Source organism: Chrysemys picta, chromosome 4 (assembly GCF_011386835.1).
Source record: "Chrysemys picta bellii isolate R12L10 chromosome 4, ASM1138683v2, whole genome shotgun sequence".
Classification (NCBI taxonomy): Eukaryota; Metazoa; Chordata; order Testudines; family Emydidae; genus Chrysemys; species Chrysemys picta.
The window spans coordinates 24928535-25050430 of record NC_088794.1 but is presented as its reverse complement, the minus strand read 5'-3'; the positions used below and the strand labels follow the sequence as shown (position 1 = coordinate 25050430).

The following is a 121896-nucleotide window of genomic DNA, read 5'->3' as shown; positions in this document are numbered from 1 at the left end:
TGTTGTGCTGCGGGGAGTGGGGCAGGGGCTCAATAGGTGGCACTGTGCTGCGGGGAGTGGGGCAGGGGCTCAGTGGGGGGCACTGTGCTGCGGGGAGCGGGGCAGGGGCTCAGTAGGGGGTGTTGTGCTGCGGGGAGTGGGGCAGGGGCTCAGTAGGGGGTGTTGTGCTGTGGGGAGCGGGGCATCGACGACTCTGATTTCTATACCACCACATACGCACCGTTCTACTGGGATCTGGGCGCCTACCGGGCCCTGCAGAGCACTGCTGTCAACTGGGGCCAAGCCTTCTGCATTTACGGTAACATGGGCCCCACAGCACTGGGGAGACCCCCACAGTGACTGAGCATATATGTCCTGTCTGGGCCCAACCCTAGGATTCCACCCTACAGTGCCAGCCCCAAAGCCCTCATCTCCCCTCAGGCTGCCAGCTCTATGGGGGGCAGGAACATATGGGGTAGACCCTTACCAGGGCTGGGCTGGAGTCAGCTCACCTGACCACATCCTCTTCCCTTAGGGTGACCAGGTGTCCAGTTTTCGAACACCTGGTCGAAAAGGGATCCTGGCGGCTCCAGTCAGCACCGCTGACCAGGTGCTGTGGAGTGAAGGCAGGCTAGTCCCTACCTGTCCTGGCACCGCTCTGTACCCCAGAAGTGGCCAGCATGTCTGGGTCCTAGGTGGGGGGCCACGGGGCTCCATGCGCTGCCCCTGCCCCGACCACTAGCTCCACACTCCCATTGGCTGGGAACCGCCCACTGGGAGCATGGGGTCAGTGCCTGTGGGCAAGAGCAGCGTGCGGAGCCTCCTGGCCTCCCCGCCTAGGACCCGGACCTGCTGGTCGCTTCCGGGGCACAGCACGGAGCCAGGACAGGCAGGGAGCCTGCCTTAGCCCTGCTGCGCTGCTGACCGGGAGCTGCCAGAGGTAAGCCAGTGCCCCAACCCTGAGCCCCCCCAAACCTGGAGCCACCTCCTGCACCCCAAACCCCTCATCTCCGGCCCCACCCCAGAGCTTGCACCCCCAGCCCAGAGACCTCACATTCCTGCACCAAAACTCCCTGCCCCAGGCCAGAGCCTCCTCCCACCTCCTGAACCCCTCATCCCTGGTCCCACCCCAGAGCACTCACCCTGTCCTGCACCCCAACCCCCTGCCTCACCCACAGCCCCCTTCCACACTCCAAATCTCTCAGCCCAAGCCTGGAGCCCCCTCCTGCACCCCAAACCCCTCCTACTGGAGCCCACACCCCCAGTTAGAGCCCTCACCTCCTCCCGCACTCCAACCTGCTGCCCCAGCCCAGTGAAAGTGAGCCACCGAGGGAGTGGGAATGTAGTGAGTGGGGGCAGGGTCTTTGGGAAGGGGCAGAGCATAGGTGGGGCCTCTGGGAAGGGGCGGGCTAGAGTGTTTTGGTTTTGTGCGCTTAGAAAATTGACAACCCTCTCTTCCCTGAGGGCTGGGGATGCGGGGGTTGGAAGCTCAGACTCTTGCCCCTCCCATCCCCTGTGCCAGGCTGGACTCCTACATATATATGCCCTTTTCTCATCACCGTTCAGTTCCTTTCCCCACTGCTCACGGCCCGTCGCTGCCCCCTCCAGGGCTCCAGAATGGGGTGTATGAGGCCTCCAGGAACATCATGGAGGCTAAGGAGGTCCAGCTGGAAGCATCCCGCTACTTCACCTACCTCCATCCCCGAGATCTGGTCAGTGTGTGCCTGTGCCAAGTGGCCCCATGGGGGGTGTGGCAGGGAAAGGGCCAGCCTGAGAGGTGGGGACATTGGCCAGCATGGCATTGGGATGCCCAAGGTCTGGCCGGCTATTCCCCAAGCAGGGCCTGGGGCAGTGGGGTCCTGTTGCCACCAGCAGAATCTCAGTGGGATTGGCACTAAGCCCAACCTCCTCAGGGATCCTGCAGGGACTGGGGAGCATAGCCATCGGGTGGGGCCAGCCATCGGGAGGGAGATCCTTCTTCAGCTCCCAGCACAGGGCCCCCAGCCTCTGCCAGGAAACCCAGATGCAAATGGCTTCTGTGCCACCAATGGGGCCCCACCTGCGCCCCCCCAGGACCAGGCACTCCTTCAATCAGCCATCAGCCCTGGCAGGGCTTGGGCAGCGAGAGGCCCTGCTCCCCCCATCTCTGCACCATGTCACACCTGACCCAGGATGGAGAGGAACCTTCCCTGTCCACAGTCTGTTCAGACCTCAGCTCCTCATGGAGGACTCAGGGAGGGGCAGATACCCTGGGCCATTTTGGGGATGGGGGGTCTCTATCAGGAAGGGAAATAAGACACTCAGTTGTAATGAGAAAGGACATTAGGCAGCGCTGCTACCATGTGGGTTAGTGGGGAAAGGCCCCATGTCCCATTCCCTCCCTTCCCCGCCTCCAAGCTAGCCAGTCCCCTGCCCTGAGGCTGGATCTGAGCCGGCACACCCTAGAGGGAAAAGCCCTGTGCCCCTCCAGTGGGAACCAAAATCACAGTCCTACGTTTGGACGTGTTGGCCACAATGCTTGTCACACACACAGGGCAGGGGGAGTTCAACACACCTGCGACAGACCAGAGTGTCAGTGTCATCTATTTTGTAAAGAATATCGGGGGACTGAGTAGAGCTGGTGGTACCTGGCCAACCTGATCCAACACTTCCCCAGTTTCTGCCTCCTGGATGCCATCGGCCACCCCATCAGCTGGCGCCTCATGGACCCCTTTGGTACCATGGTGCATGGCTACACCCTGCCCCAGCACTGTGGGCACGGCTACATGCAGGTGCTGATGAATGTCATGGTCAAGCAGATGCATGCACGGAGCTATCCCAGCTACTGCCATGTGGCCCTGGACTACCACCCCACAAAGAGGCTGCAGGAGAGGCAGGGCTTCCAGCACCAGCCCAGCCTGTGCCACTTCATCCTCCACAACCCAGCGCTGGGCATGGCCCCTGCTGGAGCCCCCAGCCCAAGGGAGAGTGTTGGGCTTCTCCAGGGATCAGTGTTGGGCCCAGTTGGACCAATAACATCCCCCAGTTCCCGTCCCACAGGGTCTGCCCTTCTCCCAGACCCATAGCCATCCTGATTGGGTCTGTCCTACTCTCCTGAAACCCATAACCTGCCTTCCTGAGTGGACCCTACCCCTTGGTTTTGTAGCACATTCCTCATCCCAGCTCCCCTTCGCTGCCCCTGGCTTCCAGACACCCCAGCAACAGTTCAATGATCTTCCACCCAGTAAAGCTACACACACCTGCCTCTTGCATTTGTTCTGCTCCTCCTCTGCCCCTTTCCTCTGGAATAGCCAACTCAGTGTGTTGTGTCCAAGTCCTTCACAATTGCCATGTTCTCGGCTTCCCCGATAGAGAAGCACCCCCATACACTCCCTGAGAAAGCTGATTCCCCATTCTGGCACTTCAAGTGCAGAGGGTGGAGGCCTGCAAGGATTCTAAAAATTAAAACTGGCCACTCCAGGCTTGTATTAAACTCCCAAGGTTACAGCTTTTCTCTGACCTTGGATGGGTAGATGCTGCCACCACCCAAGTGCAAAAACCCCTTTGAGAACCCAGGAAGGAGCACTTGGGAATTTCTTCCTGTGGGACACCCTCAAGCCCTTTCACCCCCCTCCAGGGAAAAGCTGAGAAAGAAAACAAAGGAAATCAGCGGTTGCCACCAGCTAATTAAACAACATGTGTGCAAATCTCTTAAGACACAAAATCCAATCCTGTTCTTAAAAAGGTAAATTTTATTAAAAATAAAAAGAAAGAAATACATTTGAAAACTTGGGCTATTGCTAGATTTAAAAAACCCACTTACAAAAATTCAGCATCAAGAATAGCCTTCTTGAGGTCCAGCTTAAAAGTTACAAGCAAAACAAAAGCATTTGGGGTTAGCACAGAAGAGTCCATAAAGAAATAAAAAGAAATAAACCTAACCGTGTCTTTCTAGACATTTCCTGATCTACTTACATACCTGGGGGTTTCAAGTGAGTAGTTTCTAGGTATGATTCAGGTGATTTTTCATACCTGGCCCCAAGCTTCTTACAGTATAGTTCCAGCCCTGTATTTGCTTCACCTCAAGAACAACACAGACAGACAAAAGGGAAGTTTTTTCCCAATTTTAAAAAGTTCTAGCCTTCCCATTGGCTCTTTTGGTCAGGTGCCCACTTCCTTCCTTTTACCTACGCAGGGACACAATTTAACCATTTACAGGTGAAGCACGTAGAGAACAGCTACTAAGGGGGATTTTATAGCTAACTGGCTGGGTCCATAAAAGGGAGCTTACCCCCCTTTTCATTTATCACACTCCCTGTCACCCCACTGCTGCCCTGGGACTTACACTGCTCTCCTCACTGCATCCTGCCTTCATTAAGTCTTTTCACTTAGTTTTCTTTGCTGTGGGAGCCACAGGGAATCCCAAACTGAGGTTAGAATCAAAAGCAACCCAGACGTGTTGCTAAAGCACTCAAATCCCCTTAACTGTGCTTGCCGTCATCAGCAGATTGCTGGAAGCATTTTGGGGTTTGTGATCCCATCTGTGATTAAACTAATTGTTGAAGACACCTTCGAGTTTTCTTCCTTTGTGGCATCGCTCCTGGCATGGCTGGGACCACATGGGCGAGGGGGATGGCAGCTGTCCAATCAGGGCTGCTCAGAAGTGCTCTGGTTTTGGCAAGAAAATTGGGGTTACATATGAAATTTTGCCGCATAAAGGGTCTGCGTCGAAATTTGATCAGAATACCGGAGCCCTGAAAAACCAGAGTTTATAACCCCAGCTGCTGGGTGTTAGCTGAAGCAATTAGTGGAAATTCAATTATCTAGAGCAGGGATCGGCAACCTTTGGCACGCAGCTCGCCAGGGTAAGCACCCTGGCGGGCCGGGCTGGTTTGATTACCTGCCGCTTCTGCAAGTTCGGCCGATCGCGGCTCCCACTGGCTGCGGTTCGCCGTTCCAGGCCAATGGGGGCTGCGGGAAGGGCAGCCAGCACGTCCCTCAGCCCATGCCGCTTCCTGCAGCCCCCATTGGCCAGTGGGAGCCGCGATCGGCTGAACCTGCGGATGCGGCAGGTAAACAAACCGGCCCAGCCAGCCAGGGGGCTTACCCTGGTGAGCCGCGTACCAAAGGTTGCTGATCCCTGATCTAGAGACTCCTTCTGAAAAGTAACATATACTCCCAGCTCGAGTCCCCCACCCAGAATTTCTGGGATCACTAAACATCTCTTAGGCATCCTTAATAGGCAAATACTCCCCCCCACCCCCCATGAGCACTGAGTCTGTGTATGAAACAAGGAGAGCTTTGTAGAGAGACGGGGATTCCAGTATCAGAATGGGAAGGCATGGGAATACCAACTCGACTTTATATAGCCATACACATGCTAAGTAAACACCCACTACCCCATCTCATGCTATAGGCAGCTCTGACTCAGTTTGCCACCCACTGGTGTGAACAACCTATAATAAATAGCCCTGGCCATGGTGCTTCATGGGAAATGTAGTCTAGCCAGAGAGCCCATAGAAGAGAATGGGAGCATAAGGCAACCCAACTACAACTTCCATGATGCATTGTGGCACCATTTTGACTCAATCTATTACAGTGTTTGGCCAATCAACCTGTTAGGCCTGTGGCCTGATGCTCTAAAGGGGGAGCTCACCACTGCCACCTGTTGGTGAGCATGGGGAAGAGCAGCCCAGAGCTGCTTGAGAACCCCAGAGGGACAGGTGCTCCATGGGGCTCTCTGCTGCTGTCTTTTGGTGTCTGGGGGAAGAGATAGAGTGAGCCTAAACTTATTTGCATTTTATTATCCATTGTACCAGCATGAACGTTTGGGTCATTTTGCTTAAAATTCTTTTAAGTTTTAGGTTTGGGCTCGATAAACTGTTATTTTCCTTATTGTGCGACAGCTGGTTAACAGAGCTATGCTGAGTATACCCTGGGGGAGGGGGTCACCCTAACTAGAAACACAATCATGCATCACTGGTTTTGGCGTTGTGGGGAGCAGGACCACTCAATGGTGCCATCCGCCACGGGAACCGGGACAAATGCTGCAGGAAGTGCGGGTACGTCAACGAAACCCTGCCCCACATCCTATGCTGCTGCAAGCCCCATGCCAGAGCCTGGCAGCTACGCCACAACGCCGTCCAGGACCGTCTAGTGAAGGCCATCAACCCGCGTCTGGGAGAGATCACTGTCAACCACACCGTCCCCGGCACCGACAGCCCACTGCGCCCGGACATCGTCGTCACGGACGAGGTGGGGAAAAAGATCATCCTGGTCGATGTAACGATTCCGTTCGAGAACAGGACCCCGGCCTTCCGCAAAGCCCGAGCCCGCAAGCTCGAAAAATACGCCCCCCTGGCTGACACCCTGCGGACTAAGGGCTACGAGGTGCACGTCGACGCTCTGCTCGTTGGGGCCCTGGGTGCCTGGGACCCGTGTAACGAATGCGTGCTGAGGACCTGTGGGGTGGGCCGTCATTACGCATGGCTCATGAGACGCCTAATGGTCTCGGACACATCTACATCGAGAACATCACCGGCCACCGCCAATACCGGGAGTGAGCCGGGGAGACCTCGTGCACCTCCCCCCACCCCGCTGGACTCTATCCCCTGAGCCCTGAACCCACCAAACCTAGCTGAATCCCGCCACATGAGGGTCACCCCATCCCCATTACCCAGTCCACTTACTTATACTCATGACTGTCTCTACTTCCCGTATGGGTGTCAGACCCTCACCGCTTATCGACTGTTTCCTGATCCCGCCCACCGGTTACCCACCCCTCATTGGGGACATTGCAATGTGTATATACTATGTGTGCTGCCCAGCCCCAAAACACCAACATACCCCTATACTCTGTATGTTACCCCCAATGACCAATAACTGACGCTTCAAATTTTCTGTATCGTTTATTTTTTTTTTCTAAATATTCTCTAATAAAATTTAATCTAAGGAGAAAAAGAAAGGTGCTTTTTTGTTATGGCCACATGCTTTGTGGTAAGGACTTTGCTCAAATGCATGGTGTACTGTGGATCTTTTGTTTCTGGGAGATTTTGCGAAGAGGTGGGCTACTTCTTTGTTGTGAGGCAATGACAAGGTGGTGATTGTTTGCTGTAGTTGCAGGAAGTAACACCAGGGTAGAGTGAAGTGTAATGATGCCCTAATACCAGTGCTAACAAGCTAGAATCACCATAGGTGGTTTTGGAGGTGGAACTTATAGAGTGCGCTCAAAAACTCTGGGGTAATACTACTAGCTACCCCAAACTGTGAGTGGGGTATAGCAGAGGAGGGAGGGGGAAAGGAACTTTTGAAGGGATGCTTGTATTTGGTCATTCACACTAGTGGGGGAGGAATGAGTTGGGGGACACAGCTGAAGATACCATACGGTGGGAGCGGGTGTTTACTTATTATTTACAGCATGGATACATACTGTTGCTGTGCTTTCCCAAGATGATGCTGGGTTCCCTTTCCCACCATGGAAGCCCTCCTTGTTTCATACGTAGATTCAGGGCTTGGGAGTGGAGAAATATTTGCCTCTTAAAGGCTCCCAGGGAAGATAATTAGTGACCCCAAAAATTCTGGGTTGGGGCTCGAGCCTGTGGTATTCACTAATTTTCTAAAGGAAGGGCTAGATAGTTGAACCTGCCCTTATTGCCACAGACAACACCTTCAGAAGGAATGACACACCCAGAACTCTTTGGGAGAGTAGGACAGACCCTGTAAGGCCGGTTAGGGGAAGGGCAGGCCCCATGGTAATGAAGCTGGAAGATATTATGCATCCCACTGGGCCCAACGCTGACCTCAGGACTATGTGAACTCTCTCCCTTGGCCCCTGTCCTGGGACAGGAATAGGTCCGTGAGGTTCTAGCTGATGGGCTGGCACCATCCAGGAGGAAGGAGCAGGGAAAGTGGTGGATCAGGACAGAGAGGAACCACTAACTCTGCTCATTATGCCTATAGGCCCACATCTCGTTCAGCAGGTCGGCATGGGAGATGTCCAGGGACAAGAACCTCACGGCTGGGTACAGCCTCAGGAAGCAGGGCCCTGCTCCCATGGTCAGCAGTTGGCTGTCAGGCCTCAAAATCTTGAGATTCTTTACAAAGCCGATGACACTGTGTGCTCCAGTCTGTCTGAGGAGTGTCAAATCCCCAGCTGCCCAGCCCCCATAAGTGTGGGTGAGACTTCTAGGGCTCCCAACACTCCAAAATGTATTACGGTGATTTGGGCTCCCACTGTTAGAGCTCCTACCCCCACATCTGCCCCCTCTCCATGTGCCCACCTGTTCTCCATGGGCTCTAGACGGAAGGTTCCTCTCCATCCTGAGCCAGGTGAGACGTGGTGCAGGGGTGGGGAGAATATGGCCACTCCCTGCCTAAGACCTCCCATGGCTGATGGCAGGAGTGCCCGGTCCACCAGGGGCTGTGGGTGGGGCCCCTTCAGTGGCACTGAATCCATTTGAATCAGCTTTTTCCTGGCTGAGGATGGGGGGCTCCTGTGCAGGTGCTGAAGCAGGGATCTTGCACCCCATGATTCTGCCCCATGGTTATGCTCCCTGAAGGAGGCCGGGCTAAGTGCTAATCCTGCTGGGATTCTGTTGATGCCATAAAGACCCCTGTGCGTAGGCCCTGGCATGGGGTGAAGGACAGAGACAGCTGGCTAGATCTTGAGTGACCCTCAGGCTGCTCTGGGCTCCTACCCCCACCCTACAGGAGCTGTGTGGTGTGGGCAGACGCTGACCTGATCTCTGGCATGATGCTGGGCTCTGGATGGAGGCAGGGGAAGCTGTGGGACCCCTCACCATCAACGTTGGGTTGTTGTAGTTCATGTCAGTTTTGGCTGTTGGAGCAGTGAAATGTTGTTAGCTGCCTTGTGTGGTAGTGGAGCACACCAACTGTACTGACTGTGCCCTGGACGAGGGGTCACCCTAAGCAACGCTGCAGCCAGTAGGTAGTGGAGCATGGAAGAGAGAAGGGGGAATTTGTCTTTTCCAGCAGGGGTGTGCTCTGGGTCTGTCTGCCACAGCGCGGAGTGAGTCTGATAAAGATTTTGCAAAGTCAGAAAACTCTTCATTGGGAGGCTGCACCAAAGTGGCCTTTTGCCAAAGAGGAGACACTAAGGGGCAGGACTGGGTGTTTACTTATTATTAACAACCACAGAGAGGTGAGTTGTTATTGCTGTGCTCTCCCCAGTTGGGTGCTGGTTTCCCCATCCCCACTAACAAATCTCTTCTTGTTTCACACACATGCCGCGCTTGTAAGCGAGGAAGTGTTTGCTCTTAAAGTTCCCCCAGGGAAGATATTTAGTGGTCTCAGAAAGTTGTGGGGTGGCTCCAACCGATGGTATTGGTTACTTTTCAAAAGGAAGCCCTTGATATTTGACCCTGACCGTCATTGTTGCAGACACCACCCCGCAGACTGGGTTATGCACCCAGAATGCTGGTTTTCAGACCCTCGGTATTTTGACACAAAGCCAACATTTTCTGGGAACAAGCAGAAGCTTTTTTAGGAAAATTTCATTTGAAAATCTGGTTGAAAAATGGGAAACTGCTGTGTGGCCCTAGCTGTAATTCTGCTATTCCCCTCACCTGCATGGTCCCAGCCGTGCCAGGGAGTGGCACCGCAAAGGGGAAATACTCAAAGGTGTCTTCAACAATCAGTTTAATCGCATCTGGGATCACAAAGCCCAAAACGCTTCCTGCTATTGGTCCATGTTGGTGGGCAGAGTTAAGGGGATTTGGGTGTCGTGGCTGTGTAGTGCTCAATTTAACACATCTGGATTGCTTTTGAGTGTGACCTCAGGCTGGGAATCTTTGGGGATAGTGAAGTTTGGTTTGAGGATAATCAACATCCCCGGGAGGTATTTAACCCTTGAGTTACTGAGACAGACTGGCCCTTGAGGGAGCCCTTGGCATGGGAACACCTTCGGGCTGGTTAGTATCAACGTGGAACAGCCAGATGCATTGTGTGTTAGAAACATCATGCCCGGCACTTTGTGTTCAAGGAGATGTTGCTGAATGGGGACCTATGGCACAGCCCCTCCTGCCCCATTTACAGCTGCTGTGGTTTGTATTGTCCAGGAGAGAGGAAAAGAGCTGATGAGCGCAGACTGCAATGGTGAGAAACGTGACAAGCCCCAGGGAAGTGGGGGAGAGGGAGATCCGGGGGAGATGTCTCTGGCAGGGTATACGGAGGATGACACCAGAGGTGAAAGTACGCCGGTACGGTACGGTGTACTGGCAAGAGCCGGTACGCCGTGCCGGACTGGACCGGCTTCTCCAGCGGTGATTTAAAGGGCCCAGGGCTCCAGCCACTGCGGGGAGCCCGGGCCCTTTAAAGTGCCGCCCAAGCCCCTCTGCCGGAGCTCCAGCGGCACTTTAAAGGGCCCAGGCTCCCTGCAGTGGCCGGAGCCTCTGGACTTTTAAATCACTGCCGGAGCCCCGGGTCTCCTGCAACTCAGCCCGGCTACCGGATTTAAAGGGCCTGGTGCTCCTGCCACTGTGGGGAGCCCCGGGCCCTTTAAATTGCCTCTGGAGCCCTGCCGCCGCTACCTCGCAGTGGCAGGAGCACCGGGCCCTTTAAATCCCCGCCGGACCCCTGCTGCCCCAGAGTAGCGGCAGCAGGGCTCCCGCGGTGATTTAAAGAGCCTGGAGCTCCATGGCGGCTGGAACCCCAGGCCTTTTAATTAGCCCCTGAGCCCCGGGCCTTCCTGCAGCTGGTAGCTCCGGGGTGATTTAAAGGCCCTGGGGCTCCCAGCCACAACTGGAGCCCCAGGGCCTTTAAATCTTGAAAGGCCACACCTCTTCCGGTTGAGGCCACGCCCCCCGCTGAGGACTCCGGCGTACGGGTAAGTCCTTTAAGTTAGTTTCACCCCTGGGTGACACACTGACTATGGAGAAGTTAGAGATGCAATATGCTGAGCAGGATCTCCCAGGGAAAATAGGGGAGACAGAGCAGAGTAGATGCAGGAGACCAGTGAGCATGTAACTTGATTGGGTGGAAGATCATTGAGCCGTTGATGGAGTGTCTGGAAGAGGAATTGGAATGGGGTAGTGTAGGGGAAGTGGGACGGGGGTGCTGTGTGTATGGGTCTGGGGGCATAGAGTCCACCAAGGAGGGCAGGTTATGGTGCTCAGGAGAGTAGGACAGACTGGCTTCCTGGGTATGGGGCTGGGCATAGCAGGCCCCATGTGAGGCTGGTGCTGGGAGATGTTACTGGTTCCACTGGGTGTAACACTAATCCCCAGACTCCTACACCCCCTTCCCTTGGCTTCCCTTAGTCCCAGCCTGACAGGTCCCTCCGGGTGACTGGGCTGGGGTCTCATGCGGGGGTTGTGCTCGGTGCTGCTCTGGGGGTGGGGGTTCTATGCAGTGCTGCGTTGTGGAGGATGAAGTGGCACAGGCTGGGCTGGCGCTGGAAGCCCTGCCTCTCCTGCAGCCTCTGCATGGGGTAGTTCTCCACGGCCACAAAGCTGTAGCTGGGATAGCCCCGTGCATGCATCTGCTTGGCCATGACATTCATCAGCACCTATATGTAGCACCGGTGCTGGGGCAGGGTGTAGCCATGCCTCATAAGGCCAAACGGGTCTGAAATGGTCCAACTGACGGGGTGTCCAGCAGCGTCCAGGAGGCAGATATTGGGGAAGCGGCGGATCAGGTTGGCCAAGTACCTCCTGCTCTTCTCGTTCCCCCACAAAGGTCCACGTCTCATTCAGCAGGACGGCGTGGGAGACATCCAGGGATGACAGCCTCATAGCCGGGTCCAGTCTGGCCGGGCAGAGAGCAGCAGGGCCAAGCTCCAAGGGTCAGTGATTAGGAGTCAGAACCCAGAATCATGAGGTTAGCCCTAAGATCATGAGGCTTTTTTAAAGATTACACTGTGATTGCTGGTGTCCCTTGATAGTTGAACTCCTCCCACCCCGGGGTGTTGCCAGCACTCCCAGATTTATTATGGTGATATGGGCCCCACTGTAGAAGCTCCTAGCCCCACATCTCTCCATCTCCCTTACAGCAACTCATTCTGCCCCATCAGTTCTGTCCCCCAGTCACCCATCAACTCTGTCCCCAGCCCCCCCCGCACCTCGTGGTGTTGTTCCACCCCTCCCAGACCTGTGGGGGCTGCAGCGAGCTCCCCTCTCCCAGGCCAGGTGTCCCAGGGAAGGAGGAAGCCCAGGCACTGTCCTGTCCCCATTGCTCACAGCAAGGGATGGGGAGTGGAAGCGATGTCACCCTGAGATGCTGAGCAATTCCTGCTGCCTCTCCCTTCCCCATCCCCGCCCCAAGACATGGGTGTCACATTACTGCAGGGAGGGGCAGGGGCAGGGAACTCTTACTGCAGCAGCTCTGAGAGGCAGCCAATCAGAGGGGGCTTCCCCCACCGGCAGAGGGAAATTCCCATGAAGGTCATTGTGAAACCCAGCCAAACTCATGGGACTCAGGAAAGGGGGATGCTGTAGCCAAGTGGAGTGGGGAGTTGGCTGGCTCAGGGTGTGGGGAATGGGACACTAACCCACACAGTGGCAGCTTTGCCTAATGTCTCATTTCCCTTCCCGGTAGAGATGCCCCTTCTACAAAGCGCCCCTGGGTTATCTGCCCCTTCCAGGGTTCTGGGTGAGGAGCTGAGGTGTGAACAGGCTGTGGATGGGGAAGGTTCCTCTCCATCCTGGGCCAGGAGAGATGTGGTGAAGGGACAGGATGAGCAGAGTCGCTCACTGCCAAAGCCCTGCCAGGGCTGATAGCTATTTGCAGGAGTGCCCTTCCCCAGGCACTGTGGGTGGGGCCGCATTGGTGGCACAGAAACCATTTGCATCAGGGTTTTCTGGCAGAGGCTGGGGCCCTCTCCATGGCTGGCTCCACCCAATGGCTATGCTCCCCAGTGCTGGCAGGGTCCCTGAGGGAGTTTGGGCACAGCGCCAATTTCACTGGGTTTCTGTTGGTGGAAACAGGACCCCAGTGCCCCAGGCCCTGCATGGGGAATAGCCAGCCAGAGTGTGGGTATCCCAGTGCCATGCTGGCCAATACCCCAGCCTCTCAGGCTGTCCCCTTCCCTACCACACCCCCTGTTGGGCCCTGTGACGCAGGCAGACACTGACCGGACCTCGGGCATGGTGCTGGGATCTGGGTGGAGGTAAGTGAAGTAGCGGGACGCTTCCAGCTGGACTCCCATGTTACTGTGGATAGAGAAGGCCTGGCCCCAGTTGATGGTGCTGCCCAGCAGGGCCTGGTAGGCGCCCAGGTCCCGGTAGAACGCTGTGTACGTGTTGGTGTAGAAATCAGAGTAGTCCGATGCCACCTGCCAGGGGAGACATGAAGCAGAGTGGGGAACTCCCAATGGAATGACCGATCTGCCTTCCCACCCCCCCACCCCCAAGCCAGCCTGGAAAGGCCCCAAATCCCAATCTCCCCGCCCCCCCTCCCCCCCCGAGCCAGCCAGTCCCCCAGGTGCAACGCAATGGCTAAGGGGCGGCACCTCTCTGCGTGGCCAGGTGAGGACAGCTTTGAACTTGGGCCATGTATCCACCAGCACCTCATGTCCAGCCGGGTTCCCACGGTTTATGTTCATCACAATGCCGTGAACCTGCCAGAGATACAAGGGTGTTAGGGATCAGAGCTGGAGGAGGGACAGCAATTCCTACTCGCACAACTATGTCAGGAGCCTCCACATGTTTATTGTGTGGTTTCAGCATCTCGTGGTTTTCAGTGCCTTCTTAGGGTGTTTTTTGCCCTTCTCCAAAATGTCTGCCCTCTCCTGTCCCTGCCAATGTGGCTGACACCACAAGCTGCCCTTAGCCAAGATGGCCACCACCTCACAATGATTTCATGGGCCTAGGCCAGGAAGATGGCTGCCCCAGGCTCTGGGGAGCAGCAAGGAGAAGAGATTGGGGGATGTGGGGTGACACTAGGGTTGGGGGTGAGAGGGAGGGAGTTGGGATGTGGAGGGCATGAGTGTTGGGAGGCAATATGGGGCAGGGCCTATGGGGCGTGAGGGCTGGGGGGCTTGTCTCTCCCCCCCTCCCCGGTTTATTGTCCTAATTTTGGGGTCTGACCCCTGAGTTGTTTTGTGGCCCCTGAGCTGGTTTCACAGGGGAGTTCCTGAGTGTGGGGGACAGGGGTCAAAGAGGCTGGTGACCCACACACACACACACTTGAGCCATGTGGTGGGCATGGAGCCATGGAGGGAGCCAGAGCTATCTAGCTCTCTGATTTGCTGTCACGGAGCCTGCCCACGGAGTGATTGGCTGGCACGGTGCCCGCCCGTGGTGTGATTGGCTGATATGAAGCCAACTTTCCCTGTGATTGGCTGGGAAGGTCCCACCGGCTACGCTGGGTGAGCAGCAGGAATTGGTGCTGGGTTTGGACTTTGGGAGACATGAGGGGTGAGGGCGGGGTGGCTGGGAGAGCAGCCAGCATCTTCGGGGGAGGGCCCTGCCCTTCCGGCCTGATCTCTAACCCATCTCCCAGGGGAGTCAGAGGGACCTTCACCTGCTCTCTGCCCCATGGATGGGTGTGGGGAGGGTTGAGTCCTGGCCCTGGGCTGCGGGCAGTGTGGCTAGGCACAGCCATGTCACCTGCAATGTCTCAGGCAGGCGCCTCCGTAGTGTCGCCTCCAGCAGCCGCAGCTTGGAGGAGCAGCTGAGGAGCAGCATCTCTGTTGAGATGGGGCCTTGGCAGCTTCCAGCGGGTGTGGAGTGGGGGGCACCTGCCCAGGTGGAGGAGAGAAACCCATCAGTTACCTGTGTCTGTCACCACGTCACCCCAAAAGCAGACAGGGTGTGTGTAACCTCCCACCCTGCAATAACAAAGCAGTCTGGGTGCAGCCCCTGTGCTCTCCAGAGACCCTACAATAACAAACCAGTCAGTGTGCAGGCTCTGTGCTCACCAAAGATCCTACAGTAGCAATCCCTGTCTGGCTGGCTGGTTCCCGCCATGCCAGGGCTGGTCTGTGCAGGACTCAGGTGGCCCCAGTACCTCCCACGCACCTGAGCCATCTCTGTGCCAGGGTAAGGGGCAGCCTCTGGGAAGATAGGGAGACAGGGTGTCCAAGAGGCAGTGAGGTCCCTGTCTGGCAGCAGCTGGTCCTGACCCTGTTGGGTCTCTCCCTTGGAGCCTGCTCCACCCTCTTATCCCTGAGTGAATGAACCATGTAGTGGGAGAGCTACAGGAGGAGGTGGCTAGGTTGAGGAGCATCTGAATCCACGAGCAATTCCTGGAGAGTGTCCATGTGGAGACAGCTGAGGTAGCTGTCCCAGTACACCGGACTGCTGATACACCACTGGTGGAGGAGGAGATGGCTCAGGGTGGACACTGGAAGCTGGTTACTTCTGGCAGCAGGCAGTGCTCCATCCCTGCTCCGAACCCTCCCGCCATGGTAATAGGTAACCGTTATGCTCTTCTTGATACAGGAGAGAAGGAATCACACCCTACAGTAAAGGAGGAGAAGCCTCGTACCCCTAAGGCTGGGAGGTCTGCTGCCACCACTGCGAATAGGAAACATAGGGTAGTGGTGGTCGGAGACTCTCTGCTGAGGGAGACGGAGGCACCCATCTGTCGCCATGACATTTCATCTTGGGAGGTATGCTGCCTGCCGGGGACCCGTATCTGAAATGTTACGGAGGCATTGTCGAGGATTATCCAGCCCTCTGACTACTACCCCATGCTACTCATCTATGTGGGCACAAATGATATTGCGAGGTGTGACACTGAGCAGATCAAGAGTGACTACAGGGCTATGGGAGAATGGGTGAAGGAGTTTGGAGCGCAGGTGGTATTCTCTTTGATTCTTCCTGTCAAAGGTAGGGGCCCGGGCAGAGACAGATGCATCATGGAGGTGAATGCCTGGTTGCGAAGATGGTGTTGTCAGGAGGGCTTTGGCTTCCTCGACCACGGGATGCTATTCGAGGAAGGACTGCTAGGCAGAGATGGCGTTCACCTTTCGAGGAGGGGAAAGACCCTATTTGGACACAGGCTGGCTAACCTAGTGAGGAGGGCTTTAAGCTAGGTTCGACGGGGACAGGTGAGCAAAGCCCACAGGTAAATGGGGAACATGGAGACCTGGGAGATGGGTCGGAAACAAGAGGGAGCGAGGGCTATAATGGTGGAGAGAAAGGAGGGTCAGGGCAAAACTGGGAGGCAAGATCAAACCAGTATCTTAGATGCCTATATACAAATGCGAGAAGTATGGGGAATAAGCAGGAAGAACTGGAAGTGCTAATAAATAAATACAACTATGACATTGTTGGCATCACTGAAACTTGGTGGGATAATACACATGATTGGAATGTTGGTGTGGATGGGTACAGCTTGCTCAGGAAAGATAGGGGAAAAAGGGAGGAGGTGTTGCCTTATATATTAAAAATGTACACACTTGGACTGAGGTAGAGATGGACATAGGAGCCGGGAGTATTGAGAGTCTCTGGGTTAGGCTAAAAGGGGTAAAAAACAAGGGTGATGTCATGCTAGGAGTCTACTACAGGCCACCTAACCAGGTGGAAGAGGCTTTTTTTAAACAACTAACAAAATCATCCAAAGCCCAAGATTTGGTGGTGATGGGGGACTTCAACTATCCGGATATATGTTGAGAAAATAACACAGCGGGGCACAGACTATCCAATAAATTCTGGGACTGCATTGCAGACAACTTTTTATTTCAGAAGGTTGAAAAAGCTACTGGGGGGAAGCTGTTCTAGACTTGAATTTAACAAATAGGAAGGAATTCGTTGAGAATTTGAAAATAGAAGGCAACTTAGGTGAAAGTGATCATGAAATCATAGAGTTTGCAATTCTAAGGAAGAGTAGAAGAGAGTACAGCAAAATAGAGACAATGGATTTCAGAAAGGCGGATTTTGGTAAGCTCAGAGAGCTGATAGGTAAGGTCCCATGGGAATCATGACTGAGGGGGAAAACAACTGAGGAGAGTTGGCAGTTTTTCAAAGGGTCTCGCATTATATTCTTATTGATAAACTAGGCAAATACAATTTAGATGGGGCTACTATAAGGTGGGTGCATAACTGGCTGGATAACCGTACTCAGAGAGTTGTTGTTAATGGTTCCCAATCCTACTGGAAGGGCATAACAAGTGGGGTTCTGCAGGGGTTCTGTTTTGGGACCAGCTCTGTTCAATATCTTCATCAACGACTTAGATATTGGCATAGAAAGTACGCTTATTAAGTTTGCAGATGATACCAAACTGGGAGGGATTGCAACTGCTTTGGAGGACAGGGTCATAATTCAAAATGATCTGGACAAATTGGAGAAATGGTCTGAGGTAAACAGGATGAAGTTTAACAAAGACAAATGCAAAGTGCTCCACGTAGGAAGGAAAAATCAGTTTCACACATACAGAATGGGAAGAGACTGTCTAGGAAGGAGTACGGCAGAAAGGGATCTAGGGGTTATAGTGGACCACAAGCTAAATATGAGTCAACTATATGATGCTGTTGCAAAAAAAGCAAACATGAGTCTGGGCTGTATTAACAGGTGTGTTGTGAGCAAGACACGAGAAGTCATTCTTCCGCTCTACTCTGCACTGGTTAGGCCTCAACTGGAGTATTGTGTCCAGTTCTGGGCACCGCATTTCAAGAAAGATGTGGAGAAATTGGAGAGGGTCCAGAGAAGAGCAATAAGAATGATTAACGGTCTCGAGAACATGACCTATGAAGGAAGGCTGAAAGAATTGGGTTTTTTAGTTTGGAAAAGAGAAGACTGAGAGGGGACATGATAGCAGTTTTTAGGTATCTAAAAGGGTGTCATAAGGAGGAGGGAGAAAACTTGTTCACCTTAGCCTCTAAGGATAGAACAAGAAGCAATGGGCTTAAACTGCAGCAAGGGAGGTTTAGTTGGACATTAGGAAAAAGTTCCTAACTGTCAGGGTGGTTAAACACTGGAATAAATTGCCTAGGGAGGATGTGGAATCTCCATCTTTGGAGATAGTTAAGAGTCGGATAGATAAATGTCTATCAGGGATGGTCTAGACAGTATTTGGTCCTGCCACGAGGGCAGGGGACTGGACTTGACCTCTTGAGGTCCCTTCCAGTCCTTGAATCTATGAATTAACAGAGTCTGTGGCTGGCCCAGAGCTGGGGCAGCCAGGTCCCTGCAGTCGCAAGGCACCACTGGGTTCCTTCCCTGCGCAGGGAAGGGTGAAAGGGTTTCCGGGGGCCAGTGGAGTAGAATTGTGAGGAAACATGAGCACTGCCAGGAGTGGGGCATGGGCAAACCAGCTCTGCTCGTGCCCCTCAATCCAGACCCACAACCCCTGCTGTCCCAGCCTGGGCCTCCCCCTCCAGCTCTGCTGATGCCCCTCAATGCCGAACCATACCATCTGCTGTCCCAGGCGTGGGCTCCCGCTTAGCAATTCCTTCCTAACTCTCAGTTTCTGTTTATTCCTTTGACTCAGGGTTGTGCTAGGAGCCCCCAGTCTGGGTCCCTCTCTTTCGCTTTCTGCTTTCCTCTGCTCTGTGTCTCCCCCAGCCTTGTCCCCCGAGGCATGTGTGTCCTCGGAGGCTCTGTGCCTCTTTTGCCCATGCTCTGGCGGGGATCTCATATTGGTTCCTATTGCCATTGGGGAGTAGCAGGTTTCTACCTCTGATGGAATCTCCTTGACAAGGGTCTGTCACAGTTCGTTACCTGCTGGGAACAATGCAATCCATATCTGCAGCAACTCAGCATCACATTTGTTACTTAACTGGAATCCTGCATCAGAGAGTCCTCAGGTTGGCTTGGCAAAGCCGAGCTGAAGGCAGCGGTCGTGTTGGCAGCAACAACTGCCTCAATACCCCCAACTCTATGGGATCCGTCTTGGCTCTCCCTCCTTTTGTCTGTTTTTCCTGTGTGATTTCCCGGGGTTCTCACAAACACAGTCACCTCCTAGCAGCCTGTGACTTTGTTCCAAGCTGCAGCAGAGCTGTGTCCACCTCTCCTGCTCCCTTGTGTACCAGGCGGTCAGTGCTAAGTCACTGGCAAACCGCAGCGTTAATGTTCCACGTGCCCTTCCACAATGTCGAGCCCACCAAAACTCTCACGTCTGAAAACCAAGCAATGAGGAGTTAAGGTACCTGCCCAGGGTCCTTATCTCTGCCCCTGGAGCTGCCAGGAACCCCTGGGCTCCAGCTGTCCTCAGCGCGTTATGTGTTGCTGTACTGAATGGGGGAGGGGTTAGCTGGACCAGCTCAGCAGAGCTGTGACTGAATCGAGGTGGTTTTGGGGGCTGTTCCCCTCAGGGACAGTGAGCCCTTCTTCCTGCCCCCAGGTGTATGATCAAAGGAAAGGTGCCCGGGTACCCTGAGAGATCCAGTTTATCTCATTCCAGCGCTGACTTGTGCACGTTGTGTCACTAATGGGGCACGGGGTCTTCCTGCCTGGGGACTGTCATCAGTGAAGTGGGCACGAATGAAAGGTAAATGACAGTGTAGTGTTAGATGGCATCACGTACCTGAAGGGGATGAGGTTGAAGGGGTTGTACAATTGAGCAGATGTGATGTGGAGCAGGCTGCAGCCATGTCTTCCACAGTTCTTCCACTGTCCTAGCGCTGTCTGCACGGGGACTTGGGTCGGTGTAACAACGTCGCTCCAGGGTGGGGATTTTTCACTGGCTTGATCTGCCTTTGTAGTGTAAACTCGCCCTTAGTGTCTACGTGCCGGGCAAGTGTAGGGAATCATAGAAGATTAGGTTTGGAAGAGATCTCGGGAGGTCATCTAGTCCAACCCCCTGCTCAAAGCAGGATCAACCCCAACTAAATAATCCCAGCCAGGGCTTTGTCAAGCTGGGCCTTAAAAACCTCTAAGGAAGGAGATTCCACCACATTCCTTGGTAATCCATTCCAGTGCTTCACCACGCTCCTAGTGAAATGGTTTTTCCTAATATCCAACCTAGACTCCCCCACTGCAACTTGAGACCATTGCTCCTTGTTCTGTCATCTGCCACCACTGAGAACAGCCGAGCTCCATCCTCTTTGGAACCCCCACTTCAGGTAGTTGAAGGTAGTTGAAGCCCCTGTTCAGTACAGTGCAATGACAGAGTGTGAGTAGGTGTGTTATGGGTGTATCTGGGCATTTCTACCCCCCTCCCCATGCACATTATGCAATAGTGGAATGGGGATAATGCTCGTGCTTTGTAACTTTTGGAGTGTGTAGTTGGTGTATGACCCAAAAATGTGGTGGTTATTTGTTACATGTGTAAAAAGACTGGTGTGTGTCTCTCCTTCTCCCTCCCCACCATACCCTGCAACATTTAGTATCCCCACCCCCAGCATTTCCAGCTCACCCTCCCCTTCCAATTCCATTAAGCCATCAGCATTTTCAAAGGCAGGGGTGCACAAAATCCATTGGTAGAAGCTGTGAACTTGAAGAAAAGCTGTTTTTGGGTGGGTGGCTGTAATTCAGGAACCCCTTGATCAAATGATCTAAAATGTGGGTCACTAAGCCTATGTCATACCCCCAGGAGGCACCCGAAATTTCAAGACAATCCAAGTAACCATGGGGATGCTAGAGAACCTAGAACAATCTGCTTTTAAACAAGTCATCTCAAATTTAATTGTAGCTGACCTGGTGCTCAGCTGTAAAATTGTATGAAATTAACCAGTAGCAGCTGCTTTGATATTGTGGATCCTATGGATCTCAGTGTGATGGTATCAACTGAAGGAGAGTGCCCATTGAGATAATACAGCCTGGACCAATAGCTCCATTCATCTAGCCCTCTTCCCTCAGTAAGTGCTTGGGAGCCTGTGCTAAATACCAAGCCTGCCCGTGCTTAGTTCCTCACCTGATCTAGTGTTGTGGGAGCAGGGGAAGGAGCTCAGCTACTGTCTAGAAGGGCAGGGTCCCCTGGCTTCAACAAGGGGAGGCAGGAGAAGGGCTCAGCTCACCCAAGTGGCACAGGGTCCCCCAGATCCCAACACACATGTGGGGAGGCAAGGAATGGGGTCAGACACCCCTATAAAGGGGCAGGAACCCCAGATTCTGGCACACACAAAGGGCTCAGACACCCCCAGAGTGACAGGGGCAGGGAGAGGGGCTCAGAGCCTCCTAAAGAGGGAGGCCCCCCCAGATTCTGGCTCACGTGAGGGGGCAGAGAGGTGGGGCTCAGACACCCCCAAAGGGAAAGGTCCTCCCAATCCCAGGGCACATATGGGAGGGAAGAATGTGGGGGTGCCTGACACCCACTCACTCACTCACCCTCCCTCCCACCATCATATCAGCCGTACCAATATCCCACCCCCTCACCTGAACCCCGAACCTCTGACCTCCCCATAATCCTCCTCCCTTTGCTGAAGTCCCAAACTCCTCTATCCCTATTTCCCCTCCTAGCAAGCATTCACAGAGGTCATTTATTTATATGTAACTATTTTAAGCACCTTCTGAATCTTCTGTTATCCTGCAATTACATTTCCCCCATGCCCCCAAATAATACGTTTAAAAACCCTGTGGCTGAGGCTGGTTGTAGCAGAAGGCATGGGTCCTTCTCCGACTTCTGCCAAGGGTTGGCTTTGAACTTTCAGCCTTCAACCTCCTTGATACTGTAACACCCCCGCTTTGACCTACACTGGCACTGGGAGCTGTGGTTGGCGTGTAGTTTCATTATATGGGAGACTGCTACAGTTGCTAGGAAGTCTGAAACAGCCCAAGGAAGGGGGCAGCAAAGGGGATCTGGGTTGTGGGGTGCTATGTCTATAGAGCTATGGGCAAGTTCCATCCAAGGAGGCTGGTTATGGGGCTGCAGTGGCTGGCCCCATGAGAAGGGTCCTACCAACTTCACTGCCATGAAATCTGGCTATTGGAGGGGGAGGGGCCGCGGGATTGCCATGCTTAGTCCTGCACTGCTGCTGGTGACAGCGCTGTCTTCAGAGCTCCGGTGGCAATACCACACCCCCCTGGGAGACTGGTATGTGCTGGAGAGACGCGAGATGTTTCTAGTCCCATAGGGCCCAATGCGCTGCCCTGGATTTTCCTGGCCACCCTATTGGCCCTCAGCCCTGCCCCATGGAGGTTGCTGGGGAAGGGGACTTAAGTAGGAAGTGGTGGCTGGTGCTGGGTCAGGGGGCTCAGGCAGGAGCTGGCTCTGGGGTGTGGATAATGATGACACAGGCTGGGCTGGAGCTGGAAGCCCTGGCTGTCCTGCAGCCTCTGTATGGGGAGGTTGTCCAGGGCCACGCGGCCAAAGATGGGGCAGCATTGTGCATGCGTCCGCTTGGCTGTCGTGGTGCTGAGCACCCGCATGTAGCCGCACCTACGGGGCTGAGGCAGGGTGTAGTCATGAGGCATGGTACCAAAGGGGTTCATGAGGCTTCAGCTAACAGGGTGGCTGGTGGCATCCGGGGGAAGAAGCTGAAGAATCTGCAAATCAGGTTTGCCAGGTACCGCAGGCTATGCTCAGTCCCCACATGGGGCCACGTCTCGTTTGGTGGTTGTGGGCGGGGAACTGAATAAGAGGACACAGCTGGAGACACTAAGGGGCAGGACTGGGTGTTTACTTATTATTCATAAGAGCAGATAGGCAGTGGTGGATTAATGATTTTGCCGCCCCTAGGCCCTGAAATAATTGCCCCCCCTGCCCGCCCTTGGCCCCACCCCTACTCCACCCTTTTCCTACCCTCCATTCCAACCCTTCCCCAAATCCCCGCCCCGGCCCCGCCTCTTCCCCCAGCGCGCGGCGTTCTCCCTCCTTCCCCTCCCTCCCCCGCGAAACAGCTGTTTCGTGGTGCAAGCGCTGGGAGGGAGGGAAGAGAAATAGGATGTGGCGGCGCTCGCAGAGGAGGCGAGCTGGAGCAGGGGAGCTTCTCCGTGGGTGCTCAGATTTGTCGGCCTAGGCGATAATACGCCGCTGCAGATAGGTGAGTTGTTATTGTTGAGCTCTCCCCAGTTGGGTGCTGGTTTCCCCGTCCCCTCTAACAAAGCTCTTCTTGTTTCACACACACTCAGTTTGTCTCTTAAAGTCCCCCCAGGGAAGATGTTTAGTGATCCTAGAAATTTGGTGGGGCAGCTCCAACTGGTGCTATTGGTTAGTTTTCCAAAGGAAGCTCTAGATATTTGACCTGACCCTTGTTGCTGTGGACACCACCCCGCAGACCAGGTTACGCACCCAGAACACTTTGGTTTTCAGGCCCTCAGTGTCTGGACACAAAGCCAACATTGAGAACAAGCAGAACCTTTTTTGGGAAAATTTCATTTGAAAAGTGGGTTGAAAAATGGGAAACTGCTGTGTGGCCCTAGCTATAATTCTACCTTCCCCCTCGCCCACATGGTCCCAGCCATGCCAGGGATTGCCGCGGCAAAGGGGAAATACTCAAAGGTGTCTTCAACAATAAATTTAATTGCAGCTGGGATCAGGAAGCCAGAAACACTTCCTGCAATCGGTCAATGCCGGTGGGTGGAGTTAAGGGGATTTGGGTGTCTTGGCTGTGTGGTGCTGAATTTAACACATCTGGATTGCTTTTGAGTGTGACCTCAGGCTGGGAGTCCTTGGGGATAGTGAAGTTTGGATTGAGGATAATCAAGATCCCTGGGAGGTATTTAACCCTTAAGTTACTGAGACAGACTGGCCCTTGAGGGAGTCCTTGGCATGGGAACACTCTCGGGCTGGTTAGTATCAATGGGGAACAGCCAGATCCATCATGGGTTAGAAGCATCATGGGTTAGAGCACGCTGTGCTCAAGGAGATGTTGCTGAATGGGGACCTATTGCCCAGCCCCTCCCACCCCACTTAAAGCTGCCCCGGCTTGTATAGTCCAGGAGATGGGGAAAGAGCTAATGAGAGCAGGGTGCAACAGCAAGAGACGTGACAAGCCCCAGGGAACGGGGGAGAGAGAGATCTGGGGAAGATGTCTCTGGTAGAGTCGGGGGAGGGTGACACACTGTGTGGAGGAGGTAGAGATGCAATACGCTGAGCAGGATGTCCCAGGGAAAACAGGAGGAGGAGCAGAGCGGATGCAGGAGGCAGGTGATCATGTAGCTAGATTGGGTGGAAGATCATTGAGCCGTTGCTGGAGTGTCTGGAAGAGGAGCCGGGATGGGGCAGTGTAGGGAAGTGGGACAGGGGTGCTGTGTGTATGGGTCTGGGGTGGTAGGGGCCATCAAGAAGGGCAGGTTATGGGCTCGGAAGAGTAGGACAGACCCTTTAAAGGTGGGTATAGGACTGTGCGGGAGGGCAAGGCCTGTGGGGCTTGGGGGTCACAGGCCCAATGTGAGGCTAGAGCTGGGAGATGTTACTGATTTCACTTGGCTAACAATGATCCCCATACTCCCCTGCCCCGCTCCCTTGTCAGGTCCCCTGGGCGGTTGGGCTGGGGACTCACGGGGGTGCTGTGCCTGGTGCTGGGCTGGGGGTTAATGTGGGGGCTTTTGCCGCTGCTGGGTTATGAAGAATGAAGTAGCACAGGTTGGGCTGGCGCTGGAAGCCCTGCGTCTCCTGCAACCTCTGCATGGGGTAGTTCTCCATGGCCACATAGCCGTAGCTGGGATAGCCTAGTGCGTGCAACCGCTTGGCTATCAAATTAGTCAGCATCCCCATGTAGCCGCGCCCCCGGTGCTGGGGCAGAGTGTAGCCAGGCCCCATGGCACCAAACGGGTCGGAAGCGATCCAGCTGACCGGGTGGCCAGCAGCATCCAGCAGGCAGACACTGGGGAAGTGGCGGATCAGGCTGGCCAGGTACTTCCTGCTTTTCTCGTTCCCCCCAAAGGCCCATGTCTCATTCAGCAGGTCGGCGTGGGAGACATCCAGGGACGAGAGCCTCACGGCCGGGTCCAGCCTGGGGGGGCAGAGAGCAACAGGGTCAAGCCCCAAAGGTCAGCGCTCAGAGCTTGGGGTATGGGTCCTGGGTGAGAAGCCGAGGTCTGAACAGGCTGTGGACAGGGAAGGTTCCTCTCCATCCTGGGCCAGTTGAGATATGGTGCAGGGATGTGGGGGGAGCATGGTCTCTCGCTGCCCAAGCCCTGCCAGGTCTGATGGCTGATTGAAGGAGTGCCTGGTCCCCAGGGTCCATGGATGGGGTGCCATTGGTGGCACAGAAGCCATTTGCATCAGGGTTTCCTGGCAGAGGCTGGGGGCCCTGTGCAGGCGCTGAAGAGGGATCTCCCTCCCCATGGCTGACCCACCCGATGGCTATGCTCCCCGGTCCCTGCAGTGTCCCTGAAGGAGGTTGGGCTCAGTGCCAATCCCACTGAGATTCTGCTGGTGGCAACAGGATCCCAATGCCCTTGTCCCTGTATAAGGAATAGCCAGCCAGATCTTGGGCATCCTAGTTAGGGTCACCAGATGTCCTGATTTTACAGTTCTGATATTTGGGGCTTTGTCTTATATAGGTGCCTATTACCCCCCACCCCCTGTCCCAATTTTTCATGCTTGCTGTTTGGTCACCCTAATCCCAGTTCCATGCTGGCCAATGCCCCCACCCCTTAGGCTGCCTCCTTCCGTACGACGCCCCCTGTGGGGCCCTGTGACACAGGCAGACACTGACCTGATCTCAGGCATGGAGCTGGGATCTGGGTGAAAATAGGTGAAGTAGCGGAACACCTCTAGCTTGATCCCCTTAGCCTCAGTGCTGTCCTTGGAGACTTCATATGCTCCATCCTGGAGCCCTGCAGAGGGCAGCGATGGGCCATGAGCAGTGGGGAAAGGGACTGAATGGTGGTGACAAAAGGGCCCATATGTGTGGAGAGCCCAGCCTGGCACATGGGTCGGGAGGGGCAGGAGTCTGAGCTTCCAAACCCCCAGCCCCAGCCCTCAGGGAAGAGGGTGTGGTCAGATGAGCTGACCCCAGCCCAGCACTGGCAAGGGGCTACCCCATATGTTCCTGCCCTGCATAGGGCTCATGGGAGCAGCCTTGCAGCCTGAGGGGAGCAGAGAGCTTTGGGGCTGGCATTGTAGGGCAGGATCCTGGGGTTTGGCCCAGACAGGACCTATATGTTCAGTTGCTGTGCGACTCTCCCAGATGCTTTGGGGCACATGTTAACAAGGATGCGGAAGGTCTGTCCCCAGTTGACAGCACCTGCACTGCCCAGAAGCGCCCGGTGGGCACCTAGGTCCCGGTAGTACACTGTGTATGTGTTGGTGTAGAAATCAGAGTCATCCGATGCCACCTGTAGGGGAAGACATACAGCCAAGACTGGAGAATTCCCAATGGAATGACTGATTTGCCTGCCCCCTCTCCCCCGAGCCAGCCTGGTCCCTGCCCTGGGCCCCCTTAGGGGGGAAGGGCACCAAATCTCAGCCCCTGTCTCCTCCCGGAGCCAATCTGGCTCCCCGTCCTGGGGTCCCCTAGTGAGGAAAGGCCTCGGGTCCCATTCTACATCCTCCCAAGCCATCCAGTTCCCAAGGTGCAGTGCGGTGGCTGAGGGGCTTCACCTCTCTGCCTGGCCGGGTGCGGAAGACTTTGAATTCGGGCCATGAATCCACCAGAACCTCCTGCACAGCTGGGTTCCCCCGGTTTATGGTCTTCACAGTGCCATAGACCTGCCAGAGACATGCAGGTGGTGGGGGTCAGAGCTGGGGGAGGGGCAGCAATTCCCACTCCCACAACTCTGTTTGGAGCCACCCAGTATTTATTGGGGGGGTTTCAGCATCTCGTGATCGTCTGCACATTAGGTGAGGTTTTTGCTCTTCTCCAACATGGCCTCCCACTCCCATCCCTGCCAATGGGCTGACACCACAGGCTTCCCTTAGTCAACATGGCCACCACCTCACAATGATTTCAGGGGGCTGAGGCCAGGGAAGATGGCTGCCCCAGACTCTGGGTACCAGAGATGGGGGGCAGGGGAATGTGAGGAGCAGCAAGGAGAGGCGATTGGGGAGCGAGTGGGGGGATGTGGGGGATGCTAGGGGTTGGGGTGAGGGGCAAGGAGAGGGCAGGAATGTGGAGGGGAGAGATATGGGGAAGGGAGTCTGAGGGACGAGGGCCGGGGCGGGGCCTGTCTCTAACCACCACCCCAGGTTTACTCTCCTGATTTAGGACGAGGGGGGACAAAGGGGCTGGTGACCCCCACACACACTTGAGCCATGTGATGGCATGGAATCATGGAGGGAGTCACAGCTACCCAGGTCTTTGATTGGCTGGCACGGAGCCTGGCCATGCAGTGATTGGTTGGCACAGAGCCTGCCTGTGGTGTAACTGTTTGATATGGAGCCAATCTGCCCTGTGACCGGCTGGGGAGGTCCCGCCGGCTATGCTGGATGAGCAGCAGGAATTTGTTGGGTTTGGACATTGGGAGACAGGAGATGTGAGTGGGGAGGGGGCGGCTGAGAGAGCAGCCAGCACCTGGGGGTAGGGTCTTGCCCCCAGCCAGCCCAATCTCCACCCCATCACCCCGGGGAGAGAGAACTTTCTGCCCTGCTCCCATCCCTGTCCCAGGAAGTGGCACATGGGAAAAAAGATGGGTTCTTGTCACCGGCAATGTATTGCGGCAGCCCCTCTGTAGTGTCCCCTCCAGCAGCCGCAGCTTGGAGGAGCAGCTCAGGATCAGCATCTGTGGTGTGGATGGGCCCTCGGCAGATTCCAGCAGGGATGGCACAGGGGATGCCCTGTGGTGGAGATACCCATCAGTTCCCTGTGACCTTCCCCCCTACCCCACCTCCCTGGAGACACGAGGGGTGTGTGAAAGTGAAATGAATTATATTAAAGAAATAGAATGAATTAAAAAATGCTGTATGTACCTTTAAGTAGAAATGAGAAATGCTGCAAGCCAGGGGGGCAGGAAAGCAGACATTAACTGCTTAACTTGCCACTTAAGGGCAATTGGTGAAGCATTAGTCTTAGATGATAAGAGTTAACAAGGAAGCAGGATATGCATATTGTGCTCCATGCATATTTTACAATTTTGCTCTCTCTGTCCCTTTGTTTAGTTCGCACCCTTTTATCTGTATAAATAAGACTGTTTGAATCTTGCATGGAGGCTCACATTATCTGAATGTATTAGCAGAGCGCTGTGCTAATAAAACAGAGTGGTCTGACAAACTATGAGTCCTGAGTCTAACTTTGACAGGTGTCTGCAATCATCCAGCCCTGCCAAAATAACACATGCTGTGGGTAGACCTACAATAACAAACCAGTCTGGTTACAACACCTGTACCCACCAGAGACCCTACAATAACTACCCCAATTGGTATATTCTCAGTGCAGCATTTCCTGTGGATTTTCCTCTCCTCCTAAGTATCAGCACTTCCTTGCAGTTAATATTTCAGCTTTTCAATCTAAAAATCACTTTTGATGAGAATTTGCACAAGTGGCGCTTGGATGTTCCCAGAGCTCAGGGAGTGGCAGATCAGTACCTCAACTGAATCTAATTTCTCTTGTAAGGGGCAACAAACATCTTCACAACATTTTCCCCACAATTTGCTAAGCTGTGTTTGTGAGAGTCAAGATCTTACAATAACATACCAGTCTGGGTGCTTTTCCCTTACTCACCATAGAACCTTCAATAGAATCATAGGGGTTGGAAGGGACCTCAGGAGGTCATCTAATCCAACCCCGTGCTCAAAGCATGACCAATCCCCAACTAAATCATCCCAGCCAGGGCTTTGTCAAGCCTGACCTTAAAAACCTCTAAGGAAGGAGATTCCCCCACCTCCCTAGGTAACCCATTCCAGTGCTTCACCACCCTCCTAGTGAAAAAGCTTTCCTAATATCCAACCTAAACCTCCCCCACTGCAACTTGAGACCATTACTCCTTGTTCTGTCATCTGGTACTACTGAGAACAGTCTAGATCCATCCTCTTTGGAACCCCCCTTCAGGTAGTTAAAAGCAATTATCAAATCCTCCCTCATTCTTCTCTTCTGCAGACTAATCAATCCCAGTTCCCTCAGCCTCTCCTCCTAAATTATGTGCTCCAGCCCCCTAATCATTTTTGTTGCCTTCCGCTGGACTCTTTCCATTTTTTCCACATCCTTCTTGTAGTGTGGGGCCCAAAACTGGACACACTACTCCAGATGAGGCCTCACCAATGCCGACTAGAGGGGAATGATCATGTCCCTTGATCTTCTGGCAATGCTCCTACATATACAGCCAATAATGCTGTTAGACTTCTTGGCAACAAGGGCACACTGTTGACTCATATCCAGCTTCTCATCCACTGTAATCCCTAGGTCCTTTTCTGCAGAACTGCTCCCTAGCCACTAGGTCCCTAATCTGTAGCAGTGCATGGGATTCTTCTGTCCTAAGTGCAGGACTCTGCACTTGTCCTTGTTGAACCTCATCAGATTTCTTTTGGCTCAATCCTCTAATTTCTCTAGGTCCCTCTGTATCCTATCCCTACCCTCTAGCGAATCTAACACTCCTCCTAGTTTGCCCTGTCTGTGTCTGTGGCCCCAGCCATGCCAGGGCTGGTCTGTGCAGGACTCAGGTGGCCCAGATAGCTCCCACTTACCTGGACAGTCTCTCTTTGCCAGGGAAAGGGGCAGCGCCTGTGAAGATAGAGACAAGGTGTCCATGAGGCAGTGAGGTCCCTGCCTGGCAGTAGCTGGTCCTGTCCCCGCTGGGTCTTGCTTTTCCTCAGGGGCTGCTCCAGCCTCTTATCTCTGAGTGAATGAACCATTAACAGAGTCTGTGCCTGGCCCGGAGCTGGGGGCAGCCACATCCCTGCAGTCACAAGGCACTCCTTCCATGGGCAGGGAGAGGTGAGATGATTTCCTGGGGCCAGCGGAGTAGAATTCTGAGGAAACATGAGCACAGCCTGGGGTGGGACATGGGTAAACCAGTTCTGCTGGTGCCCCTCTATCCTAAGTCCAACCCATAGCTCCTGCTGTCCCAGCCTTGGGCTCTCCCACTGCAGCTCCTTCCTAGCTTGCAGTTTCTGTCTATTGCTTCGATTGAGGGTTGTGTTGGGAGCCCCCAGTCTGGGCCCCTCTCCTTGGCTTCGTCTTTGCCTCAGCATTGTGTCTCTCCCAGCCCTGTCCTGTGAGGGTTGTGTGCCCTAGGACACTCTCTTTCCTCGTTATACCCATGCCATGGCTGGGATCTCGCATGGTCCCTATTTGCATTGGGGAGCAGCCAGGGGGTCTGGGTTGGGCAGGTTTCTACCTATGACAATAAGGAAACCCCTTGGCATGGGGCTGACACGGTTTGTTACCTGCCGGGAGCAATGCAATCTGTATCTGCAGCAACATGGCGTCACATTTATTATTCAGCTGGAATCCGGCATCAGAGAATCCTCAGGTTGGCTTGGCAAAGCTGAGCTGAAGGCACAGCTGGTGTTGGCAGCAACAACTGCCTTAATACTCCCAGGTCTGAGGGATCCATCCTGGCTCTTCCTCCTTTTGTCTCTGCATTCCTGTGTGACTTCCTGGGATGCTGAGTCTCGGGTTCTCACAAACACAGTTGCCTCCCTCATACCCTGTGTCTTTGTTCCAAGCTGTAGCAGAGCTGTGTCCACATCTCCTGCTCCCTTGTGTGCCAGGCAGTCAGTGGTAAGTCACTGGCAAACCGTGGCGTTAACATTGCCCAGAGGTTCCATGCATTGTTCCACAATGTCGAGCTCAGCAAAACTCTCACATCTGAAAACCAATCAATGAGGAGTTAAGGTGCCTGCCAATGGTCCTTAACCCTGCCCTGGAGCTGCCAAGAGTCCCTGGGCTCCAGCTGTCCGCAGTGTGTAGGTGTCATTCTACTGAATGGGGGAGGGGTTAGCTGGAGCCGTTTGGCAGAGCTGTGACTGAGACAAGGTGGTTGCGGGGGGCTGTTCCACTTGACGGAGGTGAGCCCCTCTTCCTGCCCCCAGGTGTGTAATCAAAGGAAAGGTGCCCGGGTACCCTGAGAGATTCATTTCACCTCATTATAGCACTGAGTTGTGCACGTTGTGCAGGGGCGGCTCCAGGGACCAGCGCAGGAAGCTGGTGCTTGGGGCGTCCCTTGGAAGGGGGCGGCATGTCCGGCTCTTCGGTGACAATTCGGCGGCAGGTCCCTCTCGGACGGAAGGACCTGCCACCGACTTGCTGCCGATCGCGATCGTGGCTTTTTTTTTTTTTTCCTCCGCTTGGGGCGGCAAAAACCCTGGAACCAGCCCTGATGTTGTCACTAATGGGGCACGGGGTCTTCTTGCCAGGTGATTGTCATCACTGAGGTGGGCATGAATGAAAGATAAATGACAGGGTAGTGTTAGACAGCATCATGTACCTGAGGGGGACGAGGTTGAAGGGGTTGTAAAATTGAGCAGATGTGATGTGGAGCAGAATCAAGCAGTGTCTACACTGAAAATGCTGCAGCGACAGTTCTTATGCCCTCCTAGTGCTGTCTGCACGGGGACTTAGGGCGGTGTAACTACATCATTCCGCAGTGGGGATTTTTCATTGGCTCAATCTACCTCTGTAGTGTAGACCAGCCCTTACTGTTTGTGTTCAGGGTAAGGGTAGGGAGTCCCTGTTCAATACAGTGCAATGACAGAGTGTGAGTAGGTGTGTTATGGGTGTATTGGGACATTGCTTCCCCCCCTTCACCACACACACTTGGTAACAGTGGAATGGGGATAATGCTCGTGCTTTGTAATGTTTGGAACATGTAGTTGGTCTATGACCCAAAAACTTGGGGGCTATTTATTACATGTGTGAAAAAGACTGGTGTGTCTCTCCCCGCCCTCCACCATCTCCTGCAACATACAGCCCCCTCTGCTGTCCTGCCACCAGAATTTCCACCTCACCCTCTCCTTCCCATCCCATTAAGGCATTAGCATTTTTGAAGGCAGATGTGCACAGAAACCATTGGTAAAAGATGTGAACTTGAAGAAAAGCTGTTTTTTCAGATGGCAGGTCACTGTAGTTCAGGAACCTCTTGTTCAAATGGTCTCAAATGTGGGTCGCTAAACCTACATCAGACCCACACGAGGCACCCCAAATTTCAAGACTATCCAAGGAAGCATGGGGATTTCAGAGCACTTAGAAAAATTGGTTTTAAACAGAAGCCTTCTCTATTTTAACCATAGCCGACCAGGCACTCAGCTGTAAAATTGTATGAAATTAATCAGCAGAAGCTGCTTTGCTATCTCCACATCCCCAGCATGGGACAATCCTGAAAGTACAGGGGGCTCTGAGCAGTGTGACGGGGCCTATGGATCTCGGTGTGATGGTATCCGCTGAAGGAGAGCACTGTTAGCAGATGTGCCCGTTACTTTGGGGTATTCTCATTTATTAGGGTTACTCCTGGGGGAGGGTGGTTCTGTAATTCTATAAATGTACTGCTTATGTCACTTATTTCTTCAGATGGAGCTCTGCTCCTTCCTTCTGCAAGTCCCCTTCCAATGGAGCTATCCTGCAGGACCTAGGTTCACCAGGGCTGGGTTCCTCCAGCCCTAGCACCAGATGAACATGCACGCACAGACACACACAGAGACACACACTAACAGAGTAAGTCTGAGCACTGCTGCAGAGGAGCATGTGGATCGGACAGAGACTTCTCTTAGGGGAGAGTCTAATCATAGAGAATCTCCAGGTTATAGTCAGGAGCAGAGGACGGAGGAGGATAATGTAAGGGCCAGATCAGATGATAAACATTCACATGAAAAAGAATCTAACACATCAGAGAAGGGCAGACAAATAAACAGTGACAAGTTTTTAAAGTGCTTGTACACAAATGCTAGAAGTCTAAATAATAAGATGGGTGAACTAGAGTGCCTCTTGATAAAGGAGGATAGTGATATAATAGGCATCACAGAAACCCGGTGGACTGAGAGCAATCAATGGGACACAATCATTCCGGGGTACAAAATATATCGGAAGGTCAGAACAGGTCATGGGGGGGAGGGGGAGAGGAGTGGCACTATATGTGAAAGAAAATGTAGAATCAAATGAAGTAAAAATCTTAAGTGAATCCACATGTTCCATAGAATCTCTATGGATAGAAATTTCATGCTCTAATAAGAATATAACATTAGGGATATATTATAGACCACCTGACCGGGACAGTGATAGTGATGATGAAATGCTAATGGAAATTAGAGAGGCTATCAAAATTAAGAACCCAATAATAGTGGAGGATTTCAATTATCCCATATTGAATGGGAACATTTCACTTCAGGACAAAATGCAGAGATAAAATTTCTCGATACTTTAAATGACTGCTTCATGGAGCAGCTGGTACGGGAACCCACAAGGGGAGAGGCAACTGTAGATTTAGTCCTGAGTGGAGCGCAGGAGCTGGTCTAAGAGGTAACTATAACAGGACCACTTGGAAATAGTGACCATAATACAATAGCATTCAACATCCCTGTGGTGGGAAGAACATCTCAACAGCCCAACACTGTGGCATTTAATTTCAAAAGGGGGAACTATGCAAAAATGAGGGGGTTAGTTAAACAGAAGTTAAAAAATACAGTGACTAAAGTGAAATCCCTGCAAGCTGCATGAGCGCTTTTTAAAGACACCATAATAGAGGCCCAACTTCAATGTATACCCCGTCAAGGCTGCTTCCCCACTTTGAACTTTAGGGTACAAATGTGGGGGCCTGCATGAAAACTTCTAAGCTTAACTACCAGCTTAGATCTAGTCCACTGCCACCATCCCAAAGCTAGTTTCCTTCCCTGTGTAGCCTTGAGAGACCTTCACCAATTTCCTGGTGAATACAGATCCAAACCCCTTGGATCTTAAAACAAGGAGAAATTAACCATCCCCCCTCCTTCCTCCCACCAACTCCTGATGGATCAAGATCCACCCCCCTTGGATCTAAAAACAAGGAAAAATCAATCAGGTTCTTAAAAAGAAGGCTTTTAATTAAAGAAAAAGGTAAAAATCCTCTCTGTAAAATCAGGATGGGAAAATAACTTTACAGGGTAATCAAACTTAAAGAGCTCAGAGGACCCCCCTCTAGCCTTAGGTTCAAAGTACAGCAAACAGAGATAAACACTCTAGTAAAAGGTACATTTACAAGTTGAGAAAACAAAGATAAACTAACATGCCTTCCCTGGCTGTTTACTTACAAGTTTGAAATATGAGAGACTTGTTCAGAAAGATTTGGACAACCTGGATTGATGTCTGGTCCCTCTCAGTCCCAAGAGCGAACAACTTCCCAAACAAAGAGCACAAACAAAAGCCTTCCCCCCACCAAGATTTGAAAGTATCTTGTCCCCTTATTGGTCCTTTGGGTCAGATGCCAGCCAGGTTACCTGAGCTTCTTAACCCTTTACAGGGAAAAGGATTTTGGAGTCTCTGGCCAGGAGGGATTTTATAGTACTGTACACAGGACAGCTGTTACCCTTCCCTTTATAGTTATGACAACCCCAAATTAAGAAACACAGTAAAAAAACTAAAAAAAAGCCACCGTGGCTTAACAACCATGTAAAAGAAGCAGTGAGAGATAAAAAGACTTCCTTTAAAAAGTGGAAGTCAAATCCTAGTGAGGCAAATAGAAAGGATCATAAATGCTGCCAAATTAAGTGCAAGAATGTAATAAGAAAAGCCAAAGAGGAGTTTGAAGAACAGCTAGGCAAAAACTCCAAAGATAATAACAAAATGTTTTTTAAGTATATCAGAAGCAGGAAGCCTGCTAAACAACCAGTGGGGCCCCTTGATGATCGAGATACAAAAGGAGCACTTAAAGACGATGAAGTCATTGCGGAGAAACTAAATGGATTCTTTGCTTCAGTCTTCACGGCTGAGGATGTTAGGGAGATTCCCAAACCTGACCCGGCTTTTGTAGGTGACAAATCTGAGGAACTGTCACAGATTGAAGTGTCACTAGAGGAGGTTTTGGAATTAATTGATAGACTTAACATTAACAAGTCACTGGGACCAGATGGCATTCACCCAAGAGTTCTGAAAGAACTCAAATGTGAAGTTGCGGAACTATTAACTAAGGTTTGTAACCTGTCCTTTAAATCGGCTTCTGTGCCCAATGACTGGAAGTTAGCTAATGTAACGCCAATATTTAAAAAGGGCTCTAGAGGTGATCCCGGCAATTACAGACCGGTAAGTCTAACGTCGGTACCGGGCAAATTAGTTGAAACAATAGTTAAGAATAAAATTGTCAGACACACAGAAAAACATAAACTGTTGAGCAATAGTCAACATGGTTTCTGTAAAGGGAAATCGTGTCTTACTAATCTATTAGAGTTCTTTGAAGGGGTCAACAAACATGTGGACAAGGGGGATCCAGTGGACATAGTGTACTTAGATTTCCAGAAAGCCTTTGACAAGGTCCCTCACCAAAGACTCTTACGTAAATTAAGTTGCCATGGGATAAAAGGGATGGTCCTTTCATGGATTGAGAACCGGTTAAAAGACCGGGAACAAAGGGTAGGAATTAATGGTAAATTCTCAGAATGGAGAGGGGTAATTAGTGGTGTTCCCCAAGGGTCAGTGCTTGGACCAATCCTATTCAACTGATTTATAAATGATCTGGAGAAAGGGGTAAACAGTGAGGTGGCAAAGTTTGCAGATGATATTAAACTGCTCAAGATAGTTAAGACCAAAGCAGACTGTGATGAACTTCAAAAAGATCTCACAAAACTAAATGACTGGGCAACAAAATGGCAAATGAAATTTAATGTAGATAAATGTAAAGTAATGCACATTGGAAAAAATAACCCAACTATACATACAATATGATGGGGGCTAATGTAGCTACAACAAGTCAGGAAAAAGATCTTGAAGTCATCGTGGATAGTTCTCTGAAGATGTCTGCGCAGTGTGCAGAGGCGGTCAAAAAAGCAAACAGGATGTTAGGGATCATTAAAAAGGGGATAGAGAATAAGACTGAGAATATATTATTGCCATTATATAAATCGATGGTACGCCCACATCTCGAATACTGCGTACAGATGTGGTCTCCTCATCTCAAAAAAGATATACTGGCACTAGAAAAGGTTCAGAGAAGGGCAACTAAAATGATTAGGGGTTTGGAACGGGTCCCATATGAAGAGAGATTAAAGAGGCTAGGACTCCTCTTGGAAAAGAGGAGACTAAGGCGGGATATGATAGAGGTATATAAAATCATGAGTGATGTGGAGAAAGTGGATAAGGAAAAGTTATTTACTTATTCCCATAATACAAGAACTAGGGGTCACCAAAAGAAATTAATAGGCAGCAGGTTTAAAACAAATACAAGGAAGTTCTTGTTCACGCAGCACACAGTCAACTTGTGGAATTCCTTACCTGAGGAGGTTGTGAAGGCTAGGACTATAACAGCATTTAAAAGAGAACTGGATAAATTCATGGTGGTTAAGTCCATTAATGGCTATTAGCCAGGATGGGTAAGGAATGGTGTCCCTAGCCTCTGTTTGTCAGAGGGTGGAGCTGGATGGCAGGAAAGAGATCACTTGATCATTGCCTGTTGGTCCACTCCCTCTGGGGCACCTGGCATTGGCCTCTGTCGGTAGACAGGATAATGGGCTAGATGGACCTTTGGTCTGACCCGGTACAGCCATTCTTATGTTCTTATGTTCTTATGAGCAGACTGGGTCAATCAGCACTCTCAAGCTGCCCCCTTATATGTCCCTGGACTCAATAGGCTGGATCAAGCAGCACTTTCAGCTGCCACCCTTATATGCCACAGGTTTAACACGTCCCTATGCCCACATTCACGTCACAATTGTTCTAGTAGTAACCCACTTGATGAGCAAATCCCACAGTATTTTGGGCCCTGCAGAGATCTTTAGCTTATGTAAAAGAAACATTTCTGCAGAGTAAATGGGGGAAGCTAAAAACAAAAAAGAGTAAAGTTCAGAGAGAGAGAGAGAGAGAGAGAGAAGCAACCAGTTTAACTATCAAAGTTATTTATTCAATAATAGTGATAACTACACAAGGAGAGCCTAAACTAAAATAACAGTTACATTAGTAAAGGTTAATACCTGAGATAGAAAAGAAAACAGAGAGAGAGAAGAGAGAGAGGGATCTCACCCACTCCATGGAGCTTGAACTGGTTGGGGTTCCCAGGTGATGGTGGTAGCTCAGGGTCCTGAGTGCTGGACACAGGCAGAGCCCCCAGCATGATCAGTCAGGAGATAGAGTCCCAGTGGAACTGATGCAGAGACTGGGTCCATGCATTAGAACCCTTACTTGAACATAAGTAGGGGTTTTTGTAGAGAAACAACAATGGTTCAAGGGAGAACACTAGATTTATTTATGAGTAAACTGATGACTCAAGGGTTTTCTTTAGGCTAGACAATAGGAGCTGACCACTCTTGGCTATGTGTGGTGTTTTCTTCCAGGGAGCTCACAATGCAACTAGGCTGCTTCAGTATTTTGGATATCAATCAAGGATTCATTACTAGAATTGGTCTGATAACTGCTGAGCTGGGTGTGTGCTGATGTAGGTTCATTAACCTCTGGAGCAGAGATCCCCCATGATGCAGTGCTTCCCTGCTTTTCTGGTCCCAGAGTTCAGTGCGGTTCTCTGTTCTCCATTCTGTGTGCAAATAAGATGAATCCCTGTCCCATCTTTCATGCAGGTGAGGCTAGGGGAGTTGTGTCCGTTTTCCATTCTGTATGCTATCTTAATCTTGTCACCCTTGTCAGGAGGGGTCTAGGTGTGTCTCCCAACGCCCTTCACTGCTCTCTGCAAGACTTTTCTCTGACTGGTTTTGGTTCAAGCAGAGACTGGTCGGGGGGGAACGGTGTCTTTCATGAGTCAGACAGGCCAGATACTGCGCCCTGTTTCCCCAAGAGCACAGAAGTGACTGGTATCAAGTCCCCCCGTTGATGGGGTGCTTGCATTGAGCAAGTATCCCCTTCACATCCTTACTCCATGGTATTGCGTCTGATCGTCTGTCCATTGCAGCTGCCGCATCAGTCGTTGTGTCCAGCAAACCAGCAGAACCAGAGGAATTGCTAGTATAATTTGGAAACCAATGATCATCACAATGGGGTGAAACATGATATTTAAAAGACCTGTTGCACTGGGCCTCTACCCAAGAGTGAGGGCCTGTGTTTTCACCTTAATGGCAATGAGACCCATTCCCAGTGAAATGGGGGAAACCTCCTTGTGGAGCTCAGGATAGGCATTTAAATGTTGTACAGTCCATAGGGCACAGTAAATGTAATATCACAACTAACAATGGTGGTTACATTACAGAAACAGCAATTAACGTAAGGCACCATGGGTTGGGCCCAATGTCCATTAATCAATACGATATTGCATCTTGTCCTTACACACACACATGCTTTACCAACATAGACAATAGCCCCCTCTTCTTGGATAACATCGAAGGAACAGTGAGACTTATTCCCAGGTTGGCCATTCATCCCAACCCTTATGGCTAGTTCCAATCAAGGGAGCACATGCAGGAGTAATGTGAGAGATATTCATGCCCTCTAAGTGAATTTGATCCTCCTTTAGAGAAATCTGAGGTTGAAGAATCAAATGTTCTTGTTGATCCAATTTCAACACATGGGGTCCTGAAATTGGGGCTCTTAAACGTCAGAGGGGAGAAAGGTTTGTGATCAGAGGGTCGAAATTTAAAACTGTTTTTTGTTATTGGCCCAATTCCACTCTGTACAAACCGGGCTCATGAAATCCCTCCAAAATGGCAATATACCCATAGAATTTAAACCAAATTGCTGGCATGAGCGTGTCACAATGTGTGTCCTCTAATGGAACTACCCAGTCTGGGGAACCTTGCTGAATCAGGTCATGCCCAGCTAAAGTCCAGTTCAGCGGTTCCCAGTTTACGAGGAACTGTGTGATATTCTTGCCTGCTGGCGTGATTGCAGACAGCTGCAGTTCATCTCCGGGTAACGGAGGTGTCTAAGTTCCAATGACAATGATGACACGTAGGGGCATGGTTGTTCCTCAAACAGCGGAGGAAACCAGGGCTACCCTGCATCTTCCGACATCCAGGAGGCTGTCACTGGGTGTGTTTGATGGTGTATGTCCCGTTCTAGACCACAACGGTTTACAGAAGACTGGGATGGAATCTGGGGTGGTTTTAGTTTCATAACAAAACTTGAGTGACTCTCCGGTGGCACTCTGCATGCTATTGGCAATGTTTTCCCAGGGGCAACCCGAGGAGTTGCCAACAGTGTAGAACTGGTAGCGATACTGCAAGGCCAGGGGTTTGTTCCCATTCCCATAGAATCGATTCACCTGGCACAGCAATTTACTTCCTGGGCTCCAGCTGGCAAGCACCTCCAGAGGCTCAGAGGGATCACAGGTACAGCATAGAGCCTGGACAGCATCAGACTCGAGACACTTATGAACAGCAGGGTGCTGGTGCACCGGTAGGATGTCATGGCTCGTGTTCCGGACCTGTGAGGGGGCAGAGAAGAGAGAACACGCTCCCACACTCCCCCAGTATATACTGGGAGAATCTGGGACCAATAAGTCTTTGCTTCATTGCTAAGATGAGTAACATATTTTCAGCAAAGTTCTTGGCAGATTCCTGAGGCAGCTGGTCATCAGTGTCCAGCATTATAATCTTCACTTATAGTTCCCTCACCCACAAAGCTGGAAAATGAGGGATTTATTTTCTTTGTTTTGCTGCTCCAGTTCCAGTTAGCAAAATGCATGTTAGACTAGTTTGGCTGCAAAGAAGAATTCTATGTATAGTGGGGAGAACACCTGATACCTGTCAGGCTGCAGAACCGGGCTGACATCAGAATCCAAACATCCTCTGGTCAGTGCAAGCAGAGGCATTCCTCTAAAGATTTGGACTTGATTCATAGATTCATAGATTCATAGATTATATGACTGGAAGGGACCTCGAGAGGTCATCGAGTCCAGTCCCCTGCCCGCATGGCAGGACCAAATACTGTCTAGACCATCCCTGATAGACATTTATCTAACCTACTCTTAAATATCTCCAGAGACGGAGATTCCACAACCTCCCTAGGCAATTTGTTCCAGTGTTTAACCACCCTGACAGTTAGGAACTTTTTCCTAATGTCCAACCTAGACCTCCCTTGCTGCAGTTTAAACCCATTGTTTCTGGTTCTATCCTTAGAGGCTAAGGTGAACAAGTTCTCTCCCTCCTCCTTATGACACCCTTTTAGATACCTGTAAACTGCTATCATGTCCCCTCTCAGTCTTCTCTTTTCCAAACTAAACAAACCCAATTCTTTCAGCCTTCCTTCATATGTCATGTTGTCAAGACCTTTAATCATTCTTGTTGCTCTTCTTTGGACCCTTTCCAATTTCTCCACATCTTTTTTAAAATGCGGCGCCCAGAACTGGACACAATACTCCAGCTGAGGCCTAACCAGAGCAGAGTAGAGCGGAAGAATGACTTCTCGTGTCTTGCTCACAACACACCTGTTAATACATCCCAGAATCATGTTTGCTTTTTTTGCAACAGCATCACACTGTTGACTCATATTTAGCTTGTGGTCCACTATAACCCCTAGATCCCTTTCTGCTGTACTCCGACCTAGACAGTCTTTTCCCATTCTGTATGTGTGAAATTGATTTTTCCTTCCTAAGTGGAGCACTTTGCATTTGTCTTTGTTAAACTTCATCCTGTTTAACTCAGACCATTCCTCCAATTTGTCCAGATCATTTTGAATTATGACCCTGTCCTCCAAAGTAGTTGCAATCCCTCCCAGTTTGGTATCATCCGCAAACTTAATAAGCGTACTTTCTATGCCAATATCTAAGTCGTTGATGAAGATATTGAACAGAGCCGGTCCCAAAACAGACCCCTGCGGAACCCCACTCGTTACGCCTTTCCAGCAGGATTGGGAACCATTAATAACAACTCTCTGAGTACGGTTATCCAGCCAGTTATGCACCCACCTTATAGTAGCCCCATCTAAATTGTATTTGCCTAGTTTATCGATAAGAATATCATGCGAGACCGTATCAAATGCCTTACTAAAGTCTAGGTATACCACATCCACCGCTTCACCCTTATCCACAAGGCTCATTATCCTATCAAAGAAAGCTATCAGATTGGTTTGACATGATTTGTTCTTCACAAATCCATGCTGGCTGTTCCCTATCACCTTACCACCTTCCAAGTGTTTGCAGATGATTTCCTTAATTACTTGCTCCATTATCTTCCCTGGCACAGAAGTTAAACTAACTGGTCTGTAGTTTCCTGGGTTGTTTTTATTTCCCTTTTTATAGATGGGCACTATATTTGCCCTTTTCCAGTCTTCTGGAATCTCTCCCGTCTCCCATGACTTTCCAAAGATAATAGCTAGAGGCTCAGATACCTCCTCTATTAGCTCCTTGAGTATTCTAGGATGCATTTCATCAGGCCCGGGTGACTTGCAGGCATCTAACTTTTCTAAGTGATTTTTAACTTGTTCTTTTTTTATTTTATCCGCTAACCCTACCGCCTTCCCATTAGTATTCACTATGTTAGGCATTCCTTCAGACTTCTCGGTGAAGACTGAAACAAAGAAGTCATTAAGCATCTCTGCCATTTCCAAGTTTCCTGTTACTGTTTCTCCCTCTTCACTAAGCAGTGGGCCTACCCTGTCTTTGGTCTTCCTCTTGCTTCTAATGTATTGATAAAAAGTCTTCTTGTTTCCTTTTATTCCCGTAGCTAGTTTGAGCTCATTTTGTGCCTTTGCCTTTCTAATCTTGCCCCTGCATTCCTGTGTTGTTTGCCTATATTCATCCTTTGTAATCTGTCCTAGTTTCCATTTTTTATATGACTGCTTTTTATTTTTTAGATCGTGCAAGATCTCGTGGTTAAGCCAAGGTGGTCTTTTGCCACATTTTCTATCTTTCCTAACCAGCGGAATAGCTTGCTTTTGGGCCCTTAATAGTGTCCCTTTGAAAAACTGCCAACTCTCCTCAGTTGTTTTTCCCCTCAGTCTTGATTCCCATGGGACCTTACCTATCAGCTCTCGGAGCGTCCCAAAATCTGCCTTCCTGAAATCCATTGTCTCTATTTTGCTGTTCTCCCTTCTACCCTTCCTTAGAATTGCAAACTCTATGATTTCATGATCACTTTCACCCAGGCTGCCTTCTACTTTTACATTCTCAACGAGTTCCTCCCTATTTGTTAAAATCAAGTCTAGAACAGCTTCCCCCCTAGTAGCTTTTTCAACCTTCTGAAATAAAAAGTTGTCTCCAATGCAGTCCAAGAATTTGTTGGATAGTCTGTGCCCCGCTGTGTTATTTTCCCAACATATATCCGGATAGTTGAAGTCCCCCATCACCACCAAATCTTGGGCTTTGGATGATTTTGTTAGTTGCTTGAAAAAAGCCCCATCCACCTCTTCCACCTGGTTAGGTGGCCTGTAGTAGACTCCTAGCATGACATCTCCCTTGTTTTTTGCCCCTTTTAGCCTAACCCAGAGACTCTCAACACTTCCGTCTCCTATGTCCATCTCTACCTCAGTCCAAGTGTGTACATTTTTAATATATCATTGATGTGATGCAGTATAAATGTCATGGATAATTCAGACCACTGGGGAGAAACAGAATCAAAAACACTGTTTAAACAGTGTCCCTTCTGTCCCACCCAGGGCTGGATCTAGGCATCAGTGTTCCAAGCATGTGCTTGGGGCGGCACTTTTCAAGGGGCCAGGAGCCGGGTCCTGCCTGCATGGCTGGGTGAGGATGGCTTTAAACTGGGGCCATGACTCGTGCCTGGCCAGGTTCCTGCAGTTTATATGCATCACGGTGCCGTGATCTGCCAGAGGCATGGGGGGAGAGGTGTCAGTTTTTGCAAAGTCAAAAAACTCTTCACTGGGAGGCTGCACCAAAGTGGCCCTTTGCCAAAGCGGCAGAGGGTGACAGCAGGGCTGAGGGAGCCCTGGGCAGCCCTCCCTTACCCCACGCAAATGAGGCTGAAATCACCTATCTGTACTTATGCCAGCTGGGCCAACCCCCCAGGCTCCACCACCTGGCACTACTGCCTGGGGGACCCCTGAGGCTGGCAGAGCTGTGGCATGGGGCAGGTGGCTAGTGGTGGAGCCTGGGGTTTGGCCCAGCTGGCATTTCTCAAAGGATAGGGCACAGGCCTGTCTGATGCCAGGCTCTGGGATGAGGCCAACAGCTGACAGGAAACCATGAGTGGAGCGTAGCGGAGGAGGAAACCACTGCTGAAGGGGCATCTGTTCAGTGGTTGTGGGTGGGGAACTGAATCAGAGGACACAGCCAGAGACACTAAGGGGTAGAACTGGGTGTTTACTTATGATTCATAAGTACAGATAGGTGATTGGGTTTCTCAATCTGAGAGTCAGGACACAAAAATGTGTTGCCAGAATATTTGAAAGGGTCGCATGGCTGCTACTGTGGTTACTGTCCCATGGCACTAGCTGGACTCGCCTCCATGATCCAGGCACTGCAACCTCTGGGGTCCCGATGGCATTTAGGTTTGGCCCAACCGCCATGATGATGGGAGGCCAAATTTGAGTGAGTGGCACTGCATCCCCATGAGCCAGGGCACAACTCCAATCTCACAAATTTGGTCCAGTCAGGGGGGTGGGACCAAACCTGAGCGGCACTGAAACCCCAGAGGTTGCAATGGCCAGAGCAAAGAGCCAACCCCAGCCAGCCCCACACCACAGGAGCTGCCATTTTGAGGTGAGTGCCGGACAGGACCCAACCCCCCCACAGGACACAAAATCTGACAGAAACTACCCCAGGTCCTCCACCCCCAGACGATTTACTGGGTCACAACAGTTACAAACGGGTTCTAAGACCAAAAAGGTTGAGAACTACTGCTGTAGAGTGGAAAGGTTCCTAATCCCAATCCCTGCCCCTCTGAACCAGTTTGGTCCCCGCCCTGGGGCCACCTAGAGGGAAACAGACCTGAATCCCAATCCCTGCCCCCTGAGTTAGCCTGGCCCTCACACCATGGCCCACCCAGAGCAGAAAGGCCCCAGGTCCCACTCCCCAGCACCCGAGAGAGCCAGGCCACGCAGGTGCAGCATGGTGGCTGAGGGCGGCACCTCTTTGTGTGGCCATGTGAGGACGGCTTTGAACTCAGGCCACGAATCCACCAGCATCTCCTGCACTGCGGGGTTCCTGCAATTTATGGTCATCACGGTGCCATGGACCTGCCAGTGACATGGATGTGGTGGGGGTTAGCGCTGGGGGCGGGTCAGCAATTGCAGTTCTCACGGCTCTGTCAGGAGCCTCCCAATGTTTATCAGGGGGTTTCAGCGTCTCGTGATCTTCTGCGCCTTGGCAGTTTTTTGCCCTTCTTCAAAATAGCCACCCTCTCCCATCCCTGCCAATGGGACTGACACCACAGGCTGCCTTTAGTCAAGATGGATACCACCTCACAATGATTTCAGTGGGCTGAGGCCAGGGAAGATGGTGGTCTCCTGCCCCCCACTCTGGTGTTACTCTCCTGATTTTTGGTTTCTGACCCCTGATATGTGGCCCCTGGGCTGGTATCACGGGGAGACCCTGACCGTGACCCTGACCGTGGCTGGGTTAGGGTTGCCAGGCATCCGGTTTTCATAGACCCTGGTGGCTTCGGTCAGCACCGCTGACAGGTCACTAAAAGTCCAGTCGGTGGCACATTGGGGCTCAGGCAGGCTCCCTGCCTCCTCTGGCACTGTGCGGCAGCAAGTGACCCGCGCCCCACGCTGCAGAGGAAGGTGAAATACCCCAGGGCCTCTGCCAATCTGCCCTGGAGGAAAATTTCTTCCCGATCACAAATATTGTGATCAGCTAAACCCATAGCATGTGGATGTAGAAGCACTTTACACCAATATTCCACATGAGGATGGACTACAAGCTGTCAGGAACAGTATCCCTGATGAGGCCACAGCACGCCTGGTGGCTGAGCTTTGTGACTTTGTCCTCACCCACAGCCACTTCAGATTTGGGGACAACTTATACCTTCAAGTCAGTGGCACTGCTATGGGTACCCGCATGGCCCCACAGTGTGCCAACATTTTTATGGCTGACTTAGAACAACGCTTCCTCAGCTCTTGTCCCCTAGTGCACCTCCTCTACTTGCGCTACATTGATGACATCTTCATCATATGGACCCACGGAAAGGAGGCCCTTGAAGAATTCCACCTGGACTTCAACAATTTCCACCCCATCATCAACCTCAGCCTGGACCAGTCCACACAAGAGATCCACTACCTGGACACTACAGTGCAAATAAGTGATGGCCACATAAACACCACCCTATACCGGAAACCTACTGACCGCTATACGTATCTACATGCCTCCAGCTTCCATCCAAAACACATCACACGATCCATTGTCTACAGCCAAGCCCTAAGAAACAACCGAATTTGCTCCAACCCCTCAGACAGAGACAAACACCTACAAGATCTTTATCAAGCATTTTTAAAACTACAATACCCACCTGGGGAAGTGAGGAAACAGATTGACAGAGCAAGATGGGTACCCAGAAATCACCTACTACAGGACAGGCCCAACAAGGACAATAACTGAACACCATTGGCCATCACATACAGCCCCCAGCTAAAACCTCTCCAGCGCATTATCCACGATCTACAACCTATCCTGGAAATTGATCCTTCACTCTCACAGACCTTGGGGGGCAGGCCAGTCCTCGCTTACAGGCAACCCCCCAACTGAAGCAAATACTCACCAGCAACTACACACCACACCACAGAAACACCAACCCAGGAACCAATCCCTGTAGCAAACCTCGTTGCCTCATCCCCATATCTACTCTGGCGACACCATCAGAGGATCAAACCACATCAGCCACACCATCAAGGGCTCATTCACCTGCACATCTACTAATGTTATATATGCCATCATGTGCCAGCAATGCCCCTCTGCCATGTACATTGGCCAAACCGGACAGTCCCTCCGCAAAAGAATAAATGGACACAAATCGGACATCAGGAATGGTAACATACAAAAGCCAGTAAGTGAACACTTCAATCTCCCTGGTCATTCTATTACAGATTTAAAAGTCACTATCATTGAACAAAAAAACTTCAGAAACAGACTTCAAAGAGAAACAGCAGAACTAAAATTCATTTGCAAATTTAACACCATTAATCTGGGCTTGAATAAGGACTGGGAGTGGCTGGCTAATTACAGAAGCAGCTTTTCCTCTCCTGGAATTGACACCTCCTCATCTATTATTGGGAGTGGACTACATCCACCCTGATTGAATTGGCCCTGTCAACACTGGTTCTCCACTTGCGAAGTAACTCCCTTCTCTCCATGTGTCAGTATATAATGCCTGCATCTGTAACTTTCACTCTATGCATCTGAAGAAGGGAGGTTTTTACCCACTAAAGCTCATGCCCAAATAAATCTGTTAGCCCTGGTCTACCCTACGAGTTTAGGTTGACTTTAGCAGGGTTAAATCGAATTAAGCCTGGACACGTCCACACGACGAAGCCCTTTGTTTCGACTTAAAGGGCCCTTTAAACCGGTTTCTTTACTCCACCTCCGACGAGGGGATTAGCGCTAAAATCGGCCTTTGCGGGTCGGATTTGGGGTAGTGTGGACGGAATTCGACATTATTGGCCTCCGGGAGCTATCCCACAGTGCTTCATTGTGACCGCTCTGGACAGCACTCTCAACTCAGATGCACTGACCAGGTAGACAGGAAAAGCCCCGCGAACTTTTGAATTTAATTTCCTGTTTGCCCAGCGTGGAGAGCATAGGTGACCACACAGAGCTCATCAGCACAGGTAACCATGATGGAGTCCCAGGATTGCAAAAGAGCTCCAGCATGGACCGAACGGGAGGTACAGGATCTGCTCGCCATATGGGAAGACTTATCAGTGCTAGTTGAACTGCGTAGCAGTAAACGAAATGGCAAAATATTAGAAAAGGTCTCAAAGGCCATGAAGGACAGAGGCCATAACAGGGACGCACAGCAGTGCCGCATGAAAATTAAGGAGCTAAGGCAAGTCTACCACAAAGCCAGAGAGGCAAACGGAAGGTCTGGGGCAGAGCCGCAAACATGCCGCTTCTAAGCGGAGCTGCATGCCATTCTAGGGGGTGCAGCCACCACTACCCCAACCGTGTGCTTTGACTCCGTCAATGGAGAAACACGCAACAGGGAAACAGGTTATGGGTACGCGGAAGATGATGATGATGAAGACAATGAAGATAGCTCACAGCAAGGAAGCGGAGAAACCGGTTTCCCCAACAGCCAGGATATGTTTATCACCCTGGACCTGTAACCAGTAACCCCCGAACTCACCCAAGGCATGCTCCCAGACCCTGAGGGCACACAAGGGACCTCTGGTGAGTGTACCTTTGTAAATATCACACATGGTTTAAAAGCAAGCGTGTTTAATGATTAATTTGCCCTGGCAATCGTGGCCAGTACAGCTACTGGAAAAGTCTGTTAACGTGTATGGGGATGGAGCGGAAATCCTCCAGGAACATCTCCGGAAAGCTCTCCTTCATGTACTCCCAAAGCCTTTGTAAAAGGTTTCTGGGGAGGGCTGCCTTATCCTGTCCGCCATGGTAGGACACTTTACCACACCAGGCCAGTAGCACGTAGTCTGGAATCATTGCATAACAAAGCATGGCAGCGTATGGTCCCGGTGTTTGCTGGCATGCAGACAACATCCATTCCTTATCTCTCTTTGTTATCCTCAGGAGAGTGATATCATTCACGGTCACCTGGTAGAAATGGGGTGATTTTATTAAGGGGGCATTCAGAGGTGCCCGTTCCTGCTCGGCTGAACAGAAATGTTCCCCACTGTTAGCCATGCAGTGGGGGGGGGGGGAAGGGGTGAAGGGATCATCCCAGAGAATTGGGTGTATGTGTGTGTGTGTGGGGGGGGTAGTTGGGTTTGTGCTGCATGTTAACCCAGAAAGCCCAGCCCCTCCTTTTACACTGCAAACCCATTTTAAATGGCCAACCCAACTGGTCCTTGGTATGGGAAATGAGGGCGCTACTGTTTGAAACCATTCCCACATGTTATGGGGGTTAAAAAAGCCAAAAAAATATGGCTTACCATGGCTGCCTGCAAGCCGAATTCTGTTGCCTGGCACCGCGTGAGTGATCTCTCACACCAAACCGGCAGGCCCTCAATATAAGAGGAAAAATGCAACCTTGTAATGAAAGCACATGTGCTGTGTAATGTGAACAGCAAAATTTAACATGAAAGAGTGTACCCATTGTTCTCTAAAATGTGTCTTTTTTAACCACCTCTCCCTTGTCCTCCACCAGCTGCAAATGTTTCTCCTTCGCAGAGGCTAGCAAAGATTAGAAGGAGAAAACGGCGGACTCGGGATGATATGTTCACGGAGCTCCAGATGTCCTCCCATGCTGAAAGAGCACAGCAGAATGCATGGAGGCAGTCAATGTCAGACTACAGAAAAGCACAATATGAACGAGAGGAGAGGTGGCGGGCTGAATCGTGGGATGAACAGAGCAAGTGGCGGGCTGAAGATGATAGGTGGTGTCAGCTTGCAGACAGAAGGCAAGAATCGGTGCTCTGTCTGCTGGAGCATCAAACTGATATGCTCCAGCGTATGGTTGAGCTTCAGGAAAGGCAGCAGCAGGAGCAGAGACCGCCGCTACAGCCCCTGTGTAACCAACAGCCCTCCTCCCCAAGTCCCATTGCCTCCTCACCCAGACGCCCAAGAACACGGTGGTGGAGCCTCCGGCCACCCAGTCACTCCACCCCAGATGATTGCCCGAGCATCGGAAGGCTGGCCTTCAATAAGTGTTAAAGTTTTAAAGTTTTAAACTTCCCTCCTCCCCCACCCCTCTTGGGCTACCTTGGCAATTATCCCCCTGGTTGTGTGATGAATTAATAAAGAATGCATGAATGTGAATTAACAATGACTTTATTGCCTCTGCAATCATAGAATCATAGAATATCAGAGTTGGAAGGGACCTCAAGAGGTCATCTAGTCCAACCCCCTGCTCAAAGCAGGACCAATTCCCAGCTAAATCATCCCAGCCCGGGCTTTGTCAAGCCGGGCCTTAAAAACCTCCAAGGAAGGAGACTCCACCACCTCCCTAGGTAACGCATTCCAGTGTTTCACCACCCTCCTAGTGAAATAGTTTTTCCTGATATCCAACCTGGACCTCCCCCACTGCAACTTGAGACCATTGCTCCTTGTTCTGTCATCTGCCACCACTGAGAACAGCCGAGCTCCATCCTCTTTGGAACCCCCCTTCAGGTAGTTGAAGGCTGCTATCAAATCCCCCCTCATTCTTCTCTTCTGGAGACTAAACAATCCCAGTTCCCTCAGCCTCTCCTCATAAGTCATGTGCTCCAGACCCCTAATCATTTTTGTTGTCCTCCGCTGGACTCTTTCCAATTTTTCCACATCCTTCTTGTAGTGTGGGGCCCAAAACTGGACACAGTATTCCAGATGAGGCCTCACCAATGTCGAATAAAGGGGAACGATCACGTTCCTCGATCTGCTGGCAATGCCCCTACTTATACAGCCCAAAATGCCGTTAGCCTTCTTGGCAACAAGAGCACACTGTTGACTCATATCCAGCTTCTCGTCCACTGTGACCCCTAGGTCCTTTTCTGCAGAACTGCTACCTAGCCATTTGGTCCCTAGTCTGTAGCAGTGCATGGGATTCTTCCGTCCTAAGTGCAGGACTCTGCACTTGTCCTTGTTGAACCTCATCAGGTTTTTTTCGGCCCAATCCTCTAATTTGTCTAGGTCCCTCTGTATACGATCCCTACCCTCTAGTGTATCTACCACGCCTCCTAGTTTAGTGTCATCTGCAAACTTGCTGAGAGTGCAGTCCACACCATCCTCCGGATCATTAATAAAGATATTAAACAAAACCGGCCCCAGGACCGACCCTTGGGGCACTCCGCTTGAAACCGGCTGCCAACTAGACATGGAGCCATTGATCGCTACCCGTTGAGCCCGACGATCTAGCCAGCTTTCTATCCACCTTACAGTCCATTCATCCAGCCCATACTTCTTTAACTTGGCGGCAAGAATACTGTGGGAGACCGTATCAAAAGCTTTGCTAAAGTCAAGGAATAACACATCCACTGCTTTCCCCTCATCCACAGAGCCAGTTATCTCATCATAGAAGGCAATTAGGTTAGTCAGGCACGACTTCCCCTTCGTGAATCCATGCTGACTGTTCCTGATCACTTTCCTCTCCTCTAAATGTTTCATAATTGATTCCTTGAGGACCTGCTCCATGATTTTTCCAGGGACTGAGGTGAGGCTGACTGGCCTGTAGTTCCCCGGATCCTCCTTCTTCCCTTTTTTAAAGATGGGCACTACATTAGCCTTTTTCCAGTCATCAGGGACCTCCCCCGATCGCCATGAGTTTTCAAAAATAATGGCTAATGGCTCTGCAATCTCACCTGCCAACTCCTTTAGCACCCTCGGATGCAGCGCATCCGGCCCCATGGACTTGTGCACGTCCAGTTTTTCTAAATAGTCCCGAACCACTTCTTTCTCCACAGAGGGTTGGTCACCTTCTCCCCATGCTGTACTGCCCAGTGCAGCAATCTGGGAGCTGACCTTGTGCGTGAAGACAGAGGCAAAAAAATCATTGAGTACATTAGCTTTTTCCACATCCTCGGTCACTAGGTTGCCTCCCTTATTCAGTAAGGGGCCCACACTTTCCTTGATTTTCTTCTTGTTGCTAACATACCTGAAGAAACTCTTCTTGTTACTCTTAACATCTCTTGCTAACTGCAACTCCAAGTGTGATTTGGCCTTCCTGATTTCACTCCTGCGCGCCTGAGCAATATTTTTATACTCCTCCCTGGTCATTTGTCCAATCTTCCACTTCTTGTAAGCTTCTTTTTTGCGTTTAAGATCAGCAAGGATTTCACTGTTTAGCCAAGCTGGTCACCTGCCATATTTACTATTCTTTCTACACATCGGGATGGTTTGTTCCTGCAACCTCAATAAGGATTCTTTAAAATACAGCCAGCTCTCCTGGACCCCTTTGCCCTTCATGTTATTCTCCCAGGGGATCCTGCCCATGTGTTCCCTGAGGGAGTCAAAGTCTGCTTTTCTGAAGTCCAGGGTCCGTATTCTGCTGCTCTCCTTTCTTCCTTGTGTCAGGATCCTGAACTCGACCATCTCATGGTCACTGCCTCCCAGGTTCCCATCCACTTTTGCTTCCCCTACTAGTTCTTCCCTGTTTGTGAGTAGCAGGTCAAGAAAAGCTTTGCCCCTAGTTGGTTCCTCCAGCACTTGCACCAGGAAATTGTCCCCTACACTATCCAAAAATTTCCTGGATTGCCTGTGCACCGCTGTATTGCTCTCCCAGCAGATATCAGGGTGATTAAAGTCTCCCATGAGAACCAGGGCCTGCGATCTAGCAACTTCTGCTAGTTGCCAGAAGAAAGCCTCGTCCACCTCACCCCCCTGGTCTGGTGGTCTATAGCAGACTCCAACCACGACATCACCCTTGTTGCTCACACTTCTCAACTTTATCCAGAGACTCTCAGGTTTTTCTGCAGTTTCATACCAGAGCTCTGAGCAGTCATACTCCTCTCTTACATACAACGCAACTCCCCCACCTTTTCTGCCCTGCCTGTCCTTCCTGAACAGTTTATATCCATCCATGACAGTACTCCAGTCACGTGAGTTATCCCACCAAGTCTCTGTTATTCCAATCACATCATAGTTCCCTGACTGTGCCAGGACTTCCAGTTCTCCCTGCTTGTTTCTCAGGCTTCTTGCATTTGTGTATAGGCACTTAAGATAACTCATCGATCGTCCCTCTTTCTCAGCATGAGACAGGAGTCCTCCCCTCTTGCGCTCTCCTGCTTGTGCTTCCTCCCAGGATCCCATTTCCCCACTTACCTCAGGGCTTTGGTCTCCTTCCCCCGGTGAACCTAGTTTAAAGCCCTCCTCACTAGGTTAGCCAGCCTACTGGCGAAGATGCTCTTCCCTCTCTTCGTTAGGTGGAGCCCGTCTCTGCCTAGCACTCCTTCTTCTTGGAACACCATCCCATGGTCGAAGAATCCAAAGCCTTCTCTCCGACACCACCTGCGTAGCCATTCGTTGACTTCCACGATTCGATGGTCTCTACCCCGGCCTTTTCCTTGCACAGGGAGGATGGACGAGGCATGGTAGATACACTAGAGGGTAGGGATCGGATACAGAGGGACCTAGACAAATTAGAGGATTGGGCCGAAAAAAACCTGATGAGGTTCAACAAGGACAAGTGCAGAGTCCTGCACTTAGGACAGAAGAATCCCATGCACTGCTACAGACTAGGGACCGAATGGCTAGGTAGCAGTTCTGCAGAAAAGGACCTAGGGGTCACAGTGGACGAGAAGCTGGATATGAGTCAACAGTGTGCTCTTGTTGCCAAGAAGGCTAACGGCATTTTGGGCTGTATAAGTAGGGGCATTGCCAGCAGATCGAGGAATGTGATCGTTCCCCTTTATTCGACATTGGTGAGGCCTCATCTGGAATACTGTGTCCAGTTTTGGGCCCCACACTACAAGAAGGATGTGGAAAAATTGGAAAGAGTCCAGCGGAGGGCAACAAAAATGATTAGGGGTCTGGAGCACATGACTTATGAGGAGAGGCTGAGGGAACTGGGATTGTTTAGTCTCCAGAAGAGAAGAATGAGGGGGGATTTGATAGCAGCCTTCAACTACCTGAAGGGGGGTTCCAAAGAGGATGGAGCTCGGCTGTTCTCAGTGGTGGCAGATGACAGAACAAGGAGCAATGGTCTCAAGTTGCAGTGGGGGAGGTCCAGGTTGGATATCAGGAAAAACTATTTCACTAGGAGGGTGGTGAAACACTGGAATGCGTTACCTAGGGAGGTGGTGGAGTCTCCTTCCTTGGAGGTTTTTAAGGCCCGGCTTGACAAAGCCCGGGCTGGGATGATTTAGCTGGGAATTGGTCCTGCCTTGAGCAGGGGGTTGGACTAGATGACCTCTTGAGGTCCCTTCCAACTCTGATATTCTATGATTCTATGATTCTATGACCACTTGCGCCTCAAACTCCTTTATCCTTCTTCCCAGAGCCACGTAGTCTGTAGTGATCCACTCAAGGTCATTCTTGGCAGTATCATTGGTGCCCACGTGGAGAAGCAGGAAGGGGTAGCGATCCGAGGGCTTGATGAGTCTCGGCAGTCTCTCCGTCACATCGTGTATCCTAGCTCCTGGCAAGCAGCAGACCTCTCGGTTTTCCCGGTCGGGGCGGCAGATAGATGACTCAGTCCCCCTGAGGAGGGAGTCCCCGACCACCAGCACCCTCCTCCTCCTCTTGGGAGTGGTGGTCGTGGAACCCCCATCCCTAGGACAGTGCATCTTTTGCCTTCCAATCGGTGGAGTCTCCTTCTGCTCCCTTCCCTCAGATGGGTCATCTAGTCCACTCTCCGCATTAGTACCTGTAGAGAGAACATGGAAACGATTGCTCACCTGTATCTCCATTGCTGGTGCATGGACGCTCCTCTTTCTCCTTCTGGAGGTCACATGCTGCCAAACCTCCTCACAATCCTTCTGTCCCTGCTGCGCCTGCTCTGAATCTTCAGAACATTGTGGCCGTAGAAGCATCTCCTGACGTCTGTCCAGGAAATCTTCATTTTCCCTTATGCAACGCAGAGTCGACACTCGTTTCTCCAGCCCTCGAACCTTCTCTTCCAACATGGAGACCAGCTTGCACTTTGTACAGACAAAGTCGCTTCTGTCCTGTGGAAGAAAGACAAACATGGCACAACCTGTGCAGGTTACAACAGCTGATCGCTCACCTTCCATATCACCGTCCTCTTAAGAGCTTCCTCAACTGTTGCAGGAACTACTCAGAGAAACCTGCAGATGAAAGCCTCAGTGCGCTCTCCCCACGCGAACTCCCAGGCAAACTCCCGCTGTTAGCCTCTGCTGTTCGCCATTCGAGCAAGCGTGGCTCGAAGGGGGGAGGGGAGAGTGGGGTGATTGGTTTACAGGGAAGTAGAGTGAACCGGGGGGGGGGGGGCAGAGGGTTCATCAAGGAGAAACAAACAGAAGTTTCACACCGTAGCCTGGCCAGTCACAAAACTCATTTTCAAAGCTTCTCTGATGCATACCGTGCCCTGCTGTACTCTTCTAACCGCCCTGGTGTCTGGCTGCACGTAATCAGCGGCCAGGCGATTTGCCTCAACCTCCCACCCCGCCATAAATGTCTCCCCCTTACTCTCACAGATATTGTGGAGCGCACAGCAAGCAGCAATAACAATGGGGATATTCTTTTCGCTGAGGTCTGAGTGAGTCAATAAGCTGCGCCAGCGCGCTTTTAAACATCCAAATGCACATTCCACCACCATTCGGCACTTGCTCAGCCTGTAGTTGAACAGGTCCTGACTACTGTCCAGGCTGCCTGTGTATGGCTTCATGAGCCATGGCATTAAGGGGTAGGCTGGGTCCCCAAGGATCACGATAGGCATTTCAACATCCCCAACAGTTATTTTCTGGTCCGGGAAGAAAGTCCCTTCCTCCAGCTTTCGAAACAGACCAGAGTGCCTGAAGACGCGAGCATCATGTACCTTTCCCGGCCATCCCACGTTGATGTTGGTGAAAAGTCCCTTGTGATCCACCAGGGCTTGCAGCAGCATTGAAAAGTACCCCTTGCGGTTTATGTACTCGGTGGCTTGGTGCTCCGGTGCCAAGATAGGGATATGGGTTCCGTCTATTGCCCCACCACAGTTTGGGAATCCCATTGCAGCAAAGCCATCCACTATGGCCTGCACGTTTCCCAGAGTCACTACCTTTGATATCAGCAGGTCTTTGATTGCCCTGGCAACTTGGATCACAGCAGCCCCCACAGTAGAATTGCCCACTCCAAATTGATTCCCGACTGACCGGTAGCTGTCTGGCATTGCAAGCTTCCACAGGGCTATCACCACTTGCTTCTCAACTGTGAGGGCTGCTCTCATCCTGGTATTCTGGCGCTTCAGGGCAGGGGAAAGCAAGTCACAAAGTTCCATGAAAGTGCCCTTATGCATGTGAAAGTTTCGCAGCCACTGGGAATCGTCCCAGACCTGCAACACGATGCGGTCCCACCAGTCTGTGCTTGTTTCCCGGGCCCAGAATCGGCGTTCCATGGAATGAACTTGCCCCAGTAACACCATGATTTGCACATTGCTGGGGCCGTACCTTGTGTGAGGGCTGTGTCCATGTCAATTTCCTCATCACTCTCGTCGCCGCGCTGCAATCGCCTCATCGGCTGGTCCTGGTTTTGCTTTGGCATGTCCTGGCTCTGCATATACTCCAGGACAATGCGCGTGGTGTTCATAGTGCTCATAATTGCCACGGTGATCTGAGTGGGCTCCATGATCCCAGTGCTATGGCGTCTGGTCTGAAAAAAGGCGCGAAACTGACGGAGGGAGGGAGGGGCAGCTGACGACATGGCGTACAGGTACAGGGAATTAAAATCAACAAAGGTGGCTGTGCATCAGGGAGAAACACAAACAACTGTCACACAGAATGGCCCCCCCAAAGATTGAACTCAAAACCCTGGGTTTAGCAGGCCGTTGATTTCACGGAGGGAGGGGGAAGCAAATGAATACATCTATTTTTTACATCTTAAGCTGGCAGCAGACGATGCAGCATGACTGATAGCCCTCGTCATCTTCTGGGTGCTTGGCAGAAGATACTGTACTAAGACTGCTAGCCATCATCGTCAAGATGGTTCAATAGGACTGCCAGCAGGACTGAGTCTCCAAGAGACAAAGCATGTCTGACCAGGTGCCTATGATTGAACTGGAGTACGACAACGACGGATACCAGTCGTAATACACCATCTACTGCCAAAAGGCAAGGGCCTGCTGCTGTGTAGCAATGCAGCCCCATGTCTGCCAGCACCCAGATCGCCAATGAAGGCTACCAGTCATACTGCACCGTCTACTGCCAAAAGGCAATTAGCTGCTGCTGTGTAGCAATGCAGTACCACGTCTGCCGGCACCCAGATGACATCTGGTGATGGTGAGCTAAGCTGAGCTGAGCGGGCTCCATGCTTGCTGTGGTATGTTGTCTGCACGGGTAACCCAGGTAAAAAGGCGCGAATCGATTGTCTGCCATTGCTCTGACGGAGGGGGAGGGGCCTGACAGCATGTACCCAGACCCCCTGCGACACTGTTTTGCATCATCAGGCATTGGGATCTCAACCCAGAATTCCAATGAGCGGCGGAGACTGCGGGAACTGTTGGATAGCTACCCACAGTGCAATGCTCCGTTAGCCTCGGTACTGTGGACGCGATCCGCCGGCTTCATGCACTTAGAGCATTTTATGTGGGGGGACACACAATCGACTGTATAAAACCGATATCTATAAAACCGGCTTCTATAAATTCGACCTAATTTCGTAGTGTAGACATACCCTTAGTCTTTAAGGTGCCACCAGACTCCTTGTTATTTTTGTAGATACAGAATAACACGACTACCCCCTGATACTTGACTTTTATAAGACAGGTTTTCCATTCCTTGGATCATCCTAGTAGCTCTTCTCTATACCTGTTCCAGTTTGAATTCATCCTTCTTAAATGTGGGAGACCAGAACTGCACACAGTATTCCAGATGAGATCTCACCAGTGCCTTGTATAACGGTACTAACATCTCCTTATCTCTACTGGTAATACCTCGCCTGATGCATCCCAAGATCTGCCTCACCTGGACAATCTCTGTGCTAGGGTAAGGAGCAGTCCTGGAGAAGACAGTGCAGTCCCTGCCTAGCAGCACCTGGTCCTGTCTTCGCTGGATCTCTCCCTTGAGTACTGCTCCAGCATCTTAACCCTGAGCGAATGAACCATTAGCAGAGTCTGTGTCTGGCCCTGAGCCGGGGGCACCTCCCTGAAGTCACAAGGCATCATCAAGCTCCTTCCATGGGCAGTGAGGGGTGAAACGATTTCCTAGGGCCAGTGGAGTAGAATTCTGAGGAAACACGAGCACAGCAGGAGGGGGGCATGGGCAAACCAACTCTGCTGGTGCCCCTCTATCCTGACCCACAGTCCCTGCTATCCCAGCCCTGGGCTCCTGCATAGCAGCTCTGCTAACTCTGTCTCTGTCTCTTGCTTTGATAGAGGGTTCTGCTGGGATGGGAGCCTCCAGTCTGGGCCCCTCTTTTTGGCTGCATCCTTCCCTCTGGCCTGTTTCTCTCCCAGCCCTGTCCCCCGAGGTGTGTGTGCCCTACATTCAGTGCTTGTTTTGCTCATACAGAGGCTGGGATTTCACATAGGTCACTATCAGCACTGGGGAGGGGCCATGGGATCCAGTCTGGGCAGGTTTCACCTACAACAAGATGGAAGCCCTCTGGGATGTGGCTGTCATGGTTCATTACCCGCTGGGAGCAATACAATCAGTATCTGCCACGACCTAGCGTCATATTTATTACTTAGCTGGAATCCAGCATCAGAGAACCCGAGCTGAAGGCAGAGGCCATGTTGGCCGCAGCAACTCTGTGGGATCGATCTTGATTTGCCCTCCTTTTGTCTCTGCATCCCCGTGTGAGTTCCTGGGATGCTGAGTCTCTGGGGTTCTCACAAACACAGTCACCTCCCTCACACCCCGTGTCTTTCTTCCAAGCTGCAGCAGAGCTGTGTCCATGTCTCCTGCTCCCTTGCGTGCTAAGTCACTGGCAAACCATGGAGTTAATGTTGCCCAGAGGTTCCACGCGCCCTTCCAGAATGTCAAGCCCAGCAAAACTCTCACATCAAAAAACCAAGCAATGGGGAGTTAAGGTGCCTGCCCATGGTCCTTAACTCTGCCCCTAGAGCTGTCAAGAGCCCCTGGGCTCCAGCTGTCCTCAGCGCATTATGTGTCACTGTACTGAATGGGGGAGGGGTTAGCTGGAGCAACTAGGCAGAGCTGTGACTGAGACAAAGTGGTTTGGGGAGGCTGTTCCCTTCAACAGAGGTGAGTCCCTCTTCCCGCTCCTCCCCCGCAGTGTGTGATCAGAGGAAAGATTCACGGGTACCCTGCGAGATGTATTTTGCCTCTTTCCAGTGCTGAGTTGTGTACGTTGTGTCACTAATGGGGCACAGGGTCTTCCTGCCTCAGGGACTGTCATCAGTGAGGTGGGTATGCATGAAAGTAAATGACAGTGTAGTGTTAGAAGGCCTCATGTACCTGAAGGGGACGAGGTTGAAGGGGTTGTTAAACTGAACAGATGTGATGTGGAGCAGGATCAAGCCGTGTCTACACTGAAAACGCTGCAGCGACAGTTCTTCCACCTATAGCCCTGTCTGCACGGGGACTTAGGTCGGTGTAACTACATCATTCCAGAATGGAGATTATCCCTGAGTTGATCTAACTTTGTTGTGTAGATCAGTCCTTAGTGTTTGTGCCGGGCAAGGGTAGGGAGCCCCTGTTCAGTACAATGCAATGACGGTGTGTGAGTAGGTGTGTTATGGGTGTATTGAGGCATTCCTTTCTCCCCCGCCCTTCACCTTGCACACTTGGTAACAGTGGAATGGAGATAACGGTCATGCTTTGTAACGTTTGCAGTGTGTAGTGGGTGTATTACCCAAAATCTTTTATTTTATTTTATTATATGTGAAAAAAGTCTGGTGTCTCTCTCCTCCCCAACCTCTACCACCCCCTACTACACATAGCCTTCCCCTGGTACCCTGCCAGCATTTCCAGCTCACTATCTCTTGCCTATCCCATTAAGCCATCAGCATTTTCGAAGGCAGGGGTGCACAGAAGCCATTGGTAGAAGCTGTGAACCTGAAGAAAAGCTGTTTTTGGGTGGCTGTCTGTATTTCAGGAACCTCTTATTCAAATGACCTCAAATGTGGGTCACTCAGTAGGGTGACCATATTTTCCAAAGGGAAAATGGGACACCACATGGGACTAGACTGAGCCCCTCTCCATGCAGGGCTGGGACTGGCATCACTGCTCGCTCGAGCCCTGCCTGCCTCCCTCCCCACTATAGCCCTGCCACCCTCCCTGTGTGAGGCTGGCATCACAGCTCACCCTCCTCCCTCACATTCTTCCACACCCCACTTTTTGACAGAAGTGGGCATGTGTCCCGTTAGCTCTTGCCAGCTGATCAAGTCGACAAGAGCAAATGGGACTGTTGCCAGCACAGAGTGCCCGAGGCAAAGCAACAGCGGGTTCGTTGCCCGGTGTGCTTCGCGTCAATAAACACACCAGGGGGAGAAGCAAACAAAGTTTATTTGGGATCCCAAAGCGGTGCAAGGAGACTGGCAAGTCTCAAATCAAGCACATTAACAGGAACAGTTTTTCTTCTTTTATACATTTTGCAGTTAAGCCTCACCCCCCCCTTTCCGCTCTAGCCCTCCCTTTCTCCCCCCCATTCCTCCCTCTACCCCTCCCGTCCCTGGTAATAGTTAAGTCATTCTTGGCAGCTATAAGCCTAGCTTGTTAGTAACTTCTTTAAACCGTTATCTTGTCCTTTTTCCCTTCAGCCAGAAACATGCAGGCCTCATTATTACTGCTTGAGCAGGGGGTTGCACACAGATAACTGGTTGCTTACATATTCCAATTGCACCTGGCTTTTGAGGTTGATTAGAGTTTAAACATGGAAGGATAGAGTTTGGTTCACTTAGGCCTAGTGCAGGAAGGCTTCATTGACACTTAGTGGCCTTCCACCCTCCCAAGTTACCTAGGGTGAGGCCTAGGGACGTCAACAACTCCCTCCTTTGAGAATACTCAACAAGCTTTTGGCTGAGTTTTCTCATATTCTGTGGACAAGATATGATTAAGTGCTATGAAGCTGGGGTTTTCAATGAGAGGGTATGCCGGGATTTCTGGGGAACGGGGGGCACAAAGCTTACGGAGGAGCAATTTAAAACAAGCAATTAGGAGGAGGGTGACCAGGCACAATACCACACCAGTGAGGAGGAGACGCACAAGGCCACCCCCCAGTCCTCCTAGGTTGGGCAACCAACTTCAAAGGGAATTGAAAACTGTGGGTTTCCTTTCCTGGGCCTTCCACTGCTTGAAAGCCTGTTTGGCCGACAGGATGTGCTTGTTAATGTCCTGTGAGTTTTCCGAGACCTAAGTACAACATTCATTCCCAATAAAGGCACACACCCCGCCCTGGAGGCTAAAACATAATTTAAGGCCTGTCTGTTTTGCAGGGACAGCAACCGGAGCTGGTATAGCTCTGAGTTAAGGCTCTTCTCTATGGCCAAGGTTTCATTGGCGAATGTGGTGAGAAACACAGAGAGCCTATGATAAAATTGGGTTAGCCGTTCCACCCCATAGGATGGGAGGAGGATTATACCCAACCTGTCTCCTTCCTTAATGGGCTCTGAGGTGGCATACAAAGATTTACGCTGCCTGGGGCGGCCAGGGGTTGTCCCTTAATGCATACTGGGATTCAATGGTACAGTTTTGTGACAAGGGGGTACCCGAGGTATTTCTTCCCCTACTGAACCATCCCCAGCAGATATTTGACCGATTTTGGGGGACCACCCTCCAGGGTAACCCTGCTGCGTGGTGCGGGATTTGGGAGCATACTCAGCAGTTAGAGAGGTTAAACTTTTGGGCAAAGCAAACCTTCAAGGACTCATATGTGTTTGTTTCCAAGTTAGTAGGGATCCCTTTCCATCCCACATGTGCCTGGGGGGAAATGGGAGGTAACGAAAGGAGTGTCCCTATGGCAAAGAGTACCACTGTGGCAGACCCTGGACCTGAACTCATGCTGGGCAGGTGACCCTAGGGCCTAACAATTACAATTCCCCAAATACCCACAAAATATTAATTACCAATAGTAGGCAGATTAAAAACAAAAGGGCCAGGCCACCAGGTTAGGCCGGCCCTGTGAGAGTAAACACAACCAACGCTTAGAGTTTTCACGGGGAGTGCGCTGCGACTGTCCAAAGAGACCACAGGGCATTCCCAGCAGGCCTTATTGTCTTTTGAATAAAAGTTTAAGTCTCAGGTCGTCGCTGGTAGTCCTTTTCCGTAGGCTGGACGGTCCACCGTTCAGGAGCGGGCACTGCCTTCAGACAGGAGTGATGAATCCAGTTCTTGTGTCCCTTGACCTTTGCTGCTGTGTGGGAGACCAGCAGGACGGTGTGGGGTCCCTTCCACTTCTCTTGGAGAGGCTAGTCCTTCCAGGTCCGAACGAGAACGGAATCGCCTGGCTGCAAGGAGTGGACAGGGGCATCCAGCAGAAGAGGCTGTAAATCTCTGGTATACCTGTGGAGAGAACAGAGAACAGCAGACAGAGAGCACATATACTGAGATAAAAAGCCACACCCCATTTCCCACTTCCCTGCCAGAACCGGTGTACCGTTCATAGGCCATGCCCTTCCAAACATAATCTCGAAGGGACTGAGCCCTAACCTGCCCTTTGGGAGAGAGCGCATGTGGAGCAAAACAAGGGGTAAGGCATTAGGCCACTTAAGGGAAGCCTCTTTGCAGACCTTTGAGAGGTGCCGCTTAAGTGTCTGATTTGTGCGTTCCACTACTCCACTGGCCTGCGGTCACCATGGAGTGTGGAGCTTCCAGGGGATTTGCAGGGCATCCGATATCTTCTGAACAACTTGGGATGTGAAGTGTGTTCCGTTGTCAGATTCCATCCACTGGGGAAGGCCGAAGCGGGGAATGATCTCCTTGACAAATTTCAGAGCCACCGTTTTGGCAGTGTTGTTATGGCATGGGAAGGCTTCAGGCCATCCGCTGAATCGATCCACCAAGATGAAAAGGTATTTGAATCCTTGGGTCAGGGAGAACTCAGTAAAGTCTATTTGCCAAACCAGTCCTGGGCCTGGGGTAGGTTCCAGAGTGGCTGGTGGCACTGACACTCCTGGTCGAGGGTTGTTCTTTTGGCAGACTAGACATTCAGCCTGTACCTGGGAGGCCAGGGGTCTAAGAGCCTCCCTGCCAGCGTATAATTCTTTGTTTCTTCACCAGGGTCAGTTCTTAATGTCTTTTGTAGTCAGGAATTCCTGGACTTTGTGGTTTCAGTGAAGCAAGTGTTCCTTCTTCTCTTTTCCTGAAACAGTGTGGTTCAGCATCATACAGGGGAGAGGTTACTAGCACATCACCCTGTCTTTAAATAGGCTTATCATCAGTCGGAGAGTCCTCCCGAGGTGGAGGGGTCTTTTTACAGTGAGAAGCCTGGGTCCAGGTGGGCAGTCCTTGGTACTTCACAGCGGTGTTGGTGGTTAACAGGACTTGGAAAGGGCCTTTCCAGTGTGGAGCCAAAGAAGTTTTTCGTTGATGGACCTTACGTAGACTCAGTCTCCTTATTTCAATGAATGGCAGGGCTGCTAGGGTCTTTGGTTAGCACTTCTTTTATCTGTGAGAAAAGAAACCTGACACATTTCATTAATGCCTGACAGTGTTTTGCAGATCTCATAGTTGCTTGGGCACATTCAGGCCCCCTCTTTTCTTGGCTGTCGGCCAAGTCTTAGCTCTGGGCAGTGTCCTTGGATTGGGCCAGTGTCTTATCTTTGGACTGAGCTTGCTAGCTATATTTTTTTCCTCAGTTAACTCGTTCTGTTCTTTTTCCTTCTCTCCTTCTTGGCTTCTTTTAACTTAGAAAGGAAACTTCCACTCTTCACTCATACACCTTTTCCCAACAATGAACACATACACATTGCCATTATCCAGCAAAATAACTTCTATACAGAGCTTTGGAGCAACAAACCAGGACGAGCACACCCACTTTTGAGGAGTCCAACAAAGTTCAGGAGGCTCACAGTGGCTTTAAGGCAAGGGGTGAGACCCACAGCAGCAATCAACAAGTCATCCACATATTGCAGGAGGAGGACTTTGTCCTCGTTGTCCCACTCCTCCAAGTCTCTGGCCAGGGCCTGGCCGAAAAGGGTGGGGGAATTTTTAAATCCCTGGGCCAGCACTGTCCAGCAAAGCTGCTTTTTAACCCTCCTTTTGTCCTCCCACTGGCTCCACTCTGAGGCTTGCATGGCTGAGGGCTCAGTTGCAAGGGTCATTATCCAGGCATTCTCTGGAGGTAAGGTGAGGGTTATTTCATCTTGGGTGAAATGCAGGGTGGCTCCTAAGCAACAAAGCAGGTCCCGTCCCAGTAGAGGTGTTGGACAATTGGGGAGGTAAACCAGTTTGTGAGATAGAGTTCTGTTTCCCAAAGCACATTCCGCTGGGGCATATACTGGGCACTTGGTTCCTTTCCCTGTAGCACCCACCACAGTGAGGGACTCTGACACAGGCAGCTACAGGGGTTGATTTACGGCGGTTCGTGCAGCTCCAGAGTCTATTAAAAAGTCTATGTCCGAATCTCCCACCCGCATTTTTACTCGGGGTTCCAGGGGCAGGATAGTCCATCTTCCCTGACACCCCTATTCTTGATCCTTCGCTGTCATCATAGGGGTACCTTCCCTTTCGGGGCACTCATTTTTCCAATGTCCCTCCTTCCGGCATCTGGCACACTGGTTGCGACCCAGACGCCTTTCCTGTGAGCCAGGGCGCCCACGTCCACGTCCTCTCATTCCCCGGCCCCGTCCACCTTCCTGGAATTTTCCCCTGCCACCGACCTGTACTGCTGCAACCATCATTTTCGCTTGCTTCTTTTCCTTTTCTTAAGACACAACCTGATTACGCTCCATCTCAGACAGCAGGGTCCGCATAAGGACATTACAATCATCCCAGTCAGGGTTACAGCTAGCCAGGCAGCCTTCAAAGACCGAGATAAACTTGATTGGGTTCGTAGAGAATTCCCCTGCCTGTGCCTTAAAGGCTGCTAGGTCCACCGGGTTAAAAGGCACATGGGTGTAAACCTGCATAGTAGTGGCCTGATTCCTATCTGAGCCATGTCTGGACACCATGGTCTCAGTGATCAACAGATAAAATTCCACCGAGGGGGCAATCTCTGGGACCTGAGACACCTTGTCTTTATATGGTGGGGGTGTGATAGCCGAAGGGGACACCGGACCTGCCATTACAGCTGTGGGGGGGTTCTGGGAACTAACAGTAGCTACTACCGAACCTGTCGGAGTCAAATTACACTTTTGCAAAATATCTAACCTATCTCTTAGCAACATAAACAACTGTACATACATATGTTCATTCCATTTACCCATTTGCTGACAAAACAGAAGTAATTGAAGGATTGTATTATAATTAAGTGATCCTTCCGGTGGCCACCTTTCCTGGTCCTCTAGCTGATATTGAGGCCAGTCTACTGTACAGAACCTTTTCAGTTTACTTTTAACCAACGGATCCGATCCAAACACTTTCCAGTTCACCAGAATGCATTCCAAGGGTGTACACCTTACCCTGCCTGCCATACTCTGTCCCTGCCCCATAGGGAGACACTGGGCGTCCCCAGGTCAAGACAGATAAAGTCCCCCCTGGACTGTTCCTACCTTATCCAAGGGTCCGGTTCTGCACCGTCGCCCTATCCACGGGACCGGTTCCCCACCGTCGCCCGCAGCTGCTTCTCCACTACTCGAGCGCGTTGCACCGTTGTGCCCTCCGGGGTCAACCAAACCACGTCTCCGCCGAGGCCCCCGGTAAAGTCACCGGTGCGCGCTGGGCGTCGGTCGTCGCCGCAATCTGTCGACCTCCGAGAGGGGTCCGGGCAAGGCTAAATTTCAGCCTCGTGCCCCACGTTGGGCGCCAAAACTGTTGCCAGCACAGAGTGCCCGAGGCAAAGCAACAGCGGGTTCGTTGCCCGGTGTGCTTCGCGTCAATAAACACACCAGGGGGAGAAGCAAACAAAGTTTATTTGGGATCCCAAAGCGGTGCAAGGAGACTGGCAAGTCTCAAATCAAGCACATTAACAGGAACAGTTTTTCTTCTTTTATACATTTTGCAGTTAAGCCTCACCCCCCCCTTTCCGCTCTAGCCCTCCCTTTCTCCCCCCCATTCCTCCCTCTACCCCTCCCGTCCCTGGTAATAGTTAAGTCATTCTTGGCAGCTATAAGCCTAGCTTGTTAGTAACTTCTTTAAACCGTTATCTTGTCCTTTTTCCCTTCAGCCAGAAACATGCAGGCCTCATTATTACTGCTTGAGCAGGGGGTTGCACACAGATAACTGGTTGCTTACATATTCCAATTGCACCTGGCTTTTGAGGTTGATTAGAGTTTAAACATGGAAGGATAGAGTTTGGTTCACTTAGGCCTAGTGCAGGAAGGCTTCATTGACACTTAGTGGCCTTCCACCCTCCCAAGTTACCTAGGGTGAGGCCTAGGGACGTCAACAGGACAAATGCCCATTTTTGTCAAAAAATGTTACGCGTGGTCACCCTATCACTCCCCCTACTCCATACCCTCAGGAGGCAGCCCAAATTTCAAGACAATCCAAGTAAGCATGGGGATTTCAGAGCACTTAGAAGAATTGGTTTTAAACAGAAGCCTTCCCTATTTTAACTGTAGCCAACCTGGCACTCAGCTGTAAAATTGTATGAAATTAATCAGCAGCAGCTGCTTTGCTATCTCCAGATCCCCAGTGTCACAATCAAATCCCCCCTTCCCCCCATGGGGTCCCCTGGGTCAGCACCAGCGTTGTATATGCTAAAGCCTTTATATGCATTGGAAAGTATCTTGGGGAGGGCTGAAGGTTTGAGTGTGGAGTGGAAGATTCCTTTCAGGTTACAAGAGGTCGAAGTGGGAGGAAGGGAGAAAGGAACGGGTTAACTCGATGATCCAACTAGGCCCAAAGATAAGGAATGAAACTGCAGCCCAAGGCCAGCGCACAAAAACAAGCTCTCTGCTGCCAAACAGCCAGAAGCCTATGTCTCAATCCTGGCCATCCGTGAGAAAGGAGAACTGAGCCAGACAGAACTGAAGGGGTTGCAAAACTGATAAGATTGCGAAGGTCAGTGAGTTGAAAAACAACAGTCTTGTGACCCTGAAACTGGTGTGTTTTGGGGAAACTAAGGGAGCCGCGGAAGGCTGGTTCAGACTGGTACCGAGAGCAGAGGGGACGAGGGTCCCTGGACGAAAATGTTCCCAGAAAAACCCAGGGCTTAAAACCCTCCCAAGAGCTGAAGCAACTCGGAGATTTACAGCGCACCCTACACGACCTGTGCACAGGGCCGGTGCAACGCATTAGGCGACCTAGGCGGTCGCCTAGGGCGCTACAATTTTGGGGGTGGTGACCGCAGCGGCATTCTGGCAGCGGGACCCTCCGCTGCATCTGTGGGGGGCGGCATTTCGGGGCAGGACCTTCTGACACCCAGGGTGGCAGAAAAGCTGGCGGCACTCCTGCCTGTGCACAGGGCAGAACGCTTGTCTACCCTTCCCCCCCTTCTTCTTACATTACACCCAGGCTTGGCTAGCCTTGGGTTGTGCATGTGTAACTATGAGAGTGGGTTAGGGCTTGGGCACTAACACTTTCTTCCTCCCTCTGAGTGACGTGGGGCACGCCCAGCACTCACCCCTGTTATTTGGTTAATAAAGCTTTACACTTAGTTACTTGGTGTGATCCTTCATCTCCTCCCCTAAAGATCCTGTGGCTTCAGCTGATCACCTGAAGCCCCAGGCAGATTGGTAACATAAATCTGTCACACCTGCATGGGATAATTCTGAAAGTACAGGTGGTTCTGAGCAATGTGATGGGGCCCATGGATCTTGGTGTGATGGTATCCGCTGAAGGAGAGCACCCATTGAGATGATACAGCCTGGGAGAATAGCTCCATTCATCTCAGTGGGTGTTCTCAGCCCCACTCCCCTGGTCAGTGCTTGGGAGCTTGTGCTAGGCACCAAGCCTTCCCATTCTTAATTCCTCACCCCAATCTAGTGGTGTGGTTTTTGTGCATGCTCCTGGGATGGCTGCACTCAGCTCCCCACCAGAGGGACAGGGCTTCCCTGGATGCTGGCTCACACAGAGGGCAAGGAAAGGAGGTCAGATAACCCCTAGAGAGGAAGAGTCCCCTAGATCCCAGCACCCACCTGAGTGGAGGCAAGTAAAGAGGTTAGACACCCCTATAAAGGGGCAGGGACTCCCGATTCTGGCAAACACAGGGGCAAGGAGACGGGCTCAGACACCTCCACAGATGGGCTCAGACACCCCCCCAAATCTCAGGGCACATATGGGAGGGAAGAATATGGGCGTGACTGACACCCGCTCAGCCTCCCTCCCACCACCTTATATCCTATCCCAATTTCCCGCTCCCTTACCAGAAATCCCCTAATGCCTCAGATCTCCCCATAGTCCCCCTCCCTTTGCTGCAGCCCCAATACCCTCTACCCCTATTTTGCCTTGCTTCCTAATTCCCCCTCACAGCAAACTTTCGCATATGGCATTTATTTATTTGTTACTAGTTTAAGCACCTTCTGAATCTTCTGCTGTCCTGCAATTACATTTTCCCCACAGCTCCAAATAATAAGATTAAAAACCCCTTTGGCAGAGCCAGGTTGTAGCAGCAAGAATGGTTTGCTCTCAGACTTCTCTTGGGGGTTGGATATGAACTTAAAGCCATTCAACCACATTGATACTGGCCTGTGTGCTGTGGCTGGCATATAGCTTTATTGGATGGGAGATTGTTACAGTTGCTAGGATGTCTACAAGCCAAGGAAAGGGGCAGCGAAGGGGAGCTGGACTGCAGGGTGTTATGTTTATAGGACTCAGGGTAAGTTCCACCCAGGGAGGCTGATTATGGAGCTGCGGTGGCTGGCCCCATGAGTAGGGCCCTACCAAATTCACAGCTGTGAAAAATGCATTACAGATCATGAAATCTGGTCTACCCCAGGAAAACTGGCTATTGTAGGGGGGTTGCAGGATTTGGTATACCATACCTTGAACCCTCAATTCTGGGCTGCTGGGCTGCCTCACAAGCAGGGTGGCCGGAGAGCGGCAGCTGCAGGCCGGGAACCCAGCTCTGAAGGCAGTGCTGCCGCCAGCAGCAGCCCAGAAGTGAGGGTTCATGGTATGGTATTTCCACCCTCAGTTCTGCGCCGTCACCAGCAGCAGCTTCCTGCAGCCAGGGGAGGTGCTGGAGGTTGGAGTGTAGAGCCCACCGCACAGGAGGAGCCCTGGGCTGGGGTGCCCTAGACCTGCCCCATCCCGGCTCCAGACCTACCACTCAGTGGTTAAAGGGGCCTTGGGCTGGCTGTGTGTGTGCCACAGCACCCTGGGGTTTGTCCACCCATAAGGCTGGACCTGTCCCGCCCCCTCCCCCAAAGTGACAGCCACCCTTACCTCTGTGCTGCTGCTGGTGGCAGCTCTGCTTTCAGTGCTGGGCTCCCAGCCAGCTGCCACTGCTCTTGGGCATTCCAGCTCTGAAGGCATTGCCACTGCTGGCAGCACTGCAGAAGCAAGGATGGCATGGTATGGTATTGCCATTCTTACTTCTGTGCTTCTGGTGGTGGTAGCACAAATGTAAGTGTGGCCACCCTCACTTGAGTGCTGCTGCTAGCTGTGGGGCTCCCTTCAGAGCTGGGTTCCCAGCCATCAGCTGGGGTGCTTCCTCAAGCCAGGGGAGGATCCTGGATGTGGCTCTAACCCGGCCCAGGGAGCGGCCCATGCAGGGGAAGGGGACGACCCATCTCTCCTCAGCTTGGATGGGATTATCAGCTGGAGGTCAGTACATGGTAGCAGGATCGGCTCCAGGGTTTTTGCCGCCCCAAGCAGCGGGAAAAAAAAAAAAAAAAAAAGCCGTGATCACAATTGCGATCAGCAGCACTCCGGCGGCAGCTCCACCGCGCTGCTTTCTTCTTCGGCGGTAATTCGGTGGCAGGTGCCACGGAACAGCCCGACGTGCCGCCCCTTCCCCTTGGCTGCCCCAATCACCTGCTTGCTGGGCTGGTGCTTGGAGCCAGCCCTGATGGTAGGAACCCCCAGCCCTGCCTCTCCCTACTCTGGTCTAAGCACTCAGAGGCTTAAGGGGCTTTGGGATGGCTGACCTCTGACCATGAGGGCTGTTGCCCACCCCTAAGACCAGTCCTTCCTCTCCCAAAAAAGTGATGGCCGCTCTCATACTATGCCACCCTCACTTCTGTGCTGGTGTTGGTGGCAACGCTGCCTTCAGAACTGGGCTCCCGGCCAGCAGCTGCTTCTCTCTGGCTACCCAGCTCTGAAGGCAGCGTCACTGCCAGCAGTGCTCAGAACTAAGGGTGGTAATGCTGCGACGCCCTCTAGAATGGCCTTTCAACCTGGCCCCACAGCTGCATTTTGGGTCGGGAACCCCCACGATTTCAACACCGTGAAATTTCAGATTTAAATATCTGGAACCATGAAGTTTATGATTTTTAAAATCCCCTGATATTGACCCAAATGGAGCGTGTATTTGGTAGCTGTCCCCAACCCCCACCCCCATGAGGCTGGTATATGCTATGTTACAGAGATGTGCTGCAGATATGGGAGATGTTTCTAGTTAAATTGGGCCCAATGCAGATCCCTGGATTTTCCTGGCCACCCTGTTGGCCCTCAGCCCTGCCCCATGGAGGTTGCTGGGGAAGGGGACTTAAGTAGGAGGTGGTGGCTGGTGCTGGGTCAGGGGGCTCATGCAGAAGCTGTCACTGGCTCTGGGGTGTGGATAATGATGGCACAGGCAGGGCTTGCACTGGAAGCCCTGGCCCTCCTGCAGCCTCTGTATGGGGAGTTGTCCAGGGCCATGTGGCCAAAGATGGGGCAGCCTTGTGCATGCGTCCGCTTGGCTGGTGTGGTGCTGAGCACCCGCATGTAGCTGCACTTACTGTGCTGGGGCAGGGTGTAGCCATGAGCCATGGCACCAAAGGGGTTCATGAGGCTCCAGCGAACAGGGTGGCTGGTGGCATCCAGGAGGCAGAAGCTGGAGAAGCGGCAAATCAGGTTGGCCAGATACCGCTGGCTCTACTCAGTACCCACATAGGGCCACGTCTCGTTCAGCAGGTCGGCGTGGAAGACATCCAGGGACGAGAGCCTCAGGGCAGAGTCCAGCCTGGGGAGCACAAAGCAGTAGGGTAGAGCCAAGGGGAGGGAGGGACAGGCTGGCTCAGGAGATGAGGAATGGGGCACGGGGCCTTTCCCCTCAATGGGTGCTGGCTCTGATCCAGCCTGGGGCTGGGAACTGACTGGCTCAGAGAAGTGGGGAGCATGGGGCCTTTCCCTGGTAACACAGGTGGGAGCAGCGCTGTGTCATGTCCCTGCTTGGCGGGTCTCAGAGGGGGTATCTCGTTCCTCAGGGAAGCTTCTCCCCATTCCCAGAGCATCCCCTGGAGCCAGGCCCTTTGCTGGGGGCCTGAGTGAGCCACTGATGACTGAACAGGCTTTGGGGAGGGAAGATGCCTCTGCCCCCGGGGTACCCTTGTGGTGGGTGGAGCCGTGACATGGGGCAAGTGGCTGGTAGCTGTCCGTGCTCTGCCTGGGCTGCTTGCCAGGGTGCAGGTCTCCAGGGGTGCAGCTCGGGCAACTGTTGGGCAGGCCCATCATGTGCTATGGAGCAAGGGAGGCCATTGCTCCTCTAGACCTTGGCTCTAGACCTCCCCTCATAGGTCTATCTGCTCCACTTTTTGCCCCACCTGGGTTTGCAGGATACAGGATCGCCTGTAATATTCAAACACAGCTTTGCTCTTCCTGCCCCCTGAGTTTTTCTGAAATGACACCTCTGGTGTTGGGGAATCAGGCATCCCCCCACACACACATAGCACGTGCCTGAGCTGTCCAGTGTCTGCGGTGTCCCTGAGCAGCCAGAGAGAAGGCTGTCTGGGCAGTGCCAATCCCAAGTGGGATACTGCCATTGGCACCACGAGCCCCTGAGCCTGGGGCCCAGGTGGGGTGAGGAACAGGGCTAGCTGGCCAATCTGTGGGCATTCCAGTGACTCGGTCCATGCCACAGTGCTCACCCACAGGCAGACACTGACCAGATCTCAGGCATGGTGTTGAGATCCAGTGGAGGTAGGTGAAGTAGTTGTATGCCTCCAGCTGCACCCCCTTGGCCCTGGTGATGTCCCTCAAGACCTCATACACCCCATCCTAGAGCCCTGCAGGAGGTGGCGACAGGCCCTGAGCAGTGGCAGCTCTGAATGGGGAACGTGGCTGTTGGAGGCCCAGCTTGGAATGTGAGGAGGAGAGGGGACCAAGCTGACCCAATGGCCTCATGAAAGGGAGCCTGCACCAATGAAGCAATCATGTCCTGAGACCATGGGAGCAGTCTGGTGGGAAGTGTCGGAGACCAGAAGTGTTTGGACCTGGAGACTCAGGATCTGGCAGTGTTGGAGTCTGCTGGAGTTTGGCCCCAGAAGGTGGAGGGGATATGCAGTGACTGTGGGGCTCAGGAGGAGGCAGCCCCAGACATTGCCATGGATGCAGAAGGCCTAACCTCAGTTGATCACGCCCGTGCTGCCCAGAAGGGCCTGGTAGAACTCTGCGTACATGTTGTTGTAGAAGTCAGAGTTGTCTGATGCCACCTGCTGTGGGAGACACAGAGCCAAAAGGCTAAAGGGGAACTCCCACTGGAATGGTTGATTTGCCCGCTCCTCCTCCCCACCCCCTCCAAGTCAGCCTGGCCTCTGTCCGGAGGCCTCCAGAGGGAAAAATGGCCCCATATCCCATTCCTCACTCCCTGAACCACCCTGGCCACCTGGGTGCAGCATGGTTGCTGAAGGGTGACACTTCTGTCTGTGGCTGGGTGAGAACAGCTTTGAACTAGGGTTATGAATCCACCAGCACTTTGTGCCCAGCCGGGTTCCTGCAGTTTATGTTCATTGCGGCACCATGGATCAGCCGGAGATATGGGGGGTGGGGAGTCAGATTTGCAGTCAGAAAAGTCTTTATTAGGAGGCAGCACCGAGGTGGCCCTTTGCCAAAGCAGCAGAGGGTGGCAACAGGGCTGAGGGAGCCCTGGGCAGCCCTCCCTTACCCCATGTAAACGAGGCTGAAATCACCAGAGCTGGGTGGGATGGTGGAGCCTGGGGGCTGGCCCAGCCGGCATTTCTCAAAGGATAGGGCACAGGCCTGTCTGATGCCAGGATCTGGGATGAGGCCAACAACTGACACCAAGCCGTGAGTGGAGGAGGAAACCACTGCTGAAGGGGCATCTGTTCAGTGGTTGTGGGCGGGGAACTGAATCAGAGGACACAGCTGGAGAAACTAAGGGCCAGGACTGGATGTTTACTTATTATTCATAAGTACAGATAGGTGATTGTTATTGCTGTGCTCTCCCCAGTTGAGTACTGGTTTCCCCATCCCCTCTAACAAAGCTCTTCTTGTTTCACACATATTCAGTTTGTCTCTTAAAGTCCCCCCAAGGAAGATATTTAGTGATCCTAGAAATTTGGTAGGATGGCTGATGCTATTGGTTCGTTTTCAAAAGGAAGCTCTAGGTATTTGACCTGACCTTTGTTGCTGTGGACACCACCCAGGTTACGCACCCAAAACACTTTGGTTTTCTGACCTTCAGTATTTTGACACAAAGCCAACATTTTCTGGGAACAAGCAGAACCCTTTTGGGGAAAATTTCATTTGAAAAGTGGGTTGAAAAATGGGAAACTGTTGTGTGGCCCTAACTGTAATTCTACCTTCCGCCTCGCCTGTATGGTCCCAGCCGTGCCAGTGAGTGCCACCGCAAAGGGGAAATACTCAAAGGTGTCTTCAACAATCACTTTAATCACAGCTGGGATCACAAAGCCCAAAACGCTTCTTACTATCGGTCAATGTCAGTGGGCGGAGGTAAGGGGATTTGGGTGTCTTGGCTGTGTGGTACTGAATTTAACACATCTGGATTACTTTTGCGTGTGACCTCAGGCCAGGAGTCCTTGGGGATAGTGAAGTTTGGTTTGAGGATAATCAACATCCCCGGGAGGTATTTAACCCTTGAGTTACTGAGACAGACTGGCTCTTGAGGGAGTCCTTGGCATGGGAACACTCTCGGGTTGATTGATATCAATGCAGAACAGACAGATCCATCATGGGTTAGAAGCATCATGGGTTAGAGCACGCTGTGCTCAAGGAGATGTTGCTGAATGGGGACCTATTGCCCAGCCCCTTCCACCCCGTTTAAAGCTGCCCCGGCTTGTATAGTCCAGGAGATGGGAAAGGAGCTGATGAGAGCAGGATGCAACAGCAAGAGACGTGACAAGCCCCAGGGAAGCAGGGGAGAGAGAGATCTGGGGAAGATGTCTCTGGTAGGGTCGGGGGAGCATGACACACTGGCTGTGGAGCAGTTAGAGATGCAATATGCTGAGCAGGATGTCCCAGGGAAAGCAGGGGAGGAGGAGCACAGCAGATGCAGGAGGCAGGTGAGCATGTAGCTAGATAGGGCGAAAGATCATTGAGCCATTGCTGGAGTATCTGGAAGAGGAACTGGGATGGGACAGTGTCGGGAAGTGGGACGGGAGTGCTGTGTGTAGGGGTCTGGGGTGGTAGGGTCCATCAAGAGGGTAGGTTATGGGCCTGGGAAAGTAGGACAGACCCTTTAAAGGTGGGTATAGGGCTGTGGGGGAGGGCAAGGCCTGTGGGGCTGGGGGTAGCAGGCCCCATGTGAGGCTAGAGCTGGGAGATGTTACTGATTCCACTTGGCGAACAATGATCCCCAGGCTCCCCTACCCCCCCTCCCTTGTCAGGTCCCTTGGGCTGGGGACTCACGGGGGTGCTGTGCCTGGTGCTGGGCTGGGGGTTAATGTGGGGGCTTTTGCCGGTGCTGGGTTATGAAGAATGAAGTACCACAGGTTGGGCTGGCGCTGGAAGCCCTGCGTCTCCTGCAACCTCTGCATGGGGTCGTTCTCCATGGCCACATAGCCGTAGCTGGGATAGCCTAGTGCGTGCAACTGCTTGGCTAGCAAATTATTCAGCATCCCCATGTAGCCGCGCCGCCGGTGCTGGGGCAGAGTGTAGCCAGGCCCCATGGCACCAAACGGGTATGAAGCGATCCAGCTGACCGGGTGGCCAGCAGCATCCAGCAGGCAGACACTGGGGAAGTGGCGGATCAGGCTGGCCAGGTACTTCCTGCTTTTCTCGTTCCCCCCCAGTTGCCACATCTCATTCAGCAGGTCGGCGTGGGATACATCCAGGGATGACAGCCTCACGGTTGGGTCCAGCCTGGGGGGGCAGAAAGCAGCAGGGCAAAGCCCCAAAGGTCAGCGATCAGAGTGACACCTCAGAATCATGAGATGGCCAAATGATCATGAGGTTTTTTAAAAATATGACACTGTGATTGCTGGTCTCCCTTGACAGCTGAACTCCCCTGGCCCCAACCCCTGGATGTGACATGATCAGTATTGCCAACACTCCCAGATTTATTATGGCGATATGGGCTTCACTGCAGAATCTCCTATCCCCATATCTGCCCATCTGCTGCCCAGCAAATCAGTCTGCCCCATCAGTTCTGCCCCCACAGAGGCATCCATCAACTCTCTCTCCAGTCCCCCCCACTAACCCCCTCCCAGCTTCCCCTCTGCACCTCCTGGTGTTCTCCCACCCCTCCCAGCCCTGTGGGGGCTGCAGCAGGCTCCCCTCTGCCCTTCCCAGGCTGGATGTCCCAGGGAAGGGGTGAACAGGGACACCATGCTGTCCCATTGCTCACAAGAGGGGCGGGGGAGGAGGGAGTGGAACCACCCTGAGATGCTGAGCAAATTCTGCTCCCTCTTCCCCATACCCGTCCCATGAGAAGGTGTCATGTTACTGCAGGGAGAGGGAGGGGCAGGGACTTCTTACTGCAGCAGCTCTGATTGCAAGCTCTTCCCCCAGCGGGGGTGTGGGAGAGGCAATCAGTCAGACAGGGCTTCCCCCCCAGGGCAGGGGGGGATTCCCTTGAAGATCATTGTAAGATGGGCTCCAGACCTGGCCAAGCTTGTGGGACTCAGGAGTGGGGGATGATAGAGCTGAATTGAGAGGAGAGGAAGCTGCCTTGCTTGGGAGATGGGAAATGGGACACGGGGCCTTTTCCCTCTTAGCCATACGGTGGCAAGGCTGCCTAATATCTCTTCTCATTAGAACTGAGTGTCTCATTTCCCTTCCTGATAGAAACCCCTCCATCCCTAAAGTGCCCCTGGGGTATCTGTCCCTCCCTGGGTGAGAAGCTGAGGCCTGAACAGGCTGTGGACAGGGAAGGTTCCTCTCCATCCTGGGCCAGGTGAGATGTGGTGCAGGGATGGGGGGAGCACGGTCTCTTGCTGCCCAAGCCCTGCCAGGTCTGATGGCTGATTGAAGGAGTGCCTGGTCTCCAGAGGCCACAGATGGGGCCACATTGGTGGCAGAGAATCTATTTGCATCAGGGTTTCCTGGCAGATGCTGGGACTGTGCAGGAGCTGAAGAGGGATCTCCCTCCCCATGGCTGGTCCCACCCGATGGCTACACTCCCCAGTCCTTGCAGGGTCCGTGAAGGAGGTTGGGCTCAGTGACAATCCCACTGAAATTCTGCTGGTCGCAACATGACCCCAATGCCCTTGGCCCTGCCTAAGCAATAGCCAGCCAGATCTTGGGCATACTAGTTAGGGTCACCAGATGTCCTGATTTTATAGTCCTGATATTTGGGGCTTTGTCTTATATAGGTGCCTATTACCCCCCACCCCCTGTCCCAATTTTTCATGCTTGCTGTTTGGTCACCCTAATCCCAGTGCCATGCTGGCCAATGCCCCCAACCCTTAGGCTGCCTCCTTCCGTACGACGCCCCCTGTGGGGCCCTGTGACACAGGCAGACACTGACCGGATCTCAGGCATGGAGCTGGGATCTGGGTGAAAATAGGTGAAGTAGCGGACCACCTCTAGCTTGATCCCCTTTGCCTCGGCGATGTCCTTGCAAACTTCGTACACTCCATCCTGGAGCCCTGCAGGGGGCAGCGACAGGCCATGAGCAGTGGGGAAAGGGACTGAATGGTGGTGACAAAGGGGCCCATATGTGTGGGGAGCCCAGCCTGGCACATGGGTTGGGAGGGGCAGGAGTCTGAGCTTCCAAACCCCCAGCCCCAGCCCTCAGGGAAGAGGGTGTGGTCAGTTGAGCTGACCCCAGCCCAGCACTGGGAAGGGGCTACCCCATATGTTCCTGCCCTGCATAGGGCTCATGGGAGCAGTCTTGCAGCCTAGGGGGAGCAGAGGACTTTGGGGCTGGCATTCTAGGGCAGGATCCTGGGGGTTTGGCCCAGACAGGACATATATGTTCAGTTACTGTGGGGCTCTCCCAGATGCTTTGGGGTACAAGTTACCAAGGATGCGGAAGTTCTGTCCCCAGTTGACAGCACCTGCACTGCCCAGCATGGCATGGTAGGCACCTAGGTCTTGGTAGTACACTGTGTATGTGTTGGTGTACAAATCAGAGTCATCCGATACCACCTATTGGGGGAGACAAACAGCCAAGACGGGAGAACTCCCAGTAGAATGACTCATCTGCCTGCCCCCTCTCCCCCGAGCCAGCCTGGTCCCCCCTAGAGGGGAAGGACTGCGTGTCCCATTCCCAGCCCCCAAGCCAGGTTGGCTCCCCCCTGTGGTCCCCTGAAGAGGAAGGGCTCTGAATCCAAGTCCCTATCTCCTCCCTGGGCCAATCTGGCCCCCGTCCTGGGGTCCCATTCTACATCCTCCCGAGCCATCCAGTTCCCCAGGTGCAGCGCGGTGGCTGAGGGGTGTCACCTCTCTGCGCGGCCGGGTGAGGACGACTTTGAATTCAGGCCATGAATCCACCAGCACCTCCTGCGCAGTCGGGTTCCCCCGGTTTATGGTCTTCACAGTGCCATAGACCTGCCAGAGACATGGAGGTGGTGGGGGTCAGAGCTGGGGGAGGGGCAGCAATTCCCACTCCCACAACTCTGTTTGGAGCCACCCAGTATTTATTGGGGGGTTTCAGCATCTCGTGATCGTCTGCACATTAGGTGAGGTTTTTGCCCTTCTCCAACATGGCCTCCCTCTCCAATCCCTGCCAATGGGGCTGACACCAGAGGCTGCCCTTAGTGAAGATGGCCACCACCTCACAATGATTTCACGGGGGTGAGGCCAGGGACGATGGCTGACCCAGACTCTGGGTACCAGAGATGGAGGGCGGGGGAATTGTGAGGAGCAGCAAGGAGAGGCGATTGGGGAGTGAGTTCGGGGATGTGGGGGATGCTAGGGGTTGGGGTGAGGGGCAAGGAGGTGGTGGGAGTCAGAGCTGGGGGAGAGGCAGCAATTCCCACTCCCACAACTCTGTTTGGAGCCACCCAGTATTTATTGGGGGGGTTTCAGCATCTTGTCATCTTCTGCGCATTAGGTGAGGTTTTTGCCCTTCTTCAACATGGCTGCCCTCTCCCATCCCTGCCATTGGGGCTGACACCACAGGCTGCCCTTACCTCACAATGATTTCAGGGGGCTGAGGTCTGGGAAGACGGCTGCCCCAGGCTCTGGGTACCAAAAATGGGGAGCACGGGAATGTGAGGAGCAGCAAGGAGAGGCGATTGGGGAGTGAGTGGGGAATGCTAGGGGTTGGGGTGAGGGGCAGGGAGGCGGTAGGGATGTGGAGCGGAGAGATATGGGGAAGGGATTATGAGGGACCGGGTGGGGCCTGTCTCTAACCACCACCCTGGGTTTACTCTCCTGATTTAGGGGTCTGATTCCTTATTTGTGGGTCCTGGCCTGGTATCGCAGGGGAGACCCTGAGCATGGAGGAGGGGGGACAAAGGGGCTGGTGACCCCCACACACACTTGAGCCATGTGATGGCATGGAATCATGGAGGGAGCCAGAGCTACCCATGTCTTTCATTGGCTGGCACGGAGCCTGCCCATGCAGTGACTGGCTGGCACAGAGCCTGTTTGATATGGAGCCAATCTGCCCTGTGACTGGCTGGGAGGTCCCTCTGGCTACACTGGGTGAGCAGCAGGAATTTGCTGGATTTGGAGCTTGGGAGACAGGAGATGTGAGTGGGGAAGGAATGCTTGGAAAGCAGCCAGCACCTATGGGGAGGGGCCTGCCCCCCCAGCTACCCTTGACTAAGGGTTGGGTTTTGCCCCCAGCCAGCCCAATCTCCACCCCATCACCCTGGGGAGAGAGAACTTTGTGCCCTGCTCCCATCCCCTTCCCAGGAAGTGGCATGTGGGAAAAAAGATGGGTCCTTGTCACCTGCAATGTATTGGGCAAGCGCCTCCGTAGCGTCCCCTCCAGCAGCCGCAGCTTGGAGGGGCAGCTCAGGATCAGCATCTGTGGTGTGGATGGGCCCTCGGCAGATTCCAGCAGGGATGGCACAGGGGATACCTTGTGGGCAAGAGACCCATCAGTTCCCTGTGACCTTCCCCCTGCCCACCCCCCATCCCTGGGGACACGAGGGGTGTCTGCAACCTTCCACCCTGCCAAAATAACAAATGCTGTGGGTAAACCTACAATAATGAACCACTCTGGTTACAACACCTGTACCCACCACAGACTGTACAATAACCACCCCAATGATTATATTCTCAGTGCAGCATTTCCTGTGGATTTTCCTCTCCTCCTAAGTATAAGCAGTTAATGTTTCAGCTTTTCAATCTAAAAATTACTTCTGATGAGAATTTGCACAAGTGGTGCTTGGATGTTCCCAGAGCTCATGGAGTGGCAGGTCAGTACCTCAACTGAGTCCAATTTCTCTTGTATCTTCACAACATTTCCCCCCACAATTTGCTAAGGTGTGTTTGTGAGAGTCAAGGCCCTACCAATCTGGGTGCTTCTCCCTTGCTCACCATAGACCCTACAATAGAATCAAAGAATCTCAGGGTTGGAAGGGACCTCAGGAGGTCATCTAGTCCAACCCCCGACTCAAAGCAGGATCAATCCCCAACTAAATCATCTCAGCCAGGGCTTTGTCAAGCCTGACCTTAAAAACCTCTAAGGAAGGAGATTCCACCACCTCCCTAGGTAACCCATTCCAGTGCTTCACCACCCTCCTAGTGAAAAAGCTTTTCCTAATATCCAACCTAAACCTCCCCCACTGCAACTTGAGACCATTACTCCCTGTTCTGTCATCTGGTACCACTGAGAACAGGCTAGATCTATCCTCTTTGGAACCCCCCTTCAGGTAGTTGAAAGCAGCTATCAAATCCCCCCTCATTCTTCTCTTCTGCATACTAAATAATCCCAGTTCCCTTGGTCTCTCCTCCTAAGTCATGTGCTCCAGCCCCGTAGTCATTTTTGTTGCCCTCCCCTGGACTCTTTCCAATTTTTCCACATCCTTCTTGTAGTGTGGGGCCCAAAACTGGACACAGTACTCCAGATGAGACTTCACCAATGCCGAATAGAGGGGAATGATCAGGTCCCTTGATCTGCCAGCAATGCTCCCACTTATACAGCCCAAAATGCTGTTAGCCTTCTTGGAAACAAGGGCACACTATTGACTCATATCCAGCTTCTCGTCCACTGTGACCCCTAGGTCCTTTTCTGCAGAACTGCTGCCTAGCCACTCGGTCCCTGGTCTGTAGAAGTGCATGAGATTCTTCCGTTCTAAGTGCAGGACTCTGCCCTTGTCCTTGTTGAATCTCATGAGATTTCTTTTGGCCCAATCCTCTAATTTGTCTAGGTCCCTCTCTATACTATCCCTACCCTCCAGCGTATCTAACACTCCTCCCAGTTTGTCCTGTCTATGTCTCTGTGGCCCCAGCCATGTCAGGGCTGGTCTGTGCAGGACTCAGGTGGCCCCAGTAACTCCCACTTACCTGGACAGTCTCTCTGCCAGGGTAAGGGGCAGCCCCTGTGAAGATAGAGAGACAAGGTGTTCGTGAGGCAATGAGGTCCCTGCCGGGCAGCAGCTGGGTCTCACTCTCCCTCTCCCTCTCCCTCAGGGGCTGCTCCAGCCTCTTATCCCTGAGTGAATGAACCATTAACAGAGTCTGTGCCTGGCCCGGAGCTGGGGGCAGCCGCATCCCTGCAGTCACAAGGCACTCCTTCCATTGGCAGGGAGAGGAGAGATAATTTTCTGGGGCCAGCAGGGTAGAATTCTGAGGAAACATGAGCACAGCCAGGAGTGGGACATGGGCAAACCAGTTTTCTGGTGCCCCTCTATCCTGAGTCCGACCCACAGCTCCTGCTGTCCCAGCCCTGGGCTCCCCCACTGCAGCTCCTTCCTAGCTTACAGTTTCTGTCTGTTGCTTTGATGGAGGGTTGTGTTGGGAGCCCCCAGTCTGGGCCCCTCTTCTTGGCTTCATCTTTGCCTCGGCTTTGTGTCTCTCCTAACCCTACGTCAGACCTGAAGGAGGCACCCCAAATTTCAAGACTATCCAAGGAAGCATGGGGATTTCAGAGCACTTAGAAAAATTGGTTTTAAACAGAAGCCTTCTCTATTTTAACCATAGCCGACCAGGCACTCAGCTGTAAAATTGTATGAAATTAATCAACAGCAGCTGCTTTGCTATCTCCAGATCCCTAGCATGGGACAATCCTGAAAGTACAGGGGGCTCTGAGCAGTGTGACGGGGCCCATGGATCTCAGTGTGATGGTATCCGCTGAAGGAGAGCACTGTTACCAGATGTGCCCATTTAGGGTTACCATTCGTCCGGATTCCCCCGGACATGTCCGGCTTTTTTCTGTTAAAAATAGCGTCCGGGGGGAATTAGTCAATTTCCGGACTTCCCCCGCCCCCATGCAGAGCGTGCGGGGCTTACAGGGCAGCCGGCCAGATGGTGCCACTCGCATGGGGCTCCAGTAGGGTGACCAGACGTCCCGATTTTGACGGGACAGTCCCGATTTTAGGGGACTTGTCCCGCGTCCCGACCTTACCTTGCTGGATGCTTGCTTGCTGCATGCTGCTGCTCCAGCCTCCTGGTAAGCAATCAACTTACTCCAGCTGCTTTTGCTGTGGCTAGTTGGCTGTATGTGTGCCTGGGGGATCCGCCGGGAGGCAGCAAGAGCGTGGGGTGCTGGGGGGGGGGCTTTTGTAGAGTCACTGTTCTGCTCTGCTGATGCAGGGGGCCGCTGGCCTGGTGAGCATGGGGGCAGGGAGCCACATTCTTTCAGAGGGGGCTAAGCATAGCAGTACCTACACCCCCCAGCCCACTGGGAAGCAGCTCCTCTCTTGTGGAGGAAGGTGCCAGTGGGGGGTGAGGACATTGAGTGATTGGGAGGGGGGGTGAAAATAAAATAAAAAATAGGGGAGGAAAGAAATAAGCCAACGAGGGCAACTGTCCAGCAGGGTTGGGGGGAGGGAGGCTCAAGTTGTGACAAATGTTCTCAAGTTTTCAATGAATCCTGTGTGCCTCAGTTTCCCCTAAATTTTGCATGGCTACCCAGTGGGGGAATGGCCAAGCAGGTGTGAAACCTGGAGGCCAAAGGGGGGACTCCCAGGGAGGGTGTGGGTGAAGTGACTCCGATTCCAAACAGCTGCGGAGAAGGGAGCGGGGTGGGCTCAGGGGACACCCCCGCTACCTCCCAGCTGGGGGCTGCAAGGCTTTAGGAAACGGGGTGAGCCCAGCCCTTACCTCTCTTGCTCTTGCCAATCTGCCCCGCTTGGGGGCAGGGGCGGCAGGTTATATGGGCTCGTGGTGCCCAAGCACCAGGAATATTCAAGGCTGGGGGCTGTGCTCCACCAATATTTGGAGCTGGGTTTCTCCCTTGGCCCTGCCTGGAGCGGGCCCCGGCCCCTGTAGGCCACCCCCCAAGTCCCTTCTCCCACCCCAGAGCTTCCCTACCTGAAAGAAAAGAGCCCAGTGCCTCTCCCTTGCCTGCTTCTGCTTTGCTGTTGGCTGAGGCTGCTTCTGCCTAAGGGCTATCGCACAAGAGCAGCAGGAGGGGGAGAGGGAAGGGGGGATGGGGGAGGAGGCACACATGTGTTTGGCAGCCCCCCTCCCCTCCCCTCCCCTCCCCCGGCAACCACCTGGAGGAGACGCCAAGGGGACTTCTTGCCAGGAGACGGACATCTGGAGTGGATCTCACTCACCTGAGCAGCTGCTGGGGCTTTGGTGAGTGTTTGACCCTGTGATCCACCCCCCCCCTCAGCCCCCACTCCTGCTCAACGTTGGGCAAGGGGCATCCCTACCCCCCACCCCCAGTGAGGGGCAACAGGCTGCAGCAGGGGAGGAAGGAAGCCACATGTGATGGCAGCCCCCTCCACCCCCAGCACCCACCCACCCACCAGAGGGGAGATGGGGGAGGGGGGCTTCCTAGCCCTGAGCAGCTGGGGCTTGGGTGAATTTTGTGACACCCCCCCACCCCACAGCCACCACCCTGCAGTCCCCACTCCTGCCCCACACTGGGCAAGGGGCAGCCCCATCCCCAGTGAGGCTATGGTGAGGGGCAGGAGCTGGGGAGGCCACACATGCAGGGCCGGCGCTTCCACTAGGCGGTTGCCTAGGGCGGCAGGATTTGGGGGGTGGCCACACCCCAGCCCACCCCAGAGCCCTTATCTGAGGGGAAAAACACGCAACTTAAAGTTCTTTGTTTAGTGTTCAAATAAATCTGTATGTTTAAATATGTATTATGATTGTCTATAATTTAGACTCACTGATTCCAGACCTTTGTGATGATGTAGTTTGCTTCAGCTGTCAGTGGCTGAAGCTGCGGCTGAAGGCAGGACTCGGGGCCTCCCCTCTGTGACTGCGGCTGGAGCCAGAGCTAGAACCGGGACCCTTCACTCCCCTGCCCTGCAACTGGATCTGACTTTGCAACCAGGATTCTGCGCCCCTGTCCTGCAGCTTCAGGCGGGGGCTGGAGCCGGAGCCCTGTGCCCATGGCTTCTACTGGGGGCCGGAGCTGGGGCCATGAGTCCTTGCCCTGTGTCTTGTGGTGCCGGCTGCAGCAGGGGCCGTACAACCCCTCTCGCAGCTTGCTAGGGCCCCCCCTCATGGCTATGTGCACCTGTGTCTGTCATTGTCGTCTCTCCCCCCCCCCCCCGCTCGCCGCCGCTCCCCCCCCCCCCCCCGCTCGCCCAATGTGTCCTGATATTTCACTCTTGTGATCTGGTCACCCTAGAACACACACACACACAATAACAGAGCAAGTCTGAGCAGACTGGGTGAATCAGCACTTTCAGCTGCCAACCTTATATGCCACAGGTTTAACACGTTCCTATGCCCACATTCACGACACAATTGTTCTGTAAGCAGAGTCAGGATGAGCTCTACCCTGACATCTGGTGGTGAATTATGGCGAGTGTGGAAAAGAACTCCAGGGGCTGATCTTGTTTGCATAGGCACATCCACTCGCCTGGCATGAAACAACAGCAACTCAAAGTGGTTACTTTGGCTGGTGTGGGATCCCCAGTTTCTTTGTTATTGGGGCAGGAAGAATAAAGTTTTGTTACCCTGATTCTGTGAATCAAGGTCAGTGAACCTGTTGTATGACAGAAGGACTGAGTGAGTCCTTCACCATTACCTAAGGAGCACTTGCTTGACAAGGGGCATGGGTTACAAAACCCAGTGAATAGAGAGAGGATGGGGACAGGTATTTGTACCTGATGGTATGGGCCCCTCTCTGAGGGGTTGAAACACCAATTGCAGTATCTTCTCTCTCCACTGTTGAATATCAGAGCTAACTTTGATTCCATTAGAAGTCTAGTTACAGACTGCTGAACTGAATTCACTTTGGGCCAATGGTGCACTAGCACTGGGGCTCCCCTACTATGAGCTGAAATTGCTAAGAGCTGAAATCACAAAAGAGCTGAGATCACTGAGGCTGTGTTAACTAGTGGGGGAGCCTGAAGCTATATTGCTAAGCGGCTGGTGGAGCAGCTAGCAGAGTGGAGCCTTGCGGGATGGTTGGAGTGGAGCTGAGAGACTCACAGGTCGGTGAGTGGAGCGGAGCGGCTGGAGGAGCAGCTAGCGGAGCGGAGCCTTGTGGGAGTGGCCCAAGGGATGGCTGAAGTGGAGCAGAGCTGAGCGGCTCACAGGTCGGTGAGCAGAGTGGAGCAGCTGCCAGAGCAGTTCGTGGGACGGCGGGAGCAGCTCACGGGACAGCTGGTGGAGTGGAGCGGCTCGTGGTGAAGGCTGTGGCGGAACCCCGTCGGCCTCGGATCACGTAAGGTGCCCCTTAACGCCCTGTGTGCCCCCCCCCCGAACTCTGGGGCTGCACTGACCAGGGACAGAGACTTGGGGGGGTTGTTGGACTTTGGTGATCCTTGGGTTGCTGGTTTCAAGAACCCAAGGGAAAGGACACAGCCCAACTTGCTGGGGTGGGTTTTTTTTGATCATGGTTTGTGTTATGAATCCTGTTTGTGGTGTTTTTTCCAATTTAATGCTGATGTCATTTACCTCATGTTATTAAACATTTTTTTGTTACACTCAGACTCCGTGCTTGCGAGAGGGGAAGTATTGCCTCTTAGAGGCACCCAGGGGGTGGTATGTAATTGTCCCAGGTCACTGGGTGGGGGCTCGAGCCGGTTTTGCATTGCATTATTGAAGCGGAACCCCTAGATACAGAACCCGGCCCTTGTTGCTGCCAACTTAGATGGGCAGAAGGGTTACATTTTTAGTAGTAATAGTAATAGTGATAACTAAACCAAAATAACAGTTACATTATTTAAGGTTAATACCTGGGGTAGAAAAGAAAACAGAGAGAGAGAAGAGAGAGAGAGATCTCACCCACTCCATGGAGCTTGAACTGGTCAGGGTTCCCAGGTGATGGTGGTAGCTCAGAGTCCTGAGTGCTGGAGACAGGCAGAGCCCCCAGCATGATCAGTCAGGAGATAGAGTCCCAGTGGAACTGATGCAGAGATTGGGTCCATGCATCAGAACCCTTACTTGAACATAAGTAGGGGTTTTTGTAGAGAAACAACAATGGTTCAAGAGAGAACACTAGATTTATTTATGAGTAAACTGATGACTCAAGGGTTTTCTTTAGGCTAGACAATAGGAGCTGACCACTCTTGGCTATGTGTGGTGTTTTCTTCCAGGGAGCTCACAATGCAACTAGGCTGCTTCAGTATTTTGGATATCAATCAAGGATTCATTACTAGAATTGGTCTGATAACTGCTGAACTGGGTGTGTGCTGGTGTAGGTTCATTAACCTCTGGAGCAGAGATCCCCCATGATGCAGTGCTTCCCTGCTTTTCTGGTCCCAGAGTTCAGTGCGGTTCTCTATTCTCCATTCTGTGTGCAAATGAGATGAATCCCTGTCCCATCTTTCATGCAGATGAGGCTAGGGGAGTTGTCTCTGTTTTCCATTCTGTGTGCTAATGGAGATATCTTATTCTTGTCACCCTTGTCAGGAGGGGTCTAGGTGTGTCTCCCAACGCCCTTCACTGCTCTCTGCAAGACTTTTCTCTGATTGGTTTTGGTTCAAGCAGAGACTGGTCGGGGGGAACGGTGTCTTTCATGAGTCAGACAGGCTAGATACTGTGCCCTGTTTCCCCAAGAGCACAGAGCTGACTGGTATCAAGTCCCCCCGTTGATGGGGTGCTTGTGCTGAGCAAGTATCCCCTTCACATCCTTACTCTGTGGTACTGCGTCTGATCGTCTGTCCATTGCAGCTGCCGCATCAGTCGTTGTGTCCAGCAAACCAGCAGAACCAGACGAATTGCTAGTATAATTTGGAAACCAATGATCATCACAATGGGGTGAAACATGATATTTAAAAGACCTGTTGCACTGGGCCTCTACCCAAGAGTGAGGGCCTGTGTTTTCACCTTAATGGCAATGAGACCCATTCCCAGTGAAATGGGGGAAACCTCCTTGTAGAGCTCAGGATAGGCATTTAAATGTTGTACAGTCCATAGAGGCACAGTAAACGTAATATCACAACTAACAATAGTGGTTACATTACAGAAACAGCGATTAACGTAAGGCATCATGGGTTGGGCCCAATGTCCATTAATCAATACGATATTGCATCTTGTCCTTACACACACACATGCTTTACCAACATGGACAATAACATACCCCTCTTCTTGGATAACATCCAAGGAACAGGTTGCCCATTCATCCCAACTCTTATGGCTAGTTCCAATCAAGGGAGCACATGCAGGGGCAGTGTGAGAGATATTCATGCCCTCTAAGTGAATTTGATCCTCCTTTAGAGAAGTCTGAGGGTGAAGAACCAAATGTTCTTGTTGATCCAATTTCAACACATGGGGTCCTGAAATTGGGGCTCTTAAACGTCGGAGGGGAGCAAGGTTTGTGATCAGAGGGTCGAAATTTAAAACTGTTTTTGGTTGTTGGCCCAATTCCACTCTGTAGAAACCAGGCTCATGAAATCCCTCCAAAATGGCAGTATGCCCATAGAATTTAAACCAAATTGCTGGCATGAGCGTGTCACAATGTGTGTCCTCTAATGGAACTACCCAGTCTGGGGAACCTTGCTGAATCAGGTCATGTCCAGCTAAAGTCCAGTTCAGTGGTTCCCAGTTTACGAGGAACTGTGTGATATTCTTGCCTGCTGGCGTGATTGCAGACAGCTGCAGTTCATCTCCGGGTAACGGAGGTGTCTGAGTTCCAATGACAATGATAAAAAGCAACAGAGGGTCCTGTGGCACCTTTAAGACTAACAGAAGTATTGGGAGCATAAGCTTTCGTGGGTAAGAACCTCACTTCTTCAGATGCAAGACTTGCATCTGAAGAAGTGAGGTTCTTACCCACGAAAGCTTATGCTCCCAATACTTCTGTTAGTCTTAAAGGTGCCACAGGACCCTCTGTTGCTTTTTACAGATTCAAACTAACACGGCTACCCCTCTGATAAATGACAATGATGACACTTGGGGCATGGTTGTTCCCCAAACAGTGGAGGAAACCAGGGTTACCCTGCACCTTCCGCCACCCAGGTGGCTGTCACTGGGTGTGTTTGATGGTATACGTCCCGTTCGAGACCACAACGGTTTACAAAAGAATGGGATGGAGTCTGGGGTGGTTTTAGTTTCATAACAAAACTTGAGTGACTATCCGGTGGCACTCTGCATGCTATTGACAATGCTTTCCCAGGGGCAACCTGAGGAGTTGCCAACAGCGTAGAACTGGTAGCGATGCTGCAGGGCCAGGGGGTTGCTCCCATTCCCATAGAATCGGTGCATGTGGCACAGCAATTTACTTCCTGGGCTCCAGCTGGCAAGCACCTCCAGAGGCTCAGAGGGATCACAGGTACAGCATAGAGCCTGGATAGCATCAGACTCCAGACACTTAGGAACAACAGGGTGCTGGTGCACCGGTGGGATGTCAGGGCTCGTGTTCCGGACCTGTGAGGGGGCAGAGAAGAGAGAACACACTCCCCCATATATACTGGGAGAATCTGGGATCAATAAGTCTTTGCTTCATTGCTAAGATGAGGATCATATTTTCAGCAAAGTTCTTGGCAGATTCCTGAGGCAGCTGGTCATCAGTGTCCAGCATTATAATCTTCACTTATAGTTCCCTCACCCACAAAGCTGGAAAATGAGGGATTTGTTTTCTTTGTTTTGCTGCTCCGGTTCCAGTTAGCAAAATGCATGTTAGACTAGTTTGGCTGCAAAGAAGAATTCTATGTATACGGGGGACAACACCTGATACCTGTCAGGCTGCAGAACTGGGCTAACATCAGAATCCAAACATCCTCTGGTCAGTGCAAGCAGAGGCATTCCTCTAATTATTGGACTTGATGTGATGCAGTATGAATGTCATGGATAATTCAGACCAATGAGGAGAAACAGAATCAAAAACACTGTTTAAACAGTGTCCCTTCCGTCCGCTCTCCCCCCCCCCCCCCATTCCCCACTGCTCACCTCTTAGGACTCCTGACCCATTTAACAGCACAATACATATGTTAACAAACTTAAACAAAGCCTTTGTTTAAGTTTGTTAGCATATGCATAGTGCTGCTAAAGACATATAAAGAATGAATGTCCTTCCTAGTTGTGTTCTGCTGCTTTAAGGAGAGCGCAGCCCCTTCCCTCCCACCACCCACCTCCCTGAGTGGGAGAGTTAGCCCCAAGTCTTTCCAGTATCCCGTACACCCTAACTCTTGCTGGTACTGCGTACTGGAGAGTACCACCCTACTTGCACTACTGCCCAGGGGACCCTTGTGGCAGGCAGAGCTGTGGCATGGGGCAGGTGGCTAGTGGAGAAAGCGCGGTCAGTGCCTGTCTGTGCTTTGCCTGGGCTGCTTGCCAGGATGCAGATCTCCAGAGGTGCATGTCGGGCCTCATTTGCTATGGATTAAGGGGGTGTTTTCCCCCCTGGGCCTTGGTCCCCCCGCAACTTTTCATGGGTCTATCTTCTCCACTTTTTGCCCCACTTTGCATTGCAGGATATTATCACCTGAATGTTCAACCCCCCTCTGTTGTTGGGCTCCCTATGTGCGGGCTGAAGTAGGGAGTCCCCCTTGATGGGGTCCCCAGTGTGCAACCTGGACTATGGGACCACTGAGCACTCCAAACCCACCAGCTTGGGCTGTGCCTCACACTGTGATGCTGATGTCAAGCTACAAACCTCTGATAGACACTGCAGTTACACAGCAATCCACAGGCAGGGACACACCCAGATGAGTTACATGAACGATCTCCCAGCCACTCACGAACCATCAATACAGAGGCTCCAGCCATTTCCCCACAGCTCCCCAGCCTTGCACCCCAGAACTGCACTGTCTTACATTGCTCAAGGCTCCCATGGTCATTGCAATTTCATTAAGTTTGACACGCCTTCATAGGAAAATGGACATGCACCAGCCATTGTAATCTGAGCTGAGATTTTCCCAGCACTTCAACCAAAAACATACTGCTTTAGGTAAAATAGAAAAGAGATTTATTAACTACAGAAAGATAGATTTTAAGTGATTATAAGTAGAAGGCTTAGAGATCACAGTTGAAACAAAATTAAGAAACAAAATAAATTCGCAGTCTAAATTCTAACTTAAACAGACAAAGCAAGATTTGAATCAAGCAGTGTCTCACCCTAATGCAGTGGTTCTCAACCTGCGGGCCTCACGTGGCCCAATTAGCACAGAGCTGCAGCGCAGTTATGTGCTAAAAAAATCTAGTCCCCGCTGCGTTCGGTAGGGTCCAGGGTCCGAGTCCCAGCTGTCCAGCCCTGCACAGCGAGGTCCAGGTGTCCGGGTTCTGCCTGCGTGGCTGGGTGAGGATGGCTTTAAACTGGGGCCATGACTCGTGCCTGGCCAGGTTCATAGAATCATAGAATCATAGAATATCAGGGTTGGAAGGGACCTCAAGAGGTCATCTAGTCCAACCCCCTGCTCAAAGCAGGACCAATTCCCAACTAAATCATCCCAGCCAGGGCTTTGTCAAGCCGGGCCTTAAAAACCTCCAAGGAAGGAGACTCCACCACCTCCCTAGGTAACGCATTCCAGTGTTTCACCACACTTCTAGTGAAATAGTGTTTCCTAATATCCAACCTGGACCTCCAGCACTGCAACTTGAGACCATTGCTCCTTGTTCTGTCATCTGCCATCACTGAGAACAGCCGAGCTCCATCCTCTTTGGAACCCCCCTTCAGGTAGTTGAAGGCTGCTATCAAATCCCCCCTCATTCTTCTCTTCTGGAGACTAAACAATCCCAGTTCCCTCAGCCTCTCCTCATAAGTCTCCTCATAAGTTCCTGCAGTTTATGTCCATCATGGTGCCATGATCTGCCAGAGGCATGGGGGGAGGGGTGTCAGATTTTGAGGGAGCCCTGGGCAGCCCTCCCTTACCCCACGCAAATGAGGCTGAAATCACCTATCTGTACTTATGCCAGCTAGGCTAGCCCCCAGGCTCACCACTTTGCACTACTGCTTGGGGGACCATTGTGGCTGGCAGAGCTGTGGCATGGGGCAGGTGGCTAGTGGTGGAGCCTGGGGGTTGGCCCAGCTGGCGTTTCTCAAAGGATAGGGCACAGGCCTGTCTGATGCCAGGCTCTGGGATGAGGCCAACAACTGACAGCAAACCATGAGTGGATCGAAGCGGAAGGAGGAAACCACTGCTGAAGGGGCATCTGTTCAGTGGTTCTGGGCGGGGAACTGAATCAGAGGACACAGCTGGAGACACTAAGGGACAGGACTGGGTGTTTACTTATTATTCATAAGTATAGATAGGTGAGTACAGATAGGTGATTGTTATTGCTGTGCTCTCCCCAGTTGGGTGCTGGTTTCACCATCCCCTCTAACAAAGCTCTTGTTTCACACACACTCAGTTTGACTTTTAAAGGGAAAATATTTAGTGATCCTAGAAATTTGGTGGGGCGGCTATTGGTTAGTTTTCAAAAGGAAGCCCTGGATATTTGACCTGACCCTTGTTGCTGCAGGCACCACCCCGCAGACCAGATTACGCACCCAGAACACTTTGGTTTTCAGGCCCTCAGTGTCTGGACACAAAGCCGACACTGAGAATAAGCAGAACCTTTTTTGGGAAAATTTCATTTGAAAAGCAGGTTGAAAAATGGGAAACTGTTGTATGGCCCTAGCTGTAATTCTACCTTCCCCCTTGCCCGCGTGGTCCCAGCCGTGCCAGGGAGAGCCGCCGCAAAGGGGTAATACTCAAAGGTGTCGTCAACAATCAGTTTAATCGCAGCTGGGATCACAGAGCCCAAAATGCTTCCTGCTATCGGTCGATGTCAGTGGGTGGAGTTAAGGGGATTTGAGTGTCTTGGCTGTGTGGTGCTGAATGTAACACGTCAGGATTGCTTTTGGGTGTGACCTCAGGCCAGGAGTCCTTGGGGATAGTGAAGTTTGGTTTGAGGACAATCAATATCCCCGGGTGGTATTTAACCCTTGAGTTACTGAGACAGACTGGCCCTTGAGGGAATCCTTGGCATGGGAACACTCTCAGGCTGGTTCGCATCAATGCAGACTAGCCAGATGCATCATGGGTTAGAAACATCATGCCCAACACACCCCTCTCAAGGAGATGTTGCTGAATGGGGACCGATTGCCTAGCCCCTCCCACCCCATTTAAAGCTGCTGCGGTTTGTATTGTCCAGAAGAGGGGAAAAGAGCTGATGAGAGCAGGCTGCAATGGCGAGAGATGTGACAAGCCCCAGGGAAATGGGGGAGAGGGAGATCTGGGGGAGATGTCTCTGGCAGGGTCAGGGCCGGATTAACTCTCCTGTGGGCCCAGGGCTATTAGATTTTTTGGGGCCCTTGGGAGTTTGGAGTGGGGGAGTGGGCTCAGGGCTGGGGCAGGGGATTGGGGTGCAGGAGGGAGTGTGGGGTGAAGGCTCCGGCCAGGAGATGCTTACCTCGAGCGACTCCTGGTCAGCGGTGCAGCAGGGCTAAGGCAGGATCCTTGCCTGTCCTGGCTGGGTGCTGCTCTGCTCCCCGAGGTGGCCAACATGTCCGCCCCCTATGCAGAGGCACCAGGCCCCTCTGCGCTGTGCACACTGTCCATGCCAGCAGGTGCTGCAGGCGCCGCCTCCACAGCTCCCTTTGGCTGTGGTACCCACCCAATGGGAGCTGCAGAGCCGGCACTGGGTGCGGGGGCAGTGTGCAGAGATTCCCTGAACGCACCGCACCTAGGGTCCCCCTTAGCCCGAGGCCCTGGGCTGCAGCCCCGAAAGCCCATGCATTAATCTGGCCCTGGGCAGGGTGGGAGGACGGTGACACACCGACTGTGGAGGGGTTAGAGATGCACTACGCTGAGCAGGCTATCCCAGGGAAAGCAGGGGAGAAAGAGCAGAGCAGATGCAGGAGACTGGTGAGCATGTAACTTGATTGGGTGGAAGATCATTGAGCCGTTGCTGTTGTGTCTGGAAGAGGAATTGGGATGGGGCAGTGTAGGGAAAGTGGGACAGGGGTGCTGTGTGTATGGGTCTGGGGGGATAGGGTCCACCAAGGAGGGCAGGTTATGGGGCTTGGAAGAGTAGGACAGACCCTGTAAAGCTAGTACAGGGCTGTGGGGAAGGGCAAGGCCTTTGGAGCTGGGGGTAGCAGATTCCATGTGAGGCTGGAGCTGGGAGATGTTACTGGGTCCACTAGGTATAACACTGATCCCCAGACTCCCGCACCCCCATCCCTTGGCTTCCCTTAGCCCTAGCCTGGGTGTGCCCGGTGCTGGGCTGCGGGTTAACGTGGGGGGTCTATGCAGTGCTGCATTGTGGAGGATGAAGTGGCACAGGCTGGGCTGGCGGTGGAAGCCCTGCCTCTCCTGCAGCCTCTGCATGGGGTAGTTGTCCGCAGCCACATGGCCATAGCTGGGAGAGCCTAGTGCGTGCAACCGCTTGGCAATCAAATTATTCAGCACCCCATTGTAACCACATCCCCGGTGCTGGGGGAGAGTGAACCTACGCCCCAATGCGCCATATGGGTCTGAAACAGTCCAGCTGACAAGGCGGTCAACGGAATTGAGGAGGTAGAAGCTGGGGAAGCAGTGGATCAGGCTTTCCTGGAACCTCTTGCTGTACTTGTTCCCCTGATAGGGCCACATCTCGTTCATCAGGTCGAGGTGGGAGACATCCAGGGTTGACAGCCTCACGGCCGGGTCCAGCCTGGGGGGGCAGGGAGCAACAGGGCAAAGCCCAAGGGTTAGCGATCGTGAATTAGACCCCAAAATCATGAGATTGGCCCTAAGATCATGAGGTTTTTTTTTAAAGATGACTGTGATTGCTGGTCTCCTTTGATAGCTGAACTCCCCCGACAGTGACAGTGACCGTGTTGTCAACAGTCCCAGATTTACTATGGTGATTTGGGATCTCCTGCCCAGCAATTAATTCTACCCCATCAGTTCTGTTCCCAGCCAGTTGCCCATCAACTCTTCCTAGCCCCCCCAGCCTCCCTTCTGCACCTCCTGGTGTTCTTCCGCCACCTCCCAGCCCTGTGGGGGCTGCAGCAGGCTCCCCTCTTCCCCTCCCAGGCCAGATGTCCATGGAATGGGGGCAGCACGTGCACAATCCTGTCCCCACTGCTTACAGGCTCAGGGCTGGGGCAGGAGGTTGGGGAGCGGGACAGGGTGCAGGGTACAGGTTCCGGGAGGGAGTTTGGGTGTGGGACAGGATGGGGAGAGGGAGTGAAGCCACCCTGAGATGCTGAGCAATTCCTGTTCCCTCCTGTGAGAAAGGTGTCACATTACTGCAGGGAGTGGGGGGAAGGAGATCTTACTGCAGCAGCTCTGATTGGCTGCTCTTCCCCAGGAGGGCGTATTGGAGAGGCAGCCAATCAGAGGGGATTTCCCCCGCAGGCAGGGAGGAATTCCCATGAAGGTGATTGTAAGATGGGCTCCCCGGTGAACCTCCTGGGACTCAGGAGAGGGGATTGCTAAAGCCAAGTGGGAAGAGGGAAATGGCTGGCTCAGAGGGTGGGAAGTGGGACATGAGGCCTTTCCCCACTAACCCTCACTGTGGCAGCTCTGCCTAATGTCCCTTTGGCCAGGCGAGATTTGGTGCAGGGATGGGGGGAGCACAGGCTCTCGCTGCCCAAGCCCTGCCAGGGCTGATGGATGATTAAAGGAGTGCCTGGTCCCCAGGGGCCATGGATGGGGCCCCATTGGTGGTACAGAAGCCATTTGCATCAAGGTTTCCTGGCAGAGGCTGGGGCCCTGTGCAGATCTCCCTCCCCATGGTTGTCCCCACCCCATGGCTATGCTCCCCAGTCCCTGCGAGGTCCTTGAAGGAGGTTAGGCTCAGTACCAACCCCACAGGGATTATACTGCTGGCAATAGGGCCCCAGTGCCCCAGGTCCTGCATAGGGAATAGCCAACCACATCTTGGGCATCTCAGCACCATACTGGCCAATTCCCTCACCCTGCAGACTGCCCCCTTCTCTACCAACCCCACCACTCCTGTGGGGCCCTGTGGCGCAAGCCGACACTGACTGTATTTCAGGCAAGGTGCTGGGATCCGGGTGAAAATAAGTGAAGTAGCGGAACACCTCCAGCTTGACCCCTTTAATGTTGGCGATGTCCCTGAAGGCCTCGTAGAGCCTGTCCCGGAACCCTGCAGGGGGCAGCAACAAGCCATGAGCAGTGGGGACAGGGATTGAATGGTGGTGACAAAAGGGCCCATATGTGTGGGGAGCCCAGCCTGGCACAGGGGGCAGGAGGGGCAGGAGTCTGAGCTTCCAAACCTACCAGCCCCAGGCCTCAGGGTGGAGGATGTGGTCAGGTGAGCTGATCTCAGCCCAGCACTTGTGAGGGGCTACCCCATATGTACCTGCCCTACATAGGGCTCATGGGAGCAGCCTTGCAGCCTGGTGGGAGTGGAGGGCTATGGGGCTGGCACTGTAGGGCAGGATCCTGGGGTTGGGCCCATGCAGGATTTATATGCTCAGTCTTTGTGGGGCTCTCCCTGGTGCTCTGAGACCCACATTACCATGGATAGAGAAGGCCTGGTTCCAGTTGGCGCCCAGGTCCCGGTAGTACGCTACGTATGTGTTGTTGTAGAAATCAGAGTCATCCAATGGCACCTGCCGGGGGAGACACGGAGCCGAGAAGCGGGAACTCCCAATGGAATGAGTGGTCTGCCTGCTCCCCCAACCCACCAGCCAGCCTGGCCCCTGCTCAGGGGGCCCCTAGAAGAGAAAGGCCCCAAATCCCAATCCCAGCCCCCACCAAGCCAGCTGGGGTTCCCCTAGTGCAGGGTTTCTCAACTTGTGGGTCAGGACCCAGAAATATGTTGCCAGAATATTTGAAAGGGTCTCATGGCAGCTCCTGTGGCTACTGTCCCATGGCACAGGCTGGACTCGCCTCCAGGCACTGCAACCTCTGGGGTACCGGTGGCATTCAGGTTTGGCCCAACTGCCATGATGATGGGAGGCCAAATTTGAGTGAGTGGCACTGCAGCCCCATGAGCCAGGGCACAACTCCACTCTCACAAATTTGGTCCAGTCAGGGGGGTAGGACCAAACCTGAGCGGCGCTGAAACCCCGGAGGTTGCAATGGCCAGAGCAAAGAGCCAACCCCAGCCAGCCCCACACCACAGGAGCTGCCATTTTGAGATGAGTGCCCCATAGGACACAGAATCTGACAGAAACTACCCCAGGGCCTCCACCCCAGACTATTTATTGGGTCACAACAGTTATCAATAGGTTCTAAGCCCAAAAAGGTTGAGAACTACTGCTGTCGAGTGGAAAGGTCCTTAATCCCAATCCCTGCCCCTCTGAACCAGTTTGGTCCCCGCCCTGGGGCCACCTAGAGGGGAACGGACCTGAATCCCAATCCCTGCCCCCTGAGCTAGCCTGGCCCTCACATCATGGCCCACCCAGAGGGGAAAGGCCCAGGTCCCCAGCACCCGAGAGAGCCAGGCCACCCAGGTGCAGCACGGTGGCTGAGGGCGGCACCTCTTTGAGTGGCCATGTGAGGACAGCTTTGAACTCAGGCTATGAATCCACCAGCATCTCCTGCAATTTATGGTCATCACAGCGCCATGGACCTGCCAGCGACATGGATGTGGTGGAGGTTAGAGCTGGGGGTGGGGCTGCGACTCCAGCTCTCATGACTCTGTCAGGAGCCTCCCAATGTTTATCGGGGGGTTCCAGCATCTAGTGATCTTCTGCACCTTGGCAGTTTTTTGCCCTTCTTCAAAATAGCCACCTTCTCCCATCCCTGCCAATGGGGCTGACATCACAGGCTGCCCTTAGTCAAGATGGCTACCACCTCACAATGATTTCAGTGGGCCGAGGCCAGGGAAGATGGTGGTCTCCTGCCCCCCCCCCCCCCCCTCAGGTTACTCTCCTGATTTTTGATGTCTGATCCCTGATTTGTGGCCGCTGGGCTGGTATCATAGGGGAGACCTTGACCGTGGCTGGGTTAGGGTTGCCAGGCGTCCGGTTTTCACGGTCCCTGGTGGCTCCAGTCAGCACCGCTGTCAGGTTGCTAAAAGTCCAGTTGGTGGCACAGTGGGGCTAAGGCAGGCTCCCTGCCTCCTCTGGCAATGTGCGGCTCCCGGAAGCGGCAGCATGTCCCTCCTCCGACTCCTAGGCTCAAGGGTAGCCAGGGAGCTCTGCATGCTACCTCTGCCCCGAGTGCCGGCTCTGCAGCTCTCCTTGGTTGGGAATTGGTTGGGAATTGCAGGCAATGTGCAGAGCCCCCTGGCTCCTCCGCCTAGAAGCTGGACATGCCAACCGCTTCCGGGAGCCACCTGAGGTAAGCGCCACCCAGAGCCCACACACTGAACTGCCTCCTGTTCAATATCTTCATTAATGATCTGGAGCATGGCGTGGACGGCACCCTCAGCAAGTTTGCAGATGACACTAAACTGGGAGGAGTGGTAGATACACTGGAGAGTAGGGATAGGATACAGAGGGACCTAGACAAATTAGAGGATTGGGCCAAAAGAAACCTGATGAGGTTCAACAAGGACAAGGGCCGAGTCCTGCACTTAGGACGGAAGAATCCCATGTACTGCTACAGACTAGGGACCGAATGGCTAGGCAGCAGTTCTGCAGAAAACCTGGATATGAGTCGACAGTGTGCCCTTGTTGCCAAGAAGACTAATGTCATTTTGGGCTGTATAAGTAAGGTCATTGCCAGCAGCTCGAGGGATGTGATCATTGCCCTCTATTTGACATTGGTGAGGCCTCATCTGGAGCACTGTGTCCAGTTTTGGGTCCCACACTACAAGAAGGATGTGGAGAAATTGGAAAGCGTCCAGCAGAGGGCAACAAAAATGTTTGGGGGGCTAGAGCACATGATTTATGAGGAGAGGCTGAGGGAACTGGGATTATTTAGTCTGCAGAAGAGAAGAATGAGGGGGGATTTGATAGCTACTTTAAACTACCTGAAAGGGGGTTTCAAAGAGGATGGATCTAGACTGTTCTCAGTGGTAGCAGATGACAGAACAAGGAGTAATGATCTCAAGTTGCAGTGGGGGAGGTTTAGGTTGGGTGTTAGGAAAAACGTTTTCACTAGGAGGGTGGTGAAGCACTGGAATGGGTTACCTAGGGAGGTGGTGGAATCTCCTTCCTTAGAGGTTTTTAAGGTCAGACTTGACGAAGCCCTGGCTGGGATGATTTAGTTGGGGATTGATCCTGCTTTGAGCATGGGGTTGGACTAGATGACCTCCTGAGGTCCCTTCCAACCCTGATATTCTATGATTCTATGAACCTCCTGCCCCAGCTCGAATCCCCTCCCACACCCAAACGCCCTCCCGGAAACTGTACTCTGCACCCTGTCCAGCTCCCCAACCCCCAGCCCTGGGCCCCCTCCTGCACCCCAAACCCCTCATCCTCAGCCACACACCAGAACCTGCACCCCCAGCCAGAGCCCTCATCCTGTTCTGCACCCCAACCCCCTGCCCCAGTCTGGAGTCCACTCCGAGCCCCTCATTTCTGGCCCCATCCCGGAGCCCACAACCCCAGCCAGAGCCCTCACCCCCTCCCACACCCTACCCGCAGCCCGGAGCCCCCTCCCACACGCTTAGCTCCTCGGGCCCAGTCTGTAGCTCCCTACTGCACCCCAAATCCCTCATCCCCAGCCCTCGCCCCCAGCCAGAGCCATCACCCCTCTCCCAAACCCCAACCCCATGTCACAGCTGAGTGAAAATAAGTAAATGAGCGAAAGTGGGGGAGAGTGAGCGACGGAGGGAAGGGGGATGGAGTGAGAGGGGACGGTGCCTCGTGGAAGGGGTGAGGCCTCGGGACAGTGGTAGGGCAAGGGTGTTCGGTTTTCTGCAATCTGAAAGTTGGCAACCCTAGGGCAGGTGTCGGGGGAGAGGGGGATTGAAGGGGCTGGTGACCCCCCACAGACATTAGAGCCATGTGATGGGCATGCAGCCATGGAGGGAGCCACAGCTACCCAACTCTCTGATTGGCTGGCACGGCGCGTGCCCATGCAGTGACCAGCTGGCACAAAGCCCGCCTGTGCTGTAATTGGCTGATATGGAGCCAACCTGCCCTGTGATTCGTTGGGGAAGTCCCGGCAGCTACACTGTATGAGCAGCAGGAATTGGTGCTAGGTTTGGACTTTGGGAGACACAAGAAGCGAGGTAGCAGTGGGTGGCCAGGAGAGCAGCCAGTGCTTGGGTGGAGTCCTGCCCCCCCATGCCACCTCCTACCCTGTGGGGCAGAGGAGCCTGCCCCTCCAGCCTGATCTCTAACCCATCTCCCAGGGGAGTCAGAGGGACCTTCACCTGCTCTCTGCCCCATGGATGGGGGTGGGGAGGGTTGAGTCCTGTCCCTGGGGTGCGGGCAGTGGGACTAGGCACAGCCATGTCACCTGAAATGTCTCAGGCAAGTGCCTCCGTAGTGTCGCCTCCACTGCTCCCCTTGAAAGGCTGTTCCAGAACTTCACTCCTCTGATGGTTAGAAACCATCGTCTAATTTCACATCTAAACTTCCTGATGGCCAGTCTATATCCATTTGTTCTTGTGTCCACATTAGTACTAAGCTTAAATAATTCGTCTCCCTCCCTGGTATTTATCCCTCTGATTTATTTATAGAGAGCAATCATATCTCCCCCCAGCCTTCTTTTGCTTAGGCTAAACAAGCCAAGCTCTTTGAGTCTCCTTTCATAAGACAGGTTTTCCATTCCTCGGATCATTCTAGTAGTCCTTCTTTGTACCTGTTCCAGTTGAATTCATCCTTCTTAAACGTGGGAGACCAGAACTACACACAGTATTCCAGATGAGGTCTCACCAGGGCCGGCGCAATCCATTAGGCGACCTAGGTGGTCGCCTAGGGCACTACAATTTGGGGGGCGGTGACCGCGGTGGTATTTCGGCGGCGGGACCTTCCGCTGCCTCTGTGGGGGGCGGCATTTCGCGGCGGGACCTTCCACCACCTAAGGCGGTGCTCCTGGGTCTCACCAGTGCCTTGTATAATGGTACTAACACCTCCTTATCTCTACTGGAAATACCTTGCCTGATGCATCCCAAGACTTGCCTCACCTGGGCAGTCTCTGTGCTAGGGTATGGAGCAGTCCCGGAGAAGACAGTGCAGTCCCTGCCTGGCAGCACCTGGTCCCGTCTTCACTGGATCTCTCCCTTGAGTACTGCTCCAGCATCTTAACCCTGAGCGAATGAACCATTAGCAGAGTCTGTGTCTGGCCCTGAGCCGGGACCACCTCCCTGAAGTCACAAAGCACAATCAGGCTCCTTCCATGAGCAGCGAGGGGTGAAACGATTTCCTGGGGCCAGTGGAGTAGAATTCTGAGGAAACACGAACACAGCAGGAGGCGGGAATGGGCAAACCTAGTCTGCTGGCGCCCCTCTATCCTGACCCACAGTCCCTGCTGTCCCAGCCCTGGGCTCCTGCTAACTCTGCTAACTCTGCTAACTCTGTCTCTGTCTCTTGCTTTGATAGAGGGTTCTGCTGGGATGGGAGCCTCCAGTCTGGGCCCCTCTTTTTGGCTGCATCCTTCCCTCTGGCCTGTTTCTCTCCCAGCCCTGTCCCCCAAGGCGTGTGTGCCCTACACTCTGTGCTTGTTTTCAGTGGCGTAGCCAGCTTCTAAGAGGAGGGGGAGCAAACCTAAAAATGGTGCCTCCCTTGGCTCCTCCTCTGGCCACGCCCCCCTTGGCTGGCTCCTCCTCCGGCCACTCCACGCCCCCCCCTTGACTGGCTCCTCCAGCCGCACCGCCCCTCCCCACCCACGTGGCTCCTCCGGCCCTGCCGTGCCACCTCCGCGGCCCCCCCTCTTCTGGCCGTGGCTTCTGGATGCCATGCTGCGCCCCCCTGCTCCTCAGGCCGCACCCGCCGTCCCCCCATGGCTGCCGGCCGCCAGCCTGCGCCCCCCCTGCTCCTCCGGCCGCAGCAGCCATCCACATGCTGTGCGCCCCTCCCCCCCGCTCCTCCAGTCGCGCCCCCCCCCGCTCCCCCATGGCTACCGGCCATGCTGCGGCCTGCGGGCGGCCAGCCTGCACCCCTCCTCGCTCCTCCAGCCGCAATTGGAAAGGCGCCGCTTTGGGCAAATTTGCTGAGGGGAAGTGGCTGCTTCCTCTGCACCCTGCTAGCTACGCTACTGCTTGTTTTGCTCATGCAGAGGCTGGGATTTCACATGGGTCCCTATCAGCATTGGGGAGGGGTCATGGGATCCAGTCTGGGCAGGTTTCACCTACAACAAGATGGAAGCCCTCTGGGATGTGGCTGTCATGGTTCATTACCTGCCGGGAGCAATGCAATCAGTATCTGCCACGACCTAGCGTCATATTTATTACTTAGCTGGAATGCAGCATCAAAGAACCCGAGCTGAAGGCAGAGGCCATGTTGGCCGCAGCAACTCTGTGGGATTGATCTTGATTCGCCCTCCTTTTGTTTCTGCATCCCCGTGTGAGTTCCAGGGATGCTGAGTCTCTGGGGTTCTCACAAACACAGTCTTTGCACCCTGTGTCTTTGTTCCAAGCTGCAGCAGAGCTGTGCCCATGTCTCCTGCTCCCTTGCGTGCTAAGTCACTGGCAAACCACGGAGTTAATGTTGCCCAGAGGTTCCACGCGCCCTTCCAGAATGTCAAGCTGTGACAGTGCTGCCTGTGGGAGCCAGCTGAGGTCACTCAATTAGGGTGAACTGCAAACAAAACGGGGCGGACATACCCCAAAAGCTGGTGGTTATTCCAATACTTAGATTTACCAAGCCAGCACAAAACAGCTTCTATAGTACCCTACAGGTTACCAGAAGTCCAAACAATGCAGTTCCCTTAAAGTACCCAGCCTCAGGCCTCCATCCAGACACACGTCAGATATGATGATGATTACTGAAAATCTTATATCATCATATAAAAGAAAAGGTTCTTCCAATCCCAAAGGATCAGCCACATACCCAGGTCCAATTATAACTTAGATCTTACCCAAAATCCACGCTATAGTCAATTCTTATTAACTAAGCAAAAATTTATTTTAAAAAAGAGAGAGAGAGTGTTGGTTAAAAGGTCAATATACATACAGACTTGAATTCAATTCTTGAGGTTCAGATACATAGCAGAGGTGATCTTGTAGTTGCCAAAAGTCCTTTTAGATATAGTCCATAGGTTATAGTCCAATGTCCATATTCAGGATGACTACAGTCAATGATTGGGGATCTCAATATTTATGGCTTAAGGTTTCCCCCTCTTGAAACCCAAAGCAGATCTGAGATGCAGCAGGATCGTGTCCCAGGGTTCTTATACATTTCCATCAGCCTTTTGGCCTGAGAAAACAATAGGCTTAATTCTCCTTCCAAACATCCTGGCAATTAACACAGGGTAATTTATCCATTAAACAGTTCAGATACAGGTTACCACAACCTTCAAAGAGACATATAGACAATAATACTATTTCACTCACGTATCATCACAAATGTTAATATTTCTTTTTTGATCTTTGAATTAAAGTTATAGCAATAGACAAGACTTGTTTGCTTACATCACAAGACCTGAGCAAACATCTACCCTTGAGATCTCTAACAATGCAGACTTGCATTTCAAAGCTCTATTCATTTACATATCTTCCTAACCAGTTCTTAGGTTCACCCATGTGTCAGGTCAGTATGAGTTAATTAACTCTTTCTGGCCCTGTCACCTTCCAATGAAATATTATATTACACTCATAACGTCACACAAGCCCAGCAAAACTCTCACATCTAAAACCCAAGCAATGAGGAGTTAAGGTGCCTGCCCATGGTCCTTAACTCTGCCCCTGGAGCTGCCAAGAGCCCCTAGGCCCCAGCTGTCCTCAGCGCGTTACGTGTCACTGTATTGAATGGGGGAGGGGTTAGCTGGAGCAGCTTGGCAGAGCTCTGACTGAGATGAGGTGGTTTGGGGGGGCTGTTCCCGTCAACAGAGGTGAGCCCCTCTTCCTGCTCCTCCCCAGCAGTGTGTGATCAGAGGAAAGGTTCACGGGTACCCTGAGAGATGTATTTTGCCTCTTTCCAGTGCTGAGTTGTGCACGTTGTGTCACTAATGGGGCACAGGGTCTTCCTGCCTCAGGGACTGTCATCAGTGAGGTGGGTATGCATGAAAGGTAAATGACAGTGTAGTGTTAGATGGCCTCATGTACCTGAAGGGAACGAGATTGAAGGGGTTGTAAAATTGAGCAGATGTGATGTGGAGCAGGATCAAGCTGTGTCTACACTGAAAATGCTGCAGCGACAGTTCTTCCACCTGTAGCGCTATCTGCACGAGGACTTAGGTCAGTGTGACTACATCATTCCAGAATGGGGATTATCCCTGAGTTGATCTAACTTTGTTGTGTAGATCAGTCCTTAGTGTTTGTGCCGAGCAAGGGTAGGGAGCCCCTGTTCAGTACAATGCAATGACGGTGTGTGAGTAGGTGTGTTATGGGTGTATTAAGGCATTCCTTTCCCCCCCCCCCCTCACCTTGCACACTTGGTAACAGTGGAATGGAGATAACGGTCATGCTTTGTAACGTTTGCAGTGTGTAGTTGGTCTATTACCCAAAAACTTTTATTTTATTTTATTACATGTGTCAAAAGTCTGGTGTCTCTCTCCTCCCCAACCTCTACCACCCCCTACTACATATAGCCTTCCCCTGGTACCTTGCCAGCATTTCCAGCTCACCATCTCTTGCCTATCCCATTAAGCCATCAGCATTTTCGAAGGCAGGGGTGCACAAAAACCGTTGGTAGAAGCTGTGAACTTGAAGAAAAGCTGTTTTTGGGTGGCTGGCTGTATTTCAGGAACCTCCTATTCAAATGACTTCAAATGTGGGTCACTTAGTAGGGTGACCATATTTTCCAAAGGGAAAATGGGACACCACATGGGACTAGACTGAGCCCCTCCCCATGCAGGGCTGGGACTGGCATTGTTGCTCGCTCGAGTCCTGCCTCCCTCCCCACTATAGCCCTGCCACCCTCCCTGTGTGAGGCTGGCATCACAGCTCACCCCCCTCCCTCACATTCTTCCACATCCCACTTTTTGACAGAAGTGGGCATGTATACTGGATTTGTAGCTCGAACAAAAAAGTCTCTTGGACTCATTGCAGCATCCATAGACAAGCCCTCGCAACAAAACACATGCCTGAGGGACTGAAGGAAGTGCTGGACAATGCAGTGAAAATGGTGAATTTCATAAAATCACGGCCAACAAATTCCAGAATATTTCACGTACTTTGTGAAGAAATAGGTAGTATACACAATTGTCTGTTGACCCATACTGAAGTTAGATGGCTCTCACGGGGCAAAATCCTAGTGCGCTTGTTTGAGCTTAGAACGGAAATCCTAGTTTTATTTCAACAGCTACCCTTTCCACCTTGCCAGCTGTATGGAAAATAATGTCTGGCTCCAGAGCCTAGCTTATTTAGCAGATATTTTCTCAAGAATTAATGACCTAAATTTATCTCTTCAAGGTCTCAATATAACAGTTTTCAATGTGCAAGACCGAGTTGAATCCATGATAAAGAAGTTGCAGTTCTGGGAAAGTTGTTTGGAAAACAATCAAACTGAGTGTTTCAGTAATCTTCATGACTTCCTGGCAGAACATAAACTTCAGTTGGATCAGTGCACTAAAACCAATATAACTGCACACCTAAAAGGACTTTGCACAACATTCAGGGATTACTTTCCAGCTATATCAGGCGATAATGACTGGATTCGCAACCCTTTTGATGACACCACTTTCTCAACACAGATATTGAACACTGAGGAAAAAGAGAAATTGATTGAGATCTCCTGTGATTACGAACTGAGAAGGAGTTTCAGAAATCTGTCATTGATCAACTTTTGGCTGAGTTTAAGAAACGAGTGTACCCCCTTCTGGCAGAAAAAGCTGCTGCAGTTTTGTTACCATTTTCAACAACATACTTATGCGAGAAAGCGTTTTCCTCGTATGCACATCTGAAAACGAAATACAGAAACAGACTTGATGCCAAACCAGACCTGAGACTTTATCTTTCTCCAAAGGTTCCGGACTTCAAAGAGCTATGCAGAGCAAAGCAAGCGCATCCATCACACTGAGGAAATTTAAATTTAAAACCTTGGAAATATTCATTTTTAGAAGGGGGTTCACGAGATTTCACAATTTAGAGAAAGGGGTTCGCGGGCTGTTAAAGTTTAGGAACCACTGTTGTAAACCAACCACCCCACCCTCCCCTCCCCCCTTCGAGCACCGCTTGCAGAGGCAATAAAGTCATTGTTACTTCACATTCATGCATTCTTTATTAATTCATCACACAACTAGGGGGATAATTGCGAAGGTAGCCCGAAAGGGGTGGGGGAGGAGGGAAGGAAAAGGACACACTGCCGTTTAAAACTTTAAAACTTTAACACTTATTGAATGCCAGCCTTCCGATGCTCGGGCAATCATCTGGGGTGGAGTGACTGGGTGGCCGGAGGCCCCCCCCACCGTGTTCTTGGGCGTCTGGGTGAGGAGGCAATGGGACTTGGGGAGGAGGGCTGTTGGTTACACAGGGGCTGTAGCGGCGGTCTCTGCTCCTGCTGCCTTTCCTGCAGCTCAACCATACGCTGGAGCATATCAGTTTGATGCTCCAGCAGCCGGAGCATCGACTCTTGCCTTCTGTCTGCAAGCTGACACCACCTATCATCTTCAGCCCGCCACTTGCTCTGTTCATCCTGCGATTCAGCCCGCCACCTCTCCTCTCGTTCATATTGTGCTTTTCTGTAGTCTGACATTGACTGCCTCCACGCATTCTGCTGTGCTCTTTCAGCGTGGGAGGACATTTGGAGCTCCATGAACATATCATCCCGAGTCCGCCGTTTTCTCCTTCTAATCTTTGCGAGCCTCTGCGAAGGAGAAACATTTGCAGCTGGTGGAGGACAAGGGAGAGGTGGTTAAAAAAGACACATTTTAGAGAACAATGGGTACACTCTTTCACGTTAAATTTTGCTGTTCACATTACACAGCACATGTGCTTTCGATACAAGGTTGCATTTTTCCTCTTATATTGAGGGCCTGCCGGTTTGGTATGAGAGATCACTCACGCGGTGCCAGGCAACAGAATTCGGCTTGCAGGCAGCCATGGTAAGCCACAGTCTTTTGGCTTTTTTAACCCTCATAACATGTGGGAGTGGCTTCAAACAGTAGCGCCTTCATTTCCCATGGGACCCGTTGGGTTGGCCATTTAAAATGGTTTTGCAATGTAAAAGGAGGGGCTGGGGTTTCCGGGTTAACATGCAGCACAAACCCAACTACCCCCCCCCACACACACACACAGACACACACACCCAATTCTCTGGGATGATCCCTTCACACCTCACCCCCCCACACACCACCACCGCATGGCTAACAGCAGGGAACATTTCTGTTCAGCTGAGCAGGAACGGGCACCTCTGAATGCCCCCTTAATAAAATAACCCCATTTCTACCAGGTGACCGTGAATGATATCACTCTCCTGAGGATAACAAAGAGAGATAAGGAATGGATGTTGTCTGCATGCCAGCAAACACCGGGACCATACGCTGCCATGCTTTGTTATGCAATGATTCCAGACTACGTGCTACTGTTCTGGCATGGTAAAGTGTCCTACCATGGCGGACGGGATAAGGCAGCCCTCCCCAGAAACCTTTTGCAAAGGCTTTGGGAGTACATGAAGGAGAGCTTTCTGGAGATGTCCCGGGAGGATTTCCGCTCCATCCCCATACACGTTAACAGACTTTTCCAGTAGCTGTACTGGCCGCGATTGCCAGGGCAAATTAATCATTAATCATTAAACACGCTTGCTTTTAAACCATGAGTGATATTTACAAAGGTACACTCACCAGAGGTCCCTTGTGTGTCCTCAGGGTCTGGGAGCATGCCTTGAGTGAGTTTGGGGGTTACTGGTTACAGGTCCAGGGTGATGAACATATCCTGGCTGTTGGGGAAACTGGTTTCTCCGCTTCCTTGCTATGAGCTATCTTCATTGTCTTCATCATCATCATCATCTTCCGCGTACCCCGAACCCGCTTCCCTGTTGCGTGTTTCTCCATTGAGAGAGTCAAAGCACACGGTTGGGGTAGTGGTGGCTGCACCCCCTAGAATGGCATGCAGCTCCGCTTAGAAGCGGCATGTTTGTGGCTCTGCCCCAGACCTTCCGTTTGCCTCTCTGGCTTTGTGGTAGACTTGCCTTAGCTCCTTAATTTTCACGCGGCACTGCTGTGCGTCCCTGTTATGGCCTCTGTCCTTCATGGCCTTGGAGACCTTTTCTAATATTTTGCCATTTTCTTTACTGCTACGGAGTTCAGCTAGCACTGATTCGTCTCCCCATATGGCGAGCAGACCCCGTACCTCCCGTTCGGTCCATGCTGGAGCTCTTTTGCGATCCTGGGACCTCATCATGGTTACCTGTGCTGATGAGCTCTTCATGGTCACCTGTGCTCTACACGCTGGGCAAGCAGGAAATGAAATTCAGACATTCACGGGGCTTTTCCTGTCTACTTGGTCAGTGCATCTGAGTTGAGAGTGCTGTCCAGAGCGGTCACAATGAAGCACTGTGGGATAGCTCCCGGAGGCCAATAACGTCGAATTCCGTCCACACTACCCCAAATCCGACCCGCAAAGGACGATTTTAACGCTAATCCCCTCATCGGAGGTGGAGTAAAGAAATCGGTTTAAAGGCTCCTTTAGTTCAAAACAAAGGGCTTCGTCGTGTGGACGTGTCCAGGCTTAATTCGATTTAACCCTTCTAAAGTCAACCTAAACTCGTAGTGTAGACCAGGGCTGTGTATAAAGAAAAGCTACAGCATCTTCCGCTTAAAGCAACAAAAACAGTGCTGAAGACATATATGGGAGAAGCTGTGCCCATGTTGGGCACTACTGATGTTAAGGTGGAGTTCAATGGACAGGCTGCTAAATTGCCACTGTTTGTGGTGAGAGGTAATTACCCAGCCTTAATGGGTAGGTCTTGGCTTAGGAAGATCCAACTGAATTGGGCAGAAGTGCACCGAGTGACTAAAGAAGAAACCGGTCTGACCACTATACTAAGAAAACATGCTGCTGTTTTTGGAGAGGATCTGGGAAGTATGAAGGGAATCACTGTGACATTGAACATTAAACCTGACAGTCAACCAAGATATCTGAAAGCCAGAACTGTGCCATATGCCATCAGGCCTAAGGTTGAAGCGGACCTGGAGCACCTGGTCACAAATGGAGTCCTAATACCAGTTACCCATAGCCCATGGGCAACTCCTATTGTTCCAATAGTGAAGAAAAATGGCTCCCTCCGGATTTGCGGTGATTTTAAATTCACTGTCAACCCAGTGTTATGTGCAGAGCAATACCTGCTTCCCCGCATCGATGACCTCTTCGCAGGCCTGGCTGGGGGACAAAAGTTCAGTAAGATTGATCTGAGTCAAGCATATTTACAGATGCACGTTGATGAAAAGTCCCAAGAGCTGTTGACACATAAGGGGCTTTATTGATACTGTCACCTACCCTTCGGAATAACATCTGCTCCCACCCTGTTCCAAAGGGCTATGGACCAGATCTTGTGTGGCTTGCCAGGAGTCCAGTGCTATCTGGATGACATCCTGGTCACTGGAAGGAATGAGGAGGATCACCTAAAGAATTTAGAGACTACCCTACAAAGACTGGAAGAGTATGGACTGCGAGTCCGCAAAGACAAGTGTGAATTCTTCCAGCCCTCTGTTGAATATTTGGGACACATCACTGATGCTACAGGTCTTCATAAAGCCCCTGCCAAAGTTAAGGCTATTGTGAAGGCTCCCCCTCCTCGAAATGTTAGCCAGCTTCGCTCATTTCTAGGACTATTGAACTATTATGGAAAGTTCATCTCACAGTTAGCCACACTGCTAAAACCACTTCACGAACTCCTTGGGCAGAACGAGGCCTGGAAGTGGACTAAAGCCTGTGATGTTGCATTTAACAAAACTAAGGATGCATTGCTAAATTCTGAAGTTCTGACGCACTTTGATCCATCCTTACCCCTACAGTTGGCCTGCGATGCGTCCCCTTATGGAGTGGGAGCAGTTGTCACACATTATGCCTTTGGGAGAAGAAAGACCTATTGCTTTTGCTTCACGCACTCTAAGCAAAGCAGAAACTAACTATGCCCAAATTGAACATGAGGCATTGGGAATCGTTTTCGGAATTCGGAAGTTTCATCAGTACCTGTTCGGACGGAAGTTTACTCTTCTCACAGACCATCGACCCCTGACTTCAATTTTTGGACCCCACACAGGCATTCCTCCATTAGCCGCTAGTCATATGCAACGGGGGGCATTGTTGCTTTCCGTGCACACACATGAAATCAAATATTGGAAATCCACTCTGCACGGCAATGCGGATGGTCTCTCAAGGCTGCCTTTGCCTGCCAGCTGTCGAGATATTGCCCAGAAGGAAATCTTTTACTTCGAACAGGTAGAGAATACACCCATCACCGCTATTCAGGTAAAGAAGGCAACTCTAGTTGACCCAGTATTGTCCCAGGTTATGGACCTGGTGATGCATGGAACATCTCGACAAACCTCTCTGGCGTCACCCGATCTTGTTACCTACATGTCCAGGAGGACGGAGTTATCAATCCAATCTGGTTGTTTGTTGTGGGGGAGATGTGTCATTATCCCACCACCACTGAGATCACAGATGTTAGAACAGCTCCATTCCGGTCACTGTGGAATAGTGCACATGAAGGAAATTGCACAAAGCTATTTTTGGTGGCCTGGATTGGACAGTGCTATTGAAGAGAAGGCAAGAGCTTGTATCTCATGTCAGGGTGTGAGGAATGCACCCCAGTGGGCACCCCTACACCCATGGGACTGGCCTGAAAACCCGTGGCAACGTATTCACGTTGACTTCGCTGGCCCCCTTGAAGGAAGCATGTTCTTGGTGGTGGTAGATGCCCATTCTAAATGGCCAGAAGTCTCTATAATGCAGTCCACTACTGCAGAAAGTACTATCCAAAAATTACAAGGACTCTTTAGAACAACTTGTGAGTGACAACGGACCGCAGTTCGTCTCTCAGGAGTTTCAAAAGTTTATGAAGGCAAATGGGATACACCACATCACTTCAGCATCACATCATCCATCCACCAATGGATTAGCTGAAAGATTTGTGCAGACAATGAAACCAGCTTTGAAATCAGCAAAATTCAAAAGCGTCTGGACACCTGTGACGTTATTGATATAATCTGGGACCATATAGATCATTGTTGCAACCAAGGTCCGGTAGTGGCATCCAAATCTTGTATAAAGGGGGTCAAATGGGGTGTCTAAGACAAGATTATGGTTTACTGGTTATGATTATGCTGTCTATATGTGTGTATCAATTTTGTAGTTGAAGTTATGAATATTGGCTCTATACTGTCTGTATTTCAAACTTATGCTATGCTTCTGGGTGACATCCCAGACAAGCTGGTGTTAGCTCTGCCTAGCCTGCTTGATGGCCCATTAAGGACCATCAGCTATACAATGGACCCATTGAGAGAAGGCAAATATGCCTTGAGACTCAGCAAAGTATGCAGGAACTGAACCATGTGACTCCAGACTCCATTTTCTGTAATTTTCCACAGTAAGAACAAAGAGGTGTTCTTACACCTGGAAAAGACTATATAAGGCTCATGCCTCATCTCCATTTGATCTTCAATACTGCTTCTTACCTCTGGAGGGACTTTGCGACAAACAGAAGCTCTGAACAAAGGACTGAGGACCCATCCCAGCTGGGGATGTATTCCAGAGACTTGATTTGAACCTGCAGTTTATTCTAGGGTTACCATATTTCAGCAAGCAAAAAAGAGAACGGGAGGAGCCCCGCCCTCATCCTGCCCTAGCCCCGTCCCTGCCCCTTCCACTCCCTCCCACTTCCCGCCCCCCTCAGAACCCTCAACCCTCCCCCCGCTCCTTGTCCCCTGACTGCCCCCTCCTGGGACCCCTGCCCCTAACTGCCCCCCAGGACTCCACCCCCTACCTAAGCCTCCCTGCCTCTTGTCCCCTGACTGCCCTCGCCTGAGACCCTCCCCCTATCCTAACTGGCCCCCTAGGACCCTACCTGTACCCTGACTGCCCTAACCCTTATCCACACCCCCACCCCCAGACAGACCCCTGGGACTCCCACGCCCCATCCAACCACTCCCCACCCCCTGACAGCCCCCCCCCGAACTCCCGATCCATCTAAACCCCTCTGCTCCCTGTCCCCTGACTGCTCCAATCCCTCTCCCCACCCCTGCCCCCTGACAGCCCCGCCCCCAGAACTCCCAATCCCCCCCGCTCCTTGTCCCCTGACTGCCCCCTCCTGGGACTGCCCTCCAGAACCCCACCCCCTACCTAAGCCTCCCTGTTCCTTGTCCCCTAACTGCCCCCTCCTAAGACCCCCCCACCCTAACTGCCCCCAGGACCCTACCCCCTACCTGTACCCTGACTGCCCAAAACCTTATCCACACTCCCCTCAAAAAGCCCTCCCCGAGCTCCTGACCCCCCCATCTCTTGACTGCCCCCTCCAGAACCTCCCTGCCCCTTCTCCGACCCCCTGGCCCCCTACCCTGCTGCTCATCCCTGCACGCTGGGCAGCAGGGGAGGAGGAGCAGGGGAGGAGCTCCAGACTGCCGGAGGCGATCTGCGAATGCAGGGAGGGAGGGAGTGATCTCTGCTGCAGGGGAAACGGAGGAGGGGCTCTCTCTGGCTGTCGGAGCCCCATGTACGTGGCACCATCCGGCCGGCTGCCCCGTTAGCCGTGCGCGCTCTGCATGGGGGGGGGGGGAGTCTGGACATTTACAAATTCCCCCCGGATGCTATTTTTAGCTCAAAAAGCCGGACATGTCCGGGGGAATCCGGACAAATGGTAACCCTAGTTTATTCTATCTCTGCTGCAAGCCTGAACCAAGAACTTTGCCATTACTGTATGTAATTGATTCCATTTAACCAATTCTAACTCTCATCTATATCTTTTTCCTTTTATGAATAAACCTTTAGATTTTAGATTCTGAAGGATTGGCAACAGCGTGATTTGTGGGGAAGATCCGATTTGTATATTGACCTGGGTCTGGGGCTTGGTCCTTTGGGATCAGGAGAACCTTTTTTCTTTTATTGGGGTATTGGTTTCCATAACCATTTGTCCCCATAACGAGTGGCACTGGTGGTGATACTGGGAAACTGGAGTGTCTAAGGGAATTGCTTGTGTGACTTGTGGTTAGCCAGTGGGGTGAGACCGAAGTCCCCTTAGTCTGGCTGGTTTGGTTTGCCTTAGAGGCGGAAAAACCCCAGCTTTGGGCTGTGACTGCCCTGTTTTTAGCAATTTGTCCTGAATTGGCACTCTCAGTTGGGTCCCGCCAGAACCGCATTGTCACAACACCTTCTTACTATCCTACAGAAACACACCTTATGCTACGACCAAGGCATCCCCGGCCTTTCTAAGGATGGGACGACAGCTGCGCACTTGCTTTGATCTGCTGAAACCTTCTGAACCCCAACAAATTGTGCAACGTCAGCAGCAAGATCAAGTCATCAGACGTGCACCCAGAGCAAAAGACCGAACCTTTAGCCCGAGACAGTCAGGCCCGCACCCAAGACACTTTCAGGTGCAACAACACCAGAAGTCCGCCATAATCCACCTAGAGACAGAAGAGAAGGCCTCCTCATCGGCTGGATCTTTAGCTAGGGCGAACCCACGGTTACGGGGCAAAATAATCCCCAGGGTTTAGCCGGGAATGGAGGCAGTCTACCCTCCTTCTCTAGTTTAGTGTTTTTTATTTAGGGGACATTCTTATTAAGGGGGGAGGAATATGTTGTGTATTTGATTGTCGTGGTAATAGAATCTTGTGTTGCTATGGCAACTGAGTTAGATTATTAGGGGATAGCCTAGCCAGTTTTGGCTGGCTATTGTTTAGTTCTGTGTGTAGCAATAAATGGCTGCTCCAAGGTTTACAGCTCTCTGTGTCTCCCGTGATTTCTTGCTAAAACTGTTGCCCCCAAGGATATAACAAGAGGCACATGGGGGAAAAAGATGGGTCCTTGTCACTGGCAATGTATCAAGCAACCACCTCCGTAGTGTCCCCTTCAGCAGCCACAGCTTGGCAGAGCAGCTCAGAATCAGCCTCTCTAGTGGTGATGGGCCCTTTGCAGATTCCAGCAGGGATGGCCCAGGGGATGCCCTGTGGGGGAGAGACCCACCAGTTCCCTGTGACCTTCCCCCCACCCCACTTCCCTGGAGACATGAGGGGTGTCTGCAACCTTCCAGCCCTGCCAAAATAACAAATGCTGTGGGTAGACAAACCAGTCAGGTTACAACACCTGTGCCCACCAGAGACCCTACAATAACAAACCGAATGTGTATAGGCGTTGTTCATGCTATGGCACCAATAGGTATATTCTCAGTGCAGGATTTCCTGTGGATTTTCCTCTCCCCCTAAGTATCAGCACTTCCTCACAAATAATGTTTGAGCTTTTCAATCTAAAAATCACTTTTGATGAGAATTTGCACAAGTGGCGCTTGGATGTTCCCAGACCTCAAGGAGTGGCAGGTCAGTACCTCAACTAAGTCTAATTTCTCTTGTAAGGGGCAACAAACCTTCACAACATTTTCCCCACAATTTGCGAAGCTGTGTTTGTGAGAGTCAAGACCCTACAATAACATATCAGTCTGGGTGCTTCTCCCTTGCTCACCATAGACCCTACAAAAGAATCATAAAATCATAGAATATCAGGGTTCCCAGAGCCCAAGGAGTGGCAGGATCTCAACTAAGTCTAATTTCTCTTGTAAGGGTGTCGCGGAGTGTGGGGGACTCAGGGCCCTGCACCCCCGGCTTCCTGCAATTCACCATGACTCTCAGCCAGCCAGTAAAGCAGAAGGTTTATTTAGACGACAGGAACACAGTCCAAGACAGGTCTTGCAGGCACAGACAACAGGACCCCCCTCAGTTAGGTCCATCTTGGGGTCCCAGGGCACCCCAACCCCCTTGGGAGGTCAGAGCCCTGTCTCCCTCCCAGCCACATCACCAGCCAGCTCCTGAGACTCCGCCTTCAGCGACCCCTCCCACAGCCTTTGTTCAGTTTCCCGGGCAAAGGTGTCACCTGGCCTCTAACCCCTTCCTGGGTTCTCATGTTACATGCTCAGGTATTCTCCCTCGGTCAGTCTCCCATCCCCCAATGCAGACTATCCTAGCCACACTCCCCTGTCAGCATTCAAAGCCCACAGTAAGAACAGTCCCAGTTCTGGGTGCAGCCCCTGTGATCACTAGAGACCCTACAATAACTAACCAGTCGGAGTGCAGCCCCTGTCATCACTAAAGACCCTACAATAACAATCCCTGTTTGTGGCCCCAGCCATGCCAGGGCTGGCATGTACAGGGTGAAGGTGGTCCCAGTAGTTCCCACATACCTGGGCAGTCTCTGTGCTGGGATAATGGGCATCCCCAGAGAAGTTGGATGGACAGGGTGCCTTGGGGCAGTGAGGTCCCTGCCTGGTAGCAGCTGGTCCTGTCCCCACTGGGTCTCTCCCTTGCAGGCAGCTCCAGCTTCTTATCCCTGAGTGAATGAACTATTAACAGAGTCTGTGCCTGACCTGGAGCTGGGACAGCCGCATCCCTGTAGTCAGAAGACACGATCAAGCTCCTTCTGTGGGCAGGGAGGGGTGAGAGCATCAGGATAAGCGGTGTGGGACTAACACAGACAGGGCAATGCACACCAGGATATGCCAGTCCTGGCCTCTCTCAGCATGGGGCGCTGCAGGGAGTGGGACGAGGGCGCTGGCTGTGTGGGGAGTTCCCAGTTACTCCAGTCCCAGCCTCTCCCTGCCGGGGGCACTGTAGGAAACAGGGCAGGAGCCCTCCATTCCTGTTTCAGCTACTGAAGCATTCTCTCATCACACAGGCTGACATGAAGCTGCTTCCAAGCAGAGTTCCCTAGAACATCCGTCTGTGGTAAAAGTATTTGTGGACTCCCAACATCCTGCAGACAGGCCTGAGCCAGCAAAGAATAAACACCAGCTTGACTCTAGCACAGGCAGCTAGGGAACTCATGCCCTGAACACAGAAGAACATTCTATTCCCAACTCTGCTTCTAACCCACCATGTGACCGTGGGCATGTCCCTGGTCGCCTTGTGCCTCAGTTTCCCCACACACCCTTTATCTAGCTTGTATATCTCCAATGTGACTATTTTAGGGTGGTGTGTCCCTCCTCCCTGGAGGAGGAGAACTGGGACCTTTGCACTGAGATGGATAAATCAAGGGTATACAAGGTGAGTGAGCTAGTATCTTTGATTGAACAACTTCTGTTGGGGAGACAAGCTTGCAAGCTCCACGGAGCTCTTCCGGTCTGGGAAAGGTCCCCAGAGCATCCCAGGTACATACAGGGTGGAGTGAGCACATTGCAAGAGACTGGTCACAGTGAAGTTGGCATTTAACTGGTCTGCAGGATACAGGAGGATTGGTAGGTTCCAGACTGTTGTAATGAGCCATAAATCCAGCATCTCTGTTCAGTCCATGAATCTCAGTGTCTAGCAGCGTTATGATTCTAAACTCCCAGGCCTGCCTTGGGAAGGCATCGTGCAGGTTTCCTTTGAGGATGAGGATTGAGAGGTCAGATATGGAGCGATCACTTTGTGAGAGGGTCTTGTATCACATTCCTGGGGGAGTTCATTTGAGAGAGTCATGATTGTCTGGTTTCAGCCACACAGTGGCCATTGTGGCATTCGGTGCACTGCAAGGTGCACCACATGCTGGGATAGGCATGTGTAGGACCCTTGGATCTTGTATGGTGTGTTGGGGGGGGGGCAGGGGGATTTGGATGGTACAATTTAGATAGGGGCAGGCTTGGCGCTACCAAGAGGGCAAAGGGAACATTTCCCGCACCCTCAAATTATCTTCAGGGCTCCTCACCTGCAAGGACAAATACAGGCCAAGTTCCCGCTGGTAAGCAGTGGAAGTGACAATGACAAAATACTGAGAGAGTAGCCTCATTGTACCTTTTAAAACTAAAAATCCAAGATTTCCCAGGGATCGAACTAGGCTCTGGGAGGTTTGTTGGTTGTTTATTAAATAGCAACATCCAGGGGCCCCAATATACCCCCTTCCCCCAATAATGGGACACTAGCACAGGCTTAATTATAAGCACCAGGTACTAATTTTTTAAATATGCACAATTATTACCTATATACATAAGTATAAATTTATTTGCAAATGGATTTATAGAATAATGACTCTCATTATTTTTAAATATTTTTTTTGTTGTAGATTTTTTGGGGACTTGGGGCTTTTGAAGTGCAGGGCAAAGTAGCTTCCCACTCCGCTCCTGGTGTTACTACCTGCAGCCTTGCTTTTTTAAAATATATATTTAGTAGGGCTGTCGATTAATCACAGTTAACTCATGCGATTAACTCAAAAATTAATTGTGATTAAAAAATTAATCACGATTAATCGCAGTTTTAATCTCACTGTTAAACAACTGAAATGTATTAAACATTTTTGGATATTTTGCTATATTTTCAAATATATTGATTTCAATTACAACACAGCTACAAAGTGTACAGTGCTCACTTTATATTACTATTTTTATTACAAATATTTGCATGGTAAAAATGACAAACAAAAGAAATAGTATTTTTCAATTCACCTCATACAAGTACAAGTCTCTTTATTGTGAAAGTGCAACTTACAAATGTAGATTTTTTTTTGTTACTCAAAAACAAAATAGTGTAAAACTTTAGAGCCTATAAGTCCACTCAGTCCTATTTCTTGTTCATCCAACCACTAAGATAAACAAGTTTGTTTACATTTACGGGAAATAATGCTGCCCACTTCTTATTTACAATGTCACTAGAAAGTGAGAACAGGGGTCTGCATGGCACTTTTGTAACCGGCATTGCAAGGTATTTACGTGCCAGATATGCTAAACATTCTTATGCCCTTTCATGCTTCAGCCACCATTCCAGAGGACGTGCTTCCATGCTGATAAGGCTCATTAAAAAAAGAATGCGTTAATTAAATTTGTGACTGAACTCCTTGGGGGAGAATTGTATGCCTCCTGTTCCGTTTTACCCACATTCTGCCATATATTTCATGTTATAGCAGTCTCGGGTGATGACCCAGCACATGTTCTGCATTTTAAGAACATTTTCGCTGCAGATTTACGGGGAACCGCTGCCAATGGGAGCTTCAGGGGAGATACCTGGAGGCGCAGCAAGGGCAGCACATGTGGAGCTCTCGGCCCCCCCCCCCTCCCAGGGACCGCAACGCTTTCAGGAGCGGCGCGGGGCCGGAGACAAGGCAGGCGTGCAGGGAGCCTGCCCTGGCCCTGGTGCGCACCGCTGTCATCCTGGAGCTGCTTGAGGTAAGCGGGGCAGGGCCAGAGCCTGAACCCCTCCTGCACCCCGCCCCCCAACTCCCTGCCTTAAGCCCCCTGCCTGCACCTTGCACCCCAACTCCCTGCCCTAAGCCCCCTCGTACACTCCGCACCCCTCCTGCACCCCAACCCCCTATCCTGAGCCCCCTTCCGCAGTCCGCACCCCTCCTCCACCCCTGCCCTGAGCCCCCTTGTACACCCCACACCCCTCCTGCACCCCTACCCCCTTCCCTGAGCCCCTTCATACACTCCACACCCCTCCTCTGTCCCAATCCCTTGCCCTGAGCCCCTTCCTGCACCCCTCCCACACCCCGCACTCCCTCCCGCACCCCAACCCCCTGCCCTGGCCCTGCATACAATTTCCCCAGCCAGATGTGGCCCTTGTCCCAAAAAGTTTGCCCACCCCGCTCTAAAGTTTTACATTGTTTTACTTTTGAGTGCAGCTATTTTTTGTATATGATTCTATATTTGTAAATTCAACTTTCATGATAAAGAGATTTAGGGTTACCATACGTCCGGATTTTCCCGGACATGTCCGGCTTTTGGGGGCTCAAATCCCCGTCCGGGGGGAAATCCCCAAAAGCCGGGCATGTCCGGGAAAATCGGGAGGGCTCGGTGGTGCTCGGCCGGGGCCGGCGGTGAGGGGCCGGGGGCATGGTGCCGGGCCGGGAACCAGGGGCGCAATGCCGGGCCAGGGTCACAGTGCCGGGCCGGGCGCGGGGCCGGACGGGGAGCCGGGGGCGCGGTGCCGGGCCGGGAGCCGGTCAGCCGGGCCGGCGGGGAGCCGGGCCCGCGGGGAGCCGGTCAGCCGGGCCGGCGGGGAGCCGGGCCGGCGGGGAGCCGGTCAGCCGGGCCGGCGGGGAGCCGGGCCCGCGGGGAGCCGGTCAGCCGGGCCGGCGGGGAGCCGGTCAGCTGGGGAGCCGGGGAGCTGGGCCCGCGGGGAGCCGGTCAGCCGGGCCGGCGGGGAGCCGGGCCGGCGGGGAGCCGGGGAGCCGGGCCCGCGGGGAGCCGGGCCCGCGGGGAGCCGGGGAGCCGGGCCGGCGGGGAGCCGGGCCCGCGGGGAGCCGGGCCGGCGGGGAGCCGGTCAGCCGGGCCCGCGGGGAGCCGGGGAGCCGAGGTGTCCGCCGGGGGCCGGCAGTGCTGGGCAGGCCGGGGGTGGTCGGCCGGGGCCGGCACCCCAGGGCCCGAGCCAACCCAGGCTGGAAACGCCGGGGGGCCAGCCTGGGCCGCGCCTCCTCCCCCCCCCCCTTACCTGCTTTAGGCTTCCCGCGAATCAAATATTCGCGGGAAGCAGGGGAGGGGGCGGAGACTTTGGGGAGGGGGCGGGGGTGTGGGTGGGGCTGGGGGCGGGGGCCGTGGAGTGTCCTCCATTTGGAGGCACAAAATATGGTAACCCTAAGAGATTGCACTACAGTACTTGTATTAGGTGAATTGAAATATACTATTTCTTGTTTTTTACAGTGCAAATATTGTAATCAAAAATATAAAGTGAGCACTGTACACTTTGTATTCTGTGTTGTAATTGAAATCAATATATTTGAAAATGTAGAAAACATCCAAAAATATTTAAATAAATTATATCCTATTATCGTTTAACAGTGCGATTGATCATGCAATTAATCATGATTAATTTCTTAATCATGCGACTAATCCCAATTAATTTTTTTAATCGCTTGACAGCCCTAGTGTTTTTTATTAACAACATAGAATCCTCTCTTGGAAAGTCTGGAGCAGTGAGGGAGGTGGCGGCATTCATTTTGTCCCAGTGACGGTGAAACACACTGAGAAAACACTGGCAGCATTGTTTCCTGCTTCCTGGGTTTTTGTAATGGACATTTTTTGTTTGCATTGTTTATTTTACATTTTACAGTTATTCATGAATTGTTTCCCCATGCTGCAGATATAATGTGTTCCTGACTTATATTACCAGAGGAATAGGCCTGTGATCTGAATGCCAATGAAACAGCACACAGGCGTGCATTATTTTTAATATTTGGACTATTAATAATTTGAAATACAAAGCACAAAAACACTTTTCCCTTTCCTATATAGTGGGAGGTACTAATATACATTTAAACAACAGCACTTAGACTCATTTGAGTACAAGTAGACTTTTACCAAGCTGGGGGCTTTGGGGCTTTTAACTGTGCTTCAAGCACCCATTTGGTGTTTAGCAAATTTATTAATTTTGGATTGCTTGGAGTTTGATTATTTTACTAGGACCCCTTGGCTGGCTTAAGAGCCCTTTATGATGTGATTTGTTTGGGGTTTTTTGGAGGGGAGAGGCTGACTTTTGCCTTTTTTGAATACCTGTACTGCTTCTGGGGTGGGACATAAGGTGCACCTGACTCTACCAATACATTTTATTTTAACACCCCTTCTTTAAATTTTACATAAACCCTGAACCTCCCCCACCCATTGATGTCCAAATGTGCCACTATTGGAGAAACGAGAGGTGCCTGGCCTCCCTAGAGGGAGACAATGGGTGGCACAGTCAGACTCGGGGTCTTTCCTTCATGCCCCAACAACTTTCACAGGAAGTTTGGGTATGCAACCCATTTCTTTATTTTGTTAGATCATGCCATCTAGTGTTTTTTTGCAATTACTAGAACTTCCAGGGGCTATTTGGGCCACTTCAGTTCTTCAGATGCCTTAAGAGCTGTGAGCCCAAATCTCCACCAGTTCTCAGGGTCTGCCAGGGGGCATCTTCCATAGAAACCTGTTAGTGAAGTCAATCAGCACTTTCAATTCTTTAAAAAAGAAGAACAGGAGTACTTGTGGCACCTTAGAGACTAACAAATTTATTAGAGCATAAGCTTTCGTGGACTACAGCCCAATTCTTTCAAAGCATTAATTTTTAGGATCTCTACTTGGATAGCATAAAGGGAGCCCTGCAAAGTCCTTGGGGTCATACATTTTCTGGCCAAGGCCACCACATCTGCCAGAGTGAGACCGGGGGAATCAGCTATCCCAAGGCTGTACTCTGGTTTGGCAGACCTACCGATTTTCCCTGTGGCCCTAACCTGATCATGGAGAAGGGCCTGCTCTTTACCCATTCCTTTCATCCTTGGTTACACTCTTGGGGATCAATTTTCCTGACTGTGGTTTTCCTTACTACTGGGGTTATGGACAGGGGCTTTCACAGCCCTTCTAGTGTCTGGAGGAAAGGGCCATATGGGTACTGCCCAAAAGGGCCCAGGGGGAAATCATTAATCGGCCCTTTCATAGTTATAACAAAGAAGATACAAATCAGGGTCCCCCTCTGCCCTATCTCCCCCCAGACTTTGAGCCCCTTTTATCACAGCCACTATTCTCTTTTGCCTCCCAACTTCGCTTTAAGGGCACAAATGTGTCTCTTACATTCCCCATGGTCTGCCTGAGTCTTATTTTGGGAGTCCTGTGTAGCGAGGTGGTCTGGCTTCCCGCCACCCCGGAGGGGGACGAGCCTCTCTGGACACCAAAGTGGGTGGAGCCAGCAAATCCTGCGCCAGCCCCTCAGAGGTCAAGGCGCAGGACAGGAAGTATAAAAGCCCGACCCCAGAGCTCACTTGGAACTCAGCCACCGGAGCGACCAGACGCTTGTGGCGTAGCTACCAGTGGGGAGACCACGGCGATCGGCGGCCGACCCGAGGACTGGCCAGACCAGCCAACGCCTGATGGTAGCCCGAGCCCAGAGACGCTGCCAAGCCTACCACTCGCCCGTTACCCTGAGGACCTGCCAGGCCTACTGCTCGCCTGTTACCCCGAGGAACTGCCAGGCCTACCGCTCGCCCGTTACCCCGAGGAGCTCATGGTGCATGACCCCTTGGAGGACGCTGTCTGGACCCAGGTACCTCTAGAGGGGGAGTTAGGAAGTAGCCCGGGCGCAGCCGACTCTAGTCAGGATGCAACAGTGCCAGAGCCCATGTCAGTGTGTTGCGGCCAGGATCCCCACTGACACAGCAGTGGGTCTTCTGCCGCTGCTAGGGCCCCGGGCTGGGACGCAGTGGAGTGGGTGGGCCTGTGTCCCCCCTGCCACCCACCTCGCGGGTGGCAGTCTCCTCCTCTCCCCGGCTGCTCAGAGCCAGAAGCCTGGGGTTTGCTGTTCAACTGTTTGCTCAGCCCCTGCCCGAGGGCCTGAGCTACTGACTGTTTTTTGCCCCACCCTGACCCAGGGCCTGGGACTGCTAACATTGAACTTGTTTGCTCACCCCCTGCCTGAGGGCCTGAGCTACTGACTGTTTGTTGCCCGCCCTGACCTAGGGCCAGGGCTTGCTACTATTGAACTGTTTGCTCAGCCCCCGCCAGGGGGCCGGAGCTGCTGACTGTTTGCCGCACAGCCAAGCTAATTCCCCGACACACCTGACCAAAGTAGTGAGGCAGTCTGGCTCCCCGCCGCCCCAGAGTGGGACGAGCCCCGGCCAAACAGCCTACACGTAGTGGAGAATGTGGGCAGTGATCCCCCGATCCTTGTGAGAAGGGATCTGCGATGGAGCGTGCCCGAGCGACTCTGGATATGGACAAGCTTATTAAGTTCTTAGCCAAAAGCCAACAACAGCAGTAGGCTGCCACCCAGCTCCAGCAGCAGCAGCTGGTCCAGCAGCTCGGGACCCAACAGCAACAGCTGATTTTGGAGCTGAACCAGGACCACCACCAGCAATGCCTGCAGCAGTTGGTGACCTTGCTGCCCCGTCCTGCGGAGCCCCAGCCTGCGGGTGCCATTGGGCCCCCCAGCCTGGCCCATCCCATCCGGTTGACAAAGATGGGCCCCAACGACGACCAGAAGCTTTTCTGGTAACTTTTGAAAGGGTGGCGTTAGTTGCAGGCTGGGCCCAAGACCAATGGGCTACTATTTTGGCCCCATATCTGATCGGGACCGCCCAAACCGCATATTGGGGCCTGTCCATGGACGCGGCTCGGACTACACCCGGGTAAAGGCGGCAATCTTAGATGCCTTGGACGTTAACCCGGAGACTTTCCAACAGCAGTTCCGGAGCTTGGTCTACCCTACGGGGGCCCGTCCCGGAATGGTAGCCCAAGAGTTGAGGGAAGCCTGCCAGTGGTGGCTACAACCCAAAAGCTGAACCCCAGATGAGCTCGTTGAACAAATTATTCTGGAGCAATTCGTCCATATACTCCCATCGCAAGGGAGGGCCTGGGTCCTCTGCCATCAGCCTACGACCTTAACTGCTGCCATCACACTCATGGAGGATTTCCTCGCCCAGGCACCAGTGGGACCAATCACTTGAGCTGCCCTGTCAGGACCGGAGCACCCTAACCCAGAGAAAAGAGGGCCACCCAGAGTGAACCACAAAATCCGTCACGGGGCCCGGAGCCCCGACCCCGACCTGCCAAGGTCCCGGTTCGATAAGCCCCAGCACCTCGACCAGATGCCCAAGGGACCAACTGAAGTCCTGCTGGGGGCAAGGCGGGAACACTGTCCCGGCCGGGGCACTCGGATATTGGACCCTGTTTTTCCTGTGGGAAATATGGCCATTTACAACGAGACTGCACCGAGATGGATTGCAGCATCGGCCAGGTCTGCATGGGAGAAGCCCACGCCTGACACCCACAAGCCACCAAGATTACAGTGCCATTGGTTGTCGGGGATTGCCCAACCTTGGCCCTAATTGACTCAGGCTGCGGCCAGACGCTGGTTCACCAAAGCCTAGGCCTCCAGGCTGACCCACGCCTGGGGACGATCTATCTACAATGCATTCACGGCGACGTACGACCCTACCCCAGTGCCCAAGTCCAACTGACCGTGGATGGGGTCACGCGATCGATGATGGTCGGCCTGGCTCCTCGGCTCACAATACCCAGTGATCCTGGGGCGGGACTGGCCAGACTTCCAGGAAGTCCTCCGCTCCAATGCCGACGAGAGGCCCGTAACTACCCCAGTACTGGAACGGAGCCTCCCTGAGACCCAGTCAGAGGGGGAGGAGGTGCCAGACCCCAACAGACCAGAAGAAGAGCCCGAGAACTCCCCTCCAGAAGCTGCTGCTGAACCCCTGCTTCACACTGACTTTTGTCGTGACCAAAGGGCAGATCCCACCCTCAGTCATGCTTACGAGCAACTAGCCACGGTCGATGGGGCCGTAATTGACCTGCACCGGGCAAAGCAGTGGCCACACTTTGAACTGTGACAGGATCAGCTCTATCGGGTAGAATGGGACCCACACACTGGAGAACCCCAGAGCCAACTACTCGTACCTCGATTTCATCGGTGGGCAGTAATGAAACTCACCCACAACATCCCTGCTGCCGAGAAGACTCTATCCCGGATACTGACACGTTTCTTCTGGCCCGGCGTGCATCAGGAAGTAAGGAACTATTGTAACTCCTGCCCAGAGTGCCAGCTAACTCCGTCCCCATGCTCATAGTCGAAACGCCCTTTGAATGCGTGGTCATGGACATGGTGGGGCCCCTCCCGAAAAGTACCACAGGATTTCAATATGTGTTGGTCCTAGTACATTATGCTACCTGTTTCCTGGAGGCAGTACCGCTGTGGAGCATCACTGCCCGAACCATTGCGGGCGAGCTCGTGAAGGTCTTTGCTCGTGTAGGCCTACCCCAGGAGATTCTCACGGACCAGGGCAC

At 52.3% G+C, this 121896-nt stretch overlaps 1 protein-coding gene, 1 long non-coding RNA gene and 1 pseudogene across 9 annotated transcripts; all 3 read right to left on the bottom strand.

Moving 5' to 3' along the window:
* Positions 1–11482: 11482 nt before the first annotated feature.
* LOC101933095 (glycine N-acyltransferase-like protein 3) lies at positions 11483–14600 on the bottom strand (annotated as a pseudogene).
* An 8640-nt stretch (positions 14601–23240) lies between these two features.
* Positions 23241–81134, bottom strand: LOC101952840 (glycine N-acyltransferase-like protein 3). Of its 8 annotated transcripts, none has more exons than XM_024114853.3 (8): positions 36763–36913; positions 30008–30431; positions 29306–29590; positions 27331–27463; positions 26291–26398; positions 25935–26025; positions 25404–25524; positions 23241–24695 (listed from the first exon to the last, which is right to left on the bottom strand). In XM_024114853.3, exons 4-8 carry the CDS (start codon positions 27406–27408, stop codon positions 24239–24241), a joined length of 855 nt encoding a protein of 284 aa, XP_023970621.2. In that variant the 5' UTR covers positions 27409–27463; positions 29306–29590; positions 30008–30431; positions 36763–36913; the 3' UTR covers positions 23241–24238. The 8 variants fall into 8 exon arrangements, with proteins under 8 accessions (XP_023970621.2, XP_065447802.1, XP_065447805.1 ...); XM_065591730.1 differs by having other exon boundaries at positions 29306–29342; positions 36763–36881; XM_065591729.1 differs by lacking the exons at positions 23241–24695; positions 25404–25524; positions 25935–26025; ... (3 more) ...; positions 30008–30431; positions 36763–36913 and adding exons at positions 71245–73529; positions 75136–75256; positions 75632–75758; ... (3 more) ...; positions 80134–80333; positions 81042–81134.
* LOC135982928 (uncharacterized) lies at positions 58773–64388 on the bottom strand. The gene is made up of 2 exons (XR_010600414.1): positions 63935–64388; positions 58773–60785 (listed from the first exon to the last, which is right to left on the bottom strand). It is a non-coding gene; the product is annotated as an uncharacterized LOC135982928 (long non-coding RNA).
* Positions 81135–121896: the final 40762 nt, after the last annotated feature.

Excerpts from the sequence above, each read along its gene's own strand:
- LOC101952840 (XM_042846046.2), bottom strand. The coding sequence starts at position 79,280 with ATGCGGCTGCCCCCAGCTCCGGGCCAGGCACAGACTCTGTTAATGGTT. Across the intron at positions 76,161-77,511 it reads GCTTGCCCAATACATTGCAG|GTCTATGGCACTGTGAAGAC; the intron begins GTGACAAGGACC and ends TGTCTCTGGCAG. Across the intron at positions 75,759-76,052 it reads TCACCCGGCCGCGCAGAGAG|GTGGTATCGGATGACTCTGA; the intron begins GTGACACCCCTC and ends CTCCCCCAATAG.